Genomic DNA, 144,179 nt, shown 5'->3' on the forward strand with positions numbered 1-144,179 from the left:
ATGGGTGGTTTTCACACCTCTTGAGATTTGATCTGGCCTTCCACACTTGATGTAGGGCAAATCACTCCATCCTATAGTTTCTGCCTTTATTCACATTGTGTGCAATGTGCTTGTGTGCAGAGGGCCAGTAGTGCAGCTGTCACCATGGCCAACACCAGGTACTGGACCAGGGACCAACAGAGATCAAAACATGGATTTTTACTGCTAGAGCCAAACAGCCAGACTCTCAAGCTGAGAGCTCTAAGAGACCCCTATCCTCTATAGGTCAGAAATAGAAGGGTGTTTCATTAGCAATACGTGATGCAGCAAACAGGCAGATTGTGGGAAAGAGAGATTTATTGCGTGTACACAGAGGGCAGCACTGCACACTGAGAGGCCTGTGTTTGTCTGGGAGCAGCACAGCATAAGCTTGTATACCTGAGTCTCTGGTGTCACTCCAAACTAGGTCCCTCCTGAAACCTGACCCTTTCTTCAGTTCCACTCATTATACTACAAAGGGGACATGTAACACACATTGCCCTGTGGGCTATACCAGCACAAAGCCTATGCACCACTTCTATCCCATTTAAGCCCATAGACCTTTTTCCTTCACCCATAGTTCTTAAGTGGTGCATAAGCATTATGATTAGGTCAGAAGAGCCTACCCCTTTGGAGGGTAAATCCTCCCCATCCTGTTGTCAGATGCAAATAAAAATTCTGTGAGTTGAAGTAGACGGAGCTTCCCGACCCTTCTGTGTGTTTTTCTTGCCAGGGGCTAAGATTTAAAGTACTCAGCAGTGCCAGACACCTTACACTTCTCATTTTAAAGAAAAACCCTATTTTGTTAGCTGAGAAGCGTCTCTCAGTTATTGCTAACTTCAATCTTAGATCCTGATCCTTGGGTACTCTGGGAGCCATTTACACAGCACAACCGCAATGGCTTTATTGACATTACAAATATATGAACAGTGTTAAATACCCCAAAGGCCAGTAGACACTGCTCCTTGTATTGATTATCTACTCACATATATACAGGATTCCTGTAAAAGTCCCAAAAGGCACTCACATGAGCAGATCCCTTGTGCCTCCCAGAGCACCATAGACCTGGGGTTCTTTCTGTGCAGAGCTCACTGCAGTACTGGGGCACTGACCACCATCCCAGACAACAATATCCTCATCTCAAATATTTTGCAGGAGCAATAGGAAAGCACTGGGTTTGTCCATGACACATGACACTGCTCCCTGCATCAGTTTTCTTGTTGATATTTTTCATCTGCTGCTATTTTCTTTGTGAATTATGCAGGCTGTCCCTCTCTAGTAACTGTTTATTACTTATATTCTGTCAGGTAAGATCAGTTTGTTGCCTGGGGAAACCCATTTTAAGGAGTAAGAGAAATAACTGATATATCGGATGGTCTCTGTCTCTCTCTGAATTCTGGATCATGGTAGATGTGTGTGGACCTTGCCAGTAACAATTCACATTTAACTTAGAAAATATGTCCCCCCCTTAAAAAAAAATTTTTGAAGGCCAATTTTGACATGCAAATCTGTTTGCCAAAAGAGAGAGAGCATTCGGGAAATAGCTACAGAAAGCATTCTGTGTATCAGTGTATCTTGATTAAATATATACTGCCAATATAAACCCTTAAAACTAATGACTTTCTGCCCAACAGTTATTCAACACAGTGTGTTACAGCTGCTTATTCAAATATTGATTCCAGAGATTACAGGAGTGATGGAGTGTGAGTTTGTGGAGCACTAAACCGTGCCTTTCAAATAGCATGCGCATCTTTCAACTCTTCTGTCACAGGGCAGCTGGTCTCTGGGGATAGACTGGGCCCAGTGCTCCTGGCCTGGAGCAGATGAGCTTTATCTAGCTAATTAAAGAGGGATGGGTCACGCCTGATCTTATAAAGGGCTACTAGTGAGAGGGAGGGGAGGCCTGCAACAAGCTGAGCCCTTGGTAGCAAAGGCCACACAGGAGTAGAATTAATACCTGTGGTGAGTCCCTGGGAGCAAGCTGAGGCTCAGGGAAGCAGCCCTGCAGCTGCTGCTCCAAGAGGGGAGCAGAGCTGGTTGAGGCTAGGAAGCTGCCAGGATTTGGAGTGTCGGAGACCCTTGGGAAGGGTTGCCCAGAAGCCAGGTAGCTCAGAAGCCTAGGTACTGACTTAAGACTGCATTCTGGTTTGTTTGTTTTAACCTTTGTTATAAAAGAATAAACCTCCTTAACTGGGACTGGATGTGGCAGCACATGTTTGGAGCCAGGGTGCAGCAATGGCCATCTCAGTGAGACACTTATACAGTTCTATATTAACAAAAAAATCTTGGCCAATAAATTGATGCATCTCATTGCTTTACAGTCTGAATACCTGGAATCTGCTAGAGAAGTTAGGTTGGCCTCAGCGTGATAGCCAGAAGATTCTAATCTTAAGCATATTTGTCCATAAAATGAGTCAGTTATTACACAAAGCCACAAAGAAGAAGCCTGTGGCAATGTTTACAAATACATTTTCAATTTATTATTCACACAGTGTTCATGTATTAAGCTGTATAAAATCCATGTAGGATAAAAATGTAGAAGCCCTTTAAATTTTTACCAATATAGTGAAATGTGAAGAATTGTTTGGTGTACTTTGGACTAGCTGTGTCCAAGTATTCAACAATTCAAACTTCTATTCCCTGCTCTGCCTCTTGGCTATTTTCCATCAGTATATGAAAAGAGCTGGTGAGAAAAAAAAGTCTTGAATATGTTTATTGTATTATTTTTTTAGTTATGTTATATTCTTGAATTACTCCACATTTTATTGTCACAAAATTTCATACGTGAAATATAATTTAGCAAAAGGAGAATGCTTTTATTAAAAGTTACATACGGATCAGATGAGACTATGCTTTTTGCTATAACTACAACTGCTCTTCTAGATATTTGGGATAGTGTTTTGACAAGCCTTTATATAAACGTATTAATAAGACTAAGTAATTCCACTCACTCATTCAATTGATATTATCTTTGCCAAGTTCACAACATAACATCAATGGCTGCTCTATTCTTTAACATTATTCAAAAGTTGCTAACCTCCAATTAAAGTTACATCTAGCACTTCATATACAGAAGCAGTATATGCTGGGAGTTGGATCCATGCAATGTTTAGTTTGACTTATTTGTCTTATTAAGGCTTCCCAGATATGTCATTTTTAATTTTTCATGTTGACCCCTCTACCTTCTTTGCTTAGCTAAAGGGTTCTGTCAATTCCATCCTGCCAAAAAAATTCTAAACATATAGCAGATCCTGAACTCTTCTCTTAATCCTAGCAATGCTCAAAATAGGAGATGCTAAAAAGTAGTTTCAATACCTGCATAAAACAATCTACTCTGTAACCTTCTTTTGTGCTCTATGGGAAAATATCCAGTACTTTAAGACCTCAATGAATGGCTCTAACTGGAGTACTTTTTTTGTTTTACTATGAAACAAATTCAACAATGGTGGGGTAATCTGTAAATTTGCAAGTCCCAGGTTATAGGGTAATCAGTGATAAATAATTCTACATCTGGCCAAGCACAACTGTAAAGCCAAATCCATAAATTCCTATTCTGGCCATACCCAGTCAGACTCCCATGGAAGACTGAGTAAATATTGAGGACACAGTGATACTTTCTAGGGACATCCCTCCATTATGACATGCTACAGTTACATTACCCTGTGTGGAGCTCCAGAGACTCCAAAGAAGCAAGAGGGAGCATACATGCTACTACACCCCTTCAGAAGATTATTAATTCCAAGGTCACCTCTAGTCCCACTGAAGCCAAGGGCACTACTCACATGTTTAACTTAAAGCATGTGCTTAAGGGTTTTGCAAGAAATGAAGTGAGAGTGCTCAGTATCTTGCAAGATTGAGACCCAACTGAAGCTTAAACACAAAAGGAAGGATTCTTTTTCCAACTATGGCCCTTATATGCTACACAAAAGCAGTGAACGGGGCCCACAAAATTCTCCTGGCCATGGGAGAATTCCCCCACCACAAACGCTACATACCACAGCCAACGCTGTCTTATACAGCACCCCTTGCATGCCCTGGAGTAGGGGGCATGTCTGGGGCAAGAGGGCTGTGTTGTAGCTCACTGATCATCATAGGCAGGGTAGATGCAATGAAGTGTGGCCTCCTGAATTGCCTTAGGTCAAGTCTATACTGCAGCGCTACAGTGGCACAGCTTGTAGCGCATCTGGTGAAGACGCTCTGTGCCAATGGGAGAGTGCTCTCCCATCAGCATAAATGCTCCACCTTGTCGAGAAGCAGAAGCTACGTCTGCAGGAGACGGTGTAGACTGCACGGAACTTGCGTCATGTTGGGGGGGGGGCCTTTTTCACACCCCTGAATGACATCAGTTAGATCAACTTAACTGGCTGTGCAGACTTGCCCTTAGTTACACTGTCCGGAATCCTGAGGGCAACTAGGTGACTTAAAGCTTCTTGTGCACCACCCCTTCATCGTTCTGTCTGTTGAAGTCTGAACACTACCTCCATCACCATCGCATCTGAGTGCCTAATACTTATTCTTGAAAGGGAATGCAATTGCTGACTATGTAAGATTTTGTTTGCCAGTTAAAACTTCTCTGGAGGGCACTCACTACATCTTATCAGAGAACTTGAAGTATGATCCCATAGCACAATTGGGCCAAGAGGGACTACCCTACAAATCTCTATAGAGAATTGCAGGTTTTGGGAGGATGAATGGCAACAAATGTCTCCCCTGCAGGCTATCAATAATGTTTCCTCTGCTTATAATCTGGATGGGAATTGCTTCAGAGAATATCTACAGATCAAGATATAGCTCACATAGAACAGAACTAACCTACAATACTCAGCAAATCAAGATCTTCAAGTATAATTTGGCCTTTATTATGAAATGCAAATCTGAGATTTGTTTCTATTGTCAGTTCTCAGTAAGCTTCCACTCCTCTTCACTTAAAATCCTTTTGAGGGGATAGTAACTCTGCAGCTGCATGCTGTAAATGAAGATGTTATCTATACACAAGATGACATCTTATTAAGAATTAAGGGCTACTGCACTACTCTTCTATTTCATGAATGTGGTGATGTCTGTGACATTTAACTGACCCAATCTAGTTTCCTTCTGTTGTTCCCAAGTTATTTAGACCCATTTCTGGTTACCAAGAGCAGTATCACTTAACTTAGAACTTTTTTGTCCTTAAAGCAGTAGTGCTGGAATTCCCTGTGCATCATTTACCATTCCAGGAACAGAGCTTTACATCACTTGCCATTAACGTAACCCAATACCAAAGGAAAAATGGCCTATGCCGTTGCCTGCAGGGCCAATGAATCTCTCAACAAATATTCATGATATAGTGAGATATTCCTGAGGGTTACAGTATAAGCAACACTATATTGTATTTCAAGAAAACAGACAGCCCCCCCAAACAAAAACAGCAGCAATAAATTCTCAGTGCTTGATTCTCATGTACACAAATGCTCCTTTTCACCATTCTGTCAGTGTAAAACTCCTCTCCAACAAATTCTTGCTCCTTGTTAAATATAAATACTCTGACTCATGTTCTTTGGTTAGAATAAAGGGTGTAGCACTCTATAAGCATTTTGAATTGAACATTTCAGTCACATGTAGTTCAATTAGTGTAAAGCATGGAGAGTAAAGTACAATCTTTGTTGTTTGCTTTGCTTGTTATGGAGTGGGCTGATGGAAAGCAGAAGGTATAAATAATGTCAAGTTAAAAAGCAAGGATGATATATTCTACTTAGATTTTATTTGTAAGTAAAAGAGGTCCTAAAGTGCTTCTGTAAACCAAAGCAGGACAGATTTTTTTTAAATCTATAGTTTGATGTCTAATAGCTAGAGCTGGTCAAAATTAATCCTACAACCCTTACTCACACAAGGGTTGACTTCTATTGACTTTGTATTGACTACAAGCGTGAATAATGATTACTCATGAAAGTAAATGCTCCAGTACCTGATCTTTGGTGTTCTGTAGGGTATGACTGGATATAAATATATAATGGTAATTCAGCAATGTCTCGGCTACATACTTTTAGTTGCAAGATACAAACATATTTTTAGCAAGCCATGACAACTTATTTTTTAGCAAACCAAGCAAGCCAAGCATATTTTTTAGCAAGCCAAATTCAGAGGTAGATCCTTAGCTAGTCTATATCAGCGTTTCTTCACTGACTTTATTTCCAATTTACACCAGCTGATGCTCTGGCCCACTGTGCCATAATTATGTCCTCCAAGTATTGTTTATGTCAGTGGTGTCCAGACTGCATCATACACAATGCCAGAAACAAGATGAAAAATCTTGAGGGAGCATGTGTCTTTCCAATAAATGGCCCCTTTTCACATCAGATTCCATAATAGTTTGTCATCACATAATTGTCCATCTCTTGTTGGCATGGTTTCTGTATCAGTTTGCTGAATGTTCAACATTTCTTGAATGTGTCCATTATTTCTACAATGACCAATATTAAAAGAACTCCACGTACATTTTTAAAGGTATTGGGCATATTCCAGGAGGCTAATTTAATTAATATTTTTGCATCACTTTGTGTTTACTACAGTAAATCTGTGATGCCTTCTTAAACAGCCACAACCTTTTTTAGAGAAGATATGCTCTACTGCCTTATGCTGAATGCCATCAAAATGCAGAATGCTCCTGTTCCATCTCAATTAGCTGCTCAGTAAGACTGTGGCATTAATTCCCATATTAATAAAATTGACTGATGTTTTTGAATCTGGAAGATATTTAGATCTATTTTGGAAATCAATTTCTCCACAAAGTTTGCTGCAGAAACACTGAGAAAGAAACTGCTTGCCTTAATGGTTCTGATTTATCTCAGCACCTCAAAACAATAGTCCCTCTCACTGGTGGTTTATCAGTTGTGAAATTCAAAGGAGGCGTTGCACCAAATAGTCATGTAAACACATATTCAGATGTAGGCCAATATGGTGTGTGTGTACATGTATGAAGTATACTTTATGAATTACATAAAATAATATATATAATATATATATGCTAGAACTGGTTTACATTATTTTCAAAGCTAGACATTTCTGTAAATTGAAAAAAAATATATGTTTAGAGAGGGAAAATCAAAATTTCAGGAATTTGATAGGATTTTTTCCAACCAGCACTGGCATTCTCCCTCTCTCTTTGTATCTCTCTTTCTCTCACACACATAGAAGAAAGCATTAACTTTTTACACACAGAGATGCACACAGGAATCATTTCACCCACCTTTGGAGAGAACATGGCAGCTATTTACATATGTGTAGTAAGAACTGAAGAATATTATACCCAGCTAAAACTGCAAGGGGAAAATTAGGTAAGCAGAATGTAATCAGTCAAATTAGAATTTATTTGGGCCACTAGAATCAGTGCCCAAGCTCTTGCAAACAGAATCATTAGATCTTTAGTAGCAACAAATGGGTAGATCTTTCATTTTATGTTTCCAAAAGATCCAAAAGATGCTGAGAGAAATACATCCCTGGCATGACTGACTGCAGTGATGTTAGACTCATTTGACCCATTATCTTCAGTACCACAATGCACCCATAACACCCATGCTGAGATGTTGGTTTAATAAATCATGAGAACCACTTCCAGTGACCTGGGTTTTACTCACAGATTTCTCATCCAAGTGCTGCTTTATACAACTTGAATTTTACCATCCATGGGAATATTAGCTCTGGGCTTCTTATTGCTTCAAATGTAGGAGTAACGTTAAGCAGTATTAATTCTATTTGTGAACCCCTAATGCAATTCAGTTTCACTGACTATTGTGTCATTTGATCCTGTAATTTCTGCAGCTCTACTAACTATATCTGACATTAAATAGTTTAGCTCAACCCGCTCTGAACCAAACCAAGCCAAAATATTGACTTTGAGGTTATATGTTTGATTGAGGGATAATTCCCCTTCCCCCCTCCCATGAAGATAGAATTAAATCAATGCTCTTCAGTTATAGGCTCATTATAAATTGTAGAGCTGAGCAGCAAATTTTCTCCATTCAGTCATGTGCATTGTAGAAAGAAAAAATTTCTTTAAATAGTTCGGTTTTAGCAATGTATCCAATTTATCCTCAAATAAGCGTATGTAAGCGGGGGAATGGTCCCGCTATTGTGGGGAACTTTCCTGGCTTCTGTGCTACCCCGGTGAAGTGGGCTAGCGAAAGGATCTGAGTCCTCGCTCCCACTTCCTTTACCCAGAGGCCTCCCTGCCCTTGAGGACTCTCCTGTTTGGCAGAGTTCTCGTAGCCCCAACAAGACTGGGCCCAGGATTCTTGGGGGGCTCAACCCCCAACCCTGCTGTGGCCACCTAGGACAGGGGCTAAGGTGTCCCCACTCCGGGGTACCCTCTCTGCACTGGGCACCTCCCTGACCCACTGATTATTCCAGACAATTTAAAGCAAATACAAGTTGTTTACTTAACAATCAATTTGAAGAAAAGAATAAGAATAAATGGGAACGGTTACAGGGAAACACATCACCCTGCTCTGTGGCAGGGAACATTACAAACAATGTCTCTGGACATCAAGGCACTTTGCAGTCTGTTCCCTGTAGGCCCCAGGCCTCCTTCTCAGGCCCTGGCTGTGCTGCAGGGATGCTGTGGGTGGGACACTTGAAATGGTGGTGACCACACACCTCCGGGCTTTGGGTGGTGGGATCCTTCTTCCCAGTGCCAGCCCCCCAGTCAGGTTAAGATCCCCCTCCCAGCCTGGCCTGCATGGACCCTTGGCTGGGGGTGTCTTTTTGTGCTGGGCCCTTTGCCCAAGGTCCCCCCTTGGCTGGCCCCAGTTGCTCACTACACCTGGCTCTCTGGCTGCAGCTCCGCTTCCAGCACAGGATCTGCTCTCCCTGGGCTGTGCCTGTGGCTCCAGCTCCGCTCCCAGCACAGGGTCTGCTCTCTCTGGGCTGTGCCTCTGGCTCTCTGGCTGCAGCTTCACTCCCAGAACAGGGTCTGCTCTCTCTGCGCTGTGCCTCTGGCTCCAGCTCCGCTTCCAGCACAGGATCTGCTCTCCCTGGGCTGTGCCTCTGGCTCTCTGGCTGCAGCTCCGCTCCCAGCACAGGATCTGCTCTCTCTGGGCTGTGCCTGTGGCTCTCTGGCTGCAGCTCCGCTTCCAGCACAGGATCTGCTCTCCCTGGGCTGTGCCTCTGGCTCTCTGGCTGCAGCTCCGTTCCCAGCACAGGACCTGCTCTCTCTGGGCTGTGCCTCTGGCTCTCTGGATGCAGCTCCGCTCCCAGCACAGGATCTGCTCTCCCTGGGCTGTGCCTCTGGCTCTCTGGCTGCAGCTCCGCTCCCAGCACAGGGTCTGCTCTCTCTGGGCTGTGCCTCTGGCTCTCTGGCTGCAGCTCCGCTCCCAGCACAGGGTCTGCTCTCTCTGGGCTGTGCCTCTGGCTCTCTGGCTGCAGCTCCGCTCCCAGCACAGGGTCTGCTCTCTCTGGGCTGTGCCTCTGGCTCTCTGGCTGCAGCTCCGCTCCCAGCACAGGGTCTGCTCTCTCTGGGCTGTGCCTCTGGCTCTCTGGCTGCAGCTCCGCTCCCAGCACAGGGTCTGCTCTCTCTGCGCTGTGCCTCTGGCTCCAGCTCTGCTCCCAGCACAGGGTCTGCTCTCTCTGGGCTGTGCCTCTGGCTCTCCAGCTCAGCTTGGGCCCCTGCTTTCTCCTTAGCTCGGCCCCACTCCGTCTGACTCCGGCACATTCCTGCTCACACGGAGGACGGGACCCACCCTGGCCTTCTGTCTTCCTGATTAGCCGGCCTGCCCTGTCAATCAGGCTGACCTGGAGCATTGGCCTCTTGCCATTGTTCCTGGGGACTGTCAGTCTCAGGGTCCTGATTTGCCATCGACCCCTCCCCTTTTAGTGCTGGGAGCTAGCAACCAAAACACCCCCACTGAATGTTAGTAAGGGGGCAACAGTCCCCTTACACGTACATGTATAACTGAAAATACAAGCAGCAATAGGTGTGTTGCCGGCTCAAAGAGCCCGAGGCGGAGCAACAGCAGGGTTCGTTGCCCGGTGTGTGTCGCACTAATTATCACACCAGGGTGGAGAAGCAAAACCAGGTTTATTTGAGCCCAAAAAGGTGCCAGGGAGAAAAGCATTCTCAAATCCTGCACACAGATACAAAACAGCTCTCTCTCTTTTTATACATGATTTCAACTAAGCATTCCCATTACTCCTCACACTCCTCCTCTCCCCCCACCTTTCATTCCCATGCAGCAAATACACTTTGCAATAGCAATCACATGAAGCAGTTAAGTCATACTTGGCAAAAAACCACCTTAGCTCGTTAGCAACTCTTCTGTGATCAGTTATCTGTACTTTCCCACCGTGGGGCTACGTTCTCATGCATATAACTTTAATTACAGCATCTGCTTTCCGCCTATCTTATTTAGTATTGGCTACATCTAGTATTAAGCAACCTTGCCACTGCCAGTAATTAGCACATAACACAAAAGGTTACAAAAGTTTAGCAAGGCTAACAAAAGCACTTTACATAAAGGTACTTTGGGTCACATAGGCCCAAAGCCATCCTCCCGAGTTACTTAGATTTATGCCTAGTGACACCAACAGGTGTAATGAGGTTGGCATTACCACTGCCTTATAAATGGTCTTCAGTTATATGTATGAATGTCATGCTGTATTTGAGTTATACAAATACAATTCATCACAACACACCAATCTTCCCCAAATAATGTGATATTTGCCATTACAAGTGGCTCTGTTTATGATTCAAAATGTCCAAAACTATATATTACTGGACATACAATTATCAGTTTTAGTGGTTATGGATTTACTTTTCATGACACTGTTTAATAGTTTCAGGTGGTTAAATCCTATTGCGGTCTTATTTTTTGCTTTCTGTACATTACAATCAATGACAAAATTTCCGTTGACTTCAGTGGGTTCAGGATTTCACCCTTGTCCCTTAAGAATTCAATCCAGTGCCAATTAAAGTCAATAGAAGTTTTTCCATGGGCACTGAATCAGGCACTTAGGGTTCAATCCTGCCTCATTTAAGTCAATGAGAGTTTTACAATTAACTTCAGTGAGAGCTGGATTACACCCTAATCTTTTGAATTTTTCTACTAACAAAAAATTTATCTCAAATCACTATCTTTTGAACCAGTTAAAACAATGTCTGGCTCTAAACCCTTACTTCCTTGGCTTTGTAATTACAGAATATGATCCTTCACTGAACTACTACTGAGGGATAAAGTGCCTGCACATACCTGAGAGACAAGGTACCTGAGGAAAAATATATTTTATTGGGTCAACTTTCAAGCTAGCTGAACAACAGGCACCCAGATGAGTCTACAGTAACCTACTACACACCAGCTCTTGCCTGAATTCCCCATTTCTGCTGAGTCACTTCATTTTTACTGTATACCCTAGATTGTTTTTTTTTTTAGTTAGGATCTGATCTTGCAACCTTGACTCACCTGAGTGAGATCACCTCAAAGTCACCTGTTGTGTTTTTTTCCTTTCCCTATCATGCTATCCTATCATCCTGTTGAATACATTATGAAGCAGCAATTACTCTAAACAACTGATAACTAGTTGCCACACATTCCATTCTTTCCATCTAGCCTGTGGAGTTAATTAAAGTCTAAACATGGCCAACAATCCTGTCAAACCTTGTGTTCCTCATTCAGTCTTTACTCACGCCTTACTTGAAAACTTGAATTCATGAAGCCAGAGTTGCATGAGGCTAACCTACTATGGTGATGAGGGCCATATAAGTAGGCTGAAAGATGGACAGTAACTAGGGAAAACTTTGACCATAATTACCTAAATAACCACAGAGAATAGACTGTATAACAATATGAGTAAGGATGTTTCAGTACAGGAAGAAGCCAAATAAGAAAGTTGTATGCCCACATTTTGACCCACATTTTGACCTACATCCAGTCAAATTTGAAAGAAAAAAAAACAGAAGGGTGGGGAAGATGACTGCAAGTGTGAAAAATTGGGACTGGCGGTAGGGGGTAATAGGCGCCTATATAAGACAAAGCCCCAAATATCAGGACTGTCCCTAGTTGATGGTGCACCTGGGATATTTTAACTTGCTTGCCAAGATATGCTGGGGGGAGGGTGGGAAGAGTTTGCAGCTATTGTGTTTACTCTTGTTGTTCAATAAAAAATAAAGTTACTGTGACAACTTCCACATCAAACCAAGTTTATGTTATCTCGGGATAAAGAGCACCTTCTTCAAGAAAAAGTGAGCACTGTTTAGTTAAAAGCTGATTCTTTTTAGAAAACATTGGGGAAACAGTTTTCACACTGTTTTATACTGCATATTGTCCCTCCAGAAGGCAATATGATTGGGTGATATATTGGACATATCCGATTAAATAAAATATTATTCGGTGTGAATCACTTTTGTTATGTAGTTTTTTAATGTAATCAAAATTGTAAAGCAATTGACTCATCTCTATGAACACAAACTTTTGTAGCACATTCCCCTGATTGATATTGTCGTGTTATGCACGAATTTAATTGATTTAATTTGTATTAATTTTGATTTGCCATGAAGTAGAAAGGAGAGCAACTGAGGAAAGCATGAGGAGGGTGGGGATTTTGTGAACACAAAGTGGCAGGAAGCGGCTGTGTATAGAATAACGACTAGTCTTCTGTAAGGCAGGATTCTGGTATTCTCTTTTACCGGATAATCTTCCTAGAAAAGTTATTTTTTAAAGGACATGTTCATTTATTAGACATAAAAGTCTGATACAATTTTATATGGACTTCAGTAAGTTGGACGTTGGCTTTCATCACTTGAGGCCAACATTTCAATAGCTGTTTCTATGTTCGTACTCACCAAAAGGCACAGGCAATGTTTGGACTATGTATTTTTTGGTGCATCAGTTTGGGGTAGTCAGCATCTCAGGTGCATATGCAAATATAAAATGCCCAGACAAATAACGTAAGAAAATGTCAACATACCCAATTTAAACTGGTCTCCTACCTGATTTGTGTCTGGGATACCAAAATTGCACACCCAAATATTTGTATGTATAATATAGTTTAAGAAGGTGTAATGACTATGTATAGGCTATTTTCAAATGTGGGCACTTGACTGTTTAAACCCACAAGAATATTTCTCTATATAAAAATCTTGATTCTGCATGACATCATTTTGAAGTCTGCTGCTTATTTTACAAGGAGGTGGGCCCACAATAACGCTGCATAAAAGAGAGTCTAATATATGTAATGAGAGATAAGGTAAAACTTTAAAACGATCTCACTGGGCAGAGCGCTATCAATAGCTTGAGTCTTTCCAGACCTGTGATGAATTAACGTATCTTTGCGATTGACAGTCACAGAGTGTGACATGTGTACAGTAAAACATGCCTTATCAAAGAGCAAAGGAGCTGTGACTCAGCAAGTGAAGAATTGCATCTGCAATCCAGCACCGCCAACCCATTGCCCAAGAACTGTTTCTAATGATAACAATTACAGAACCACTGGGGGATTCAATGAATGTACCAGTGTCATCATCTGAAAGAAGTAAGTACTAGCCATAGACAAAATTTATATACACACACAAAAAATTACACTATAAGAATGTTATTTAAGTTGCAAAGTGAGGAAATCTCAGATTTATGGTTGCCTGGGCAACCTTAATTTGGCTCTCTTGTGCATCCAGTGTATGCACTGAATGAGGCCAGGGTCCTGTGGGAAAAACAGTAAATTATTATATAATTAGCAAACACACAGTGGGGGATGAATTAAGGCTGCATAAGGATGCATAATTCTGGCATTTTCTAACTTTTGAGCACTTCACTTTGCAATCTAACAAATTTAAAGTATTTTGTATGCAATTTACTAATTCCTTTTTTAAGGATAAAGGTAAAAAATAATTTTATTATGCACAAATGTAAAAATCTTCCCCTACCATCATCATCGTGCATCACTAGCAGGGTCTGAATTCTGAATCTTCAGCACAGACTTCTACCACTTGAGCTACAGGACTAACTACATTAGCTGGTAGCAGGAGAAGGCTGTTATCCAAGAGTCAGGGGGGATGGGCTGCTGATATCATGTGCTGCATCCATGTGATGCTCCCAAAGTGGGGGGGATGAGTTGCTGGGGCCATGCATTAGATAAGGTGGGGGTGGGGCTCATGCGGGAAGCTCAGCCTTGTGTGTGCCCCCCACCCCCACATCTGTTATAGCTGATCTGGCAGCTCTCAGGCACTCCCAGCACAATGTAGTCAATGGCTATTGCTGCTTTAGCGGCAGCACGAGCTAGACCCTTTAGGGCTCAGTGATTTTGGAAAGCTGATAAAATTTTCCTGAGGAACTTGTTTGAGAGAGGAGAAATTGTGATTTTGGGCAGGGGCTAACATTTTGCAACTGAACTAAATCTGATTTGAATTTCAAGGAATAAAGAGAAAGCATGTCCACAGCTTGGGGGGTCCTCCCTGCTGATTATCTGAAGGCTACTGCAAGTAACAGAGGCATTAATGCTTCTCATAGAAAATTCACAAGAAACATCTAGAATGGAAAGTGTTAGGCAACCTAAATATGAGAGGTCACTACCAGCCCTCCTAAATTAAAGCTATTCTAATTTTACTACATAATATACAGTGTAAAAATTACATATATATGTAGATTTTTTCCTAAATTAAGTAAGCTAATAATAGAGCTGATCAAAATCTTTCAAATGAAAGTTTTTTCCCCATAGAAATAGCCATTTGTAAAACAAATTTTTGTGAAAAATGGTAAACTTCATTTTTTGCAAAAAAAAAAAAAATTAATACAGTAGAATCTCGGAGTTTCGAACACCTTGCGAATGAAGGTTGTTCATAGCTTTGAAATGTTCCTAACTCTGAACAAAATGTTATTTGTTTTTTCAAAAGTTTACAACTGAACATTGACTTAATGCAGCTTTGAATCTTTACCATGCAAGAAGAAAAATGCTAATTTAAGATTAAACAAGCACAGAGACAGTTTCCTTACCTTGTCAATTTTTTTTTAAACTTTCCCTACATTTTTAGTAGTTTATGCTTAACACAGTACTGTACTCTATTTGCCTCTGCTGCTGCCTGATTGCATGCGTCTGGTTCCAAATGAGGTGTGTGATTGACTGGTCAGTTCGTCACCCTGAGGTTCTACTGTCCTTTTTTTAAAAAAAAAAAAAAGACAGTCTGAAAACTGTTATTGAAATGGTGACTAAAATGAAAATTTTGTTAACCAGGTCTATAACATTTTTGATGTTTTTGAGAATGTTGGGAACCTTTTTTAAAAAAAGAAAAAATCAGGAATAATTTTTGAGGGTTTGTTTTTTTAAAAAAACAAAAACAAAAGTGGGTTCATTTAAAAAACAATACAAAATGGAAACAATTCTGAAATTTTGCAAAAAGTTCCCCCCAAATAGGTTTTCATTTTGACCAGCTCTAGCTATTAGTCATCGAATTATAGATTTTAAAAAATATATCTGTCCTGCTTTGGTTTACAGAAACACTTTAGGACCTCCTTTACTTACAAATAAAATCTTCTGAGTAGAATATATCGTCCTTACTTTTTAACCAACTTGAGATTATTTATACCTTCTGCTTTCCATCAGCCCACTCCATAACAAGCAAAGCAAACAACTAGGATGTACTTTACTCGCCATGCTTCACACTAATTAAACTACATGTGACTGAAATGTTCAGTCCCAAATGCTTATAGAGTGCTACACCCTTTATTCTAACCAAAGAACATGAGTCAGAGTATTTATATTTAACAAGGAGCAAGAATTTGTTGGGGAGGAGTTTAATTTTGTCATTTTGTACAAGGGCAGGCTTGAAGATACTCACTTTTATTGTGACATCATTTTTATAGACTCAGTAGCAATTCATGTTAAGGATATGACCACGGCTTAAAATGAACATAAGCTGAGCACCGATGCATAGGAAGTTTATTATTGTTTCACAGGAACAAGAAAAATATCATGCAAAGACTGAAAGCATGGAATGGTTTATGCAGTTCATCTCAGCTGGTTATCAGTGGGCCACAACTCATGCTTGCGGTCTATAATATAAACAGCTATGAGATTCAAGCAGAGATGATTGAGTAAGGTAGTGGAGAGAGTCTCTACAGGATGATACAAACCACTAGGGTAAAATGAAATAAAACAAGGAAGAAAGAAAATTGGGTCAAATTTTGATTGTATAATGAAAATCATTGTGAATAACAGCATGTGCACAGTATCAGAGGGGTAGCTGTGTTAGCCTGGATCTGTAAAAAGCGACAAAGAGTCCTGTGGCACCTAATAGACTAACCGACATATTGGAGCATAAGTTTCCGTGGGTGAAGCACAGGTAGCCATCCTGCACAATAAAAATATGTCCTATGCTGGGGGAGATGTGAGGTTGCTCTAATATTCTATGAAGAACTTGTTTATTTCAGAATATCTTGTTTATGGTTCTTACAGGTCTCTTTCCTTGACTGAGTTTCTTGCTGACAGAGTACTAATGATAGATGAGACAACCATAGCATTACACTTCTCTGTCCAGCTCTGCGCTCTTGTGTATTGCCCTAGAATAGGACACCGCCCCTATTTCCACAATGTTCACAATGCTGTTTCTGTTCTGCATGGCCCTGATCCAGAAAACCATCACTATTCAACAAAGCACCCATTGAATTTCATAGAAATGAAGCACATGCTTAAAGGTAAGCACATACTTAAGTTCTTTGCTGAGTAGGAATAGATGGAAGCACGCGCTTCAGTGTTTTGCTGAATTGGGGCCAACTTGTGTACCATACTTCTCATTTTCTTTGCATCTGCATAGGCACTTGCAGGATATATTTGAATAGACTTGCAAATGTTCACTCCTGCTCCATCTCCACTGGTACGCAATTGTGACAGGGTGTGGCTCTCTGCTTCTAGCTTCTTGTACAAATGACTACAAAACCTCCAGTTTGTACACACCAACATATAATTTGTTTTATCTCAAACACCACCCTTAACAGTACTGTGCAGCAATTCTGTTTCCAATGACATACAAACCCCATTTGAAAGAGAGAAGAGAGGGAAGAGATCTACTTTTATACTGGCCCTGCTAGCTAATGGGCTAATTATATCTTTAACTCTCCCCAGTTCATACTGATCTAATAATTAACCCCATTTTCCCTTAGTCAGGCCCTTCCCCGGGGAAATTCATTGAGTGCTGGTTCAGCTGCTGGTTCTCAGCTATGCTCTAGCTATGACCTTCTCTGTATGACCTACAGGAGTTGCCTCATTTCTTTCTTCCCATTTAGATCAAATTCCCTGCAAACAAGGAAATCCAGAGATGACGCTCACACTACACCATTGTCTATTCACCATTGTTGGTGCTTAAATGTTGCAGAGACCTGACAGAAATCTGGTGTGATCTTCCGTACCATGCTTGGTCCAATACTTAGTCACAAGTGAGTGAAAAGTTATTTTATTTACTCCGCCCATTGCTGTTTTCCTCCTCCCCTCATAAATTAAAGTCAAATCAACATTTTCTTTTCCCTTCATCACTTAGACAAATCAGTTATATACTTCCTACACTATCTTAAAATTATCCTGTACCAACATAAAACATCTTCTCTTATTTTCTCCCCTTGGGGGTTCACTTTCACCTTACTTAAAGAAGTACTTCCTTACTTTGTACAGCATGGTCACTACTAATTAGATTTCCCACACTTTTTAAATCTCCAGTTACACTCAAAACACAGTCAAGAATTATGCTCGTCTTGGTTCACCCATTTGTTAGGGGGAAAAGGATGGTCTTGCATCTAAAATTTGTGGATTGGGATTCAGGAATTCTGGTTTCAGTTCCTGGCTTTTCCAAAGGCTCTCTGTGTGCTCTTTGCCTCAGTCCCCCATCTGTAAAATGGGGCTAATGAACTTTTGTCTGTCTTGTTTATTTAGAGTGTAAGCTGTTTGGGGCAGGGATCATCTCTTGCTGTATGTATAGCAACTAGCACAGTGGGACCCTGATTTTGGTTGTAACCTATAATCCACCTATAAGTACCACTATTGTACAAAAACAATACTAATAAACAAAACACGTATCAATAATGTGTATAATGTTAATCCCTTGTTTATTTGTCCAACAGCAGCCTGTCCAACATTGTTCTGTGTCTGCATGCAGGTTCAAACACATATGGGATGACAGTTACTGCAATTGACAAAACAATGTTTTCATGGCTAGTTGGACAGCAAATTATTTTCTCCTTCTACTTTCATTTTTCAAATTATATTCATCTGGCTCATACTGTCTTATTAAATCAAGAGTCAGTAATACTGTTTAAGTATTATGCATTTTTATCAGTGCCCCAATTTAGCCTTTAGCCATAGTACTATGTTTTCAGATAATTTAGCAGTGAACACAAACAATGAAAATCATATAGAAACTGTCACAAATAAGTGGTGCTTGGAGTCATGAAAGCTGTATTTATAGAACCAGCTTGAAGTCTCACAATAAATTAAAACTGAGATCTAATTGTGCAGACACTTCAGTACACTGAAATCAAAAACAATAATGAAAGCCTTATGTACAGATGTGTGATGGAAAAGAATATAAATATAGATTCAGCAATAATTAAAGTCTAGTTTATCATAAGATATCTGAAAAAAAAATTGGGAAAATATTGATCCACTATTTGAGACGACCACATCTTTCATTATATAAGAAAATGAGTTACCAGTGTCAGTTCCATATTGACACTATCAAACTAAATTATCTTGACATTCTCTAAAAATACTGAGAAAGCAACAAGTGTTTCTCATTGCTCACAGTATTAAGAAGCTAAAATCTATACCCCCCGCAAAAAAATTACTCCTAGGTGGTGTCATTTCATTATTTTTAACTCCATGATTTACTTGTCATCTTGAACAATAGACTACATTCTGCTTAGTAATGTACCAGCATTTTATTAGAATTCAGTTTCTGATCACTCTCATGATATATTTCCTCATTAAACAGACACAGAAGAGAGAGGGTTTGACAACCGATTCCCTTTAATACCAAATCATAAAAGAAGCCAGACAAATATGTTTATGCAACAAATAAGGTAAATCTGCTGAACTACTCAGTGGATGAAAATAGTTTGTTTTAACCACCAAGCAAATTAAATAATCAGAATCTGCTTCTAGTGTTATTTCATAAATTTATTTTCAAGCAAAATTCTCTCTCATAGCCAAAATCTGAAGGCTGAGTGAACCCAAAAGCTAAATTTTTAAACTCACCAGAACTTAGTGGTTCCCAGAATGCTGGAGAGTGAAGTTTGCTTTTGCAGTTAGAGTTCTCGTTAGATTTAATGTTGCCAGAGAGCAATATTATAGTACAGACACATTACCAACTAAATTCTGCCACCCTTACTCATGTTGAATAGTATCTAGTGCTATAGTGGTCCTATCAAAATCAATGGGGGTACTCCTAGAGTAAGGTGCTACTCAGCATGAGTAAGTGTATCAGATTCTGACCCTTAATGAATTATTTTGAAAACATTTGTATGCTCGCATATTACATGATAAGATGTGATGGCATCAGGTTTTTTTAATCTTGCTTTTTCTTTCTCAAAGTTAATTTAGTTTATCTAAAAGGTGATAGAATAAGACAAAAAAGTTACTGGTCAGATACAATACGGCAAGAGAAATAAAGTTTAGAGTCCTGCACCTGTGGCTTATAGATTGCAAGCCAGCATGATCAGGCTACATATATCTCCTTGTTTAGACATCAGTGTCACAGATGAAGAAAGAACTGACCAAGATATAGGGTATCTCTGAACTAGTCTATCCTGGCAGAAATGGAGGACCAACGGCAAAGATGGCTTTAAACTGTCCTTCTGCTTCCTGTAACCTGGACCCACCCTTTGGTAGATCTTTACCATGTAGATCAGCAATTCAAGAAAAAATCCCAAGCAACCAACATGGGAGTAGAAGGATTAACCTTGCCATGGTTTTTTTTAAAACTTTGAAACAACAAAATCTGCTCTCATGTGAGGGTTCTGAAATTACCCTGCTCCTAAACTTGGCAACTAGCTGATTTCATGGTTTCTCCAGGACAAACTTTCTAGGGGAGTCAGAAGACTTTTCACATGCAGTAGGGAGGTTTTACTTTCCTTGCTTCTGCTCTCCCACCAGCTGAACACCTTTATCATTCCATTGATTTCAGTAAAGTTGCTCTTGATTATCCTTTCTATAACTGAAAAGAAAACCAGTTTTTACTGTGCACATAATAGATGGGACCTGCCATCAACTTGATATTGCCTATTGCCCTTGCACAGCATGTTGGGCAGAGAGGAAAAGCATTAGATGACCAAGAAGAACCTACTGAAACCACTCTTCCCCTTTTTCATATTTAGCATTCATAGCTTCTCGGCCATCCTACTTCTTTTCCTTCTGGTTGTTTTCTCCCTTACTGTAAATAGCAGGACTATTCTGATCTCACTTACACCAGTATAAATTGGGAGTGGTCACTCTGCTGAAGCCAATGGCATTAGAACTAGTGAATACATCATCAGAATCAGGTCAAATGTTCCCATTTTGGATACTTTATATAGAGGCATGTATATAATGTGTCCATAAATAGGTAATAGATCTTTAATAAGCAGCTAGTCTATCATTATAGAGTCCAACAAATCAACAGATTGCCCCTATTAACTGTGGTTTATAGCCATTAATTACACACTCTACTGTGCTTATAACTATCTGTAACTCAGACTATTCATGCCTATAAAATGTTTAAGGCACCTTCTAATAATATAATTTATTAATAATTTATTATAATATTTATAAATGTATATATAATGTGACCTGTATTTGTTTTTTTTTTCTTAATTTATAAATAAAAGTCCTCCATTCCCATCCTCCCCCTCCATTGGTGCTAACGATAATTAGCTCAGCATGTATTTTCATGTTCAGCCCAGAAAGAAAAAAAAGAAAGAAAATTGAGTTATTGCTGATGTTTTTTATTGCTGTATCAAAGGATCCAAAGGATCAAGGCAGATTGCCTACCCCTGTCCCTTAACTGCCTCCACTGTCCTTGACTTTTGACTGGAGATCATTCCACTTTTGACACTTTCTTTTTCTCTTAAACGTTCTCATAAAATCATGTGTCACTTCAATGGTCGAATAATTTTTCTGGGCTTAGCTTGCACCTGACGCAAGAGCCTTGTGGCCTCCCTGATAACCAGTGCTTTTATTAAATATTTTTATTTAAATGTGTTATATAAAAATTTCTTTTTATCCATGAGCAGATATAGTGATGGTGTAAAGAAAAGTAACAAGAGAAACAAGCTAGAAACATCAGGTGCTGAAGTGTAGTGAAATGTATAAAACACACAAGTGCTGAGAAAATACCCTTTTAATTCTCAGGGTGAAGACCTGTGCCCCACTAAAATAAGGCATATGTGTGACTTCAGTGGTGCTCAGCTCTTGTGCTGGCCCTTTATACTGGGGTGTATTTCACCCGTAGAGTCAGATGCTGGTACTCTTATTCTTGCTGAATAGCATCTCACCCACAAATATCTAAATAGGAGGAAGGATGTCAGAAGCCCTAACCATCAGGTTAAGAATGGTCCTACAGGTTTAATATTTTGAATAAGCAGGGTTGGGTGGAGGTTTGGATGAGGAATTTTGCTACTATCATAGCATCTAAAATGGGCATGGTCTTGCAGAATTAGTTACTCCTCTTTTTGCCAGCCCTTTGCACTTCATGGATGAACTGCATTTTGTGCTGATGCAAACCCTCTCATGAAGAAGCACTTGGCGAGCCTCTATTTCCAGTTTTTTGTGCACTCTGAAACTTCTGCCTGCCTGTTTTGTTTTCACTGTACTAATTTACATAGTATTTCCTCTTACTGTGTAGATTTCAAGGTTATGCTGGGGTCAAGCTGTACCTTTTGCAAAATCAGGATGTAAACAAGTCTGGGTAATGCATATAATACTGCCCTCCCTTCTCTGTTTTTTGCTGTTTTTCCTATTTGTATTAGCATGAACAGTGGCTTGTTTGTTTGTTTTTAAGATCCAATTTCTTACTTTCCAGCACTCAGCAAAGTGGTTGTAAATGCCAAATGCTCTGAAATAACCATAATAAAAGAAGGTAGGGTAAAAGCCCAGCCCACCAACCAACTATGTAACTGTCATGAATGTGACATTCTGGCTATTTGTATTTGCTCATGTAGCAGAAAGAGCCTGAAACTAATATTCAAACAGAAATGTCCATACAAATCACCTGCATTTTAAAAAAGGAGCTTTATTGGAGAGCAAATATACACAGAATAATTCAAGCTTATGTATTCCTGCCAGCTGTACTCCTCCACACATTCCTTTTGCATTCTGATTTCATTATGCACCAAGTGAGAAAACTAGTTTTAGTGGAACAGTTCCTATCCAATTGCATCCCCTTCATATTCCTCAATCTGAGGGAGAAGGTATATTTATAACTGCCAGCTAGATGTGGTTTGGATTCACACCACAAAGGCAATATGTAGCATTTGTATGATCAGTAGCTTTAAGCCATAGGATATTTTGCATAAAAATGCACATGGGTATTATCCTACTCCCATTATTTATGCTGCCGAGGCCCCCTGTACTTGAAATGGACGTGGGAACTGCACTATGCTCTCACACACTGATGTTGAGCTTGAGCTTGTCTGCTCAACTACCGGGGCATTTGCTGGTGGCCTGAGAATTCTTACCTACCCAGCCCACACCTTTGAATGACATTATGCCTGGCCTCCAGAGGGGTATGTCTGATGTCATCACTGCAGCAGTCTGGATTGATGACGTGGATCGCTGCCATGGCAATGTCATATCTAGAGGATCTCTCCTATTAGGTGACATGTCCAGTGTTATACAAAAATACGCAGGTCAGATTTTTAGTTGCCCTGTGGCTCTTTTGCACCAGCTAGGTCAGCACTAAGGAGCCAAAGGACAGTTGTAAACTTCCCTTTCTAGGAATATTCCAGATACAGGAGGTCTCTCGGTGGGGCAGGCTGGAGAAGGAAGGGGACATGTCAGAGGTTGGAGAAGCCATGGCAAGGGCATTCTATGCAGGGGAATTCTATGTTCTGCAATCACACAGAAAGGTCACTGCAACTGGTGTGCAAGTCAGCAGTTCTTAGGGCAGCTTTAGCCTGGGACCAAATCATCCCCAGCAGTTCCTGAACACAGGAGATATAAGATGCACCCCCTCTGTCCCTGGGCTGGTGAATCTGGCACAATATGAACATATGGGTAAAAAAGGCTGGAGTAAATGAAACCATGGGCAGTTGGGTAGATGATGCATCTCAAGTACCATGAACAGCTGCTGTATGGGTAAGTATGGAAGTACTAACTTTTTCCTATTCTATAAACAGATTAAAACAAAAGACAATTTTGATAGTTTTCATCTATACAGTGCTTGCCATTAAAGAATCCAAACTTTATCCCAGTGTTGTAGTAGAGATTACCCCCACACTTAGAAGAGAAGCAAATGGGAAATCTCCGATACCACTGCATTGTAACTTTTGACAAATATAGACCATTACAGACCCATGTTGGCTTTTAAATATTGGTCCCTCTAGAGTGAGTTTCATTTCAACCAATTCCAAAATGGTTTACAAATTTAACTATATGCATTGGATGGGAACATGGTGTCTGCTCTCTTCCCCTATCCCCTCCACTTGCCCCAGTCACCCCATCCTATCCGATGTCACTCATACTCACTCTCATCCCCATCCTCTATTCTTCTTCTTAAAGTCTCACTTCCTTCTGGCTCTTTCCCTCACACAATAGATTCATGCTGCAGTCTCTCCCATCTTAAAAAATCCATCCTTGATCCCACTTGCCTCTCCAACTACCATTCCATCTCCCTGTCATCTTTAAGCTCATTGAAGGTACTATTTGCAATTGCTGTCTGGAGTTCCTCTCCTCCAGTTCCATCCTAGAACCTCTCTAGCCAAGTCTCATAACAAGTATTCCATCCTCATCCTGTCTGACCTGTCAGCCTCCTTCAACACTATTCGGGTGACCAAATGTCCCATTTTTAAAGGGACAGTCCTGTTTTTTGGGCATTTTTCTTATATAGGCACCTATTACCCCCCACCCCCTGTCCCGTTTTTTCACAGTTGCTATCTGGTAACCCTAGATACTATCAACCATGCTTCTCTTCTTACAATTTTGTAATCCCCTTTGCTTTTTGACTATGTTCTCTCATGATACTCAAATTCATAAACTGCATGTCTTCTTTGACTCGGAACTGTCTCTAGGTCCTCACATCCATGCTATCGCTAAACCATGTAGAGTTTTTTCTGCATAACATCTCTAAGATAAGGCCTTTTCATCCATCCACATAGTTTAAGCCAGTGGTGAGCAACCTGTGGCCCATCAGGGTAATCCGCTGGTGGGCCACCAGACAGTTTGTTTACATTTGCACGGCTGCCCGCAGCTCCCACTGGCCGCGGTTCACCGTTCCCAGCCAATGGGAGCTGTGGAAAGCAGTGTGGGCCGCAAGGACATGCTGGCCGCTGCTTCCTGCAGCTCCCATTGACCAGGAACAGCAAACCACGGCCACTGGGAGCTGCAGGCAGCTGTGCAAATGTAAACAAACTGTCTCATGGCCCGCCAGCGGATTACCCTGACGGGCCGCTTGCAGGCCGCAGGTTGCTCACCATTGGTTTAAGCTATCAACCAAGCTCTCATAATCTTGTCTTGATTACTGCAACATCCTTTTCTCTGGCATCGTCGAACGCAATCCTGCACGGCCCATATTCATTCAGAATAAGCTCAAAACCCTAGCCCATTGCTTTGACCATGTCACCTCTCTCTTTGCATCCATGCACTGGCTCCCCCTTCTCTCTCAGATCAAATTACTCATCTATACTTTCCAGGTCTTTCACAGTCAGTCCCCACCCTATCATCTCTCATTCACTATTGAGATGCCAACTCCCATCTCCGATCAGCCCATAATGACTGCTTCCATCAGCCATTTGTTAAATTTTCAGAGAAGCCCCTGTGTGCTTTCTACCATGCTGCCCCACATGCTTGGGAAGAGCTCTCCATAAACATCTGTAAAGCTACCTCACTATCCTCCTTCAAATCCCTCCTTAAAATTCTCCTCTGTCATGATGCCCACAAAATTTTTTACAACAATTAGACTGCTGGTGTGCTGACACCACTGCCCCAGTCATGCTGAACAATACTGTCTGAGGATTTCCTTGTACTGTCTGTATACATCTCTTGACTCTTGTTTTATTGTAGATTGTAAATTCTTTGGGCGCAGGGACCATCTTTTCTCTGTGTTTCTAGCATAATGGGATCCTTGTTCATGACTAGGGCTCATGATAACACAAATAATAAATAATACTAACAACTATACCAATAATTTCATCCTTCCCTGCATTACAGCCACTTCTGGAACAGAATGTGCAATGTGTTTAATAATTTTGTATTGGAAGCACAGATGACTAACCAGTTGAATCTGCAGGGGGAATTTGGGTCAGATTTACATTCTGTGCAACCCCAATGAAACCAATGGAGCTGCAGAGGGAGTAAATCAGCACAGAAGTTTGGAGCTGGAATTCAGCCAGAAAAACAGAGTAACCAAAAGTCAAAGTCATGCCACATTAAAGAGAGCTTGTACATTACTATTATTGAAGCAATACATTTGCTTTGCTACACAACGTAAATGTACTTTATTTAATCCACATTAGTTGCATACTGTCAGCATGAGAGTTATTTTATTACTATTAGGCTGTTACTTTTCATGAATAGACTCTTGGCCAAGGGCTACGGTAAACCACCAGAGGAAGATCAGAAGATTGCAGTGAGCTGAGCTGATGAGAGAATGGGTTAAATAGAAATTATTCTTATTCATATGACAATCATTCTTGTGAGTATATTTTCAGGCCCTGCTATTTTTGGTGTCAGTGTGATCTGTTACCAGAATATTGAATACAGGCAAAGTAAGAGCACTTCACACGCACACATGCCTACACACTCCTCTCCCATCAGAGAAGAGCTTCATTCCTCAACAAGGTCAAACTGCATCAATAAGGTGCCATAAGAGAATGACCTCACCACACATTGTGGGGGCTGTTGTCTGGTGTGTAGGAAAAGGTGTGTGGCCCCTTGAAGGGCTAGATAACCAGAGAATGACTCACTGTGGCAGCTTCAGACTTTGTCAGCATGGGGATGCTGACCCATCCCCCCACAGGTGGCCAGAAGAGAGGGGGAAACTATTTAGGCACTGGAAAAGCCCTCCTTTCCTGGGCCAGGTGGTGCAGCACCCACCCTCACACCTGCTGAAGTAGTTAAATCCCAGGTTTTTTCATGATCTGCTGTGAACTTATGCTAGTTGCTCCCTTCTCAAGGGCTGGGAAGGAATGTTTTTCCTGACCACTGGATTGGCCAAGGCGAGGTGGAGGGTTTTGAACCTTCCCCACAGCAGGCCAGGGGCTTAGTTGGGCTTAGCTTAGGGGCTAGGCTATGGATGTTGCAACTTGTTATGTAAGTATGGGGTGGATCCACAGGGAAGGGATGCAGTGATCTGATAAAATGCATTGGTAAGGGATTTAAGAGGTATTCTTTAAAGGAGCTGAAAGAAGGGTTTTTTCAGAGCTCCTCTGGCTGGTACGGCCAGTCATTTATAGCCCCCCTTCTAGAGGTGGGAGATAGTGAGGTCCAAACAATGGGTTGGCTGGAGGGCTGACAGCAGCCCCCCACTGCAGGTATATGTAAATGATTATGGAATTACCTGCACTGTACACTTTTATCTACTGGGTACTCTGTGACATTTAGGAATAAAGTTGCAGCCTCGTTAAACTGCATCCGGTCATAAGAACATAAGAACATAAGAATGGCCGTACCGGGTCAGACCAAAGGTCCATCTAGCCCAGTATCTGTCTACCGACAGTGGCCAATGCCAGGTGCCCCAGAGGGAGTGAACCTAACAGGCAATGATCTCTCTCCTGCCATCCATCTCCATCCTCTGATGAACAGAGGCTAGGGACACCATTCTTACCCATCCTGGTCTCTTCTGGCCTCCTTCTGGGATAGCCAGAAAATCTCTCATCTCCCTGGATCAGTCAGGGAAATAAAAACAGATAATTTTGGATCTTCATATCAGAGAATTCTGTTTATTTTAAGGGTCGATGGGTCATTATATTTATGACAAGTTACTCACCTGGGGCTTGAAATTCCATGTCATGTGAGGACGATGTCACTCTCAGAGGGATCTGCACACTAAGAGCCAGACTCTGTCTGCCCCTACTTCCATGATATAGTGGGACACAAAGTCTCCACCTCCCTTTGCTGAGCAGGCAAATTTGACAGCTAGACTGAACTGCAGTCTGTAATTCTTAGGCAACTTGCTTCATCTCAGTGCGTCTCTTTCCTCTCCCACCCTTGTCTACTAAGACAGTTATGGGTAGGGTCTTTCTCTCACTATGTGTTTGTACAGTGCCTAGCACAATGGGGTGTGCATCGCAGTGTGCAGAGGCGACTGTAATGTAAATAATAATAAAAGGGAGCAGTTCAGAAAAGGGCAACAAAAATGATTAAGAGTATGGAACGGCTTCCGTATGAGGAGAGATTAATAAGACTGGGACTTTTCAGCTTGGAAAAAAGATGGCTAAGGGGAGATATGACTGAGTTCTATAAAATCATGACTGGTGTAGAGAAAGTAGATAAGGAAGTGTTGTTTACTACTTCTCATAACAGAAGAACTAGGGGTCACCAAATTAAATTAATAGGCAGCAGGTTTAAAACAAATAAAAGGAAGTATTTCTTCACACAATGCACAGTCAACCTATGGGACTCCTTGCCAGAGGATGTTGTGAAGGCCAAGACCATAACAAGGTCCAAAACAGAACTAGATAAATTCATGGAGGCTAGGTCCATCAATGGCTATTAGCCAGAATGGGCAGGGATGGTGTCCCTAGCCTCTGTTTGCCAGAAGCTGGGAATGAGCGACAGGGGATGGATCACTTGATGATTACCTGTTCTGTTCATTCCTTCTGGGGCACCTGGCACTGGCCACTGTAGGAAGACAGGATACTAGATTGGATGAACCTTTGGTCTGACCCAATAGGGCCATTCTTATGACCTCAGGTTTCACTATGAAGCTTTCATTGAGCCATACACTGTAATCTCCCTCATGCAATTCCATAGGTGTTGGAACTTGGGGGTATGAGGGTGCTGCTGCACCCCCTGGCTTGAAGTGGTTTCCATTATATGCAGGGTTTACAATTTGCTTCAATGGCTCTCAGCATCCCCACGATATAGATTGTTCCACCCCTCCTGTGCAATTCAGAATGTGTTGTGTGGTTCTCAGATATGGGACTACAGAGAGGGCACAATGCTGCTGTTTTCTTATATCAAGAAAAAGCTGCCAGGAGCCAATAGCATCACTTTCCTTTAGAGCCCCCTCTATTAGTTACACAACATTTTGATCAAAATATGAATTTGCTATTTACATTGGCAGCCTGTTATGGGTAATATAAGGTCCATTAATTCCCTTGTCAGATTACAGAATTTGGGAAGTCAGCATTACATCTGGTTCCTAATAGAACAGGCTCTTCTATTAAAAGGTCTATGACCAGGAAAAAGTTCAGTAGTCTTATACTGGTTTTACAGACAGAGTCATTATGCAGTAGTTGATCTGATCCAGTGTGACGGGAGCTGTACTCATCTGAAGACTCAAAAAAAAAAAAAAAAAAAAAGAGGCCTAACTCCACTCTGTTTTGCCTCGATGCAAGATTTTAAAATTAACTTCCTAAGAGAAAGTCTACTTATGTAAACATCTAGAAAGGTCAATTTGTCCTACTAATGCTGGAAGCGATATTCCTACTGAAAAATAGTAATTTTTAAAATTCTATGGTCATAATGAAGACACAGGTGCCTGATTCTGCTCTCCCCAAATTTAAAAGCAAACTCAAATCAAACTTCTTGTAAAAGCGGGGTCAGAATTGGGCTGTTGGTTCATTTACAGATGCATCATAGTTGTACTGCACCCATTTGATTTTTCAATCAGAGGATAGACTATTTGTATTACAAGCTTACAAACAAATAACGCAGTGGTAGAAACTGTAGCATTTTGAAGATTTAATAAGCTAACTGTTTCAAATTTAGCCCTCATTTGCTTAACAAGCATGATCATAATAATAGCTCAATTAATAACAGTAGCAATAATAAAAAATAATAATAAATAAAAAATATCACTTAATGTTTGTAAAAAGCTTTGAAAACATCAGCTGATCCGTCCTCACACTAGCTAATAAGATGGATATGTTATTATTCCTGCAGTACAGAACAGGGAATTTAGGCAGGGATGTTAAGTGACTTGCCCAGACTACACAGTGAGTCAGAGTGAAAACCAGCACTAGAATCCAAGACTTCCTAACTGCCTGTCCCAGTTGACAGTGACTCCCTAACTAGCTTATTTCATCAGAAGCTTAAAAGTAAATGGGTGAAAAGTAATGAGAAAGATTAAACAATGCTGCACCTGAAAAAAATGATAAGTGGAATGAACCAAAAGCTAAATAATGTCCCGTGATTCTCTTTGAACTGTAAAACTTACTTGATCTGACTGTCTCTGATCTCATTCCCCACTTCCTTCAGACATCCGTCACCTCTACACCCACTTTCCTCACAGCACCCCCACGAGGTTCACTATGGCTGCAAGGGAAGAATGCAGTGTAATTACCTAATCAAACACCTGTGGTCTCTATATTCAGCAGAACTATTACCAAACTAGGTGCTCGTGCCTGTTTCATTAAAAAAAAACTCCTAAAAACTAAAACGTAAGTCTTTAAAAATATACTACCACCATTTCTCCACCAACAGTGAAATCTCCTCTTGAAGCACAGCTTCTATGGCCCAGTGTAAGGTGCTTCTGGAAATGTGTGATCAATACATTACTTCATGTCTCAGGTATGGTAATCACCCCCCACCCCAAGGTGACATAACGTATGGCTTATGACCTTAATCCTGGCCTCAGAATGGACCCATGCAGAGCTGCAATGAAGTCATCCACAGAGCTTCTTGTCAGATCAAAGTCTTCATGATCATACAGATGGAAAATTCAGGTAGATAAGAAAGATGTTGTGATACACAAAGTACATCTTCCCTCTAGAAAACTAATATTCTGTGCAATGGCACATGCCAACCTTACACCCACACCGGAGTTCTCATGAAAAAAACAGAAGGTTTTGCTCATGCTGTTACACAGAGTGAATTTGAAAATTCCTGTAGAGACTGGATTTCATGTGAAGTTTCCAGCAACGAGGGAAATAAAAATGCCGTTATAGGCACTAACAGTAAATAGATTTCACCAGATCTTGTTAGTCTTATTTAAGTTATGATTTGACTTCTCATTTTTGTTTTGTTTTCACCAGAGGCTGAGGGACTCAGGTCACTTTTATGTGCTTAAGACCCAAATAAATCTCAGCATTTACTACTAACCGAGATTACTATATCCTTTCATAAGGATCAGAGAGGACCCAAGGCAAAGACTCATAAAAAGGAAACATCAGTTGCAAAATATGCTTTCAAATGCAAATACAGTACTTTAGAAAGCAACATTTTAGAAGACTGTTCCTTTTACTACCAACTGGTTTCACACATCCAGCCATGAGAAAGAACAGGGTGAGCCACAATATGTCACTCTAAATTACACTGGTTTGTGAAAAGAATGCTTTAGTGAAAAGCCATGGTATCAGAGTTTGCTGCAATATGCTTCTAAGACTAAAACTCTATTAATTTTCGCTAAAGGACAAGAGGCTTTTGAGGGCAAAGGAACAATATTTGCTTTCTAAAGTGTGGATCAGTTTCTAGAAAATTTTTGGTTGAAATAATAAAATCAACATGGGGATAAACACTGACCTGAAGGATCTGTGACTTGAATTTCTGAGGGTCTAGCACCTGCAGCTCCATTATGGGCTGCAGAAGCTGTAGGTGTGCATCACTTCTGCAAATTAGGCCATTTCAAGGATTAATGTCAGGAAAGAGAAAGAAAGATTATGAGCGAGATCCTGGGGTATGGCTGATTTCCAAAGAGAACAGGTGAAGATGTGGGTGTGTCTGTCTATGGAAGTTCATGCATATGTAAAACTGTAAAGTTAGGATCTATGCATTCCCCTGACCTTTTTCCAGCTTTGTGCCAGGCTGGTCTCTGTGCTCTGGGTTAGAGGAACCCTAGGGCTGCTCTAGCTTATGTCATCTGCAAATAGCCCCAAGGAGCTGAGAATATAGCCAAAGACTGGTATGGCAGAGAGCCATCCCAGTCATAGCCTCGTTCTTATGAGCACACTCCTTTTTCCTTGTTATGCTGGCAGTAGAAAGGGTGTGGTGTTATTTTTATGAGCTACTAACTCAGTTGTATGCCACTAGAATGTCACCCATACAACTGGGGTGATCCTTTCTGAACAAGTGATACCAGCATTAGGGCCACTGTATGGCCATACCAGATGAAAATCTGGCCCTCTGGTCAAACAATGTCCAATGCTATGAGCATACTCTATTCTAGGTTTCATAGGGGAAAAGGGTCAAGAGAAGAATTTACCAAAAAAAACTTCTTCTAGCCCCAATCCTGCAGTCCTCGCACGCCCAAGAGCCCCGTAAAAGCCATCAAGCCCTTTGTCTACTCTGAAGCCAATCTCTAAGGCCACTGTTTCTGCTAATTTTGCTCTAGCTCAGACATATACTGTCAACACAAGAGCAGCTCAGGCTGCAGAGATTGGTCAAAAAAGTAGGTCAGCCTGTGACAAGCTGTTCTGTGAGTTTCATTTCTCTCCCCTCTCATTTCTCCCTTTGTAAAAGAAATGTGCTAAACCAATTCCTTTGAAAAGCACAAAAACTTTAATTGTATCAAATGGAAGTAGAGACATTTAACTAAATATGTTGCAATTTGAGCCTTTTTTAAAATGAACAATTAAATCAGATTTCAGAGTAGCAGCCGTGTTAGTCTGTATCCGCAAAAAAAACCAGGAGTACTTGTGGCACCTTAAAGACTAACAAATTTATTTTAGCATGAGCTTTCGTGAGCTGCAGCTCACTTCTTCGGATGCATAGAATGGAACACACAGACAGACTATCACATATTCTCCATGGTGACTTTCTAGAACAAATCTAGCTGGCTCAGCCACTTGACTTGTTCTTGGGTCCTGCCCAGTCTACAACCATGTTAGTGGAGCTCTGCTTACTGCACAGAAAAAAAGGTTGCAAATAGAGCTGGGGGTAATTTTTCAAAAATTTTCCACAAATATTTGCTGTTTTAATGTTATGTGCATTAATTTGCTTCACCCCTCCCTTTCAGAGAACGTTCACAAGATCAAGTTTTGCTGGCATGAAAGTTCACACAAAGTGAGTTTCATAGCTGCATCTGCAAGAATTCACAGAAACTGAATTTTAGATTTTTCCGCAAAAGTATTAATGCTAGAAGCATTTGTGCAGTAATCCAATCAACAAACACTCCCAATAGAATGTGATTTATCTGACCTACCACAACTAAAACAACTCAAATATTTGCAGAGAACTGTTCGAGATCAACACAGATTAAAAAAAAAATCGACAAAACTTCATCAATACTTTCAAATGACAAATAAAAGGAAAGCAGGTGTGCTCACAGATGGAGCATTTGCCAAACAGAATACAAGAGGTTAATTTATTCTAATAAATTATTTGTTGCAAATTATTCACTCAGATCAGGTTTATTTGTATTACATTAGCCCCAAGGGGCTCTAATCAAAGTCAGGGTCCATTTGACCAACTAGGCACTGTACAAACACATAGCAAGAGATAGTCACACACCCCCCCAAAAAAGCTAACAACAACAACAACAAAAGAGCTTACAGTCTTCATAGACAAGGCAGACAATGGGTGGAGGAAGGAAATACTATTCTCAGCATTTCAGAGAGCGGGCACTGACACACAGAGAGACTGAGTGACTTGCCCAATCTCGTACAGGAAGTCTGTGACAGAAGCATGTGTTGGACCCTAGTCTCTTGGATATTAGTTCAGAAATATTCATAACAAAACTACACCCTATCCAGTTAAAGTCTATAGAGCCCTTACATTTACATATACTGCTCCCCTCCACTTACTGTCAATCTGACCATACGTTAACTCATAAAGATTTTTTCTTTGCTTCCCCCAGCCCTTTGCTGATAGTGATTGTGGCTACACATTTCCTCCCTTGGTTTGTTTAGTAGCTCAAAAAAGAGACGACAACGACTAAATCTGACGTGGGAACACTTTTTCTTCTATATCAAAGAACCATCTGCTAATACACAAAATATAAACAAAGTTTCTGGATGTGCATGAGCCACCTGTGGAGAAGCGAGGCACAAGCAGTGACCGTACCACATCACAGAATGTTTGTGTTTATTCTGGGCTGCATATTTTTTTGGTTTATTTTATCTTTGGGTATTTTTCCCATTCTCTAGTCCTGTGTTTTAAGTTAAATGCAGCCAATTCACTTTAGAGAAACAATAAATATTGCACTTTTATAGAACATTTGTCCTCCTATCAAAGCACTATGCCAGGCAAGGCATAATGCTGCTCTCAGAAAATACTTCAACCTTGTGCTTTTTCAGTTGTGTGGTAAGCATGAAAAAAAGATACCTTGGATGTTCTTAATCACCAGCAAACAGAATGATCTGCAGCAGTTAATGTGGTCAGCCAGCTCACTGCGGTCTCACCACAGAGGGTAAGAGAAAATATCACTCTAGAGGAGACAGAGACAATTATTCTCCTAGAGGAGATTTAGGGGAGATGGACAAGTTAGGGGCAGTTTATATTTAATGTTCAGTCCCTTTTCTTCATTTGGTCAGTCCTGAGGTTTTAAAACAGCCAGGAACTTGTGTCTTCATGTATATAGGCCTTCAGACCTCCTCCTTACAAACTGTAAGTCTGCATGGCTAAGATAAACCTGTGGACAAAATATTACCAATACAACAGTCAGAGAACAGGCTACCGAATGACCTGCTTCTTCTAAGTTGGGTTAAGCTGCTTTTGAATTTTTTTATTCTGTTTATCTTTTCATGGTAATAGTACTGGACTGACATGCCTGGACATTGGAGTCCTCTATTTACAGAACAAATACAGCATAGACAATGGCAATGCAAGCTACCACACACTGCCTCTTCACTTTGCCTCAACCCAAGCTGAAGGAGCCAGCTTGAAAGGGCAAGTGGCTCTGAGTCTCTGTGTCTATTCAGTTCTTGGCTTTTCTATAGAGAATGCCAATAAGGGTGCCAATTGTGACATCTTGGTGTCCTGTGTTTGTACAGTGCCTAGCACAATTGGGTCCTGGTCCATGACTCGGGCTCCCAAGTACTACAATAATACAAATAATATATGATAATAATGGCAATGGATTTTTATGAAATGGACACCTGTCCACCAGAAACTAGACCAAGACCACCATATTCATTACATATAGGCCACTGTTGCCAGGTGGTAACAGTGTCCAGTCATTTGCGACTCTGGACGGATTTGAACGGTTGAATTAGAAGCAAAAGGCTCTAGCTTAACAATAGCAAAAATCCTTAGCAATACAGCACTCTGGCTTTAAATAGTATTAAATCCAAATTGGTCATTTTAAAGCCTGAAATAGTCTAGATACAGGCCCAATCCTGCCTGGGGTGTGTGTATATATATTATGTATAGGTCAGTCCCACTGACATGAAGTAAGTACATGTAATGGTCATCATTTTCGCTAACACACCAGAGACTGAACCAGGGAAAAGCACAAATTGCTACAGCTAGAGCTGAAGAACTAAGCCCCTTTAGACAGGCATATAACAGACTCCTATCTTCAGCAGATCAGGCATACAGGCAGACCAGTAACACACTTATCAGTGGGTTAACAATGCAAACCAAAGAGCAGATTTCTGTTTTTATGCCCCAACATACATGTGCTGAGCATCTTCAGTCTATGTTATGTGCTAATATTTGCAATTTTCTCCCCAAAATAATGCACGCGGCTTGATTGAAAAAATAGTGGGTGAAATCCTGGCCTGACTGAAGTCAACGAGAGTTTGCCATTGACTTCAATGGAGCCAGGATTTCACCCAGCATGTTTTAACAAATATAGCTGAGTACACAGCAATATTCATTCCATTGGCTTTCCGACTGCCTCTCAGTAGAAATGGCCACAGTGTGTTCTGCATGCTGTTGTGAGAGATACTTGTTCACTTCTGTGTTTAATTATAATCTGTAATAAAATGCAAAATGAATGCATTTCAAGCTCTAGCCCTGACAACAGTAAATAGCAAAAGCCAGATGTGGGTTTTGCTGTATCCCCCAGGACTAGCTATCATTACTTTACTTACTTACTTACTTACTTACTTACACACACACACACACACACACACACACACACACACTCTGTTCTACTCAGTGATTTCCATGCTGACAAGCCAGATTTATGAAAAGGGTACTTGAGAACTTTTAAGAATGTAATTCAATAAAACCCTCTGAATGAAATATATCTATATCTTATCCCTTTTCAAAAAAAAAATCTACAGCCAGATCCTCAACTGGTGTAAATTAGTACAGTTCCTTTGAAGTCAATGGAGCTCCACCAGTTAATTCCAGAAAAGGCTTATTATTATTTTAATAGAGAGATGCCCCATTTCCAGTGAGAACAGAAGGAGACCAAGGAACACTGCAGAGCACTGTTCTCAGATGGGGGGCAGGCATAACCTCTGGGAGAGTCTTGAATAGGTGTCAGAGGATTTGTGACTTGATCTTACCATGTTATTAAATAGGAGGGGGGTCCTGGCTAGACAAGAGTCCTGGTTCCCACTATGGAAAAGGAGGTCCTGGTATGGAAAATATTGTGTATCACTCCTGTAGAGCAGAGTGAACAAATACTAAAGATTCATTTATTTAATTAATTTTGCCTCATTTTTGGTTTTATGGATATCTGTGAACTGATCCCAATTGTCTCAAGTTCACTCATTATTCAACAATATTTTTCATGAATGTCTAACTTTCTATTTGAACTTCATCATGTGAGCTGTGTCCTTAGTTGTGACTGGCCACAGACATCACATAATATTGTTTTGCTGTTACTTTTTTGGAGTAGTGCTAAGAAATCCTGATTGCATGAATGTTCTCAGAAGGTTAATACAAAGAGCACTAATACAACTACATCTACCCATTCAAATTTTGAAACAAACACATTTTTTTCCACTGAAAGTTCTACACAGAAGGCACGAGATTGTAACTGCTTCAAATATTTTCCATTTCTTTATATACCTTTCCCTATCATTCTCTGGGATTGTTCCATTATGACCGTCAACCACTACTCTTTGTCTTATGATCCCATCAGATTTCAAAAGTTATGGAGCAAATTCTATTTTCACTTACCCTGGCAAAACCCCACGAAAGCCAATAAGATTTCACCAGTTTATCCAAGAGCAGAATTTGGCCTCAAACAAGATCGGGCCAGAAAAGTAGTTTGAGGGAGCACCTATGTCCCGCAGAGAATAGTGTAGAGATTCAGGAGTTAGCATCCTTCCCAGATTCTAGAAGGAAGCAGTGAACGAATGTCCATACATGTTCTTAGGAAGTGCTCTTTCTGGGAGTACCATCTTTTGCATGGGATTTAAAACCAAGATCCTGATAATTTCTAGCTATTAACAAACAAGCACAAACAACCCTGGTAAAGAAAGTGACATAACTAATGGAGGTTTCAGACAATAATGATCTATCATGGTGCTGTACCATGAGCCACAGGCAATGACAGACGGATAGATTCCATCTACCTAAATTCCTACTGCAGAGTCAAGGGATTATAATTCTCTTTTGCTTCCTGTCTCAAACTGTTTATTTCACATCAGAGGGGCTGAATTTCAGTTAATGGATAAAAGGATCCTTGTGTATAGTTTGTAAGACATTGTGGGATTCTTCAGAATGAAAGCCAACATTGATTAATTTAAAATATTATATTATTATTATTTCAATGTTATCATGGATGCCATCTGTTCCTACCTCTGTTAGTGTCTCTTCTTTTTAATGTTCCTATCACAGACTCTGACTGAATTATTACTTGGTAAACTGGTGAGACTTCTGCTCAAGCTATCTTTGAGTTATATGTTTACCTCAATGACTGACTGTCAAGAGCGACATTTATGGCATATCTTGCATTGATTTTAGAATTTCTGAGAGTAATAAAACACTGAATGAGGTTCATTTATTCTCACAAATTAGAAGCAGTCATGTTAATAGGGAGTAAGATCATTTTGTCATTGCTTCTATTTGTTTCCTCCCTCAGATGGGGAGGAAAAAGAATCTAACCAACTTTGTGTAGGCCGTTGGTTTGAACAACAGAGGAACCTGCTGGATTATTTTTAAGCCTTTAAAAATAATCATGTAGGGTCTGATTCTGCCACCCATTGCCCACACAGGGTAACCGTTATTCTGCAGCTGATCCCACTGGAATCAATGCAGCTACCCATAGTGCAGCATATGCTTATTTTGTAAGGGGGACAGAATCTTGTTTATTTAGGGTTAGGTTGTGCTTGGACGGACTACACACCCGCACAGGAAAGTAAGAACCTCCTGCTCATACTGCTGCATGGTTTACCTGATCCTGAGGGGTCCAACATGCTCTTTCCTCCTCCTCACCCCCAGAAAGTGGGTGTAGAATGAGGGGAGCCTTGGTGCCACCCCTTCAACATGCCAGCTGCCACAGCTGAGTCCCCTGGAGCCTGTTGTAATTTCCTACTGGTGAATGTCAGAGCACAAGAGAAGCAGGGAGGATATCATTCCTCTGAGGCACGATGTTTTCTGGGCATACTCCTGAGGTGATGCCGTTTACCCACCACCCCTTGCTTAGGGCTGCACCTAAAGACTCCATCCAGCCCTGATCTATCTTTTTAAAACTGCTGAAAGAATAAACAGTTATACGCACAGCTAGATCAATTTGAAAAACATCAGATATCACAAACTATGCAAACAATAAAAGACCTGTAGTACTACACTGTTCAGAAAAAAAATATCCGAATTGCATCAGTGAGATTTTGTTAGCAACTATGCAGCAGACTCAGTGAATAAACTAGTGTATTGCCGCCACCCACCTTCACTTTGCAACAGTTGTCTGGAATTTTTATTTTCTTGGTTTTCACTTCATAACTCCACTTTCCTTTTCTCTCTTGATTCTTCTTGGCTGACACACTATAGCTGCTGAAATGATCCTCTAGCCAGGAATGCTGGATGAGCAGCTGCCTGTGGACTAGTGCCAATGCTGCACTGGAAACTGGAAAACAAGACAGGCTGGCCTGCTCCCACATCTCCTCCAGGAGACAGATGAAGAGATGGACCCATTCTCTACTGGCCACTGATCTGGGGACTCAAGTCCACCTCCAAACTGCCTCTGAGATCTGAATTGACAATGATGGCCCCCCTGACTAAGCGTGAATGGTACCAACTTATGTTTCCTATTTCTGTGGCAGGATTTTGATCATTAGAGTCTCAAATGTGAATGCCAGCTCTGTAAGACACCAACTTTAACTCTGAATGCATTCCTAGGAGTGAAGGTTCTGTGCATTATGCAGCAGGTCACATAGTACCATCACATAGTTCAAGTTTCTAGGTGAGGGAGAGAGCGAGCCTGTTTCCAGTGTGTCAGATAAAATAATTCTGCTGTAACACCACAATGCATACATGAATAAATACAATTCTAAATTCAGTGAAATATTTTCCTTCCTCTGCTCCTCCCACAGTAAATGAATACACTAGCAATGAATTACTGTGCTCAGCAACTCGCTTCAGCAATTATTTAATTGATTCACTTTTAGTCCCTGGCCTAGTAACCTTTCAGAGAATTTTCAGAGGCCTGAAATAAAAAGCATAAAAATATATGAGTTTGCTCATTTTAATATTTGTAAGTGTTACCGCTTGCAAACGTTGGCAACAATGTACTGTTCTGTTTATGCTCGTTGTAGTGTTTAAAGAGCACTAGTATCAGGCACCTATACAACTCAAAGTAAGTGGTCATACTCAATGTAGTATATTTATATGTAATACCTTAAAACTAAAATACTAACCAATATCTGCTACCGCATCTTCCTAATTTTCCATTATTAGAGTTAGTAGAGAAAAAGGATTAAATCCTGGATCCCCAAAGTCAATGGGAATTTTGCCATTGACTCTATTGGGGCCAGGATGTCACCCAATGTCTGTTTTGTACATTTCCTGGGGATTAAGAATTAAAACAACTGAAGTGGGGCTCATTTTACCTTTAATGTCTTTAGTGATTATTTCCAGGATGCCCAACTGCATAGTTCCGAGACACTCAGCAGATAGGAAAATAATTTCTGAGTCATGAAAAAATAGTTGTGCTCTTTCCTGCTCAGATTTTGCAAGTACCTAAAAGTGCTAAAAGTTTGGTCTCTCAAAAAGGCCAGGTGATTTCTGCCTGGAACTGACAACATTGTATAGGATGAACATTGGACAGTGCCAACAAGTGGTGAAGTGCAGTAAAAGGGTCTGTGACCTGGTAAGGTTATTTAGCGCTACATGGGAGCCTCAGGAAAGGCCAAATTGCCTTAGTTCTCCCTGGTAGACATGACTTCAGTAAGGAGGCAGAGAGAAGGTAGAGGAAGTGGCCTATAATAAGAACCTGGATAAAAACCTGAAAATCCAACTCTGTTGAATGTGTTTCAAGCATGAGAAGTCTTTTCGTCCTTGAGACAAACCGTAGGTCAGAGTAGGATGAATAACAAGAATTGAGTGGCTGCTAGTGCTTCCCACCAAAACCAGGAAGATAAATGCACTGGGCTCAATGTAAAATCCAGTGTACATTCTCTTGAGAGCAGCATGTTTATCTAGTTGTTCCAAATTCACAGGCAGGAAGCTAGAGGGGATGTTAGAGACCTGAACTTCCCCAGTGCTGACCAGTCTTTGGTTCATCCCACTGCAGACATAAAGGCCAGCCATGCCTTATATAACTCGGTTTAGATCCACACTTTATCAAAAGCCAGAGTTCTTCAGATATGGGATTTTAGTTCAGACTCATCTTTCCACATAGTGTATATGAAATATGCAGAGATTCAAATTTTTTCCCAAGTTGTCTCTGAATTAATCACTTAATTCCAAAAGGTGTATAGTTTTGGGTCTTTTTCTTCCAAGGGTGGCTAAATGATACCATAGAGCTTTAATTTCCAGCAAGGTGCATCTTAACCAAGCATTCACTAAATAGAGTCACGCAGGTAACTCCCTGAACAGCATATTACAAATATTCCCCTGGGGACACTCAGTCATGTCCACCCACTTGTGACAACCTCACTGCAATATAACCCTGCCAGTCCTAACCTCTTTTCCATGCTGCCTATGCGTCTGACAACTGAAATGTGAGAAAACCCCAGGAACATACACTCATTTTCTAACACGTTTTCTTACCAGGACAGCACGCAAGACAGAGTTGAGACTCCATGTGTGTAAACAGACTATGTACCCAACTTAAACCATCTACAAATAGACTTAGAGTCATGCAGCAATCAAACAGGCTAAGTAAACAGTAAAGGAGAAGCAGGAAGGCCTGTTAGGAAACCAGAGAGCACTAACATTACATTCACACTTATTTTCATTTTGCATTTTCCTTTTTGAGAAACAATTTCAAATTTTATTTGTTCATTAATTAGAGGTTTAAGGCTACCTTAAAGCCAGCCAGTGGTGCATCTTCTGTGAGTGCATGGCATCAGTGCTCTGGAAGCTGTGTATGACTGGCATTGTGTTTCCAGGTGGAGTTTATAGATTTTAACCAATAAAGCTCTAAATCAGGGGTCCCCAACCCCCGGTCCGCGGCCCGGCGTCTAAAAAAGTGGGCAGTGGGGCCGAAAGTGGAGCTTGAGCGTGCCTTCGCGGGCGTGCCGGCCGTCTAGCCACGCCGGGAGCGCGGCTCGCCCGCGGTCGTCGCGGAGGCGGCGTCGCTCTGCTCCCGGGCCGCCGCCTCCCGCAGGCGGCCGCGCGGCGGTTGGCCGCTGCGCTGCTCAGCTGCGCACTCCCGCCGCCCGCGCCGAGCCCGCCTGCATGACGCTCCGCTGGCAGACGCAGGTTCGCCGCGTGCATGACGGTTAGCTGCTGCTGTGCACGCCCGCCTGCGGCGACAGCCGTCAGGACAGGGAACCGGTCCCAGTCCCTAAAAAACGCTCTAAATGGCTCAGGACCTGCGTACATGAAAGACTACCTGTCTCCTTGGGCAATACTGCCACATCTGCAACCAATGAAGGCAACTGAGTTGGATCCCACTCCATGAACTGGGATTTGGCAGGACAGCATTCTCTATACAGGGCTCTCATCTGTAGAGTAAGCTTCTGCCTTTGCTACAAACCCATTTGGAATTGTTGCCTGGCTATCCTTTTTGCCTGGCTGGCTGAGCTGATTGGGGCTTAATGAGGGGGAAGGAGGACTTCATGATGGGATGGTGGTTTGGTGATGAAAGTCCTGCCTATCATTCACACCTTGTGTTGGGAGCATTGTCCTGGAGATTTTCTAGGGGGTGCTGCTTGTTTGGATTTAGTTGCTTTAAACAATATCAAGGACCCACAGGGTAGCATGTAGGCACTTTCTTCATGTATTATAAATTGCAAAAAATGAATATGCCTACTCCAATCACACACCTTGCTGTCCTAATATTTCTCTTTAACACTAGAGTTGCCAGAAGGAAGGTGTAGAATCATTGTGGGGAGTGGAGGAAGTAGTATCTCTGGGAACAACTCTGAGGCCTGGTCTACACTAGGAGTTTATGTCGAATTTAGCAGTGTTAATTCGACTTAACCGTGCACCCGTCCACACCAGGAAGCTAATTAGTTCGACCTAGAGGGCTCTTTAGTTCGAATTCTGTACTCCTCCCCGACGAGGGGAGTAGCGCCAAATTCGACATGGCTATGTTGAATTAGGCTAGGTGTGGACGGAAATCGACCTTAGTAGCTCCGGGAGCTATCCCACAGTGCACCACTCTGTTGACGCTCTGGACAGCAGTCCGAGCTTGGATGTTCTGACCAGCCACACAGGAAAAGCCCTGGGAAAATTTGAATTCCTTTTCCTGTCTGGCCAGTTTGAATCTCATTTCCTGTTTGGACATCGGGGCGAGCTCAGCAGCAGTGGCAGCGATGCAGAGCTCTCCAGCAGAGGAGTCCATGCAATCTCTGAATAGAAAGAGGGCCCCAGCATGGACTGACCGGGAAGTCTTGGATCTGATCGGTGTGTGGGGCGAGGAGTCTGTGCTTTCGGAGCTGCGCTCCAAAAAACGGAATGCAAAGACCTACGAGAAGGTCTCCAAAGCCATGGCAGACAGAGGATACAGCCGGGATGCAACGCAGTGCCGCGTGAAAATCAAGGACCTGAGACAAGGCTACCAGAAGACCAAAGCGGCAAACGGACACTCCGGAGCCCAGCCCCAGACATGCCGCTTCTACGAGGCACTGCATGCCATTCTCGGTGGGTCTGCCACAACTGCCCCACCAGTGACCGTGGACTCCGACGATGGGATAGTGTCGACGGCCAGTTCCTCGGCGATGTTCGCGGACGGGGAAGATGAGGAAGGAGATGAGGAGGAGGAGGCAGTCGACAGCGCTTACAACGCTGGGTTCCCCGACAGCCAGGATCTCTTCATCACCCTCATGGAGATCCCCTACCAACCCTCCCCAGCAGTTACCCCGGACCCTGAATCAGGGGAAGGATCAGTCGGTAAGTGCTTTAAACATGTAAACTTTTATTATTAATGTAACAGGAATCTGAACTATGTGAAAAGGAGGTCTATATATATGGGGATAGAACAGAAATCCTCCTGGGAGATCTCCACAAAGCTCTCCTGGAGGTAATCGAAAAGCCTCCGCAGACGGTTCCTGGGGAGAGCTGCCTTATTGGGTGCTCCGTGGTAGCACACTTTTCCGCGCCAGGCTTTCATGAGGTATTCTGGGAGCATTGCCTCCATGAGCATGGCAGCATAGGCCCCTGGTTTGTGCTGGCTTTCACGCAGCATGCGCTCTCTATCTCCTTCAGTGACCCTCCTCAGGGTGGTCTCGCTCGGCGATGCCTGCATCTAATTAGGAGAATTACTGTAATGTTACGCCTGGTCCAAAGTATTTTTAAAAAATCTCCAGACAGACGGCGTAGCAGAGACTCAGCACGCTGCTGCGTGACAAGCATAACGGAAAACCAAAGAATCAAATGGACGCTCATGGAGGGAGGAAGGGGGGACTGAGGACTCAAGCTATCCCACAGTTCCTGCAGTCTCCGAAAAGCATTTGCATTCTTGGCTGAGCTCCCAATACTTGTAGGGTCAAACACATTGTCCGCGGTGGTTCAGGGCATAGCTCGTCAATGTACCCCCACTCCCCACCCCCAGAAGGAAAAGGGAAAAAAATCGTCTCTTGACTCTTTTAAATGTCACCCTATGTGTACTGAATGCTGCTGGTAGACGCGATGCTGCGGCACTGTACTGTAGCATCCTCCCCGCCCCGCCTCGTAGGTGGCTGACTGTACAATACGACTGATATCCGTCGTCATCATCAGCCTTGTGGCAGATGGTGTAGTGCAGTAGGACTGCTATCCATCCTCGTCATCAGCCCATAAGTAGACGGCCTGCTAACCGTCTTCATCATAGCAACAGGGGGCTGAGCTCCATCAGCCCCCGCCCTTCATGTGTAAAGAAAAGATTCTGTACTGCCTGGACTATCATAGCAGCAGGATGCTGGTCTCCTCTCCCCCACACTGCTTAATGTCCTGTCTGGACTATCATAGTAGCTGGAGGCTGCCTTCCCCTCATTTCATTTCACTAACAAGTCACTGTTTCTTATTCCTGCATTCTTTATTACTTCAGCACACAAATGTGGGGACACTGCGACGGTAGCCCAGGAAGGCTGGGGGAGGAGGGGCGCTACAGGTGGGGTTGTTGCAGGAGCACCCCCTGTGAATGGCATGCAACTCATCATTCCTGCATGATCTGACACGGAGCGGCTGTGCTCTCTAGTTCTCTGATACACTGGAACCTAGTACACTTGCCCCATATTCTAGGCAGGACTGATTCTATTTTTAGATACCATAAAGGAGGGATTGACTCGGGGAGTCATTCCCAGTTTTGTCTTTTGCGCCCCCAGCTGATCTCGGCCAGGGGCACCTATGACAGCAGCAGAAGGTATAGTGCAGTAGGACTGGTAACCGTCATCTCATTGCCAATTTACAATGGCATGGTAGATGGTACAGAACGGCTGCTAACCATCTCTGCTGTCATGCAAAAGCAAATGAATGCTGCTGTGTAGCGCTGCTGAATCGCCTCTGTCCACGGCATCTAGTACACATACGGTGACAGTGACAAAAGGCAAAACAGGCTCCATGGTTGCCACGCTATGGCGTCTGCCAGGGTAATCCAGGGGAAAAGGGCACGAAATGATTGTCTGCCGTTGCTTTCCCGGAGGAAGGAATGACTGACGACATTTACGCAGAACCACCCGCTACAATGATTTTTGCCCCATCAGGCACTGGGATCTCAACCCAGAATTCCAAGGGTCGGGGGAGACTGCGATGGGGTAGAACAGGGGCAGAGTTTATGCTTTCCGGATTGCCTGCAGCAGGAGTGCGCACGAGATAGGTGCTGTGCATGGTCTTGTTCACAGATACAGACTAGACTGTGTTCATTGTTCGCAAAAATGTATCTTTGCAAGGAATTCACTCCCTTTTTCCCATCACACAGCTTCGACTGTCTCCAGACCTGCCCCAGCATCCCCCTCAGAGAGGCTGGCGCAGATTAGGCGGCGAAAGAAAAAGACACGGGACGAGATGTTCGCTGAACTTATGGGCTGCTCCCGAGCCGAGGCGGCCCAGCAGAGCCAGTGGAGGGAGACCCTCTCTCTGTACCAGCGGTCACACAGCGAACGGGAGGAGAGGTCGCGTGAGGAAGACAAGCAGGCGACTCAAACGCTGCTTGGACTAATGAGGGAGCAAACGGACACGCTCCGGCGCCTTGTGGATGTTCTGTAGGACCGCAGGCAGGAGGACAGAGCCCCCCTGCAGTGTATCTGCAACCGCCCTCCCCCGCCACAAAGTCCCATACCCCCCTCACCCAAAATAACCAGAAGGAGGGGCACCAGGGGCCGTGAAAACTGTCACTGCACCCAAGCAGAGTGCTCAAGTACCCAAAAGCTCTCATTCCCTACATTTTGAGAAGTCCTTCCCTTCCTGACTCACCCAAGCCCCAATCCCAGTTTCATCCCCTAACTGTCTAGTTAATTATTAAAAATCCTTTGCTGTTAATTACTGTTTCCGTCATTTTTTTTTACAGAAGACTCTGTTTGAAGGGGTGGGGGGTGGGGAAGGGGGTTGGTAATTGCATAGGACAGTCACCTTTACCAGGGTACAGACACGGGGGCAGGATCAGCAGCAGGTCACACACACAGTGCAGTCAGTAGGCACCCTGGTCGGTATGGGAGGTGGTTTCCAGGTTCTGTGTGGTTGGGGGCGGGTAAGTGACTTTGTAGCGGGGGAGGGCGGTTACAGATCTTATGCAGCGGTCCTTGTCCTGGACCACAGAGCCACGCAGCAGGGGAATCTGTATCCGTCCTCCTCCGCAACAAGGTCACATAGCCTCCGCACACAGAGTCCCGAGAAGGAGGGATGGCAGGCTCCGTTGAAACAACCAGTCCGGCACTGCGGACCGCTCTAGGAGCAGGAGCCTGTCATTCCTCGAGTTTAGAGGCGGTCTTTACATCACCGCACACCCTACCCAGCACAGTCTGCGTCCCAGTTTCAACCCTTTAACGCAAAGTCATTAATAAAGGAACCTTTGTTAAGTAACAATGGAACATGTATTTTATTTTTACACGTGTGTTGGAAGGGAAAGCAGGGTGAAGCAGTATGTAACTGCAGAGGATAGTCAACAGTAACTGGGTAAAGAAACAGGGGCAGGTTCAGCTTCTCTGTAAAGAAACTGAACAGTCACAGGTCACGCTGCTCGCTGAGGAACCTAGGTTTCAAAGCCTCCCGGATGCACAGCGCTTCCTGCTGGGCTCTTGTAATCGCACGGCTGTCAGGCTGAGCGTAATCAGCAGCCAGGCGATTTGCCTCAACCTCCCATCCTGCCATAAAGGTCTCCCCCTTGCTCTCACAGAGATTGTGGAGCACACAGCAAGCTGCAATAACAATGGGGATATTGGTTTCACTGAGATCCGAGAGAGTCAGTAAGCTTCGCCATCTTCCCTTGAGACGTCCGAAAGCACACTCCACCACCATTCTGCACTTGCTCAGCCGGAAGTTGAAGAGTTCCTTGTCACTGTCCAAGGTGCCTGTATAGGGCTTCATGAGCCAGGGCATTAGCAGGTAGGCTGGGTCCCCGAGGATCACTATAGGCATCTGCACATCCCCAACAGTTATTTTGTGGTCCGGGAAGAAAGTACCTTCCTGCAGGTGTCTAAACAGACCAGAGTTCCTGAAAACACGCGCGTCATGAACCTTGCCCGGCCACCCGACGTTGATGTTGGTAAAATGTCCCCTATGGTCCACCAGTGCTTGCAGCACCATTGAAAAGTAGCCCGATTTCTCAGCAGCTGACTTTGGAAGAGGTGAACGATAAGGTGCGAGGAGTTGACAACGGCCATAACTGCAGCAGGCTCCATGCTCGCAGTGCTGTGGCGTCCATGTTGTCACTGACCAGAAAAGTGCGCGACAGATTGCCCGCAGGCGCTTTCAGGGAGAGAGGGCGGGAGTGATGGTTCAATGATGACAGTTACGCAAAAGCACCCTCAACACATTTTTTCCCCCAGCAGGCATTGGGGGCTCTACCCAGCATTCCAATGGGCAGCGGGGACTACGGGAACTGTGGGATAGCTGCCCACAGTGCACCGCTTCCAAAGTCGACGCTTGCCCCGTTAGTGTGGACTCACAAAGTCAAATTAGTGTCCTTAGTGTGGATACACAAATTCGACTTCGTAAGGTCGATTCCACAAATTCGACTTAAGTTGAATCGAACTACTCTTGTAGTGTAGACATACCCTGAGATCACCAAAGTGGTGTAATTCAGGATTATCTCCAATGAAGTCAATGAGGTTACAACAGTCTAAAACCAGTGAGATCAGAATCAGGCCCAATACCTTGCAAAAATGTTTGCAGGGCCGACGCTTCCATTTAGGCGACCTAGGTGGTTGCCTAGGGTGCCAGGATTGGGGAGGGGCAGCATTTTGCCGCCCTTGGCGGCAATTTGGCAGCGGGGGGTCCTTCCACGCTCTGGGTCTTCGGCGGCAATTCTGCAGCGGGTTCTTCACTCACTCCAGGACCCGCCGCCGAAGTGCCCCGAAGACCGGGAGCACGGAAGGACCGCCCCCCCGGCCGCAGAATTGCCACCAACAACCGGGAGCACAGAAGGACCCCCACCTAGGGCACCAAAAACCCTGGCGCTGCTCCTGAATGTTTGCAAACCATTGCAATAGTGAGGAGGGTGCTTCATTCTAAAATCCTACAATATTTAAAAGGAATGATCACCTCTGTAAAGTTGAAACCATCCGATAGAATTCTGTAGCAGGAATAGATAGTATAATATTCTAATGATTGCACTAGCATTGTCTTGTGTCAAGTGAATCTCTGGAATTTGTATAATATATGGATTCCACTATGTCAGCAGGTGCACCCTTTCCCAGTTGGATAACAGATGCCTAGTGTAACACTAGGGCTACATCCAAAAGGAGGGAAGTGCTACTTGTCTATATTGGTTGCTCAGTTCCAGTCATTTTGCATTTATTCTGATGTGTATAACTAGATTATGCTCTTCCTAGCCCTGTCTCTTTGGCCAGGGGGGTGGGGAGAGGGCTCACCCATTTTTGCCCTATACTGCTCAAAGTTCTGCATACCAGTAAAAAGCCACCTCCACTTATTTCACAAGTCCCTAGGATCAATTAAACACACCTGATCCATCTCTGTAGAAAATTAGTAGCTTGTACTCCCTTTACACTGCTGTGTGTAGCAGCATCTAGGGATCAAAGCCAAGAGCCTAAAATGTCTTATGCAACATAAATAATTGTAATTACTTCCCTGATGCTTATGCAATGAAAAACTCATTGTATCAACAGAGGATTTTGTTTCCAAATAAAATGATGCACTGATATTGAGTTGTCTATTAGAACTGAAAGTATCAGTCTCATCTTTGAATTTCTTAGTTTTTTCAGCTTAATCTGGGCCTCTTTGTATGTTGATAGTGGAGGCTGGCATGAATTAGAATACACTATATATATTCAAGATGGCTCCTCTATTCTTTGAATGTTCTTTGGTTTAGGGTAAGATTTTATTTTTGTTGATTAAGGCCTGATCTACACTTAAAGTTTAGGTCAACATAGTTACAGCACTCAAGGATGTGAAAAATACACACTCCTGAGTGCCATATGCTGACCTAGCCCCCACAGTAGACAGAGCTAGGTCAACAGAAGAACAGAAGCTATCCCACAATAGTCCCTGAAGTGTAGACATGATCTTAGCACACCTTATTCTGTCACTCTTATACCATGAGCTTTTTTAAAACTTCATCCCTACTAGCCTGGGATAACATATGCAAATTGAATATATTAACAGTGATATGAAATAGGTTAAGCATTCCCATTTATATACAAAATGCATCAAATATTAATGCAAAAAAAACTATAAATAGAATGAATAGATAGTAAAACATGACCATGTATCAAGCATAGAAAATGAAGATCCTTAACTGTCTATTTATTAAGCTAATAAAGAAAGCACATCCTTAACTGGGCAGGAAAAGTAAGAGAAAATCATTGTGCTCAGGAGTGATGCTGATAGCCGTTTAAATCATCTCCCTAGTGTTCCAAGATGACATATGCTGGTGAATGGGAAACTGGAAATTAATGTCAGAGGAATTTCAGTAATTATGCTGGTTGGAAGCTGGTCACAGAAATTCAAGAGATAAACCCAGTGATTTAGTGTGTATGACGAAGCTTATCACAGATCACTTGGGAATTAAACAAAATAATTGGTAAAATTGTGAATCAAGAAATAATTCTCTTATACCACTTAAAGCATGGATTTTGTGGGTCTCAGAAACAAGTGTTCCTGTTTGCAGGCACAGCATGGGATATCACTATTATATAAGGTTCATGATGTACAAATAGTGTCCACAGGAACATCTTCACTGGAAATGCAAGTAGATGGAAATTGTACTGATGAGAGTAGAAAGAATGTTTTACCAGTACTATTAAATGTAACAAAGTGGTTCAGTCAATGACAGCAATGGGTCTTCAGTTGCTTTAATTCTCAGTTTTACTCATATTGCATGAAAAAATCTTCTATTATAATTGTAAGTCCCTGGCAATGAGACATTCACAGAAGCTCGTATATCCATATGTAATTTGGCATAACTGGCAGGCTTTTCTAAAACTGAATAACTGAATAATAATTAAGGTCTTTAATGATGATTAGAACCGTTACAAAAAGTGAAAAATTAGTAATACAGTTTCTCATCTTCAGATTGCTTATGAGAGGAACATTTCTTTAGAAATGATGCATAATTATTACTCAAGGAGAGGGTATCAAAGCTAAATTAGTTGAATTTTCATTTTTAAAAAATGTTTTCATTATGCTAGAGCAAATTGCGATATTTGAGCATAATAGTTAATGTCTTCCTTTTTTGCAAATGATTCATTTTACATTTCCTTACTCAATTGTTTTAAGTTCTTCTATTTGTATAGTGCAAGAACTATTTACACCATCACATTCAGATCCTTTCAGGAATTAGACATATGCTCTGCATGTTAATTTTGTTCTGATGACAGCTGATTTCAGTGAAGCAATTCTACAATTTTTTTTATTTCAGATGTCATTATCTGCCTCTAACAGAAAATGCACCTACCACTTTGGAATATACATTGCTAGCCTTTATAAATCTTAATCATTAGCTAGCAGAGTGTTACCTAACATCTGCTTGTCCTTTTAACAAAGAAGGTGAAAGCACTGTTTGAATGGCAGTTTTCGCTCTCTCACAAATAGAGGGATCATCACTTTTTGGTGATGCATGCTGCAAGAGCAGAATAATAAGTCACTACAAGTTAATTTCACTAATAACCAAGTGTCTTGGCGTGTATGTACTCCACACTGGCCCAGCAACCAAAGGGTTAATACAGGCACTGCCAGCCACTGCTGATTGGAAGCCTCACAACATCTGGGAGGATAAAAGGGGTGTGAAACAGTGAGGGTGATGTGGTTAGAAGACTAGTGAACAGGCTGGAGAAAGGAGGTCCTGCCAGCAAGCTAGTAAAGAGCTTCCCAAAGGTGACAGCCCAGGAGGGAATGAACTGACTGACAGGCTGGAGAGCCTGTAGAGACCCAGGGGAAGGTGGAAAGAAGCTCAGGGCACTGTCAAAGTTGAAGAACCCTGATCCTACTTATCTAGCTCTAGAGCTCTGAGCTGGAACCCAGTGGAGTGGGTGGGCCTGGGTTCCCCTATCAAACCTGTGATGCACTGATGCACTGCCTCACACCAAGTTTGTGGAATTACAATTGACTCTGGATGTTCCAGATGTGGTCGAATAGAGGGGAATGATCACATTTCTCGATCTGCTGGCAGTGCCCCTACTTATACAGCCCAAAATGCCATTAGCCTTCTTGGCAACAAGGGCACACTGTTGACTCATATCCAGCTTCTCATCCACTGTAACCCCTAGGTCCTTTTCTATAGAACTGCTTCCTAGCCATTCGGTCCCTAGTCTGTAACAGTGAATGGGATTCTTCCATCCTAAGTGCAGGACTCTGCATTTGTCCTTGTTGAACCTCATCAGGTTTCTTTTGGCCCAATCCTCTAATTTGTCTAGGTCACTCTGGACCCTATCCCGACCCTCCAGCGTATCTACCTCTCCTCCCAGTTTAGTGTCATCTGCAAACTTGCTGAGAGTGCAGTCCACGCCATCCTCCAGATCATTAATGAAGATACTGAACAAAACCAGCCCCAGGACCGACCCTTGGGTCACTCCGCTTGAAACCGGCTGCCAACTAGACATGGAGCTATTGATCACTACCCGTTGAGCCCGATGATCTAGCCAGCTTTCTATCCACCTTAAAGTCCATTCATCCAGCCCATACTTCTTTAACTTGCTGGCAAGAATACTGTGGGAGACCGTATCAAAAGCTTTGCTAAAGTCAAGGAATAACACATCCACTGCTTTCCCCTCATCCACAGAGCCAGTTATCTCCTTATAGAAGGCAATTAGGTTAGTCAGGCATTATCCATGTTGACTGTTCCTGATCATTTTCCTCTCCTCTAAGTGCTTCAGAATTGATTCCTTGAGGACCTGCTCCATGATTTTTCCAGGAACTGAGGTGAGGCTGACTGGCCTGTAGTTCCCCAGATCCTCCTTCTTCCCTTTTTTAAAGATGGGCACTACATTAGCCTTTTTCCAGTCATCCGGGACCTCCCCCAGTCGCCATGAGTTTTCAAAGATAATGGCCAATGGCTTTGCAATCACATCCGCCAACTCCTTTAGCACCCTCACATGCAGCGCATCCGGCCCCATGGACTTGTGCTCGTCCAGTTTTTCTAAATAGTCCCAAACCACTTCTTTCTCCACAGAGGACTGGTCACCTTCTCCCCATACTGTGCTGCCCAGTACAGCAGTCTGGGAGCTGACCTTGTTTGTGAAAACAGAAGCAAAAAAAATCATTGATTACATTAGCTTTTTCCACATCCTCTGTCACTTCTCTAATTGGAAAAAAACCCTCGGATACGCAGTGCTATTAATGGTATCAACTAACTTCCACTAAAAGGTACTTCTTCTAACAGCCTGCAGCCCTGGCTCAGTCCTAATAAATAATAATACTTGACTCTTAACGCGCCTGATTCAAAGAGCATTTTAGTAAATGACAAACTTACCACTAACTTCAATAGGCTTTGGATCAGGCCAGGTAACACAATGCAGACAAAACCCTCATTCAGCCTACTGGAAGTTTTGCCTTTGAAACAACTACAGAGTTTGGTACAGAGGTATTAAAATAATTGACCTTCACTAGGGAGGAGATCTGTATTTGTGTTACTGTGACAGAATTTGGTAGATAAAAATCCTTGTAGAATGTAACAGAAAATAGACCTTTTCATGGATGTTTGGAAACACCCTAAGGAATTGAAGAGAAAATTATATTCCTGCTATCAAATTCTATAGTCTCTTTGGTCACACTTTAAATTAAGGTTTCATTTATGAATAGCTTATAAAGGTTAAAAAATTATTAATATAAGTCCTATTAAATGGTTAATTGTTAGAGACCTTATTAAGTTGCTTATAACTTATTAAGTTGCTTATCAACGCCACAAACTGCTTATGTCTCTAATGTGCTTATAACTTATATTATTCACTTATTAACCATTTATAAATGGATCCTTCATATAAAGTGTTACCAGATATTTAAAAGAAGCTACAGAAACAATATTATTCTCTAGTATGTTGTGTAGGTCTTCAGAATATTTTTTTCTAAAATCCTTTGTGTTTCATCACTAATTAATGTAATAATTGTTTTTCATAAGTTATTGGTGTTCTCTTTAAGATTAAATCATGCTCACTCACTAATGCAAGGAGTCTCACAGAAGTCATTGAAACTACTCACGTGGGTAAGGCAAATGGGATATAGGGCCAGATTTGTAAAAGGTCTTTAGGCATCTAACTCCCATTGATTTCATTGGGAGTTAGGTACCTAAAAATGTTTTAAAATCAGGCCCTCGATACCCATATTTCATTGCAGAGAGACTGGTTGTTTGGGTTTACAAAAGAAGCATACATAATACTGTAGTGGAAAACATGCAGATTCAGCCAATGTTGTTTATCTACAAAGCAAACTCTTCCACCATTCCCTAGTTTACTGCTGGGTCCCCCACCCCCCAAAAATAAAATGCTTATTTATATTTTGTCATCTGAGGATCTGATTCTTCTGTCACCAAGCTGTGAAAAATTTTAAGGAAAAATCTACACAGAAGGGAGGAGCTATCTTGAGACCCTCCACGTGGTGCAGGTTGCTATGCAACCACTTCCCTTGCCTGTACATGTCTGGAACAGCTGCTCCAGGTACCGCCAGTACAGATCAGCTTATGAAATTGGGAAATTAGATCAAGGGGGAAAGAGCAGTCAAAATCTAATAAGACCACGCACCAAAGTGGTAAATATCGGTAATATTACTGGGTACCAACAAAAATCCAGCACAGACCCTGGCATAGGGGTTCCAGTGGCAGAGATTCCAGGGAGACCCATGCTGTCTGAAAATTGACCACTGCTGTCTAGAAAGTGGGGAATGGCTAGACTGACCATGAGATGCATCTGCATTGCAGCTCTCCCAGTGGGGCTCTTATGGGAATTAAAGCTGCTTCCTTTTGGCAGAACCCCCCAAGAAAAGGCACTGGCAGCAACATTGCCTTCCCTTTCCCTGGAACAAGTCACTCCTTAGGCACAGTGATGTGCAACTGGCATCTCCTTGCACAAGCAGAGGTAAATTTCACCCTGTGTTAATAATGGTATGTATTAACCCTCGATGCACAGTGTTACCACTACTATTCTGCAGTCCTACCGACTCTAGTAACACTTCTCTAAAATATTACCTGTAGTCTATATTAATAGCTAAATCAATGGCTTTAAGAGATTTGATACACCAAGCAGCCTAATCTCCCATTTTAGTTAATCTCTTCCTTGCCTTGATGGGTTATTCAAGAAAGGATCTTAGATATAGTAAAGTGTGCACTGGCACGCTAGCCTTATGCTGGCTCAGTTGGATCATAAAATCCAATAAACTCGTTGTGGTGGATAGTTAACTGAACACACAGTATAGTCTAGTCATCTGCTCATGAAACCTGCTATGTTACTTCTGAAAAGAAACACTGCAGGATTTATCTCCATAAGACTCCCCAGGATTCGGGGGGGGGGGGGAGGGAGGGGCAGAGATATGGTAGAGTGGGAGCCAAAAGGAATACTTTCAGACATGCTTCAAGAACTATTGAGACAATTGACTAAGAGACCAGCATAGTAAGGTGCCAGTGTAAGGAGGAAAAAAAATGAACTACCTTAAATAAGGAAGACTGTTCCTATAAGGAAAAGTCTCAGCAATTAATAGGCATGAAGCCAATAGGTTTCTGTGGAAACTACTCTAAAAACCAAAGAAGATTTTATAGAAATTACTCTGAGGTTCTATATTATTTAATAGGAGATTATCTCCTTTCTATACTTTGTTGGGGGTGGGAGGGCTTAATATCCTTTAGAATTCTATAACAGGGTGATACATTTTCCATTAAATTCCTCAGGATGGTTAAAAAGGTTATCACTTTCTACAAAATTCTACAGGATGTTTCCTCAAAGAAGATCTTGGATGACCAACTTTTACATTCTTTCTGAAACCCAGATGGCCTCAAAACTATCTACTGTTAATACCTTTCTTACATCTGTCCTTTTAAAATATTCGGGCGAAACCCCGTTACTAAACCCTGTTCCTAAACTTAGTGGGAGTTTTGCCATTGACTTCAATAGGACCAAGATTTCATCCTTGGTGCTAAGGGAGGCCTTCATAGGGTATTAGCTCCATATTTTCAGGCATTATTTTTTGTCTCAATCTAAGCCATGTACAGAAAGGCTATCACTAAGATGCACATCACATGAACATCTATAATAAATGAACAAACCCTTGTGTTTCTTGAATCTTTTAGTTCATAAAGAGCATGGTGAAAAACACCCCAGGCAGAGGAAGAGCTTGAGCTTGTTTGAGAAATATTCAATTGTAAAAAGGTAATATTTCAGCTATATATAGTCTGTTAAACAAAATAAATGGTACTTATATGTGTAATACTGGTAATGTTGTGGGAGGAAAAAAATCATGGCAGAGACCAGGAGTCAGCAACCTTTCAGAAGTAGGGTGCCAAGTCTTCATTTATTCACTCTAATTTAAGGTTTTGCTTGCCAGTAATACATTTTAATGTTTTTAGAAGGTCTCCTTCTAAAAGTCTATAATATATAAGCAAACTATTGTTGTACGTAAAGTAAATAAGGTTTTTAAAATGTTTAAGAAGCTTCATTTAAAATTAAAATTCAGAGTCCCCCGGACAGGTGGCCAGGACCCAGGCAGTGTGAGTGCCACTGAAAATCAGCTCGCGTACTGCCTTCGGCACCCGTGCCATAGGTTGCCTACCCCTGGCAGAGAACTAAGTAGTAGAGGAGAATGTATGGCTAGGATAAGAAATCACTAGCTTGCTTTATAAAATAGAATGGGATTTGTCCCATACTGCATCTTCAGAGCCCTGCAGTGTCTCTGACACTGGAACAGACTTTCAGCCATTTCTCAAAAGTAAAAAATAGAGAGTCCAGAATCTGTCACAGCTGCGCTTTATCCATTACCAGTAAAAAGCAATGAAACTAAATGAAATTTGGCTTTGGACCCAGATTTGAATAAGGCTATTGCAGACTAGACTAACGCTGATATATTCTTTGGTTTCCACAGAAGTATTCTAAGTTTTCATGGCTGCAGCAAAAACCCACAATCTTCTGTTCCCTGCCAGACTTCCTCCTCTAAAAAGGGCTGATTCACAGCAATAGGAGACTGCACACACGAGCATGCATGACCTAGAAATGGCAAAAGGGCTTCAGGATAGTACTGCCATGACATTTCCATCAGAAATACTCATTTAGAGGATGCATGCAATGTGTATATACAATATGAAACTATTCAGAATAATACATCAGCATGAATTTCATAAGCTCTTTGATATTAAAAGATAGCACAGCACAGGTAGATGAGTAATAATCTGTTATCTAGTTTGGTCTGACAGCCATGGTTTCCCATATTAAATTTGGTAAGAGTTTCAATGGAATAAAGGAGAAGGAGAAGGGGAGACAGACTCACTAAATAATCCACTTATAATGGCCACGAAATTGATGCTTCTTAATCAGAATGAAACTCCATGTTTAACAATCCCCATTATGCCACAACAAAATTATCATGAAAATCTCTCTAAAGTGAAACACAGACAGCATTAAGGTAGGAGACAAATTATAAGTGTGATTTTGATCTCACAACACTGAAAAGCAGAAACTCCATTTAAGTCAAATGAATTATTATATCAGTGTAAAAGCAGTCTGAGTGAGTTCAGCATCCGGCCTTATGTGAATTCATGCCATATTTCAAAGTTCAGACATTTCTGAGTTACTTATCTATATGGGCAAAATGTGTGAATTGTTTTTTAAAGTGAAAAAATCAGAATCTTTCAGCCTTGCATAATCCAAAAAGGAGCATTTTAAAAAATTGTGAACAAGTAAAATGGAGTCAAAATATTGTCAGTTGGAACATAGAAACTCAATGGGAAATTTTTGGATTTTTAGGCGGGCTAAAAAACAAAAAAACTGATTAATTTTACAATAGCTTGTGAATCAGACACAATTGCAAGAGTCATGATGACCCATCTCTAACAAGATTCATTTTTGTAAACAAACAAGAATTTTACCTGAGGAGTAAAAATGCCCCAAAACAAATGTGTTTCTAATTTTACAACCATGGAAGTGGAGAAACTGAGTGTTCCCATTTGAACTGAAATGGGAACAACAAACAATTGTCCTTGTTTTTCCCACATATCTAACTATAGAAATATCTGTTGGAAAAAAAAATTTACTGGCTAATCTGACTCAGTGAAGTCTCTTGCAGCCAATCAGTGATCACATCTTTCCTTCGCAGCACATTATATGTCTTGCAATTGTTTCAAACTGACACTGGCAAGTTTTATGTTTCAGTTGACTTTCTCTAGTTATGTATTACCTTGTAAAGTATTATACTTTACATTTAATGTGCTCAAAGCTTATTAAATGTGAAGAACACTTGCATAAGGAGTAGGAGTTTTTCAAGAGGTCAATCTACAGTTGTTCTAGCTAGGTGCAAAGTTACAGGAGTTCTTGTCTAAGAAATGAATATACCCCACCGCAAGTAGGGGCTTGTCCTTTATCATGCTGTTGACAATCATATGCAAAAGAGTTATTAATTATTTTTCAGATCATGCTTGTCAGCTGTATTAATTCTCAAGGCCTCTGGAATATACTCTGTGATCGCTAAGTGTTATTGTAACCTATTTGCCATTTCTCTTCTTGTTTTGGAGCGTATCGGTCCAAATCATGTTCTTCCTGAGGGGGTATGGTAGCTGGCATATAGAAAAAAATATGCATTGAGTAAATTCAGGGACTCTAAGCATGGCAGCCAAAAGTAATGAAGAAGGAATGTTCCAGCCATTGATTTTCTATTGCATTTTCATTTGATAGAAAAATTTGCTATTATCACCAAAAATGAATAGCTGTATTATGCTAGTTAATTCATGTTTACACGGATTTTCCCTAAAATAGGGTTTTCACAGTTGCTGTTTCCTGTTCTAATTCTCCCTAGGGAACAATTCTCAAGAGGTGATGAACACCCATCACTCTTATTATAGGCATATTGGAATTGCAGGAGCTCTGTTCCCTTTGGGACCATGTACTAATTCACTAGTGATAAACATTAATCTTAAAGGGGCTGGTCCAATGCCTATCGAAATCAATGCAAAGATTGCCATTGACTGCAATAGGCATTGCGTTAAAACTTTAATAACGAAGACCAAAATAAACACTGGGCATTTTAAATAAATGGTAGACAATTGTTTCAAACCTTAATTGGAATAGAAACATTTCTGGATTTTTTTTTTAATTTCAATTACTTTTGTGTTTTGTTTTAATTGAAACATTCCCCCATAGTGTCAGAAAGCTAGTGCCTGGTCGCCAGACTGACTGTAAATAAGAAATTGACCTGTCTAGTCTCACTGTCCAAACTGAGTGATTTGCACTTACAAAAAATGTGGCTACCTCCTAACTTAGGGAAATGGTGCTTTGCTTATTAATTAGCTGTGTTGAATACATAGAATTCTTAATACAGAGTAATTAATAAGCAAGTGGAAGAACTGATGCTAGAACTGATAAATCTCCTCCTGACTGCCAGCTAGACACTCCTTCATACATGTCAGTGAGGTGGCTGCTGCTGCCGTGTCCCATCTGGGGCAAGCCTCGAACAAGCACACTCTACTGAGCATGTGCAAATGGCAATTTGCAGAGGTGTATAACAACCAAATATAGTTGAATTTTCATGGGGGACAGTAAAAGGCATCTTCCTGACCCCAAGACCATCCCTCTTCCAAAAAAAAGTTTCTGGCCCAAATCCAGGAGATGCTAGAACATATTTAACATTGTCAAAACTACCTATTTTCCCCTAACTTCATATGGTGAAGTGATTCTAGCATTTTTGGTGAAACTTTCCCAAAAAAATTTAGCCAGAGTGAGACACCAAGTATGGAAGAGTTTATCCCAAATCAGTAATAGTTTGGCAAAGTTATAAGCAACTAATAACAGGGACTTACAATGCAAAGTGTTACAATGTCAATTTTAAGCAATGTATTCCATTGTTTAATAGGAAAGGCCTTTTTTAGGGTAATAACTAAATTGTAAAGATTACAGCTAAATTAAGGAAGACTACAAAGTCTTGGGATTATGTTAAATCATGAAGAATAGGGCTGCCTTGTAACCAACATACACCTCTGTTCATATTGGTAACCTGCAGATGAAGAAGGTAACTTCCTGCAACTTCTCTAATGAATAGACATTAACTGCAGGAATATTTTACATACTAAAATTTGCTGCATTCACTTACTTTAAATATGATTATTTTTAGCAGTAACTTTAATAGGCACATGGCTTGGCTATAACCAGGCTTGGCTAAGTGTGAAAATATTGTAACCTAAATATAGTCAGCGTCCTTTGTGTTAACAAAGTCATTAAATAAGTAGTTCTCTAGCATGAAGCCTGTACATTTTACACAGATCTTTGGTATACCACATCCTTTCAGAATCTTCATTTTGTATCTTAATAATATGAGATTACAGAAGAGGGACCCTCTAGGAGACCTTGATAATGGTCAATTAAAAATAAATCTGGGAGAAGGAAGTGAACGTTTTTCTTTATTTTTGTATTTGAATTTTTAAATAAATTCAGTTTAACCATATTTGTACCCCTTTTCTGTTTGGCTTTACACAAATATGTGAATGGACGTATGGCAGGAGAGAGATCACTTGATCATTACCTGTTAGGTTCACTCCCTCTGGGGCACCTGGCATTGGCCACTGTCGGCAGACAGGATACTGGACTGTATGGACCTTTGGTCTGACCCAGTATGGCCATTCTTACGTTCTTATGTTCTAACTATTAAGTTTGACTGGCATGAATGTTTGCAGAAAGTGAGTTTCATAATTGTAAGGATAAGGTCTCATGGAAACCATATTTTACATTGCTGTGTGTATTTGTGCCAGAAGAACTGGTATGTTTATTCAAGAAGGGAAAAAAAAACCAATACTTTGTCTGTCACTAACCACAGCTAACTAATGCATATCAAACAGCAAGTGTGCTCAAAGAACTGATACAATATTTTTTAAATCTACAAAAATAGTCAAATAATTTTGGATAATGAATATCTTGGAGAAAGTAACAATCTGCTCACAGATATTACACACACAGGCTAAAATTAATCAAATACATTTTTCATTACAACACTGTGGCCACCAATCATCAGCTGCAATTAAGGAGTGCACAGCACAACTCGGGGAGGTAGGTATGCAAAGGTGGCTTTAAGTCATCTGATCCAGGTTTGGCTGCAAGCTGGGCCTGAGGCCTGCTGACCTTGCTTGGCTGCCATCAATCCCAAGGGGACATTATTGAAATTCAGGGATCACTGAAACATGGGGAACCCCCACTCATGACCTATTTTCACTGGCCGTGTCTCACATGTTGTCACTCAGGATGAGATTGTGTAGGAGACACTATGGTGTATCCACATTACCAGAGGATCCTCCGAGGCTAGGGTGATTCTCCCATGCCCCATTATGCCAGCATAATGCACTGCTCCATGTATTACATGTCCGCCCCCCCATACCCAAATCACAGAGGATGTGAGACTATTACAGTCCTACCCATGAACTCGGCTCTTTAGCTCAAGCAGTAGAGAGAGATAGAGAGATTGAGAGAGAGACTCATGCTTTTAGCTCTGGAGGCTCCTAGTTCAATCCCTGATGGCAGCCATGATGGTGGCCATTGCACCAACACAATGAAAGCAGCCACAGCACAGACAAGGATTAAGACACTAGCCTCAGTTGAACTGAAAAGCTACCTGGCATGAAAACAGTCTGACTATCACGTATCAAGTAATTCCGACCTTTCTTAACATTGCTAAGTAAGCTAGTAGGTGATATTTTTAAAATCTGTGTTTAGCAAGAAATAGACCCGTAGGACATGCACACTAAAGTGTCCTTAACATTGTTTCAAAATTAAATAAATAGTAATTGTGTCACAGATCAACCTGAGACAAGAGCTTTGCTGCTACAGAGATCTCAAAACATTTCCATGATTGCTGTCTTTGGTTATGAGAGAGTTGATCAATCCTACTCTGACAGGAGATATGGTAGTTTTAATTTGTTTTGGAATTGTACTATTTGACACTTGGTTCTTCCTGCTTCTGAGGTGTATAGCCATGACAGTACCTTACTATCACTGAGGTTTAATTTATGATCAACTATGGCTGAAACATTGATTGTGTAGGAAGGTGATTCCATATGCATCCCAGTTTGTCAGCTAATCTTATAAAATAATATTCAGCATGTTCCCTGCATTTTTTCCCCAGCAGTAATTCCAGCTCTAGCTGGTTTTGGGACAGACCTTTTCTATTCTTAGCAAACAAGGTCAGTATGCTTTGTGGGCTTTTTACATTACTCTCTTGTAAATTCATTTGGCTATGATTTTGCCTTCAAATGCCAGTCCTGTTGGCAAGCCTTGACTTTGGAGGCTGGGAGTGGAAATTTTGTGAGAGAGTGAGGATTATATCTGTGTTATGGTTGGTTTCCTTATACAGTTTGAAGTCAGGGCTCCTCATGATCCTACCATCAGAGTAGTGACTTAGTGCACCCATATAGAGACTAATGGACCCATGTTGTTGCTAGAGAAATTACTGTACTATTACATCTGTCAATGGGATACAATGACTCCTCAGGTCCTCAATCACCACAGGATTCCTAAGCATGCTTTCCTGGGCCCTGACTCTGCTCATATTGAAATCAATGACATAACTCAGTTACATCAGTGGAATAGGGATCAGAGCCATAATGAGTTATTGGCATGAGTCAAACTAGTATAGAGACTACCAGTGACAAATGAAATATATATATAAATGACAAAGAACAGAGAACCCTTGATAGTCATCCTATTATAGTGCAGAGAGATTGCAGAATAAAGAGCTTTGTAGGGGCTGGTGAAGAGATTTTCTTGCAGTGCTTATTTGCATTCACACAATCTCATCCAGCAGAAGTGCTCTAGGCAGTAGCAGGTAAAAGTGGTCATCACTTGGAAAAAATTGAATATTTCTTGCTCTGAGGATTTTTCTATGCCCCAGCCTATTGGGAGGCACTAATATCCATGAGATTTCATTGCAGATTTCAGGATATTCAAGCATTTGTAAAGTCTTAATCCTCTTTGCCTTTGTAGGATGACATCCTATTTCCCTAATCAAAAGATACCATGGAAACTCCATGAGTTTTCCTGCAGATTTTCCCTTTTGACTTTATCCCTCTTGAGGTTTTTCAGCAAATCTGGCCCAGAATCTATTAGTGGGACACTGGAAATTGTACAATGCAGCACACCATGAAACTCAATATTCAGTGTGTGCAAGCCTGCACCTTTCTATGCACCTGGGGTCATACAAGACAAAAAGCACGTCACAAAACAGGAAGCATCTGCATATCAAACAAGCACCTTGTTTTTACCCCTGTTAAAGAAATTTATAAAATTTAAATCTGTATAAATTAAAATGCTTAATACTATTCCTGATTTACAAGCTAACAGTTGTTTAAAATCTATACAAGATATTAAGATACAGAATATTAATAGTAATGTTATTATGTGTAAGAGTTGTTATTAATTACATGTTTGGTTAGGGTATTTTTTTTTACAAGAGTATCATTTCTAAACTATTTAACATAATAAAAGAAGGAACATCTAGCCTACCAAATCTGTTGCAAAAAGTATGGGGAGACTGGGTATCTATACTCAACTGATGGTATCTGAGCTCCCAACGTCAACGTTTTCCTCACATTTCAAATCGTAGTATAGCAGGCTGTGCTACTCCTAAAAAGTTTGCAGGAAGGGTTAATTCTATCCCATAAGCTTCATAAAACTGGTCTTTAGTTCTTCTCATTTGGTTCTTATCATTCTTATCACTTTGAAAAAAGATTTCATACCTCAGAGTATTACAAGAAATAATAAACCATCAGTCAATGTTGGGGAGTTATTGTAATTTGTCACATTTTGCAGAATCATCAGTCATACAATAGACAGTTAAATCATAATATTTTACTCTGGAGCCACATTATTGCTGATCCTCTCCCAAAGCAAGCAAGCTAAACTCAGTAGTTGGATGCAGTTCCAATCTTTCCAGCCATATACATTTTAAATACAACTACTCTTCTGTTTTGCCCTATTATTCAATAAAATGTTCCCAACACTATACTTTTCATAAACAACAAGTTAATGTCATTTAAACAATAGAGTTTGAACAGCGAGTGGCAAATGCAAGAGACTGAGTCTTATGTCAATGAAACTAATATTATTACTTATTTGTATTCCATTATCACTCAAATACCCCAATCCAGATTGAGACCACATTGTGCTAGATGCAAACATATAGGATGACATGGTCCCTGCCCCAAATAATTTTCCGTCTAATCTGAGACAAGGCATAATGAGCAAGTGTAACAAAAAATAGGAGGGAGGAAGGACAACAAAAGAAACTGTAATATTCACATGGCTTTACAGCAGTTCCAAGGTGTAAGTCTACAAACTATGGGAGGTCTCAGAGGTCCCCATATGGGATTGTAGCCCAGTAGATCTGCATAGCTCATTGACTAACAGCTCTGCTCCTGACTTCCCGCATGCTCCAATGGAGAGAGGATGACTTCATGTTACACATGGGGCTGCAGAGACCCACTGAAAGTCATCTCTTCTTTCTGGATTCCTCTGCACATCAAAAAAGCATTTTTGAACAATTTGTGCATTTACAGGGGCTACAAGGGTAGGCCCTTTGTGGGTAACAGTCTGTTAGTATAGATTCTGTATTGTTAAGAGGCATCTCCAAAGATACTTTGTTGTAACACAATAGTACAAACTCATTCCATCACTAAACATTTCAGAAATGTCATTAAGGACACACCTGTTACAAAACTATGATCCTATACAGAACCACAGTTGCATGAGCTTAAATTGCTAAAGACAAAGAACATCAGTATCTCTTTTGGGATGATGACAAGTCAGAGATTCAATTCAAGGCATAAATAATGAGAAAAGATAATATGATGGAAGAATGTCATGAATCATAAAGCCTAAGACCAGATATTGTAGGTGATAACTGTTACTTAAATACGGCTTGCAGTTGTATTGGAAATGGTGCAGTTATACTTAGGGAGGATACAAGTGCTTTTCTAACTTGCAGAAAAGGAGTTAACTTTACCCCAGTGCCTGGAGCCTGCAAAAATCCTTATGCACTATGGAAGAACCATATTAAGGAACTAAGTGGGACTTACGTGCGACATAAGGTGTGGTGTCAACATTTTGCAGTGGGGTTAATATCACTCTGGGGCAAAGTTCACCAAAGGCACATATTTGTCTATCTACCCACGGAACATGTGTGCGAAGCATGCAGTACACAAACACCTCAAGAAACAGAAGTGGGAGAGAAGGGCTAACTCCACTTAATGTATACAACACTCACGTAGGAAATCCCCTTAAGGACTTTGCATTGAAAGTTACTGGGTAAGCATGTCTGAGAATGTGAATTTGAAGAGCCACACTGGAAGTGAAACTGGATGTTTCATGAGAAGAACTCGTTTCTCATCTTCCCCTTGCCCTTCATTTTTCTGATGTGTAAGCTAGATAATGAAAACCATTCCAGACTCTCTCATTTATTGCTGGGGAAAGAGTGGGAGTGTTAACTAGTTGAAGATGAGTAATTTTTCCACTGACGGATGGTATAAAAAGGTAGCAAATGTTTCACCTCCACCATCAATTCATACTGACATAAAAATTTCCCATTTTCAAAGAGCTACATAGAATTTAGCCATTCAGTTTGAATTAACTCACATTAAGATGAATAGTGATTCAGTAGCTAAACCCAGGCGTTTCTTTGAAAAATTTAGGGCATATTTTTTATGGAAAATCATTTATTTTACGTGGTTTTATAGTTTATATATAGGTGTCACAACTGATACACTGTGTAAATTAAGTAAAGCAATTACCAGCATTGATGTCATGGTCCTTTCTCTGTGGCAATATCTGACACCACAACAACTGCAGCTGGTTTCCAGATAAAGTAAACCTATAGCATGGATAACTAAAAATATGTGGAACTATATTAAAGAAAGAAAACAATCCAAAGCAAGCATCAATCCCTCAAACACCTCTAAAAAGAGAAGCAGCAAAAAGTCTGTATTTTAAAAAAAGGGACAAATTAGTAAAAAGCAGCACAAGAAAAGACAAGAGGAAGTCTATGGATATGTAGCAATGCGGGACTTACCCCTGCTAGTTGTCCAGGGAATTAGCTCTTCCAGCCTCCGGAGTGCCCTCTGCAGGCCAGTGTCCCACTTGCTGCTTGGCCCCCATGTCCCTCCCGGACCCGGTGCCCCATTACCTTTGGGGTGCTGCCTCTGGCAATACCCCCCCAGCCTCAGGGTCTCCCCTCCCCAGGGAACCCCCAACCGTCTATCCCCACCTCGCCTCAGTCGTAGACTACTGCCAGTCACCAACTAGCCCTCGCGCACTGTGGCAGACTGCAGTGTCAGCCACTTATCATAGGCAAGGTTGGGTCTGGACCTGCTGCCTCTCTCTGCAACCCAGTGCCTCTATGGGGCCTTGGACAAGGCCCTGCAGCCTGGGGAGTTGCCAGCCTGGAGCTCCCCAGCCCCTCTGGCCTTTCCCCAGCCCTGCCTCACTCTAGGTACCCTGAGCTTCCCAGCAGCCAGGCCCTGCTCTCTCTCAGCCTGGAGAGAGACTCCTTTTGGGCCTCTGGCTCACAGCCTTCTTATAAGGGCCAGCTGAGCCCTCATTAAGCCAGCCACAGCTGTGGCTGCTTTCCAATCAGCCCAGCCTTTCCCCTGCCACAGCCCTCTGCAAGGGCTGTTTTAAGCCCTTCCGGGCAGGAGCGGGGGACCACCCTGCTACAGGATAACATCACCAAAGAAGCTGAACAGCTGCTGAAAGAGGTAATAGTGACACACTTTACCAATGAAGTTCCAACTGCTACTACTGAGCTTACACCCGTTAAGGATAAACAAAGAAAAGACCTTAATAACAGAAAAAGCAAAAAGCAATGGGCAGAGCACTTTCAAGAGATGCTACACAGACCAACATCAGAAGAAACTATTGACTTGGACAAAGGAATTAAACACTTAATTAGATATCGTAACATTTCACATAAAAAAAGAAAGATGATAAAAATGAAAGCATAGTATCATCTTGAGTAGAAGAAAGGAAGTGACTGAGGCAAAGGGAAGAGCATGCTGGATTTCATCCCTGAAGACTGTATGTAGACCAGATTTTCCCCTAAGAATAATCATCAAAGAGAGCATTGAAAGGCAAAAACCACTCATCATAAACTTCATAGATTTTTAAGAAAACATTTGGAAAGCCTTTGTTGCATTCACTCTTGAACTTCAAGTGTTATGGTTAGTCAACAAAAATAATTATCAAGGCTTTATATCAAAGGTGCAGCTTGCACCGTTAATATAAACTAGACTTGAGTGAATAGCTCAATGTGGCATTCTCTCACCTCTGATGTTTGGCATTACCATTGACTTCATTATGAGGAAGTGTAAATGGATACAACACAGGCACTGCATAGCTTAATAACAGAACACTGGATGGTTTAGACTTTGCTGATGACATAGCTGTAAATGGCAGTTCAGATAATATGCAAGTGAAGAATGAAAGACTGTCCACTCTTGCAAAAGAGATGAGATTATTAATCAGTTATTAAGAAAACAAATCTAATGAGAATCCCAGCAACTCCCAATTCAAGTATTATTTTAGAAGGCAAAGGAATATGAGAAGTGAATCAATTCACATGCTTGGCAGTAATGTGCAAATCAATGGATATATCCCGAAGGAAATAATGTCACGAATTGGCAAAGCAACAGCCGCATTCAAAAAACTTAAACAAGATTTGAATATCTAAAATCTACAACTTGAAGACCAAAGTATGAATATTCAACTCAAAGTTTTTTCCACCTCTACATCTGGATATAAAAGCTGGAAGTCCACCAGAGGCACAGATGTCTAAATACCTTAGAAAGCAAATGCTTCCGAAAAATATTAGGTATTACACTGTATTAATTTATAACAAAGGCTAAGATTCATCAGAAACTTCAACAATCCTTTCTCTTCAAAGTTATCTGAGACATGAGCTAAGAATGAAGCCATGGCAAGTGTGTGATTGGGCAGCTGCAGGAACATGCAAAAAGGCCAACCAAAAGAGTTCTTCTGTTGAACAGTACGCAGAGAGGGAAAACTTCTGGGACTTAACAGAGAGAACATGCAAAGATTGTCCCAGGATTGACAAGGATGACAGGGACTTGTTTGTGCCCCATGCAAACTTTGACAGCATGAGAAAGATTCAGATTCAGAATTACCAACTTTGGAATTCGAATTACTCTTGCAATAGTTACACTGGCATCTCTAATGACCAGGATCTCAATTTTATGTCACATCTATTATGTCACATCTAAAGATACGTCCAGAAGCACAGGTGCCCATGACACAATTTCCTTCTGCTGAATCATTAGCACACTTTCTGCCACCCCTAAAATGCCATTTTGCTTGTCTCCAATGCAACAAATGACCCAACTCACTGCAGGTTAACTGTGAAGCTGAGCAGGATCGCTACTCAAGGTTGCATGGTTACAGACTCTCCAAAGGTACTTCTAATCAAGTAGAGAACCAACAGTGATAAACTGTGAATTAAGTAAATAACCTGACAGCTCCCAAATGAAGCAGCATTATGTACCATTCTTAACCCTCTAGACTTCCAGATGGGAAGCTGCATATTTAATTCATATACCTTCTTCTGGAATCTATCCTAACATTCAACCACCTGGCTTGTCCATCTTGACTATTTAAAACAAGCCCTCCTTTGCAGTCAGACAGCTGAAACAGCACCTTTCTGTCATGTTAAAGGACTATTGTTCTGGAAGTATAAGAGCCATTAAGCAGGTTAAACCCACACTCACTTTGTTTCTTATAAGGAGAAACTTCACCAACAATTACAACTCCCAATTTGATTGATAGTTTTCTGCTTAAAAAGATAAGTAAAAGAGCTGGATTATATTTATAAGTTCTACATTTATGTGGTATCATTTTAATAGAAAATATATTTGTAGATTAATGATCTCAGGGCTGGTTCAGTCATGCTTTGAGGGAAACTATATGAAATGTGTGAAGATGAATTAACCCATTGTCTCTGACTCCAGTACTGGGCCACTGGATTCAACTAAACTCAGACTAAGCAATTTTATTGAGGCAATCAGCTTTTACGTCCATGCAGCAAATTATTTAACAACCTCAAAGGTTTCCTAGAATTAATATAAAACAATACTTAATAGGGACAAGATATAGGATCTTAAGTCCATATTTAGGCTGCTCAGTAAGTGCGGTCATTTTCAAAAACACTGAGTACTTAACTTCAAAGGGTGCTTGCTGGGTGCTCAGCACTTTTGCAAATCACACTACTTATTTAAGAGTATAACTTTTGGCTTCTTTTTCTGAAAATATTACAGATTCATTGGTGTTTGAAGCCAGAAGGGACAGCCATGTCATTTTGCAGAGCACACAAATTCACCCAGGGATTCTTGTACCTAACCTGAAAACTCTAGGTTGAACTAGTTATTTGTTAAACTAGAACATTAGCACATGCAACACCCAGTGGTCCCCCATCCAAAGTCTGATTTAGGCTTGTGACTATTTAGCTTCTAAGATCTGCTAAGAGTAAATACATTCAGTCTGATATGGCCCTCAGTCTTGTCACTTACTCTAGGCAAGGACACGTTGTACTTGCAAACCCTTTTACTATGCTCTACCTGGTCCCAGGAACAGTTCAAATCATTGCACATGTGTAAAGTCAACTTGTGACAATGGAGACTAGATCACAATGCCAACTATTAGGTTGTTAATTTAGACATTTTAATTTATGTGGTTTAATTTGTCATTAATCAAGCTGTAGCCTTATCAAATTATACTATAGTATTTGTAAGTTTGCCGTCTCACAAGTTTTCTCGGGATAAAGAATCCTTTTGCAGTTTGTATATAGGGTTATGCTTTGGCACAGCACCTCCTTCCATACCCCTGCCAGACACTGCAAAGGTTGAACAAAGAATATTTCATTCTCTACCATAAACAAAAAATATACAGACATAAAGGAGCAGTTGAGGAAAACAAGCTGCTAACCAAAGAGATCACTGTTTGATTATAGACACTCATCTAGAATAGACTGCCTGGTGGAGATGACTGCATTACAGACTTCCAAATGTAAAACAGCTTGTCGTAACATAAATATGTAACCCTAAATAGATTGCCAAAGAAGGAAACCACATCTTTTCTTTATTTTGGCATCATGTCTCATCAGGATGGCCTTCTCATGTCGAGTTCACACAGAGACACCTCAGAAACAACCTACAAACAGACACCAAGTTTATATTTCTTTTTCCTTTAAAAGAAAATAACGTAAAGAACAGTGTTGCTGTGGCCAGCAAGGCACCTCTCCAGCACGCAATTACAATTGAAAAGAGTTACAGCTGCAATCTAGCAGAAGAAATTGTCTTATCTGTTTCACGAATGTACCCTGGGGAGGATTCTTAAATGCTATTTTATATCCCCAGAGAAGTGTAACACAGAGACAATGATGAAAAAGGCATCTGTTTTAGATGTGTATAACTCTAACCACTAACATGGGCTGTGTGCTCTGTCTGGGGATAATATGACTTTTGCTCATTAACATTTAATCATATGCTGGTCCATCTTTTATTCACCGTTTACAAGTTTAAATGAGACCTCAGTATAGCCCATTATCAGCATTCAGTGAAGGTATTTTTAAATCAGTGTTGAACCAGGTCATGCAGTTCATTCAGTTTGTTTAAAAAAAAAAGAAAAGTCTTCAAGTTCATTTAATTTCTGCCAGCTGAATCATCCTGAGCTGAGTGAAGCATCATAGACTGTAATAAGGTAAGAAGGACTATCCCAGTGTTTTTCAAACTGGGGTCACCGCTTGTTCAGGGAAAGCCCCTGGCGGGCCGGGCCAGTTTGTTTACCTGCCGCGTCTGCAGGTTTGGCTGATTGCAGCTCCCACTGGCCGCGGTTCGCCGCTCCAGGCCAATGAGAGCTGCTGGAAGCGGCGTGGGCTGAGGGACGTACTGGTCGCTGCTTCCAGCGGCTCCCATTGGCCTGCTGCGGTGAACCATGGCCAGTGGGAGCCACGATCAGCCAGACCTGCGGAAGGAGCAGGTAAACAAACCGGCCCAGCCTGCCAAGGGCTTTCCCTACACAAGCGGCGACCCCAGTTTGAGAAACACTGGACTATCCCAATGGCAAACAAGACCTGGGATAGAACCAGTAAAAAGCAGTTTCAGCTGAAACTGGTTTGGAAAGTGTTCATTGAAATAATTTTCCTGTTTTTTTTTTAAACAACTCTAGTTTCAAACAACATACTTTTAAAAGCAAGTTTAAAAAATAATCTGAAGCGTTTCACTAAGGAGGGGAGAGAGATTTTCTGTCACAGCCAGGTCACAGGAGGCCTGTGGGTATGGGGTGAGCTGCTCGGTATCTGGGCCGAAAAGTCAATGATCAGTCCAGGGCCAGGCCAGGTCAAACCCACAGTGTCAGAGTGCATTACCAAATTAAGGGCATGCGATGAGAACTGGGGTCAGGCTGAGCCAGGCCAGCCTTTGGGGTCAGCAATAAGCCAAAGACAGTAAGCAAGATCAGGGTTGGGAGCTGGAGCAAGGTCAAGAGCCAAGAGTCTGTGATCCAGGTGAATCACAGTGAGGAACAGCGAGCAGGGTCTGAGGCAGAAGCACACTGGAGGTCTGTGTTGCTCAAACAACTACCAGAAATGGCTTGTTGGTTTATATGGGGGATGCAAGCCTATCAGGGAAGCAGAGGGCTGTTGCTCATGCCCCTTAGGGCAGGACTTCCTTCTGGGATTAGCCTCCCACTACGTATCACTGGCAACCCTTCAAAGGCCCCTGGAACCAGCACCTGCCTCAGACCCTGCAGGCCCCACTTCTAGGCCCAGAGGTTCTTGTGTTTTCTCATACTTAGCACCCCAATCTCCCATTGCTTGGTTCTCAAAATATTTCATTCTACAAGTTACCAAGAAGGACTCCACAGAATACCTGGACCACATGGTGAACTGCAAAATGGCCTATCACCCATCAGGTCATTCGGCTATCCCTGTAGCCAAACTGGCCCATGCCTACTCCCCCATGGACATAGTATAGGGAGGAAAATTATCATCGTCATGTATTATCTGTATTGTGCTAGCACCTAGGAGCCCCAGACATGAAACCCCAATGTGCTAGATTCTGTACAAACACAAAACAAAAAGATGGTCCCTAACCCAAGGAGTTTACAATCTCTCAGCCCCCTTTGTGCTAGAGCAGGTATTCAAACAATTACCCGTCCCTTGATTCAGTCTCCTATCAGGTCAGAATTGTTTCAAAGAGCCCACTAGAGACTGTTTCCAAATTAACATTCTCCACTCATTCGATTCATGTCACCTTGCAGTCCTGACTGGCAAAGTTTTGGAAACAGAGAGAAAAGCATGAGATAAATATTGTTTGAATTGTGAATCCACTCAGACCAGTGCTACAAAAAATATGGCTAGCAAGGCACAAGGCTTATGTCACAAAGCATTTGATAGTTACTAAGCCCTTGGTCTGACCAAGCAACAAAGCAGGCTGTCACTTTCAGGTCAGTCTGTCCATGTTCCTTGGCATGTCATTCAAAAACACCCAGCTGAATGCAGAGATGGGAGTCATTTGTTCTTCCAACAACTAACTCTTGTAACTAGAGAGTCTGGTTACACACACTTCTTTCAAACTCCAAGCTTGCCTGAGTCATGTTTCATCTGAGCCCTTAAGACACATGGAAGAAAGATAAAATCCTCATGAATTACCACCCCCCTCCAATGCCACATGAATAGTAAGTACTGTAGTCTTAATGAGTCTCAATCCACACCTCTGAGGATAAGCATAGACATGTTAGCTAGGCAATCCCATCCCAAGATAATCAGAGTTGCAGGTTCTCAGTGTATCTTCAAAGGGCAGAGTGGGTGCTCAGCACCTCTCAGGATTTGGGCCACGTACATTGTAAACACTGACTGAAAACATTAATACAAAGCTGGAAATCATCTCTCTAGACAGAACTGCCAGTTTCTATCACATTTTCCCAGGCACAAATGGAGAGGAAATAGTGTCCCAGATGGTAAAAAAATGAAATGGATAAAAAAATAATAAAAATATGGGAAAGGGAGTTAACTTTCAATATTTGCTATCCAAACACTATATACACCGAAGGCCCAGTTCTCTAGCTGCTCTGGCTGAGAAATGCCTATGGAATCAAGCCCCAGTACTGTAGGAATTTGAATATGGAGAGCACCCAAGCAGCACCTGCTTGTTTGCTTATCTTCCTTCTTCTCTACTCACAGCTAGCAGAACTGTCACCTTGTAACCACTATTAGGATGAAATGTAAAATGAATTTTCACTTCAGTCTTTCCCTGCAATTAAAGCAGTGGACTGGGACTTTGTCACAGACTTCCTGGGTGACCCTTAATTTCTCTATTCAGTTCCCATCTGTAAAATAAGGATAATATTGCTCCCTTTCTCCCACCCTTTGTCTATTTAGATTGTGCGCTTTTTGGGAAGGGACTATCTCTTACTATGTGTCTGTAGTACAATGGGACCCTTACTTCAGTTGAGGCATCTAGGTACTAATACAGTATAAATAACAATAATAATAAATAAGGTTCAGCCAGATGGACTTTTTCTGGGATTTTCCACTGTGACATGGATAACAAGAATATGGCAGGTCAGTGTATGCAAAAAACTTGAGATTTTCTAAAAAGGCTAAGAGGCATCATCCTGAAATTCAATTCTTATTGCATCTAAGAATATTGATACAAATCTCTGCATCATTAAAATATTGGTTACCACCATATGTAGTGCCCAATTCCAGAGAATATAATTAGGTACAGCATATAGGCAAACTGAAACTGTGGTGAGAATTAGTGATTTTGAAATACAGAAGAAACAAGAGAAAATATGTAGTACATCTCTGTAGGAATGTAAGTATCTTTAGACATCTGAGACTATAAGCCTACTTCCAATGTGGAGATTACCCTGATAAGTACTTGCCAATTTTTGCTTTTGATCCTAGAAATATCCCGTCCAGAAATGCTTTGTCGTGAGCATGGGTTTCATAACCAAAACACTCTACACACTATAAGTATTTTGGACTAAATTTCAAGCCATTTTCAGTCTGATATCCTTATTTGTGCATGAAATTTTGTATATGAAATTATTGCATTTGCAGTAAAAATAGCCTATTGTTACATGCTTTCCATTTACATAGGGTCAAATTCTCTGCTAATAGAAATAAGTAGAGCGGCACTGATGTACAAGGACTTGTCCACACGGCAAGTTAGCGCGCGGCACACCAGGGTTGCATCTACAGAGCACAAGGTGACCATGCAGTAATGTCCCATGTGGAACTGCTACAATGCAGTGAAAGTCCCAGTGCACCATAGTATCATCCACTCGAGACATTACTGTGTTGCAAGGTGGTGTGCTGTAGATACACACAATGGCTTGCTATGCAGTAATTTGCTGTGTAGACAAGCACTAAGGAAATGCAACAATTTACAAAAGCAGAGAATTTGACCTATTCTCTTTATTTTATATGGAAGCCTTATAGGTTATGTTTACTCTGGAATAAAAGATCCACAACCTGGACATGGCTGGCTCAAGTCAGCTGACTCAGGCTTTCAGGGCTCGGGCTGTAGGGCTAAAAATTGCTCTGTAGACTTTCAGGCTCAGGCTGGAGCCTGGGCTTTGGGGCCCTCCCTCTCAGGGGGTCCCAGAGATCAGGTTCCAGCCTGAACCTAAACATCTGCAAAGAAATTTTTCTGGTGTCACAGCCTGAGCCCCACGAGCCCAAGTCAGTTGACTCAAGTCAGCCTTTGGTGTTTAACTGCAGTGCAGATATACCCATAGGGACACAACCTCATCAACTATAGGTCTCCAGTCAGATCACAGGCATTACCGCTAATGCAGTTGAAGGGAAATGCAGGTAAATGAAATATACCCACTTCTCATTTTAGGAATATGGAGTTTAGTTTTAGGTTTGTTTACCCGCTTTTTTTTTTAAACCACACACCATTGGACATTTCCTGCTCTTGGTGACTAATGTCTCTTACCAGATCTCTTATATCCTATGCTCTTTTTGGTATTCCCCCATTAAAGGAAGGTTCTAATATTATTATTTAATACTGTTCATCCCTTTGGCTAGAACAAAAAAGCTTCAAATTGAACTAGGTCAATTTCCTTCATCAGGATGATATTACAACACTCAATTTACCTTTTATTCCATTTTCAAATGTAGTTAACATACTTCACTGCAACACTGAAACCTCTCCTTATTCACCATTGCTGGTTGTTAGTAAATGACCAAGGACATTTTGTGTTACCAATTTCTTTCCACTAGTCTCTCTGGAGGATGTTAAATAGAAGCTATGAAAGTCACATTTTTAAATCAGCAGGTCCAGATAATTTGCATCCAAGAGTTTTAAAAAAGCTGGGGGGAGGAGCTCGCTGGACAGTTAATGATGATTTTCAATAAGCCTTGCAGCAGCAGGGAAGCTAAAGTTGTACCAATTTTTTTAAAGGGTGACCTCGGTAATTATAGACCTGTCAGCCTGACACTGATCCAAGGCAAGATAATGGAGTGGCTGATATAGGATTCAATTAATAAATTGGAGAATAGTGTTGATGTAATATACTTTGACTTCTGTTAAATATTTGGTGTGATACTGCACAACATTTTGATTAAAAAACTAGAATGACATACATTTAAATGGCACACATTATATGAAATAAAAACTGACTAATTGATAGGTCTAAAAATGTAATTGTAAATGGGGAAGTGTCATCAAGCCAGTGTGCTTCCAATAGGGTCCTCCAGGGATCAGTTCTTGGCCTTGTGCTGTTTAACATTTTTATCAGTGACATGGAGGAAAACGTAAAATCCCTGATAAAGTTTGCAGATGACACAAATTGTGGGAGTGGTAAATAATGAAGAGGACAGGTCACCAATAAAGAGCTATCTGGATTGATTGGTAAACTGGGTGCAAGCAAACAAACAATATGTGCTTTAATTCGGCTAAATGTATACATCTAGGAACAAAGAATGTAGGACATACTGGTACTTACAGAATGGGGGACTTTATCCTGGGAAGCAGAGACTCTGAAAAAATTTTTTGGTGTTGTGGTGGATAATTGGCTGAACTTGAGATCCCAATTTGATGCTGTGGCCAAAAGAACTAATGTGATCCTTGAACACGTAAACAGAGAAATTTAAAGGGAAGTTATTTTACCTCTGCATTCGCCACTGGCTCGACTGCTGCTGGAATACTGTTTCCAGTTCTGATGCCCAGAATTCAGGTAGGATGTTGATAAGTTGGAGAGAATTCAAAGAAGAGCCAACAGAATGATTAAAGAATTAGAAAACTTGCCTTATAATGACAGACTCAAGTAGCTCAATCTATTTAGTTTAACAAAGAGAAGGTTAAAGGGTGACTTGATTACAGTCTATAAGTATCTGCACAGGGAACAAATATTTAATAATAGTCTCTTCAGTCTAGTAGAGAAAAGTATAACATGGCTGGAAATTGAAGCTAAACAAATTCAAACTGGAAATAAGGTGTAAATTTTTGACAGCGCGGGTAATTAACCATTGGAACAGTTTACCAAGGGTCATGGTGGAATCTCCATCACTGACCATTTTAAAATCTAGATTAGATTTTTTTTTTAAAGATATGCTTTTGGAATTTTGGGGGGGTGAGTTCTGTGGCTTGTGTTATACAGGTAGCCAGTCTAGATGATTACAATGGTTCCTTCTAGCAGTGGAACCTATGACTATATAAAAAACACAACATTGGGCATTTCTGTAAGGGATATTATGTCAAATCAGATCGCAGCTATAATTTTTAAAAAGCTCTAGCTGCAATGTTTTAGATTGTATAAATTGCATTTGATTTCATTTATCATTCTGAATGGATTATAATTGAAATGAACATGTAAAGTAATTGCCCATGTTTGCCATGTGCCACCCCTCCTCCCGCCCCCAGAATCATTTGTAAACAAAACAAGGTATCTCAAAGGAGTTTTCCAGGAGAGAAAAAGTTAGATCATTTAAAATACAGGCTTTTTTGTCAGTTCCTACAATTTAGATGTATTCTCTGACAGCTCAGTCTTTAGCTGTAATGTCTTTAATTAGCAGGATAGTAAATGTCTGCAACTGTGTGTAGCTGAAACAAACTATTGTGTTTCTATAGTAAAAACTTCTTGGTACTAAAGAAATTTATTCAATTTCCACTGTTTTAGCTCTATTTTTATAAAAACTGTTCCATGCCCAGTATGTTATAGATATTCATGAAATCTACCTGCTTTTGATATTTCACAATATTACTGATTTGGTGTGTGTTTTCTATTCTATTTGAAGGTGTCAGCAAGCTTTATACATTTTATGATAAATGCCTTCTAAAACTGTGTGGTTTTCTATTTTGTTTTGCTTTTTTTCCCCTCACTGCCATAGACATTTATTGCCAAGTGCACAAAGGATAGTTAGGTTACCAGTTGATTGACAGTGTAATAAAATATCACAATCCGTCTTTCTTATCTCACACAAAGTAATGTAAGCTAGTTTTATTACAGCAAAATGAAATCTGTGACTCTTGACACAGCTGTGTGTTACTGTGGCGTGCAGACAGCATACCTTTGGGTCTATTGCCTTACTGCTCAGCACACACCAATGTGTTTTGAATTTGCCAGAAGAGAACTTATTTCTCTGCAATTGTTAATATGATTACAAGCACTTATTTACAGCATCAGAATGAAAAGGCATGCTAGAGAAAACTGACCACCAAAATCAAGAGCCTAATTACCAAGACATAAGACCCAACATTACAAACTGTCCTATCAAGAACAGATCTATGGAGAAACTTGTCAGTCTTCAGGAGAAGGATGTAATGGCTGAGAAGAAATGATAGTTAGGTACCCTCTTTCATCTAGATTTAGAGCGTGATACACAAGAGCACATCATACTGAGTATACAGGAAGTGAGCAGGTTCTGACAACAATAGGAAAAAAGCTAGCAGAGCCACAGGAAGCTATTCACCAGATGCTCTGTTTTCACTAGCAATCATCTCCTTATTCTTGATCCCACTGTTGTTCGTCTGTTAGGCACTATAATGAAGCCACCCTCAAATTCAAAATGCCAGTGCAGGGACCCAGAGCTCTACTGCAAACATAGGGCCATATATTTTACCCAGCACTAAGCCCAAACAAACAGGCTGGGCAGACAGGAAGAACAGAATCTTCCATCCTCATAAGGGTACCAGTGGGATGTTCCATAATCGTGTATGTGAGGAGTAATGGTCCAGGCAATTGTGGATAGGATAGGAGAGGAGTCAGTCCATGAGACATCCTATAAAAATGTGCTCCACATGATGAAAACATTTCATGAGACTTGGACAAGATGACCTAACAGGCCTTTCTGATTTGAAAAGGGATGGAAAAATAAGAAGAAATGTCTTGGTCATTCATGATGGATCAATGAAGGAAATAAATGAAACAAAAAAACAAGGAACCTTTACCCACTCCTCCCTTTCCAAATCTACCATAGAAGTACTATATGACAGCGTATGGTGCTGGTAGCTAATTGCATTGGGAAACTAACTTCAACTGCCTCAAAAGTAAAAAGCCATCAATCTCTGAGGAAATGCTTTTCAACCAACTCAGGAGTGTTTTGACCTGCACCTTAGCTGAGCCAAGTTTTTGCCCAAATTTACGCATTGGATAAAATATCAATTTGGGCAAAAACAATAAAGCAAGCAAAAAAATACTGTTTAAATAATCCAGTCCTTAAAATGGTTATTAAAAGGCCACAATTGAGCCTTTTGGTTATCTGCTAGGTACGTGTATGTCTACAAATGACTCATGCTTGATGTAATGCCACAGTTTAACACATCATTTTGATCACATCTGAACCTACACAGTCTCATGTTTGTGTAACACTTAATAAAAGAAACCTTGAGACAGAATGAGTACTAACGTGTACAGAACAGCTGTGGTGATCAATGGACATTGTGAAAAAAAATTGACTATATGACTCAAGAGACCCTGCTTGCCTTGCTCATTCAAACAGCACGTTCTCAGCCCCTGGAATTAATTTTCAAAAGCACTAACAGTACATAGCATTTTTGCAGTACTTTGCATTTTCAAAGTGCTGTAGAAAAACTAACTAAGCCAAACAATAACCCTAAAAGGTAGGCATTATTTTGATTGTATAGATGGGGAAACTAAGACTCAGTTATATGCACTCATGCAATCATTCCTTACTTACGTAAATGTTCTATTGAAGTCAATGGGATCACTCATGTAAAGTGACCATAAGTCCAAATTTTACCAGGACAGTCTTGTGTTTTCAGATAATGTCTTGACATTCCAGAAGTTTTTCAGGACCCCTGAAACGTCCCAGCTTTTCATTTAATTAGCCAAATTTCCCATTGGCTTCAATGCATGATTAGGGTACTACCTGGGACTTAAGAGATGCAGGTTCAGTTTCCTGCTCTGCCATAGACTTCCTGTATAACTGTTAGCAAATAACTTAAGACCTGATGCAAAGCTCATTGAGGTCAATGGGAGTCTTTCCTTTGACTTCAGTGGTTTGGGATTCTGCACTTAAGTCTCTCTGTGCCTCAGATCCCCATCTGTAAAATGAGGATAATAGTACTTCTCTCTCTCCTAAGGGTGGTGTGTGGATGAATACAATGAAAAAAATTAAGTTGCTCAGATACTATAGCAATGGGGGCCATATAAGATAGACAAGTATAACACCACCTTGCAGGATGGACTCAGCTCCTCATAATGGCACCTCCTAAATAAGTCATAGCATAGAAAACAAAGTAAATTAGGTAGATTTTGTATGTCTTTCAATGTTAGCAACAATCTGAGATGACATTAACAACACAGGGAAGGAACTTTTTTTAAATTGGTTTCTATTTGACAGTGTCCATATCAACTGCCCCAATAAATGCACAGACTCCGTCCTTCTGGCTTCATTATCACTGAGCAAAGAACTAATGTCGAACAGTGCAAGGTGGCAAATTAACACCTTTATGATGATACTTTGCACACTGCCTGAAAGTGCTGGAGTATGATTTTCTAAAGAGCAGGTGCAGTGATCCAGCACACCGGAAAATTAAGAGTGAAATTGAGTGGGAAATCCTCTCTACTGGGAGATGGAATTTTTAGGTGAGTTGTTGGGTAAAACAAGTAGCTGGACGTCCCCAGAGTATAAACAGGAAGAAATCTGATTTGTGTAAAACTGCTCCCACTATTGTTGATTTGCTGAGGGTCAATTATTGCTGAATTATTTTTTATGGTGAAAGGATTTTTTGTTTATCTTCTTGCCTGATTTGTTCAGTTTTGGCTAACCTGCCTAAGGTTGTTGGTTTTTTCTAACATGTTGTGTTTCCACATGACGATGGAGACCACTTAGTGGTACATTTATACTCCACAGCTGTATTTCTCTGGTATGTGGCATGACCCCTAGTGCGGTCACAAAATGTAATCAGAGGGTCACGAAGTGTTGAAAATTTTATTACAATATAAAGCAAAGAAAATCTCGCTTCTCCCAATCCCTGCACATCTTTACCCCTTAAGGTCAAGCTCCATCAAACCTCTTGAAATAAAACACACAAATTATCTAGACTTATCTTTGATATCATACTCTAACTTTTGTCGTAAATGTAAGAGGATCATGAAAATTTTTTACTTCAAATAAGGGGTCAACAACTTGAAGAGGCTAAGAAACTGCTGTACACTGAAAATCCATTCTATGGAGAAAGAGCAACATGCTTTCTTGTATGGTACAGTACTAAGCAGGAATCAGTTAATAACAGTTCACAGATGTTCAGCAGGGAATTTTTGTTTTAAAATAGTTTTCCAAGGGTTCCAAATGGAAACACACTCATTCTTTCATGATTCTGCTCTAGGATAGCAGAAACCTCACTAGATTCACTGATGTCATGAGAGTTACACCATTTGCAGACTATATCTAACAAGAACTCCTCCTGGGATTTTAGCATTGTCATATGTGAACAAAAGCTTTCGGCCTTGAAACCAAATGGCAAACCCCAGTCTAAACCTAATCTGGGCCTGGATCTAAACATCACTTCCTTGAAACATCTCTAATTTATTATCAGCTATAATAATAGGACCATTTGGGCTGAAACTGCTCTCATTTATGGAACTGTCCTCCTTCCATTGCAAGTGGAGGATGTTGCCTGAATATTGAGAAAGCAGAACTGGACTGTGGACTGATATAGTACATCCTAGTGACACACTTTTCATCCAGGAATGCTGCTACATCCATTGATGTTGATGCAAGGTAGCTTCTGACACCGATGGCAAGGAAAGGTAATGTCAGCCTGAGAGGCAGTCAAAGAATTGTCAGTTCAATAGCACAAAGAAACCTGTTGAACATGAATCCCTGTAGCACAGGAGCAGCACATCACAGGCTTGACTTTCCTGGCTCTGGCTGAGGCAGACTGAATCAGTTAAATTGATTGTCAAGCCACAGAATCAGTTAAATTGATTGTCAAGCTTGCAACACAATTAAACTCCAAAATCCTGAAGACTTTCCAGTTTGTTTTAAGGCTTTTTTTTATCCTCCATTGGATTAAGCATAATTTCTTAGTAGAGGAATTTATATTAATTATTATAGCTGGGTTAGAGACTGGGCTATATCATGAGAAATACAGTAAATTTCAACTGGGAATATAAATGTAGCTGTCTTGACGCTTGTACAGTTTTTGAGAAGTAAATCCAGACACACAGAGGAATGGGTCTGACGCTGCTATTGGCAGATCTCCAGCAGCTGGCTTCAGATTCTGTAATAGCTCATGCTCTGCAAACTGATTCAGCCAACAGTGCAGGAGTTGTCAGAATGGTCTTAGAGGGACATTTCATTACTTTAGAAATATCAAGCAATTATGTTTCAAATCTACTAATGGGCAAAAAACTCAATTAACTTTAGGTTAAGAGGGCTACCAGACTGTGAACTCTCTACTGCCACTGGTGAGAATTTACTCATGCATGCAGTCCCATTGACTCAACTGGGACTATTTCATAAGAGCTCACCATTGAGAAAAAGGGACCTTTTGTATGTACACCAAGGAATGTGACAATTAAAAAGACTTCCGGTCTGATGGACCAAATCAAATTCCTTGTATTCACATGTCCCCGAATTTTTAGTTGTTCAAAATCTGGACCTGGATCTGAATTTGAATTTAAAATGACCCTGTGCCCATTTATCTGCCTCTCTGACAAGGTGCTTCTTACAGAAGGCTGAAAAAAAGTTTCATCAGAATTTGCCAATGCACAAAATCAACACATTCCATGGAGACGATTTGATTTAGATGAGGTCCTGACAGAACTCTGCATGCCAGGTGGATTTCAAAACCTGCCTGGTTTCTTGCCAGCTTGACTGCCCAGCTCCTCAGCAGTCCACCTACCAAGCTGCTGGAGACCCTGAGCTTCTAGGCTCCCCCTGATGGACTGGCTCATAGCCAGGATTCCTGGGGCTTCCAAGGGACACTGCTTTGGGACAGCCCCAGAGCTGGGAGTACCGTTCTTTTTCATGGAGAATTTCAATTTTTTTGGTTTTCGTTCCAATTTGGAACACTGAATTTCTAAATATCTAAAGCCTCCAAAAAACAAAATTGTTCTTCCACCCAGGTCTAGTGCTTCCTTTTTCCAGATTAACTCAGCCAGGGTTCTAGAAGGAGATGCAGTAAGAGAAGACAGCAAGGAGGAATCTGAAGTCCAAAATTTAAGAAATCAAAGAGCAATTAATGTTAGTTTTAGAAAATGAGGAAGTGGCCAAGGTCACACAGTGAGTCAGTGGCAAAGGAAGGAATAGAACTCAAGAATACTAAACTTACCCCTCTCTTGCACTAACCATGAGACTACACAGTAATTTGATTATTTGAATTGAGTTATGGAGTAACAATATACTTCACTTTTTATTATTTTTCACCAAAATCAAACTCGGTATTAGTGTCTGATTGACAGAATTATTAATAGTATTTAGAAGCAGTGATAATTTGTAAGGCATGCAGAAAGAAGGTCTTTGCCAAACATTGTTTGTTGTTATGTTTTACTTTCCTATTGACTTTTGCTTATATTTGTCAAGCAGCTTTTATGCCCATCAACAGGTGAAAATGCATTATGCTGAGAATGGATTAGACATTTGAAATATAATAGGTTATTACTCATAGCTTTAAAGAATTTTATTAAGGTAGTTATATTAGGTTGTTTGAGAAAAAAAATCAGAGCTTTTTGTCAGGCAAGATGTAGACATCCATATAATGTAGGTTGAAAATTAACTATGGTGCCATTATAGTTAATAAAAAGAACCTATTATTCATAGATATTGATCAAATACACAGTGCATCTATTACAGCTCTATTAAGTAGGCTGTGACCACTGTAAATGCATTATTATCTGTTAAATATAGATCTTATTAAAAGGGTTTCCTACAGATAGTCCTAAGGGTAAATTTAATATGCCTTCAATTATTTTAGCTATGAAGCTGAAGATTTCACAGGGATTTTTGTTAGCAAAGCTTATTTAAAATTCTCCAGCACTTCAATACAGGTATTCATTTTAAAACCAAACAGCTGCTTCCAGTGTGCCTGCCTTTAAATTACTTTTATCCTCTTTCATTTAACTAGGAGACTTTCCATGGCTTTTCTTTATAAATATAGTGCACATCATCTCTCGTTCTAGAGCTATTTTTAAAGTGAGAGGGTAATCTTTTAAGCACTTTATCATCATATACTTTGAGAACATATTTCCAGCAGAATATTTACAGATGTTATAATGTCGTACTTGCCCTCCCCACCTTCTCACATAGGAGCAGTACTAAGAGTGTGTGAGAAAATAATCTAATTCATCGCCATAGCATCACTTTAAAAATGTGTGACAAATAGTGGTGAGAGATGATGCGTGTGTGGTGGTTGAGAGTGGGGCAAGGGGCAGAGATTTTCCTACACATATGAACATAAGCCATAGAGAGATCAATCTATACACAGATCAAAGAGAGAGAGAGTGACAGAAGGTTCTCCCTTCCTAAGACTAGTATTTGAGCAGTTTAGAGGAGTAGAAGAGAAGGCTGAACCCATTCAGATAGTGTATACTGGAATAGACCTCACCTATGCTGATGCTCACAAGTGAGCCTCTTCACCCATACAACACCCTACTGGTTTAAATAAGGCTTCCTCCATACAGCTGCTGGGGCCCCATTGACATGCATCACATCCTGCTCCGAAAACTTTGGCATCAGACATGCCTTATGGGATAGTTTGTTTCAATCCAGCCGTTACTTCCTAACCTCCCCCACACAGTGCCGGTGAAACAGATCATCATCCTATTTATGAACAAACAACTAATATTTTACCAATGTTCAGACTTGAGGTCTTGGTTGATCTTACTCCTACAGTGGTCTGATAAGTCCTAATTCCACCCCAAAGCTTTCCAAATACTGGTGGAAACGCTGTTGCACCTTGCTAAGATGGCTCCATTTATGCCTCTATTGAAGTGTGTTTTGTATAAGAATTAAGGCGGCAGCTAAAACTGACTTAGGGACCAATCTGGGATCTAGAGCTATTTTTATTTCAAACTGAGGGGAAAGGTGCCCCTGATTTTCAGTGAGGTGATTGGAAGAGGTACTTTGTTCAGGGCAAAGAGAGCTAGAGGGAAAGAAATGGCTGTGGGGACCTGTTCACTGTTTGCTCTAGATCCTGAGAAAGTTGTTGTAATTGGTACCCTGCCTTATGAAGATTAAAATCCTCCAGTTCATGATAGGTCAAGCTACTAACAGGACAAGAAATCCAAGGGTGTTTCTGAGCCTAAGACTACCTAGCAGCAAACTGATGTAGGAATCTAGTCCAGTGAGATAACCTCTTGGGTGAGAGTCAAGAGACCTGGCATCTAGTCTCAGTTCTTGGACATACTTGTTATGTGATCTTGGGCAAGTCACTTGGCCTGGCTAGCTCCCATGTCACAGATGGGGATAATACCTTTTCTCCAGCATTGACCATTAGGGCAGTCCAAAATAAAAGTATCCCAAATCCATATTCTTCAGTGTAAATCATTTGCATTTGCATAGATCCATAAAAACGAAATAAGTTACATCTTTAAAATTTGCTACTAACATTCCAAAAATAATCAACCTTCCGTTTCAACCAAATCACTTTTGAACTCCTCCCTTGAAGGAAACAACTACCCCGTCATACCAGCAGTCTCCGTATCTGTACAAGTGCATGCAGATGTGCTGGTCTTGTTAAATTACCTCAAGCCTAACCTGTTGTTATTCTATTACACACACACACAAAATACTTTAAACAAACATTAAGTTTGCAAAGTCAAGCACTTAAAGTTGGGAAGTGCCAGAATTACAGTTCTCTGCACAACCTTAACTTGGCCCAATTATTATACACTCTTCAATTATATGATCACACACTTTTTTTTTTGGACAGGTCTCAGAAAGGGCTGAACCATTTAAGCGGAAACTCTGGGTATATCTAAACTGCAATTAAACATCTGCGACTGGCCCATGTCAACTGATTCAGGCTCAGGCTACCAGGCTGTTTGTTTGTGGTGTACATGTTCAGGCTTGGGCTACAGCCTGGGCTCTGGGATCCTCTCCCTCACAAGCTCAAATTTTTAGTCCTGCAGCCCAAGCCCCATGAGCTTGGACCAGCCATGGCCGTGTCACAGGTCTTTTATTCCAGTGTAGACATAATCTCCAGAGCCTGAGCTCCAGACTGACCCCGGCCACCTACACTGCAATTAAACAGCATCATAGCCCAAGCCCCGTGAGCCTGAGTCAGCTGATACTGGCCAGTCACAGGTGTTTAATTGCAGTGTAGACATAAAAGGGCTAGCCCTTATTCAGTCACACAGGCAAGCAAGAGATCTGCTGCTCAGTCCTGCTCAAGTTGTGACTCCAGCTGTGGAGGCAGAGCAGGGGATAGTCTCAAAAACTCCCTGCTGCAACTGAGTGGGGAGGGGGATAGATAGGGATGTGGAAAAGGAGAAACCCCGGCTCCTCCATCCCACTCATGAGTCGGGCTGGCTGCCAGATGCACAGGACAGAGTAAGCTGCTTCACAACAAAAACAAAACGAAAAAATGGGGGTGGGGGGTGGATGAGGGAAGGAACTAACTTCTTCCCCAGAGCAGGGAAGGAATTGTGACCCTAGCCTGGAATAGCTACATGGAGCTCTTTACTCAGCACAGATTGTAAAGATATAACCTAGCTCTGATTGTAAAGGAAATCAGCTTTTCCTGCAAAAAATGACAAGTGTACACTTTTTTAGATTGCCATTAAGCCCAGCCCACTTGTTAGAATAGTGAGACTCAACAGTGTAGCTCTAACCTCATAGTTTGATCAAGTTAAACTTCTACCACAACAATCAATCACGTTTGTTAATTAAGATCTGATATTTTCACTTAACATCTCATATTAAGAGTTACCTAGAGCTGAAATTGAGGCCAGGAAATTTCTATCTTTTAATAAATATTAATATGAATTAATTCAGCTGAAATAGTCATTTTAAATGGTCCTATTTCTTAAAAATTCCCATTTTAATTTGCCATTATTAGCATTTTATTACTGACTTTTTCAGACATGATTGCACAATGAGTTGTCTGAGGGTTAATAGCTAAACCTCTGAAAGACAAAAGTATGTGCTGTGCAAATGAACTTCCATCACTGTAAATTAAAGTTTTGTAAAGAGAACAATCATTTATCTAGTATTTTAATTCCAGTCCTTTTAAAATCAAATTGCACAGCATGAAGTAAAATATATTTCCTACTGAAATATAAATAATAATCATAATAATAACAACACAATTTTGTGAATATCAGTAAAGGAAATAATAAACTAGTGTAGCGGTTTAATTTTGTAAGTGTATTATAGGCTGCACCAACCTTTCTCAGAGGATAAGAGAGCTCCCCTTCTCACTGCTTCCTGTTTCCATTCCCGTCACCCTTTCTCTCTATTTATCTGCCCGCTCTCCTACCATCACCCAGTTATACACAAAAACAAATGAAAATACAGTATGTAATAGAATGGATATAGATAGATAACTAGAAAACATGCACATAACCTAAGTAGTCACATACCCTGATGGCTGCAGTCTTGCAATCAGATCTGCTAGCATGGACTCCTGCACCAGTGAAGAGTTGGAAGGATAACCAGACGTCATTACTTGCTGCATTTACCTACCTACTTATATGGCGCTAGTCACCTTAGTACCTGAGCACTTAATGAATAAAATGGAGTATTTGTACAATCATATCATTTAATTTCTAACCTTTTGGAGTGTGCCATTTTGTCAGGGATTTCTGGTCATGGCAACATCCCAGAATGTATTCATAGATTCCGAGGACAGAAGGGGACATTATGATCATATAATCTGACCCCCTGTATAACACAGGCCACACAATTTCCCCAAAGTAATTCCAAAAGCAGATCTTTTAGAAAACATCCAATATTGATTTAAGAGTTGTCAGTGATGGAGAATCCACCACAACCCTTGGTAAGCTGTTCCAATGGTTAATTACTCTCACTGTTAAAAAATTTACACCTTATTTCCAGTCTGAATTTGTCTAGCTTCAACTTCAAACCACAGGATCATGTTATCCCTTTCTCTGCTAGATTAAAGAGCCCATTATTAAATATTTGTTCCCCTTTTAGGTACTTATAATTGTAATCAAGTCACCCCTTAACTTTCTCTTTGTTAAACTAAATAGATAAAGCTCCTTGAGTCTATCACTATAAAGACATTTTCTAATCCTTTAATTGGTCTCACAGCTCTTCTCTGACCCTTCCAATTTTCCAGCATCCTTCCTGACTTTCTTAACCTCATCGTGAATGTCTTCCTCAATAATTTGTTGGCAATGGCTCCTGAGGGACCTTTTTTTTTTGGTTTGTCTCCATTCATGAATATGCACTTTGAAGTTAGACACCAAATAGCTCCTTATCAGTAAAGCAGACAGTGATATGTTACCCAACAAAATGTGTCAAGACTTGACAGTTTGAGAAGTAGCCATGATCAAATGCTGTGGAGGAAATGCTGCATTGTAAAAATGACCCCATTATTACATTATGCCAAACAGAGATACACAGGATTCAGATACATAGATAGAGTGTCTCATTTTGTAGGATGTACACTGGTGCACACCCACCTACAAGACACAAGGATCAATGCCCTAGTGCCAAAATAACTGTTGCAGCTTCTTATGACTGCTGTGTCTTATTTGCCTCTAACTATTGCCTGATATTTTTCTGAGATTACTGCATACTAGCTACAGTGACCCCTGAGGTCTCTTCTCTGAAGTGGTTTCCTTACTGTATTCTAATTGGGCCTAATCCAAACCCCACTGAAGTCAAAGGAAAGATTCCCCTTGACTCTAGTGACCATTGGATAAGGGCCATTAAAACTGCACTCCAACATTATTTTTGGTCCCTATCCATATTGTTTCACCTTTTGTTTTATTAAGTCACCAGAGTTATTCATCCACCCATGAGTCTAATCTAAATCTTTCTCACAAGCCACTCCAAGCATCCTTGTTCTGCCAAAGAAACTTGCACAACATAGAAAATAAAATAGAACAGAGATTTAGTAAACTTTCAGCTCTGCAGTATTCATAAGAGCCAGCTGTTGAATTGTGTATCCTACTGATTCGGGGCCACACCTTCCCAGAGCAGTTGGGGAAAAAACATCAAACCCTGTCTAACAGGAAGTGCAGCTTCCCAAAGTGCTGACTCATGAGAGAGAAGCAGAAAGGAGAAGGTGAAGAATAAATATGCCAAAAAGAAGGGAAAGGAAAAGCTAACGAAAAAGAAAGTGGAGGCCTGGGAAAAAGAGGCTAGAGGTGGCGGACAGCAGAATTTGAGAGGGAAGGAGGTGGCTAATTGGACATGAAAGGAATAAAAGGCAACTATGTAATTAAAGGGACCAAAAGGAGAAATTACTCACTTAGGGTCTGATCCAAAGCCTGTTATAGTCAATGGACTGAGGCCCTTAGAATTCGGTCATTCTATTCACACTAAGTAGAACCCTTATTCTGTGAGCAGGCTATATAGGACTGGGCAGAGGCAACACGTGGAGGGGCATGTGGGGTCACGTGGCCCCTCTAGATTTGCTGCTTGGCTTGTACTGAGCATGCTCCTATGGACTGAGCATGCTCAGTAACATCTCTGAAGCTGCTGCCCTCACTCTGCCTCCCATCATTATCAGCAGGTATGGCTCATCTTTGGAAATGGGAGGCAGAAGCATGTCTTTGGCTTTTAATTCATAGATCCATTATCTGATGAGATAAAACATCAGTGTCAACCTAGCATAGACTCCAATCTCATCCACTAAAGCCAAGGAGAGTTTTGGCATTGACTTCAGTGGGTATAGGATCAAGCCCTTAGAGAGAACAAAATAAAAGATGAGATAGGTGAACGAAGGAAGAGAATTCACTGCTGGACACAAAGTAAAGCCAGAAATTCTCTTCCTTTGTCTTTTGTTTTCCCATAAATGTTTGCTGTGGATTTGTGGAAAACCCTCTTAGGTCAATAATTTCCAGTCTCTGTGGGACCAGAGGTGTGTTTGTGACCAAGCGGGGCATCCAGACAACTCCACAGGTATTTGCAGTTCTGTTCCAGTCACCTCATGCTGACTTCTAAACTCATCTGTTTCTAACATTAGTAGCAGCTGGGGAATCAATAGAGACAGCTGAAAGTTATTTACAGACGTTAGCAGGAAAAATAGGAAAACCGCAGAGCAGAATAGCATATACAACTTAACCAATAATAAAAAAAAGTGTTCTGCTGTAATTAAAACAGGAAATATTGTATGTAAACCTTCAGCTTCTCTTTGTGAGGAACAGGACTAATCTCTGCAATTACTGTCCAAATAGCCTGACAGCCCTGACAATACTATAAACTTCTGAATTACAAAAAATAAAATCAAACTATCTTGGCACCAGTTCAACCATCTACAATGGCTGAAGTTGCAGCACCTTCTCCATCTGTCATAATAATATATGGGGGCTGCTGGAAGCAGCAGCCAGTACGTCTCTCGGCCCGTGCCACTTCCAGCAGCCCCCATTGGTCTGGAGCAGCAAACCGTGGCCATTGGGAGCCGCGATCGGCTGAACCTGTGGACGCAGCAGGTAAACAAACCGGCCCGGCCCACCAGGGGCTTTCCCTCCACAAGCGGCGGAACAAGTTTGGGAACCACTGCTTTATCCACTTGTTATGCAAATCATCATTTAGGCCCTGATCCTGAATAAGTACTTAAACATGTGCATAATATTGGTCAGGTGAGTAGCAGTCTTATTACTCACTTCAGCAAAATTACACAAAAGCATAAGTGCTTTGCGGGATCAGGCCATAATAATATAATCTGACCTTATTTATATTCAAGGCAAACACAAATAGCATAACAAGAATTACACCACCTTACTTCTTACTATCGTCCATCCATGAATTCACACCTTTGAGCAATACACTTATCTAGTTTAGAAAATCTAAAACAAATTATATTTAGAGCTGTCAATTAATCGCAGCTAACTCACGCGATTAAATTTTTTAATCACAGTTAATTTTTTTTAGTTAATCATGATTAATCACACTGTTAAACAATAGAATACCATTTGAAATTTATTAAATATTTTTGGATGTTTTTCTACATTTTCAGAACAATGTAAAATTTTAGAGCCTATAAGTCCGCTCAGTCCTACTTCTTGTTCAGCCAATTGCTAAGACAAACCAGTCTGTTTACATTTACAGGAGATACTGATGATTCCTTTTTATCTACGATGTCACCTGAAAGTGAGAACAGGCATTCACATGGCACTTTTGTAGCCGGTGTTGCAAGGTATTTACATGCCAGATATGCTAAACATTCATATGTCCCTTCATGCTTCAGCCACCATTCCAGAGGACATGCTTCCATGTTGATGGTGCTAGTTAAAAAATAATGCATTAATTAAATTTGAGAGTAAACTCCTTGGGGGAGAATTGTACATCTCCTGCTCTGTTTTACCCACATTCTGCCATATTCCTATATAACAACAGGCCAGAAATCTATACCAGCTACCTCTTCATCAATATGGGCAATTGTAAGAACATTTTTGACCACAGGTGGCCCTAAAAAATAAGGACGTAAAGAAAAATGTGGGAGAAAGTTAGAAGTCAAACTTAACATTTCCATGGGCCCAGATTTTCAAGTTTGCATACTCACAATTAAGCATGAAAAAACAAGTGTGCATAATTTGTGTATGCAATTAGTGCAACTAACTACACAATTATAATGAAATGCATGTACAAATGACCTTTTAAATGTCTACCTGGCCTTTTGTACATACAATTACTTTTATTTCCATACACATTTTAGGTAACTGCATGCACAGTTTCTGCACACACATTTTTGCAAATGTAATTCTGAAAATGGGGCTGAGAGAGAACTGGATTTCATATAATCCACAGCCATCTCGTGCACTTAACCTCCCTCCCCAAACTGGAAGCAAGGACGCTACAGAGCCAGGAGAAAAATCTGGCCTTGCTTAGGCAGACAAAAACAGCTGCAAGGTGCAGTTTTACTGACTAGGATAGATAAAGTGAAAGGACAGATTCATGAGAAGGGAGCAGGGAATGTGGAAAACTGACCTTGATTCTAGTTGTCTGTGTTTTTAATTTTTTTGCTGAAGCTGCTTTGCTGATAAGGAGAATAATGAAGTGTTACTGGCTGTTGCTAGAGAAATTGTTAGCCTATTAGGGGCTCCTATGAGTTACGTGCTTTGTCCAGAGAAAATTTATAAAGAGTTTAGTTAGAAAGCGTGTTTTAGAGCAGTCCGAGGAAGCTTTACGTTGGGCAAGGAGCTGACACCTAAATTTCCCAGCAGCTGGATGGAAGGAGGGGCCCCAGAAGTCTGGTTGCTGATTACTCAAAACCATCTCAGACTTTGGGTAAATAAATGTTTGGGAGGCTCTGAACCTATTATTACAGTGTGTGTGTGTGCGCGCGCGCGCGCACACCCGCGTGCACTTGAGACCTAATAAAGTAGTTTTAGGTAAAAGCACTCGTTTGTACCAATCATTTATCAGACGGAGGAGCTGTGTCCCCTTTGATTTATTCATGACACCATCTGAACAAACAGTTAAGTTACCATTGCTTTGGGTTTTGAAAACCCTGTGTGACACCAGGACTGGCCTTGATCAGTGCTGTAACTATTGTCACAGCAGAATTTCATTCTCAACATTCAATTAGAGTCATAATTAATTCTGCAGGTCTAAATGTTTTACAGCTATAGCTTACTTATGCATCCAACATCTTCCTCAGATCTGAAATTAGATTTACAGCTCTTTAGTTTCCTCATTCTTCCCTTGCTCATTTTAATATCTATATAGCCACTAGAGTTAGTATTCTTAGCCCTCTGACATGAGGCCTGGTCTACACTACGCGTTTAAACCGGTTTTAGGAGCATTAAACCGATTTAACGCCACACCCGTCCACACTAAGAGGCCCTTTATATCGATATAAAGGGCTCTTTAAACCGGTTTCTGTACTCCTCCCCAACGAGAGGAATAGCGCTAATATTGGTATTACCATATCAGTTTAGGGTTAGTGTGGCTGCAAATCGACAGTATTGACCTACGGGCGGTATCCCACAGTGCACCACTGACCGCTCTGGACAGCAATCAGAACTCGGATGCAGGAAAAGCCCCGCGAACTTTTGAATATCATTTCCTGCTTGCCCAGCGTGGAGCTCTGATCTGCACGGGTGGCGATGTAGTCCCAAATCCAAAAAGAGCTCCAGCATGGACCGTACGGATGTGATCGCTGTATGGGCAGACAAATCTGTTCTATCAGAGCTCCGTTACAGATGATGAAATTCCAAAGCATTTTAAAAAAATCTCCAGACAGAGGGCACAGCAGGGACTCAGCACACTGCTGCGTGATAAGCGTAACGGAAAGCCAAAGAATCAAATGGACACTCATGGAGGGAGGAAGGGGGGACTGAGGACTCAAGCTATCCCACAGTTCCTGCAGTCTCCGAAAAGCATTTGCATTCTTGGCTGAGCTCCCAATACCTGTAGGGTCAAACACATTGTCCGCGGTGGTTCAGGGCATAGCTCGTCAATTTACCCCCCCCACACACACACACACACACCCCAGAAGGAAAAGGGAAAAAGATAGTCTCTTAACTCTTTTAAATGTCACCCTATGTCCACTGAATGCTGCTGGTAGACGTGATGCGGCACTGAACTGTAGCATCCTCGCCCTCCCTCCTTGGTGGCTGATGGTACAATATGACTGAAATCCATTGTCATCATCAGCCTTGTGGCAGATGGTATAGTACAGAAGGACTGGTATCCGTCCTCATCATCAGCCCATGAGTGCTACTACTTCCCAGTAGATGGTACAGAATGGCTGGTAACCGTCTTCATCATAGCAACAGGGGGCTGAGCTCCATCAGCCCCCGCCCTTCATATATAAAGAAAACATTCTGTTCTGCCTGGACTATCATAGCAGCGGGATGCTGGGCTCCTCTCCCCCACACTGCTTAATGTCCTGTCTGGACTATCATAGCAGCTGGAGGCTGCCTTCCACTCATTTTATCTCACTAACAAGTCACTGTTTCTTATTCCTGCATTCTTTATTACTTCATCACACAAATGGGAGGACACTGCAACGGTAGCCCAGGAAGGCTGTGGGAGGAGGGAGGCAACAGGTGGGGTTGTTGCAGGGGCACCCCCTGTGAATGGCATGCAGCTCATCATTTCTGCGGGATCTGACACAGAGCGGCTGTGCTCTCTGTTTCTCTGATACACTGGTTCTCTAGTACACTTGCCCCATATTCTAGGCAGGACTGATTCTATTTTTAGATACCATAAAGGAGGGATTGACTCAGGGAGTCATTCCCATTTTTGTCTTTTGCGCCCCCGGCTGATCTCAGCCAGGGGCACCTATGACAGCAGCAGATGGTACAGCACAGAAGGACTGGTAACTGTCATCTCATTGCCAATTTACAATGGCATGGTAGATGGTACAGAACGGCTGATAACCATCTCTGCTATCATGAAAAAGCAAATGAATGCTGCTGTGTAGCGCTGCTGAATCGCCTCTGTCAGCGTCATCTAGTACACATACGGTGACAGTGACAAAAGGCAAAACAGGCTCCGTGGTTGCCATGCTAATGGCGTCTGCCAGGGCAATCCAGGGAAAAAGGGCGCAAAATGATTCTCTGCCGTTGCTTTCCCAGAGGAAGGAGTGACTGACGACATTTACCCAGAATGACCTGCGACAATAATTTTTGCCCCATCAGGCACTGGGATCTCAACCCAGAATTCCAAGGGGCGGGAGAGACTGTGGGAACTATGGGATAGCTACGGAATAGCTACCCACAGTGCAACGCTCCAGAAATCGATGCTAGCCTCAGACCGTGGATGCACACCGCCGAATTAATGTGCTTAGTGTGGCTGCATGCACTCGATTTTATACAATCTGTTTTACTAAACCGGTTTATGTAAAATCGGAATAATCCCGTAGTGTAGACGTACCCTGAAGTATCTCACCCAGAGTAAGGTTCTGTGCCAGTTTTCTTCTCTGAAAGGCTAACTTAGTGCTATCATTTGCTATCCCTTGTTTTAATTTTTCTCAGATAAATGGTCAGTTTGTCTCAAACAATACACTTATTTCTAAGATTATCAGACACATTCAGATTTCCATTAGCATACTTTTCCTAACATTAAAAGTGGCATTTTAGAGTGCACAACCTAGTCCATTGAGAAATGTATAATATTTGCAGACCCTGTTTTTATATATTTGTACCATGATGTTTTTTTTGAGAGACTCAAAGTATATCTACAAACCAATCTACCTGAATTAATGTCAGTGGTTTAGGATTGTTTATGCACACACACAAAAAGGTAACAAAATATAAAACCTTTTAAGTGGCATGGGGTTAAGTAACAAGACCACTTGAAAACAGCAATAAACCCTGAAAGCTTTCCAGAAATCACTAATGCTGCCCCACACAGTTGGTCACAAGTGCAATAATAAACAAAATAGGAAAGACTAGAAGAGATGTGTATTACTGTACATTATACAAATACCCACATATGCAGGAAGATTATTTACTGCAAAGCTAAAATTATCAATTGAATGAGCCTTACATTTATTTTTTAATATCTGGTATACATCTCTAAAGTAGCCTCATAGAAAAGGTGTTAAAAGAGGCATGAGATCTTTAGGCACAGGATAGTGGTCCAGTGGATAGGAAAAAGACTGGGAGCTGGATAACTTGGGCTCCATTTCCAGTTCTGCCACTAGTCTTTTGCATGAATATGCACAAATCACTTCACCTTGATCACTATGCATTTGAACAATTCTAGCACAAGGCTGGGGCCTCTAGGCATTACTATTATAATAAAGATAGGTCATTGATACTAGAAGTCACGAAGTACCCCAACTAAAAAGAGAGAGGGTCTTATGCTACGCAGCCTATTTTTTAAAAAAGAGTATCTACATCTGATGCATTCTTCTATTCCCTTCTACTTGTATTTACATTTGTTTCCTCTATGTATGGAATACCCTCTCAATCCAAGTTCAGTGAACAACCACCATCTTTGAATTCAAATCCAACTGGAAAAACAACTCATCCAGGATACTCATAAAAATTATGGTTTTTATTTTAGAGCGGGAGAGAAGACAAAACAAACCTTTTTGTTGTCCTGAATACATCTCAACTTCAATGGAGTTATGCCAATTTACACCAGCTGAGGATCTGTCCCTCTGTGTCCATAGAATACATCATGTGCTATTCAGGACAGGGACTGAGCTTTTTAGTTTTCCCTATCCAGCCTATATGAATTTATATTTGCTGTTCATATGGTTAAAAAAAGGAAAGCCATTTGACTATATTCCAAATCCCTAGGCAAACTATAATTTATATTTCTAACTTCAAAGCAACAATACCATCCTAGGTATGCATCACCTATAAAATCATAGAACATTCACCACAATCTGGAGTTTCATATCCAGATTGATGTCAAATTCACCCTCTCAGCTCAGAAGCACATTTGGTTAAGAGAGAAAACAAGCAATGATTTTAAACAACTCATTTAAATCTCATCCAACATGGGCTATTGTATTCTAATGCTCATTTAGCTAAAAGCAGGCGTTTCATTCTAGTTTCATTTAACTCAGCCTCAGTTTTATGTGTGGAAGGCTGCAGCTATTTGATTCTGTAATGCCAGAGTTCCTAGAGTACATTTGTATAATCAATCAATCTAGCCAGACATTTACGTGATGAGGAAACAACAGTAAAGGGTGGGACTGGTGCGTGGGTAGCAAACAGAGCTGAAGAGCTGCCATGAATGTACACTGAAAATAGGAAAAAGGATTGGATACACCTCAACCATGAGGCCATCTTCATGTAGAAATTATAAGGCAAATTTAAGCAGGGTTAGCAGAAAGAAAGGAACATGGCAGTGGCATCTGAGGCTGAAGAAAACAAATGGATGGATTTAGATGGGCTGATTCAGTCACTGAACTGATGGAAATAGGAAACAAAACAGGGTCTGAGAAGGAGCACGGAAACCTGCTGGGAATCAGGTTTGGTGATAAATCAATTATAGGGACTAGAGACAGAAACATATAGGAAGGTTCTAAGGTGACAAGTGTGACTGGGGACAGGGATACAGGATAAGTGATTTTATTTTATATAGGTACAATATGTAAATAGTATCAATGAAAATATTGAGTGTCTGAAAGAAACACAACAGCTTTATTTCCAGCCTCCACTTCTGCTTATGCACACACCTGTATTCATGGGCCTTCTTGACACCTGCTCATCAATAGAAAGAGTCTAATGGTGCCTACAGGTGACAGAATCTGCATGCACAAAACCCCACTGAGACTAACGCATTGAGGAGAAGCCGTTGCTGCCTGTTTTGTGGGTAGGAAGATTCAGTCTCTAGAGCTGTTAATCTAGCACCGTCATGAACACTACGTTCATACTTTTTTTTAAAGACATTCATAATTCTATAGCACTCAGATTGACTTATGTTCATCATTAGTGGTATCACTTTAAAGACACTTGCTGCTTTATGTGACTGAGATGTGAGATGTGCAATAGCTATTTCACACTTTATTCAGATCAAGTATGATGCCAAGATTTTCAGATGCTTAAGGTTACATCAACAATTTTTTCACTGAATTATCTTAATTAGATGAAGCTGTTCTAGGTGTGGCCCCCAAATCACTTGTTACAGCCAAAGTGGGAAACAGAGATTCTATGCTTACTACTCTTTGGCAAGGTTTATATAGCTGAGATAGTAACTCCCTACGTCAGTAAAAAGGAGGATGGGAAGCTGCAAGGAATAATTTAGAAAAATTCAAGACTGGAATATGTGTAAAGATCAACCTCAAATAAATGAGACTGTTCATCAGGGCTAGGACTGGGGATATAGAGGAAACCCTCTGAAACTTTGGCTGGTTTTAGAACTCAGATTTAGAATCTAAAATAAAATAAGCGCTAGTATAAAGATATCGCACAGTATACTGGCCAACCTCACACTGGATTAAGAAGAAAGGATTCCCCAGCCCAAATTATCTTCAGTTTTTGCCTTAGGGTGATCCCACTCTTTTAGGAGATGGAAAAGAGAAATGGACTTGAGGGATGCTACAAAAAGATGGAGAGGGAAGAAATGTTTACCAAGCTACTATCCAGCTGTTCTGGGGGAAGATCACAGCCATCAGGACACACCTGAAGATACCGGAGAAGAATTTGGGTGTGACAAGCTACCAGCTGAAAAAGTCAATGAGAAAGAAAAGTCCTTGGGCATCTTCCATAAAAAGGGGAAATTAAATAGGGAGAATTGAACTGGGATGATCTAAAAGTTCCCTGAAAAGTTCAGATCACATAATAGAGCTGGTGTGTGTGTATATATTTCCCATGAAAAAGATCAATTTTAATTTTTTCAACAAAATAAAAAATAATCATTGAAAATTTGCATAGAAATGAACATTTTCTCATAAAAATTGCCATTTTGCCAAAAAAGACTTTTTTTGTCTGAATTTAAAAAAAAAACAACAACATTAGACAAGTTATGTCATGTAGGTAACTTCTAGAGCAGTGCCTGAGTTCCCTTGCAGATTCCCTCAATCCAGCCATCATCATGGTTTAAGCCCATGAAACAATTAAGCTCCTCTGGAGCAAAAAAGGAAAAAAATAGAGAAATCCTCTCTTTTCAAATGAAAAACGTATTTTAACCCTTACCTATATACTAAAACAACCATGATTGAAACTCCTCACAAATACTTAATTTCTTCAAGTAGAAATAAAATGACACTTCTAATTAGAAAACTAAATTAAAATAATCAAACATGAAAACATATTATTCTAATTTTTTATACAGGAAACTCTGTGTCACCTGTATATTACTGTATTCAGCTATTAGAAATACCATAATTTCTCCAAGCCAGTAATATCAAAAAGAAAATCACCTCACAAAATCTACCATAAAGATTCTTAAGTGATTTATTTAATCTGTAATCCTCAGGGAAATAAAGGTGAGTTGTCAGTTTCATTCCAAATGCACACAAGAAAACTCTTTCAACCTGAATTTCTCAAACTGCAAGATCAAGGGGTAGTTTGCAAACCAGGGTGTGTTGCAGTGGTCAGGTATTCCACCAATACTGCAGCATCCACAGACTACTTCCTCTTCCAGTTCCAAAAGAGGCTCCTAAATAATACAAACTCTTTGTATAAACAGTCATGCAATTGTGCCTGCATAGTTCAGAACACTCCAAAAGAGGATTCCAGACACACAAACCCATAAATGAAGTGAAATTTGCTAAATCCATCAATTACAACTAAATCAAGCAATTTTACAGTGGCAGGTGCATTAAGTGGGTATGGGCACTACATTGAACCGTAGCCCTGAACTACCAACCCAGACAAACTCATAAACCAACTCTCCTTTACCATATGCAGCTGGCTTGTGCTAAGAAAAGCAAAATTGTTTCAGTTAATGTTCAGTTAATGAAAGCTTGTCTCTTTCACCAACAGAAGTTGGTCCAATAAAAGATATTCTCTCTCCCACCTTATTTCTCTCATATCTTGGAACCAACACAGCTACAACCACTCAGATAATGTTCTTATTCTAAATTCTGATTCTTCCACCCTTATTCATGCTGAGTAATACAGTACCTAATCATCTGAGTAATGCCACTGAAATCATAACATTTGGGATGGGCTCATGGAGTGACTCATCCCAAGGAAGAGAGAACAAGGCCCTGAAGTTACCATCCTGCATTTTTGACTGAATGATAAACTAGAGCCAGGCAAATAATCCAAAACAAATCCCTACAAATATGCCACTGAATTTTTAAACAAGTCTGCTTTGACTGTGTTTGCAGCCTTCTGTGATTACTTTCCATGAATATTTTATCAGATGAAGAATGTTCACTGGAACATTGAGTTTTAAAGGAATGTTGCAGAACAGCTGAGGAAACCATATTGAGAAACTATAATTTCAAGTATCCACAATTAAAAACTTGACTGTAAAAGTTGCTCTCTTCCAATCAGAGAAACATACCATGTGACCTACAAGTCCAATTAATACAACTTGAGTTCTGAGTGCTGAATACTAATAGCAAACTACTGATGAACAAGCAATAGACTAAGAATATGAGAAGTTTTACATTTTCTGACACTCAAGTGTTTAAAATTGCAACTTTAATAGCAAGTTATTTTATTATTTAGATTCATTTTCCTTGTTTGATTTTTTCAAGAAAAAAATTAAAAGGAAATTAAAACACTATTCTCTACTGATTTCACTGTAGAACAAAAGTAGCCCAGGAATAATTTATGCAACTAAAGCCTCATCCAACTCCTGTTAAAGCCAATGGTAGTTATTCCACAGACTTCAACAGGTGTTGGTTCTAGTCTATATAGAACTTCTCAGTGAAATGAAAGAAAGGCAACTATACAACTAACATCAATAGCATGTGTTTATGGGACCATAAATACCACTTATGGGACTACAGGATAACGTAAATGGTATGCTAACTCCACCAGCCCGGAGCTTTCCCCACAATGTTTCCCCACCGGCCCTACTTAGCTACAACAGTTAATTCTATGAAATGCAGGCCTGGTCTACACTACGCGTTTATACTGAATTTAGCAGTGTTAAACCAATTTAACCCTGCACCCGTCCACACAACGAAGCCCTTTATATCAATATAAAGGGCTCTTAAAACCGATTTCTGTACTCCTCCCCGACGAGGGGAGTAGCGCTGAAATTGGTATTGCCATGTCGGATTAGGGTTAGTGTGGCCGCAATTCGACGGTATTGGCCTCCGGGTGGTATCCCACAGTGCACCATTGTGACCGCTCTGGAAAGCCGTCTGAACTCAGATGCACTGGCCAGGTAGACAGGAAAAGCCCGGCAAACTTTTGAATTTCATTTCCTGTTTGGCCAGCGTGGAGAGCTCACCAGCATAGGTGACCACGCAGAGCTCATCAGCACAGGTAACAATGCAGTCACCTGAGAATCGAAAAAGAGCTCCAGCATGGACTGCACGGGAGGTACTGGATCTGATCGCTGTATGAGGAGAGGATTCCGTGCTAACAGAACTCCGTTCCAAAAGACTAAATGAAAAAACATTTGAAAAAATTTCCAAGGCCATGATGCAGAGAGGCCACACCAGGGACTCAGTACAGTGCCGTGTGAAAGTTAAGGAGCTCAGACAACCCTACCAGAAAACCAAAGAAGCAAACGGAAGGTCCGGGGCAGGACCGAAAACATGCTGCTTCTACGCTGAGCTGCATGCAATTCTAGGGGGGTCCGCCACCACTACCCCACCCCTGTCCGTGGATTCCGAGGTGGGGGTGGTAATCTCAGCCATGCCTGAGGATTCTATCCCAGACAATGAAGCCATGGAAGGGACCTCTGGTGAGTGTACCTTTGTAAATATAAAACATGGTTTAAAAGCAAGCATTTTTTAATGATTAATTTGCCCTGAGGACTTGGAATGCATTCGCGGCCAGTAAAGTTACTGGAAAAGTCTGTTAACATGTCTGCGGATGGAGTGGAAATCCTCCAGGGACATCTCCATGAACCTCTCCTGGAGGTACTCCAAAAGCCTTTGCCGAAGGTTTCTGGGCAGGGCAGCCTTATTCCGTCCTCCATGGTAGGACACTTGACCACGCCATGCATGTAGCAAGTAATCTGGTATCATTGCCTGACAAAGCCTAGCTGCGTATGGTCCCGGTGTTTTGCTGGCATTCAAGCAGCATCCGTTCTTTATCTTGCTGTGTTATCCTCAGGAGAGTGATATCGTTCATGGTAACCTGGTTGAAATTCAGGAATTTAATTAAGGGGACAGAGATGATTGGGCTGTTTGCCTGTGGCTTAAAAGAAATCCTTCCCTACATTTAGCCAAGCAGGGGGAGGGGGAGGGGGTGATTGGTGCTGAGCTTTTTCGCGTTTGGCTAGCTGGGATCTTCCCTGCTACCAGCCACGCGGTGGGGGGGAAGGTGGCTAGCAGCGATCTTCCATGATACCAGCCACGCGGTGGGGGGAGGGGTAAAGCGATCATCCCAGAGAATTGGATGGGGGTGGTTCTGGTGCTGCACGTTAACAGGAAAGAAGCAGCACTCAATGGGCTTTACTTGCTATTTGGGAAAGGAGGGCACTGGATATATGAAGGCTGCAGAAGCTGAAAGACAATGGCTTACCATGGCCGCATGCAAGCCGAATTCTGATGCCCGGACCTGCGTCTGTGATCTCTAACACCAAAGCCACAGGCACTCAATATTAAGATGCAAAATGCGACCTTGTAGTGAGATCACATGTGCTATGTAAGGTGAATAGTGTTGTTCATCGTGAAAGAGTATAACCATTGTTCTGTAAAATGTATCTTTTTAAATACTTCTCCCCCTTTTTCCCCTCCCTCCGGCAGCTGCAAATTTTTTAAGTCTCCCTCCTCCATCCCGAAGGCTATCTCAGATAAGGAGGCGGGAAAAAAAAAGACGCAAGATGAAATGTTCTCAGAAATCATGGAAGTGACCCGCAATGAAAGAGCTCATCTGAATGAGTGGAAGGACGTGGTATTCAAGTACAGGAAAGATGCCAGTGACCGTGAGGACAGGAGGGACCAACGTGAGGATAGGAGGGACCAACGTGAGGAGAGGAGGGACGCTCGAGATGAGAGGTGGCGGCAGGAAGATCTGAGGTGTCAGGATGCAACTCTGGGGCTGCTGCGTGATCAAACGGACATGCTCCGGCGTCTGGTGGAGCTTCAGGAATGGCAGCAGGATCACAGAGTGCCGCTGCAGCCCCTGTATAACCGCCCTCCCCCCTCACCATGTTCCTTAGCCTCCTCACTTACCAGATGACTAATAACGCGTGGGGGGAGGCTCCGTGCACCCACCCATTCCACCCCAGTGGACAGCCCAACCAAAAGGCTGTCATTATTTTGAAAATTTTTTAGTGGCCTTTCCCTTCCCTCCTATTCTCCTCCCAAACCCCACCCGGGCTACCTTGTCAGTTCTTGCCCTCTTTTTATAATTAATTAATAAAGAATACATGATTTTTAAATGAGAGTGATTTTATTTCCTTAGGAAGCAAGCGGTAATCGAAGGGGGAGGGTGGGTGGCTTACAGGGAATGAGTCAATCAAGGGAGAGGAGGGGTTTCATCAAGGAGAAGCAAACACAACAGTCACACCATACCCTGGCCCGTGATGAAACTGGTTTTCAAAGCTTCTCTGATGCACACTGCTTCCTGGTGTGCTCTTCTAATCGCCCTGGTGTCTGGCTGTGCGTAATCAGCAGCCAGGTGATTTGCCTCAGCCTCCCACCCCACCATAAAGGTCTCCCCCTTACTCTCACAGAGACTGTGGCCAGGGGCGGCTTTAGGCACCAGCAAAACAAGCTGGTGCCTAGGGCGGCCAAATCTAGGGGGCGGCAGGCTGCGCCGGCGGACCTGCCGCAGTCATGCCTGCGGGGTCCCGGCGGGGGGGACCGCGGCGACTGTGGCACACACAGCAAGCAGCAATAACAATGGGGACATTGGTTTGGCTGAGGTCTGAGCGAGTCAGTAATGTGCGCCAGCGCGCCTTTAAACAGCCAAATGCACATTCTACCACCATTCTGCACTTGCTCAGCCTGTAGTTGAACAGCTCCTGACCACTGTCCAGGCTGCCTGTGTATGGTTTCATGAGCCATGGCATCAAGGGGTAGGCTGGGTCCCCCAGGATAACAACAGGCATTTCAACATCCCCAACTGTTAATTTCTGGTCTGGGAAGTAATTCCCTTGCTGCAGCCATTTAAACAGAGTAGTGTTCCTGAAGACGCGAGCGTCATGAACCCTTCCCAGCCATCCCACCTGGATGTTGGTGAAACGTCCCTTGTGATCCACCAGTGCTTGCAGCACCATGGAAAAGTACCCCTTTCGGTTTATGTACTGGGTGCCCTGGTGCTCCGGTGCCAAGATAGGGATATGGGTTCCATCTATTGCCCCACCACAGTTAGGAAATCCCATTGCAGCAAAGCTATCCACTATGACTTGCACATTTCCCAGAGTCACAACCTTTCGTAGCAGCAGCTTAATGATTGCTTTGGCTACTTGCATCACAGCAGCCCCCACAGTAGATTTGCCCACTCCAAATTGATTCCCGACTGACCGGTAGCTGTCTGGCATTGCAAGCTTCCAGAGGGCTATCGCCACTCGCTTCTCAACTGTGAAGGCTGCTCTCATCTTGGTATTCTGGCATTTCAGGGCTGGGGAAAGCAAGTCACAAAGTTCCATGAAAGTGCCCTTACGCATGCGAAAGTTTCGCAGCCACTGGGAATCGTCCCACACCTGCAACACTATGCGGTCCCACCAGTCTGTGCTTATTTCCTGGCCCCAAAATCGGCGTTCAATGGCTAGAACCTGCCCCATTACCAGCATGATCTCCAAAGCGCAGGGGCCCGCGGTTTGAGAGAATTCTGTGTCCATGTCCTCATCACTCTCGTCGCCGCGCTGCCGTAGCCGCCTCCTCCTCGACTGGTTTTGCAGGTCCTGGTTCAGCATTGACTGCACAAGAATGCGCAAGGTGTTTACAACGTCCATGATTGCTGTCTTGAGCTGAGCAGGGTCCATGCTTGCCATGCTATGGCATCTGCACAGTTCACCCAGGGAAAAAGGCGCGAAACGGTTGTCTGCTACTTGCACGGAGGGAGGGGTGAGGCTGTACCCAGAACCACCTGTGACAATGTTTTTTGCCCCATCAGGCACTGGGATCTCAACCCAGAATTCCAATGGGCGGGGGAGACTGCGGGAACTATGGGATAGCTATGGGATAGCTACCCACAGTGCAACGCTCCGGAAATTGACACTAGCCTCGGTACATGGACGCACACCGCTGAATTAATGTGCTTAGTGTGGCTGCGTGCACTCGACTTTATACAATCTGTTTTTAAAAAACGGTTTCTGTAAAATCAGAATAATCCCATAATGTAGACATACCTGCAGTTATTTTTCCAGTTTTGAGTTTTGTAAATCTTTTTACAATACAAAAGTGTTGTTTTTCAACTTCACATATCCCTCAAAATGTGTGAGCAGATTTTGCTCAGAGTTTCCAAAACAATTTATTTTGGGGCTGTTACACAAGCTAGGAAATTTTCAGCTGAAGAGAATTTTTTTTTAAACTGTGACAAGTATGTGAAAACAGGGAGTTATCACAAAAGTGATATCAACGTAGCCTTGATGACAGCTTTCACTAACAAACAGAGATAATGTGCAGAGAATGGAGATATTTCCATGGGTTGTATGTCTGGTCCAAAACCACTCATAATATTTTGCTGGTGCGAGTTATTAAAAGCTTGAAAGTGCTCTGGTTTGATAGCATTAAGTCATACCAAAAAAAATTGTAAGTCGCTGTATCAGCAATGCTGCAATTTCTTTCACATGGTCTTTCACTTAACAATTTCAGCAGTAACCTCCATAATTCACTTAGTAGTAATCTCAGTAACCTAGTTCAAATGTTTACCTGACATTCAGCCAATCAAAATTTTCCATTCACAAGATTACACAAGTCCTCTTAATTTTCCCATTTACTATCCCCTAAAGGGACAGTCTCCCTTTCCTCCAAAATTTAAATAGGAGGAAAACTTGAACAATTATTCAGTGATTTATTTCAATGAGTGGGAATGGAGGTAGAGAGTGGAAATACACAGAAATTCCTTTTCTCCTTATTTTGTTCTATCCTCTGGCTTTACATAATCAATAATTTCCCAACTAAAAAATGTGGGTGAAATCCCAGCTCCACTGAAGTAAGTGGGAGTTTTGCCATTGATCTCAGTAGCTTCAGGATTTCATCCTATATTGGAACCATTAGCAGTTACGTTAAAGCAGTGTGAAGATTTCTCTAAAGTACACTGGAGCGGGAAGGGCAGCCCAGCACACAGCCAGCTCAGGATGAAGGAAAAACACAAAGCTTTATACCACTTTTGTACCCACCCCAACTTGCACTGTGTGCTCCTTGGATCTGGGTCATTATGTGCTACTGTTTAACTTGAGCATCAGCTTTGAGCTGTTTTAGCATTTGAACAAGTAATAGTAGTTGGGAAGGGTCATTCCTGTCCATGCTGACCTGTCTAGTGAAGAAATAAAACAAGTGTACTAATCAGGTATAATTGCAGAGAAGGGAATTGACCATTCTAGAGATTACTAGTGTAGACCTCCCATGAGAAATTTTTTGACTATTGTTGGAAATGAGAAGGCCAAACATAACTCCAAAAAAGAAGACAGAGGTAAAAACAAACAAACACTAAACTAGGGTCTAACACCCTGAAAGAGAAAATTCAAGTTAGACTTCAAGCAGGAATTCCTAACCCTGAGTGCAGTTTAAGCCTTAACCTTTAGTAAGAACTTTAGCCCATTTTCTTCAAGAAAGTCATTAGGAGATCATCTTTGGAGGTGTGCAGGAGAGAGTTAGATGCAACACTTCGGGGAATTAAGATAGATTCATAGATTCCAAGACCAGAAGGAACCACTGTGATCATCTAGACTGGCCTCCTGTATGACACAGGCTATAGGATGTCCCCAGAATAATTCTGGTTTGAACTAGAGCATATCTGATATATCCCCAAACTTTATTTAAAAGGTGCCAATGATGGAGAATCCACCACAACTTCTGGTAAATTATTTAAATGGTTTATTACCATCAATGACAGAAATGTACCTTATTTCCAGTTTGAATTTGTCTAGCTTCAACCTCCAACCGGTGGATCTTGTTATAACCTTGTCTGCCAGATCAACTCTTCAATTGGAAGACTAAAGCCTCTGATTGCCAGAAGCTGGGACTGGATGACAGGGGATGGATCACTTGATGAATGCCCTGTTCTGTTCTTTTGAAGCATCTGGCTGACAGAAGACAATGATGGTCTGGGATAGATGGACAATGATGGTCTGGGATAGATGGACCATTGGTCCGACCCAGTATGGCCCTTCTTATGCTCTTATGTAAAGGGCATGGGAAGCAAGTTCAAACCTTAATATCTACACACTACTATTTGTCTTAGGTACTTATACGGTGCCCATCAGTAATAGCTGAGTGAATTGCAATCTTTAATCATAGAATTGTAGGACTGGAAGAGACTTCGAGAGGTCATCTAGTCCTGTCCCCCGCACTCAAAGCAACCGTAAGTATTATCTAGACCATCCCTGACAGGTGTTTGTCTAACCTGCTCTTAAAAATCTCCAATGACGGAGATTCCACAACCTCCCTAGGCAATTTATTCCAGTGCTTAACTACTTTGACAGTTAGAAAGTTTTTCCTAGTATCCAACATAAACCTCCCTTGCTGCAATTTAAGCCCATTGCTTCTTGGCCTATCCTCAGAGGTTAAGAAGAATAATTATTCTCCCTCCTCTTTGTAACAACCTTTTATGTAATTGAAAACTGTTATGTCCCCTCCCAGTCTTCACTTCTCCAGACTAAGCAAACCCAATTTTTTCAATCTTCCCTCATAGATCATATTTTCTAGACTTTTAATCATTTTTGTTGCTTTTCTCTTTCACCAATTTATCCACTTCTTTCCAGAAATGTGGCACTTTTGTCTTGCTCACAACACTCCTGCTAATACATCTCAAAATTATGTTTGCTTTTTTTGCAACTGTTCACTCATATTTAGCTTGTGATCCACTCTGACCCAGACCTTTTTTGCAGTACTTCTTCCTAGGAGAGTCATTTCCCATTTTGTGTGTGTGCAACAGATTGTTCCTTACTAAATGGATTACTTTGCATTTGTCCTTATTGAATTTCATTCTATTTACTTCAGACCATTTCTCCAGGATAATGCATTTATCCTCACAAGACCCTTGTGATGCAGGGAAGTATTTTACAGATGGAGAACACAAAAGCTATGTGACTTGCGCAATGTCACATAGGTAGTCTGTGGGGAGCAGTTTCCCAAGTTCCAGTGGTCAGGGCATCCTTCCTCTCCTGGCTCAGGCTCTGTCCTACACCATCCTTTTTCACCTTTTCAAGTGCAATGCCCAAGCAAACGCAACAGTTAATGTCTCATTCCTGGTATCCTTTATTACCTTACTCTCCAAACAAGTGTCAGTGCATTTGGAATAAATTTCCCCCCAGTTCAATCACTACTTCTGCATTCAGATCTTTGTCAAATCTTTTATGAAGATTTACTTATTAGCTCCTCTTTATAAACATTACAGGCTTGATTCACTGCTGCCCTCCACCTTGTGCAATCATCTACACCAGTGACCATAAAAAGCTACCAAATCAGAATGGTAGTATTTCACACCAACTTTGCACACAATTTCACTGCTGTCAATGGCTGCATGAGGCCAAGGGTGAAACAAACCATACACATCCAGATGGAAACATCATGGAAGAATTTCAAGTCCCATCAGTCTTCATAACCATTTCCTTTAGCAAGTTCTTTGGATCTATGTCATACAACCCTGCACCTTCTTAATGTAAGTTCTCCTGACCTTTGAATAAATCTTTTCTTCCATTATTCATGTGATCCATGAAAATACCAATTGTCCTTCTTTTGTTAAAAAAATGCATGCATAATACCTATTTAACATCTATGCCATTCCCTTATCTTCTTTCACTTGGTTCGCCACTGTCATTCTCAAATAAATAAATGAATCCTTTTTTCTTCCTCATTTCCCTATTGTGTATATCCTGAAAAAATGTTTACTAATTGCTATAATATTCTCAGCCGCCTTATGCTAATATTTGGTGCTCCGATTATCTTTTTTGCAATGCAGTAATTAAAATAAAACCTGTGCAACGACACTATTTACCAGATCATTTATGTCCTTTGCAGCTGTCTGTTTATTCTTGATACTGTTTCTTATTTCTTTGGTTGATCACATTGTGATCTGTCACCACATCTGTCATTTACATCTCATTAATGTCAATTGTACCCTCAGGGTCAGAGCATATAATAAAAAAAATAGCATATAGGGCCTGAATATAGCAGAAATATCAATAAACTGGGGTGGGGTGGGGTGGGGTGGGGTGGGGTGGGGGGAAATTGTCAGAAAAAGGGATGCTACTTCTCTCGTCCTCCAGTACCACAGAGGCATCTACATGTAAGCACTGACTGTTTGTGGTTTTCTCCTTATGAAGGCATGAAGATCTTGAATTTAAGTACATTATATTTATTTAAACACTACATACCAATCACAACCACCACAACAACCTGGTGTTGTCTGCAGCCTGCAGGTTCCTGCAGTCCAGAACCCTGCCTTCCAAAATGGAGAACAATATTTGGCCTCTGTAGCCACACTCCACCTCTTTACACAACAATGGCAGCTGCTCCACATAACATTTGGGCAACACAGTTTGAGGGAAGTGGCTAGGCAGAGCCAGAGGAGATCACTTTCCATAGTGTCATCCTCCTGGGTAATATTCACATAACGTTGGAACATTTGAGCATGAATTTAATGTTAACTTACAAAGATCTCTGGCAGCACCATGTCTGTAAGTGCCCTGTAGCCATCCTTGTGACTGCAGGAGCCACCATGACGATCTCGGCAGCCTTTCATCCTGCTGCTGCCTTTGGGAAAGAAACAGAAAATACCATTTGGACAGAGCTCTCACAGCTGTATTGCAAACCAAGCATTCAAAACTCATGGGTCACACACCCCACAATTTTGAGGTTGTTCTTTTTAATCTTGTGATTTTTAAGCAAAACAAAACATAATACATGTAGGGTTCTTATTTGCCTTCTGGCTTTTGAGCCTTCAGGATGCATTTGGGTCACATTTTCAAGGTTTTCCTCTGCAACCTTGAGAGCTAGAAACTTACCTTTTTTTTTTTTAATTAAAGCTGAGGTTTTCACATATTTGACTTGTGATATACAGAAGGTCAGACTGGAAGATCTGGTGGTCCCTTCTGGCCTTAACTCTATGATTGTGTTCACATAATTTCAGGAGCTGGGGCTTTAAGAAAAGCATTTAATGTAATGAAATATGGTAAAATTGGGATAGTTGACAACACTGCCACAGTCACGTGACCCACTGCCTCTTCCACTACTGTGTAGCCGATCCATAAAGCTACTCCCTGGTATGTTCAGTCCCTTCAGGGGCGGCTCTATGTATTTTGCCACCCCAAGCATGGCAGTCATGCAGCTTTTGGCGGTGTGCCTGTGGGAGGTCCGCTGGTAACGCGGATTTGGCGGCATGCCTGCAGGAGGTCTGCCAGTCCTGCGCCTTCGGTGTATCCGCTGCCGAATTACCGCCGAAACCGCGGGACTGGAGGACCTCCTGCAGAAACGCCGCCGAAGGCAGCCTGACTGCCGCCCTCACAGCAACCGGCAGGCCGCCCCCTGCGGCTTGCCGCCCCAGGCATGCGCTGCATGCTCCTTTGAAAATCCCAGCCCTATCTGCTAATTTTCATAAATTTCATTGTAGCCACTGCAGCCTCATAGGTGTTTCACACCTAACAGTGATGAGCCCACCACGGCCAAGATATCAAATCAGTTTTAAATTATTTTCATGCTCAGCTCATTTGCTTAGGAATATGTTTAGGAAAATTTATATTCCTCTTGAGTGTTCCATCAGTTGGATGTTGCCTCCAGGAATATACACGTTGAGTCTTATCAGTGAAAGATTCCATTATCAGTAGCCCAACACATTTTAGGGTAACTGAAATCACTGCAGTGCTAAGGAAAGATGTATGACCTACTTGCATAAAAAAAAGTACTTGCTTTCTACTTTATTCCAAATAATCTCTCCTAGATTGTTCAAGTATATATTTCATACATCCTCCATTACGCTCACCAACATCCCCAAACTCTTTATCCTAATACTCCTAGTCAGTTTCTGATGTCTTTATATATTACATTAGCATCCAGTCTATCCCATCATTTCTACTTTAGTGGCAGTCCATCTCTCTGTGCTATTCCAGTTTATTCACAAAGCCCACACCTTCCATATTGCAACATCAAGATGACCATTCATCCAAATAATCCTGGTCAGCACAGTCACAGCTTTGACAACAGATGACTGTACCTGTCACATTAGATAAGCTATTCCCTTTGATTCAGATTAAATGGCAGGATGATACGTAGATATAATCTGTCACATGTGGAGCCTTGGTGAAAAGACAAATCTATCAAAGACAAAATGCATGAAGAGTATGAAAAAACACATGAAATGTAATGAAATGTGTTTTAATATTTGAAAGATCCTCCTTTCCAAAGGAAAACTTAATAGAGGAGAAGCTATTAAGCCTCTTACCAGTCAGAGCAAAATCTCTCGCGCACACGCGCGCGCGCACACACACACACTCTTAATACACTATGGGCTTCACTATGGTCTCCTATTCATACTCCCTGCTTATTTCTTCCAGCCATCTTGTTTCCATCAGCAATGCTAATAGGCTGAGATGTTCAAAGCAGTGCAAGGGAATTGGCCACATGTCTTCCATTAGTTAACAGATTGTGTTCCTTCTATTCATTCTAATGGAAGATATGTGGCTAAATCCCCTGCACAGCTCTGAAAATCCCAACCCCAATTTCTAAGTATAGTCAAGGGAACAGAAGCACAGTCAGATGTCAACATCTTTTATGTCCAGCCTCAATTTATTCATACTTGTTCTACGCCTTTTTGGTAAGTTTCATATTGCCAGGATGGTGTAAAGGGGCCTAAGTGTAAATGACAACCAGGTCCTACGTTTCCATCAACAAAAGTAAATAGGCTCCTACTTCCCTGGCCATAGAAACTGCAGTAACTCCTCAAGAAAGAGTACTCACAGGAAATTCCAAATGTGTGAGGTAAAAGGCACCCAGATACCACCGTGACAGCCATCTAACACGCACTGAAATATTTGTGGTGATAGTAATAATAAATAATTCATCCTTGGTGTAACAATTTATGTAAATGGAATTACACCAATGATTAATTTGGCCCCCAATACTTCAATTTTCATGATCTATTTTGAGGGATCACACTGGAAATTACTCTAATTCCAAGACATGTATTGAAATCATCCTTTGTACACAAATGTCAGTAAGCATGTGACTCTCATTCTAACTCAGGAGGCCTTGTTACAGAGGCTAAGAAGTCATCCTCCATGCTGAAGGGCATGGAAGCGATCCAAGAAGCAAAATACCCAGTAAATGTGACTATTAGGCATACATGAGGGAACATGTCCTCTCCTTCAAAACTGAGCTGGGGAAAATGCAATTCCACTAGGATTTAGGCGCCTAAGAAACTTAGGTGCTTTTGAAAATTTCATGCTCAAAGTATATTATTACAAGCCCAAAGATTTTCAAGAATAGCCTAAACTTAGGCTCCTAAATTCCTAATTCCCACCCCCCTATCTTCTCCCCAGTTTTCAAACTGGCATCTAGAATCCATGCCTAAATTCTATATTCAGGTATGTAGGATGAGATTTGTAAAAGTCCTCAAAAAAGTCCATGAGTTAGGCCAATGTTTTTGAAAATCGCACCCAAAAGTTACTTATGATAACGTTAGGCACCTAAATTTGACATTTGAGCACAATATTCATAGTAATAAATTAACATTGTTCCTGACATAAAGGGCCTGATTTTCACATTACCAGGGGAAAATTAAGTCAAAAGCCACAAAGTGACAACAATCTTATCTTCCTTCAAGTTATTTTTCAAAATTCACTGTTTCTGTAGTGCATACAGAAAACTGCAACCTGATACTGAGTAGGAAGATGGCCAGTTGTGATGACTGTTCCTGACTGGCTAAGAATTGCACACATTTTTTGTAACCCCATGACCCTTACCTGATCATCACTGCCACTTGTCTGTTTCATCCACCTGTTACATCTCATCTTTTAGATTACAAATCTAAAAGATAAATATGGACTGCTATTTTGCAATTGCAATTACAAGAACTGTGCATGCAACCTTCATATTTGCATGTGCATATGGCCAGTTAGACACAAAGTGTGCAATTACACATGCAACTTTGCAAATAACAAACTGGGCTTCTGCTGATGTGAAAATCATTATTATTTATTTTGACGGAGGGTTTTTTGGCCTTGGGAAAGTCACTGGCCCTCCCTAGATTAGCATTCTCATCTGTAAAATGGAGATATTCTTTTCTTATTTAGTTCACAGGGGAATTATCAGAATTAATCCGTTCATATTTGCTAAGTGCTTTAGAGACAAAAGTGCTATGTTATTCTAAGACAGATACAAGAAATCACATCCACGGTGATGAGAAAATAGAGATTGTACTGAACAAAAACAAATAAAAACAACATGACCAGAGCATGTGTTAGCCATTTTTAACAGTTATTTTCTTTTAAATGTTTTCAAAAGTTAGTTCTCAATGGCCATAGCTCTTTAATAACTCAGCTGCTTCTCCCTCCCTTCTCTTTCTCCTTTTCCTCAATGCAGTGTGTGATTGATTGCTTTTAAAAAAAATACAGTTTCATTTTTTAATGTGACTCATATATTGCAAAAGTAGAATCAGTCATGAAGACAATTGTGTAATTAAGCAAAAAATTCAAAGAACGGGAGAAAGAGAAAGACACAGAGCTACTGTAGCTATTTTAATCAGCAAAAGTAGTATCATACTGAAAGAAAGCCAAGCCAGCCTCATAGCCAGCAGAGGGAGCCAGGAAAAGTGCTTACTATGCACTTAAAGAGTAAAGAGAAACTAAAACAGATACAATTTTTTCACCTCTTTAGGGCTTTGCAAGCATCTATACATTATCTGGTTAGGTTTTTTTTAAATGCATCTGTTTCTAACATTACAAATTTAAAATAATTAAATAACTTAAAAGGCCTCACTGATTTTCTGCAGAAGTGTAATATTTGATTTCTACAGTTTACAGAGATGCAGCAGAACATTTGATGAGCTTTGGTTACTTAGTTCCCAGGAAGTCTAATCTTCATTCAAGAAAAAGAAGTTCTCCTGAAGTGGTCTGCAGGACTCAGATACAAGGAATACACATACAATGAGCCAGATGTTAGGCAAATAGAAAGGAGCATAAACACTGCCAAATTAAGTGCAAGAGTGTAATAAGAAAAGCTAAAGAGGAGTTTGAAGAATGGCTAGCCAAAAACTCCAAAGGTAATAACAAAATGTTTTTTAAGTACATCAGAAGCAGGAAGCCTGCTAAACAACCAGTGGGGCCCCTTGACGATTGAAATACAAAAGGAGCGCTTAAAGATGATAAAGTCATTGCGGAGAAACTAAATGAATTCTTTGCTTCAGTCTTCATGGCTGAGGATGTTAGGGAGATTCCCAAACCTGAGCTGGCTTTTGTAGGTGACAAATCTGAGGAACTGTCACAGATTGAAGTGTCACTAGAGGAGGTTTTGGAATTAATTGATAAACTCAACATTAACAAGTCACCGGGACCCGATGGCATTCACCCAAGAGTTCTGAAAGAACTCAAATGTGAAGTTGCGGAACTATTAACTAAGGTTTGTAACCTGTCCTTTAAATCGGCTTCAGTACCCAATGACTGGAAGTTAGCTAATGTAACGCCAATATTTAAAAAGGGCTCTAGAGGTGATCCCGGCAATTACAGACCGGTAAGTCTAACGTCGGTACCGGGCAAATTAGTCAAAACAATAGTTAAGAATAAAATTGTCAGACACATAGAAAAACATAAACTGTTGAGCAATAGTCAACATGGTTTCTGTAAAGGGAAATCGTGTCTTACTAATCTATTAGAGTTCTTTGAAGGGGCCAACAAACATGTAGACAAGGGGGATCCGGTGGACATAGTGTACTTAGATTTCCAGAAAGCCTTTGACAAGGTCCCTCACCAAAGGCTCTTATGTAAATTAAGCTGTCATGGGATAAAAGGGAAGGTCCTTTCATGGACTGAGAACTGGTTAAAAGACAGGGAACAAAGGGTAGGAATAAATGGTAAATTCTCAGAATGGAGAGGGGTAACTAGTGGTGTTCCCCAAAGGTCAGTCCTAGGACCAATCCTATTCAATTTATTCATAAATGATCTGGAGAACCAGACAGGCACTGCAGTGGACCTTCAGGTTGATAGCATGGCCCAGGATAGAAGACTATGGAGATCTGTTGTTGGCGGCCCATACCCCGGTTGGGGTGACGGGCATGAATGAATGATCTGGAGAAAGGGGTAAACAGTGAGGTGGCAAAGTTTGCAGATGATACTAACCTACTCAAGATAGTTAAGACCAAAGCAGATTGTGAAGAACTTCAAAAAGATCTCACAAAACTAAGTGATTAGGCAACAAAATGGCGAATGAAATTTAATGTGGATAAATGTAAAGTAATGCACGTTGGAAAAAATAACCCCAACTATACATACAATATGATAGGGGCTAATTTAGCTACAACGAGTCAGGAAAAAGATCTTGGAGTCATCGTGGATAGTTCTCTGAAGATGTCCACGCAGTGTGCAGAGGCGGTCAAAAAAGCAAACAGGATGTTAGGAATCATTAAAAAGGGGATAGAGAATAAGACTGAGAATATATTACTGCCCTTATATAACTCCATGGTACGCCCACATCTTAAATACTGTGTACAGATGCGGTCTCCTCACCTCAAAAAAGATATTCTAGCACTAGAAAAGGTTCAGAAAAGGGCAACTAAAATGATTAGGGGTTTGGAGAGGGTCCCATATGAGGAAAGATTAAAGAGGCTAGGACTCTTCAGCTTGGAAAAGAGGAGACTAAGGGGGGATATGATAGAGGTATATAAAATCATGAGTGATGTTGAGAAAGTGGATAAGGAAAAGTTATTTACTTATTCCCATAATACAAGAACTAGGGGTCACCAAATGAAATTAATAGGCAGCAGGTTTAAAACAAATAAAAGGAAGTTCTTCTTCATGCAGCGCACAGTCAACTTGTGGAACTCCTTACCTGAGGAGGTTGTGAAGGCTAGGACTATAACAGTGTTTAAAAGAGAACTGGATAAATTCATGGTGGCTAAGTCCATAAATGGCTATTAGCCAGGATGGGTAAAGAATGGTGTCCCTAGCCTCTGTTCATCAGAGGATGGAGATGGATGGCAGGAGAGAGATCACTTGATCATTGCCTGTTAGGTTCACTCCCTCTGGGGCACCTGGCATTGGCCACTGTCGGTAGACAGATACTGGGCTAGATGGACCTTTGGTCTGACCTGTACGGCTGTTCTTATGTTCTTATGTTCCCCTCCATACTACACTATAGAAGCCTACCTGTGCTGTATAATAATAATACCTAGTTCTTATTAGCACTTTTCATCAGTAGATCTCAAAGTGCTTTACAAAGAGGTCATTATCATTACCACCATTTTACAGTTGGGGAAACTGAGGCACGGGGCAATGAAATGACTTGACTCAAGTGCACATGATGCTGATAGAGGCACACAAGCGGAGCTGGCTGAATACTATTAGATGAATAACGTATTTACTGATTTTTGCTGTTATTCATCGAATACGAATATTGGCCAAATATTTTTTCTATTAATCCACTAGCTCTACACAAGTGAACAATTTTCATGAACTGATTAATAACACCACCCGGTCAATGAATCTTAAAAATGAAAGGGCCAGCTCATCAGCTAGTCTGAATGGGCATGGCTCAACTGACTTCAATGCAGCCACGCTCATTTACACCAGACCTGTGGCTCAGAGCCGGGCAAATACTGCCCAAAAAAAGTTTCCAGAGCTATTCATAGATGATATTTTTTTATAAACTTGCTTTAGTGTTGCGCCTCTTTTGTGCTCATTCTGGGCCCAATCCTCCAACCACATAAGCACACGATTAATTTTACTTTTGTGAGTAGTCCCAGGGGCAGCTCCAGAGGTTTTCCACATGGTAAGCACAACTAAACCACTTTCATTTTAATTAGCATGGCACAACTCAGGTTTGGCCCGTCCACCAATTCCACAATGATGGAGGGACCACCAGGCCAAATGTCAGTGAGTAGTGTTGCAAATCAGTGCACCAGGTCGCAATGTCACTCACTTTGGGGACCCTCTCAAAGGGAGCGTCTGGGGCAAAACTGCCATTTTTGCCCCCCAGGTAGCCCTGCCCCTGCCAATGGTACACACTGTGCATCATGTGCATACAGCTATGTGTGCCACTGAGTAGTCCCATTGACTTCAGTAGGACTAACCACTTGAGTAAAGCTGGTCATGCAGGTAACTGAAGGGTGGAATCAATACTGCAAACAATCTAGTAAATGGGTTTGTTGGTAAAAAGGCTCACAGAAACAGTACATTTTAAGCAGAATTAGCAGAACGTTTAACAGAAAGGGAATTTCAGACTCATGATAATGAGACTTGGCACAAGAAGCCTGATTCTAAGTATTACATTCCTCCAATCAAGGAAGAAAATAGTATCACCTGATGTATGTGTCCAATCAAAAACAACTCAGTTTGACAGTGAACATTCACAATATACGGCTTACAATGAGCTACAGACCAAGGTATTTTCACAAATTACGTCTTGAATCTAATTGTTATTCCAAAGTATTTGCAAGGAAATCACCATCTGCTCATGGACAAGCTATTAACAGAATGAGATGAAGTTTGATTAATAAAATCCAGTTCTCCTTAAACTGCATGTCTTCCTCTGCCCTTTGGACTGCCACTGACAAAGTAATAACAAGCATTTCCAAGTTCTGCAACTAGGTCATGGCTGTGTTTAGGACAGAAGCGATCTACTGTAACTTATGTCATGTGATATTATCTTCAACTGTGACACACCACCATTAGCATTTGCTTTATGGCAAGGAATGAACACATTTTGCTTTGAACATTTACAAGTAATGATAGGAAGGCACTTTTTTTATCTGTTCAGCTAATAGTCATCCGCTTGTATTTATATGGAGACTTCTTCAGTAATTATATAAAATGCAGCAATGCTTAGTGCACCCCCAGAGCTGCTAATGCTACTTGATATATACACAATGCTAGAGTGCTCAGAAATGCGTACATATAGGGTGACCAGACAGCAAGTGTGAAAAATCGGGATGGGGTGAGGGGTAATAGTTTCCTATATAAGACAAAGACCCAAAAAATTGGGACTGTCCCTATAAAATCAGGACATCTGGTCACCCTATGCACATATGAATATACCTCTATATCTAAACTCACATTTGTCTTATCCATTACCACCGTATAGCCTCAAACAAAAAATGGGGATGAAAACTGGTTAGCAAAATATAATTCAGAACAGTTAGCAAGAAGGTCTAGATTTTTAAAAAAGTTTACTTATAATAGAGCTTTTTCTTCCAATTGTGAAAAGTACGAGAGTTCCTAAAGCATATTTATGTGTGCACCTTTATGATGTTCTTTACCTCAAAAATAGCATTAGTAGCACACAATGCAATAGTTGCTTTGGTAACTGATTTTTCCCCCTTTAAAAGCAAAGTGAATAGTTGTGTAATACTCACTTAAATTGCCAGTGCGTATGAGATTGCCCTGCAGCTAAAGTAGCTCTTACATCATCATTTTTCCTGTGCTTTTTCCATGAATATGCACAAACTGTTAAGTATTACATGCTAAACAAGTAAACAACTGGGGTCAATTCTAGCATATTGCTATTAAAGGAGGTTATTCTAAAAGGCTTTACTTTTGGAGAGGAACTGGAAGTTAACTGCTCTGATCAATAGAATTTGAAATAAATTCATTTTAATAATAACCTTCCTCTTAATGAGAGTCCCAGCTACACATGAGCATATGTGATCAGAGATTGAAGTAACTTCATTGTGTACATTTTGAACTAGCTTCTATGCTAGAATCTAGTTGTTTTGAACTGTTATAGTGGTGCTAAGGGACTGAAAAGCAGCCAAGCATCCTAGGTAGCATAGAACTGATGTGACATACCTGTAGCCCCACTGTAGGGGGCTCAGACAGAGCTCTGGTTCGTCTCTGCAGGTGGACAGTGCCCTTGGGGACCATAGCCAAGGGGTGAACTTCAGAAACAAAGTCAGTCAAATATGGCAAATCTTCAGACTCCAGTGAGAACAGCCAATCATCTCACACTGCAACCACTAATTGCTGTTCTTTAAGGACTGTGAAGCTGTTTTGATTTAACATTTACAGTTTAATCATCCAAGAAACCAATCTGTAGCCAATCATAACACAATATACAAATACAAAAGAGCTCCAGAACATAGGCCCAGTGCTGTCCCATTCACTTTTATACCAAATTCCAATTGACTTCATTGAGACCAGGAATAGGCCTTTGCTTAGTCAGTTAAAATAGACACTCATTACTAATTTATAAAATTACAAATAAAGTTTTTCCAGAATTATGGACCTACTTTTACATAATAATGGCCACTCTATGTATAACTAATCTAAATAAATCATGTCACTATGGTTCAAATGAAAATTAAATAGTTTCTAATTTCGCCTCAAGCCCTTGTATGAATTTGTTGAGATCAAATGCATTTATATAACATCTGCTAACTATCTGGAGGTTTTTAAAACTTATTTAGACCATTAAAACATTTTTATGCAGTAGAGGTTTTATTAATATTTAGATTGTAAATTATAATTTGATAGCTGAAGCATCAAGAAACTTCTTTTGTTTAATTGAGTTCTAGATTCCAAGGATGGAAGGGACCATTGTGATAATCTAGTCTGATTTCCTATCTAACGCAGGCCATAGAACTTCCCCAAAATAAGTCCAAGAGTAGGTGTTTGAGAAAAAATATCCAATCTTGATTTTAAAGTTGCCAGTGATGGAGAATCCACCAGGACCCTTGGTAAATTGTTCCAGTGGTTAATTACCCTCACTGTTAAAAATCTATACTTTATTTCCAGTCTGAATTTGTCTAGATTCAACTTCCAGCCTTCAGATCATATTATACCTTTTTCTGCTACTTTGAAGATCCCATTATCAAACATTTGTCCCCCATTTAGGTACCTATAGTTTTAATCAAGTCATTCTTAAGTTTCCCTTTGGTAAACTAAATAGACTCAAAGAGCTTAATCTGTCACTATAAGGCATACTTTTTAATCTTTTACTCATTCTCCTGGCTCTTATCTGAAACCTCTCCAATTTCTCCACATCCTTCTTAAATTGTGGACACCAGAACTGGACACGGTATTTCAGCATGTATCTAAGACTGCAAACTAATTTAAAACATGCAGTGTCATTAAATTTCCCTGATGCCTTTACATTAACTAGACTACACATATCAATTTTACCAAGTGATGTATTTACCCTTTTATCAGTATAGGCAGTGTCTGTCATGTGATCTTATTTTCAACAGCAAATTACTTCCTGTTGTGAGTTCAACTGTTCGAAATACTCTGCAAGAATTCTATGCTGCAGGAAATAGTCCTGTTCTATTTAAATATTGTCTAGTTATACAAGTTATTTCCCTACTGAATTGCTTTGCTTTTCCTAACTCTTTAGACTCTGTTCAATTTAATCAGATTATTTTCAAGAGCAGTATAGCTTTTTTAAAATACTAATAATTTCAAAGGTTTTTTTAGAGCTGATATTTACATTAGATCCTTTCCAATACCAGCAATACAAAAATAAGATAAATATAGTAACAATGCTCTGTATATTTTGTGACGATAAATCTCAAATGAAAACTTAACACTGATTTTCCGTTCTGATAAAGACCAACCTATTCACTTCAATCCTTAAATTTTTTTCCTTTTTTCATGCCAAAGGCAAAACCTATTAGTTCTATAGTAAATGGGGAAAGGAGATTTCAAATCTCTAACATTGTTATATTATACCAAGTGTATTAAGTGTTTGCTGTGATATTTGTTTAAACAGAAGCAAATGCATACCAATGTGTGCATATGGAGGCAGCATTCAGTACAAACAGCTCTGATTTTATTATTTAGACAGCCCCCAGTAATAACAAAATTATTTATTTAGGGTTAATTCTGAAAGCTTCTTGCTCTGCAGGCCAGTACACATCAAGCAATGATGAAAGTAGTTTCATTAAAGTTTAGTAGCAATGGCTTAAATCGGTCACTTACATCAGTATCTAATTATAGAAGACTGGATCATGGGGTTATTCTGCCAGCTTTGCCCAACACACCATCCAGCATAGCTGAGTCAGCATAGTAGAGAGGGGTGGAAGTCTGCTACTCATATGGACTACCCACCTGGCACAAGTGGATGCAGAAAGGAGGCTCTTTTAGGCATGATTACATCCCTAGATTGTTACTGGGTGAGTGCAGAATAGCTCTGCCCCTTAAACAGGGCAGATTAAAATCAGCCTAGGTTAAATGAAGTTCTGACCTTTCAAATGCATCTATCTTTGAAGAGAATAAAACTAAAGAGAACTATGGTTATTCTATGTGATCTCTCACTCTTTATCTATTCAAACCACAAACGCATGCTTTACCCACAAGTATGTTTAAAGAGGCCTAATTAAATGAAGTGCAGTGTGAAATAATTAAAAAAAGAAAAAACCCAGTTTAAGTACCATCTACTTAATTATTTCACTGTCAATTAAGGGACCAATTCTGCAAGCGTTTTTTCATCCATGGAAGTTCAGATGTTTGCCTAGACTAAAAGTGCAGACCTGAAATCTGCTATGTAAATTACACCAGAGACTTGCATTCTTTGTCACTTTACAGGAAACTCATCTGCTGTGCAATGCAGTTGCGAAAGGACAAAAGGCTGTGAGACAGGGAGAGCATACGCAGTGTTGGCAAAAGGGGATGTTTGCTCCTAAAACGAACAAAATCCTGCCTCAGGAATGCAGAACCTTCTGATTTATTTTTTATTTTTTTTGCCAAAAAGTCAAAGTATTAAATTATAGCTGACACCGCAATCTTTGCATACAGAATGAAATGCAGGTGTTGGCAATGCCAACACTACCTTGGCCTCTTTGGCGCCACTCCTTCTCTGTTGGACTACAGAATCCTGGATGTACTTCTGCCAGACAATGTTTTAACTTTAGCTCTTTGATTGCAGTTGAGTTATACTGATGCAATTGAGAGCAGAAAGTTTGGCCAAGTGAATTTTATTTCTCAGAAGTGAGAGAAGCCGATAGCACAATGCTCCTCTGGTAGTTTCTTTGCAAGCATTACCATAAATGTCTGCCAAGACTGCTCAGCCCTGACCTGCAACATTCCAGCCCTAGGCCTTTTTGATCATGTCAAATTTTTGCTCTTTTTGTGTTGTAGACAAATGTTCACTACAGAATGAATTTGAGGCCACCAGATCTACAGATCAAGAACTGGAGGCTATCAAACTCTTCTGTGAGACAGAAGAAGGTTTCAGACTCTGGTGCACCAGGATGAAAGGTAGTGAGCTCTTGAACTAAACATATTGTGAGGAGAGAGTCAACAGTATTTTCAATGGAGAATTCCACTGGCTGAAGGTGTCTTGGTGAAAAAACTATTATTACTGCAAATAGTAAAAAGCATCTTCATCCAAGAAAGTAAACAAGAAGTTCCAGAGGTTGGAGGGATGGGTGGGGGGGTCCATTTTTCTTTTAACCTGTGTAATAATTTAATCTTATTGTGTTAAAAAACAGCAGGTGGCCCATGATTGTTGAGAAAAATATTGTTTAAAGATCAACTTCCACAGAGATCAATGGGGTTTCAAAAGGTCGGCAGAATTTGGCTCTATTGGAAGACGCAAACAAGTACCTTGTGCAGATTGCTAATGTTTTACTTGATACTCTTCTTAACTTCTGGATGTTTAGTGCACAGCTTTGTTGAAGATGTCCTGTAAGCTTGTAAACATGAAGGCTCAGGCTTTGTGCCAAAGCAGCCATCTCCCAGGGGAAACAATGTATTACTTCAAAAGAAAGGCAAGTAATGGAAGGTATATTAGGGTACATCCATACTACCCGCCCGGATCGGCGGGTAGCAATCGACTTCTCGGAGTTCGATATATCTCATCTAGACGCGATATATCGAACTCCGAACGCGCTCCCATCGACTCCGGAACTCCACCACCGCAAACGGCGGTGGCGGAGTCGACAGGGGAGCCGCGGACGTTGATCCCGCGCCATGAGGATGGGTAAGTAGTTCGAACTAAGGTAGTTCGACTTCAGCTACGCTATTTGCATAGCTGAAGTTGCGTACCTTAGTTCGACCCCCACCCAGTGTAGACCAGGCCTAAGAATGGTAGCAGCCCTTGCCTATATAATCATTGTATGGCAAGTAACATGAGTTAATTATTACCAAGGGGATAAATTTAGACCCTGGAAGAAAAGGGATAAATTCAAGGGAGAAGCCTGAGATTCCTGTTGGTTCTGCAGAAATCTGCAGGGGTCAGCCCTCCATCAGGCAGCTAATTAGCTCAATTGTGCCATCAAACAGTAAAGAACTAAGAGTTTGGAAGTGCCAAATCATCAGTGAGGGCAACAATTTTTGCTCATGTAAATGGCACAGCTCCAGTCACTTCACAGGAATTCATCTTATTTACATTAGAACAAAAGTTGTTTTCTGCTAAAGGACATCACCTTTATTTTTGTATCTTCTAGCCTTCCAAATAAATGTTAGTATATCATGCTGCACTTTTTAAAATAAATGTAACTGGAGAAACTTGTAACAATTAATACAGGAGGAAAGCTCATTTTAATAGTATTATCCAAGAAAACAATGATAGGCAATTTAGGTTATTCCAGTTAGGGAAGGTTTTTTTAAATTTAATAGCTAAAAGGGAATAAAGATTCTTTGGCTCCATCAAGTACTAAATATTTAATTGAAATGGAAGCCCACTGTTTTTACCTACCTCTAAATGACCCTCGGTGAGTCCTTGTTATAATTAGTTTGAATGCAGAAAAATTCTCAAAAAAAATTACACTTCAATATGCTGAGACAACTGGCCATCAGTAATGAGTCACAAGCATACAGTGCATTCTGATTATCAATATCTCTGACTTTTATACCATTACTATAACTGCTGGAGTTAATTCTTTGAACCAGAGAGTTACCATAGTCAGAATAAACAATAATGGAGATAAGGGACAGCCCTGCCTACCTTCAGGTTTCACGCTAAAACTGTCGGATTAATAATCCTTAATAAGGATCTTGGCTGTTCGGAATCTTGTCTAAGTAAGGAATTTTGGTCCAAATCCCCCAACTTTACAGCAGTAAAAGAGTAATGACCACACAACACAATCACAGGCCTTTTTGGAGTGTAGGGAAAGGATCACTCAGGTTAGTGGCGTGAATTGCACTTAATAAACTTCTAGTGTTCTAATAAAACCCATGTCTCTCCCATATAATCCTACTTGATCATAATGGACTGTCCAGGGGAGAAATTCTTCTAGTTTGCATGTTAAAATTTAGGATAAGACTTTTGTATTCCTGTTGAATAGATACATAGACCTATATGAGTCACACTCTTTAGAGACCTTATCAGTAATCATGTTGGAGACATGGAGACACACAGTTGAAGGAAAACTATTAGACAAAATTGGAGAAGATTCTCTTCTGTGTCAAAGCTCTGCTTAGTGCAGAATAGGCGGGGCAGGAGGAAGTTGCAGAAAAGATTGCAGCCCCTAGTCCAGTGTGATTATAACTGCTTCCAGGCTGTTCTACATTCTGACACTGGTGTAGAACAAATGGGGAACAAGTGTCTGAGAGGTCTGTCACACCCACTCCACATACCTGCCATGTCCCCTGTGCCAACAGAGAAGGGAGGCCAGAGGTTCGGGGCCTAGGTCCAGGTCCAGGTCAGATGCTGCAACAAAGAGAATTCTCTGCTGGAAATTTGTTCACAGAATCTAGGCCCTTTATACCACCTGAGTGGTGCATGGAGACAGGATCTCAGGATATAATCCATCCCAGAGAGTTGATTCAGAGATCAATTAACATGAAAACTAAGTTTTTTAAATAGTTTATAAAATTCAATAAGGACCTTGGGTTTTGCCAGAGGATAATTTTGAAATAGACTATTCTTCTTCTCCAACAGAAGGTGACCTTTTCCAATCACGATAGACAGAGTCAAAGGCTAATAAGTTGGCTCTAATAATTATTTTCCCTCATGCATTGAAAGATGTAAGTGATGTAAAATGGAGGATAATACAAATTAAGGTCTTTTGAGAGCCACTGTATTAGCACGAATACTATTCTCAGCATTTCTGATAACAGTGTAGGGTGTTTCTCTCTGCTTCCGTCGGTTAGTGGCATTCAACAAGTTTTAGCTGCTTAACTACATTTTCCATACCATTCTGGTTTCATTCATTTGCATTTGCCTTCCCTTCCCCGCCCCCACCCCCACTTAACAGATTCTTCATTTAGATATATATTTTAATTGAAGAGCCTTTGATCCTTTCCTCATAAATCTAGTCTAACATTAAAGGGTAGTTTAACTGCTGCCTGAATTTTCATTTACTGGATAGTAAACAGAATTTTCTAAAGCACTTAGCATTGGCTTAACACTGCTTGCATTGAAGCCAATGGGTGATTTATCACTAACTTCAACGGGAACAGTTAGACAAATGCCATGCAGTTTTGAAAACCCCATCTTTCATCTTCAACTTTGATAAAGCATCTAATTTTTCATTAGTGTAAACTGAGGATCTGATATTAAATAGAATCATACTGCTTGCTGACAGCCATTTTTTAATAGCACAATATTTGACCTCTGCAACAGGTATTCTATTTGAGCAGGTAATGGAAACCTCTATTCTAAGTAATGGGTTCTCAAACTTCATTGCAACGCAATCCCCTTCTGAAAATGAAAATTTCTACACAACCCCAGGAGGGGGGACCAAAGCCTGAGCATGCCCGAGTCCTGCCACCTTGGGTGGGGGCCCAAAGCCCAAGAGATTCATCCCCAGGCAGGGGATCTGTAACCTGAGCCCAGCCACCCAGAGCTGAAACCCAGAAGATCCGTCATTAGAAGAAGGTGTAGAGGTGGGTGTGTCACCAACTAGGTCAGGGTCAGGGTCAGGAACTACATCTGCCTCAGCAACGCTGGGGCTACACAAATAACTGCTTTTTCTTGTTTCCAATTTGAGCAGGGCTTCATGTATCAGTGGAGGTAGAGGGAAGGCCTATAAAAAGACTCTAGGGCCAAGAGGCAGGTGGTGCCTCCCAAGGAGTTGTGACCATGTCCCCCCCTGAGAAAAAGTAGCGGTATTTTGAGTTGCAAGGCATGGCAAAGAGGTCTGCCTGAAGAAGACCCAAGTAAGGCAGATCTCTCGAAAGATCACATCAGTCAGCTTCCACTCATGGTCTCGATGAAAAATTCTGCTCAGTGAATCTGCAGTGGTGTTCTGTGATCCCAGCAGATAGACTGCCAAGATTTCAATTCACTGGCTATGCACCAGTTCCAGAGCCGCTCTGACTCTTTGAATAATGATTAGGATTTTGCTCCTCCTTGGCAGTTTATATAGAACATGGCTGCTTGGTTGTTCAGCCTCACTCTGACCAATTGGCCCCAGATGGAGAGGTAGGAACTGAAGGCAGGCATAACCGACTGCTTGAAGTTCGAAGATGTTGATGTAAAGCAACAACTCTTGAGGAATCCATCTGCCTCAGGCTGTATGAATTTGTAGCTTAGAAGGGAGGTATCCATAGTGACAACGTGTGTGGGAAGTTGATGTGAGGAAGGGGTTCCCACACAGACTTTTTGTGGGTCCTTCTATCAGCTGAAGGAGTTGAGTACCATCTGAGGAACTGACACCTCCCTGGACAGCCTGTTGTGAGTGAAAGCTGTCTTGAGCCACGCTTGAAGATGCCGGAAGTGCAGCCTTGCTTGGGGGTTTAATGAAAGTACAGGCTGCCACGTGTCCCAGGAGCAGAAGGCAAGCCTTTGTCATGATTCATGGGCTCTCCTGTAATGTGGAGATCGGATCAGACATTGTGGCAAACAGCGTCAGACATTGTCTGCAGGTAGGTATGCTTTGGGTGCCACAGAGTCTAGGGTGGCCCTGATAAAGTCTATGCATTGCACGGGCATCAGGGTTGATGACTCTGTGTTGAAGCAAAGGCCTCGGGAGTGGAACAGAGCAAAGTCCTTCTTGGTGGCAGACTGGACTTAAAGGAAAAAATGAGCAGCTGGTCATTCGGATAGGGGAAAATGGCTATACCCATCTAACAGAGGTGGACTGCAATGGCTTAGAGGATCTTGGCAAAGGCTCTCAGGACAGTGCATAGGCTGCAATGCAGAACCCAGTACTGGCAATGATCAGTGCCCACTATGAACCTGAGGAAGTACTAGTATGCTGGGTGTATGGCTACATGAAAGTAGGAATCCTGGAGGTTGAGGGTGACGAACTTATCTCTGGGATCTAATGACAGAATGTTCATTGCTAGGGTGACCATCCTGGAGTCTAAAAGCATTTAGAGACCAAAGGTCTAGAATCGATCTCCATCCTTCTTTTGTCTTTGGGACCAGGAAGTACTTGGAGTAGAAACCCTTTCTGATGAAGTCTGGAGGAACAGGTTTGATTGTCCCCAGTCCCCTGCTTCCTTCCTGACTTTTTTTGCTAGGCAACCAGTAAGCCTAGCTGCACTGCCTTGGAACTGACAGAATGGCCACAGCCTCAACTGGCTGCTTATCTAGTTGCCCTGCTTATAAGCCTGGCCCCAAAGTGGATCAGTGGCTGCTCAATGCATACTATCCATGCCTGCAACTACACTTGCCCTTGTTCCAGTCCCTGCTCCTGCTTTGTTCCAGCCCTTGCTTCAAGTCCTGCTCCCAGTCACTGTTCCAGCTCTGCTCCGGGACCTGCTCCCCTCTGGCTTCAGACTTCTGGATTTGATCCATGGCTCTGCTTCTGGTTTATGACTCTGGCTGACCCTCATTTCTGGCATTTGGCTTCCGTCCCTCTGGCACTGACCCTCGGCTCATTTCCTGGACTCTGCCCAGCCTGGACCCAGCTCTAACCAGTAGGCCAAACTCTTGCTTCCACCATTAGGCATGACCACCCACAGCCTGGTTAGCCACACCCACTGAGCTCAATGGAACTACTCATGTTCTTGAAGTTAACCATGTATTTAGCAGCCTGCAGGACACCAAGTTATGCCTGTAAAAAAAGGTAAGATTTTTAGACTGGAATTTATCAGAAATTACGTGCGGGTGGAAGGCCACAGATCAGGCTTCCACACCCAGATGAGTGATTCATCTGAACTCACTGGGCAACAGGAACTTATTTGTTTTGTTTTCTCATTTATCTTTGGATACTTATCATAGCACTCTCTGGACAACATTTGCTCAGCCAGAAGAGCAATTCTCTTATTGTATTATATTTCAGTCCAACTAAGTTGAGAGGTCTGAGACTCTGTCATGGTGACCTAGCACCATTTTAGTGGTGTAAACAAGGCTGCATGGTAAACATCTACTCCACATAGGAAGGTACAAAGAGCCTTTTGTCTCTCTGGTGTTAACCCCTGCTGAGGAGGCAGCTTTTCTCATCCTTTCCTTTTCATCTGAGTCTCACAGAAATCTTGTGTGTTTTCCCACAAAACATCTCATTTGTTTCTTTCCTTCCATTTAGTCTTCCAATCTTTCTATCCCTTAGAGACATACTTCAGTCACTGACACAGAGCACTCCTGTGGAGACAGGAGACTTTGGACAGTGGAGACTTCTTTTAAATGGAGAACACAAACAAAAACTATTTCAAAGCAGGGTAACAAACATTGCCATCATAAACTGGACTTAAAAGCTCCAGTACAAAAAATCCTATGGAAATTAGAAAAATGATAAATTGCACAAGATGTTTAAAAAAAAAACCACAAATGTATGGAGTAATAAGAGAATGATATCCTCAGCATGGCACTTTACAGCATGGTTCAAAAACCCTATGTGGGATATCACAAAATCACAGAAACGTAGGGCTGGATGAGACCTCATGAGATCATCTAGTCTGGGCCACTGTGACCATCCTAGACCATCCCTGGTAGGAGTTTGTCCAACATGCTCTTCAAACTTCCAGTGATGGGGATTCCACAACTGCATCATGTTAATTCATTTAATTTCTTATACCCCATTCCCTCCATCCTCTTCAGCAGCACTACTGCCTAGTCAGGTATTCTCATTTTGTAGCTGTACATATGCTTTTTCCTTCCTAAGTGTAGTACTTTGTACTTGTCTTTATTTCCTTTACTATTACACCCTGTGATTTATTTTAAAACTTTCTATAGAACCCTATGAAGTTCCTGTAGAACCCTACTAGTTTTGTCTCTATTAAATGCTATACGACTATTTCATAATGGTTTGAAAAGCAAAAAGCTGGAGGCAAATTAATCTAATTTGGATATATTGCTGAAAATGAGTAATCATGAAATTATAACTGATTGCTAATCATACAATAAATATTGACAGTCATTCTTAAAGATCTATGCACACAGTTTGTGCACAAAAGTGCCATTTGCTCTCATAGTTGCTCTTATGTACATGCAGTCACAGAAACTATATGCACAGATGTAGATAGCAAAGTGCATATATTTGTGTTGCTCCACACATCAAGGATTTTTATACTCACATTTGGTCTTGGGAAAGCATTTAAAAAAAAGTCTAATGTACCAGAAAGAATTAGTCTGATCTTCTATTACAATATTACTGTATCACAAACCCTTTGCATTTCAAGAGACTCTGCTAATGGTGAACACTTTTTCAAGAGAGAGAAAGTGGATCAAAGTTTGCCTGCTGGTTTGAAATTACCTGGTCTGTTGCCCTGTGTGCCAAAAAAACACCCACCAGGTGTAACTGACCTCCCAGATGCTCCCTATTGTGCAGAAAACCCCGTGTTTGGGTGGGACTACTCCTCTGCTCCTCCTCCCCATGCTCAGGTTCTTCATTTGCCTCCAAGCCAATTCCCACCCTGCATTTGCAGTATGCATATGCTCCTCCTCCTCCTTGGTACAAGAGCATAGCAGGGATGATGATCCAAAGAATTTCAGCAGAGACTACGTAGAAGTGCAGCCAGGCAGGGAGATGCTAGGAAAGCTCTGTGACAATCCTCCAGGCAAGAGAAGGCTATGAAAGGCCAAAGGGAAGGCACATTCAGGATTCCCATTTTGAACTAATTGACTATTTGATGAAGTGATAACATTAATGGACGTTCAGCATTATTGATCTGAAACCCAAAGTAGCTAGATAAAGCCAAAAAATGTACAGACACTGATAGCAAACTGCTGGGAGGACACCATAGAATATCCACAAACATAGCCGCAAACACACAGATAAAAGTATCTGCTACGATATGAAAACTGGGTCTTAGCCACATATTTTGGTTGCTTCCACTAAACACTTGAATGAAGAATTTCCTAAAATGGTCACTGATTTTGGGTGCTCAACATGAGACACATGGAGAATGACTTTCAGAGGTGGTGAACATCCAAAAACAACAAGAAATAATCTAGAAATTAAACATTGTGGTGCTGTAGTCTAGCCTGTCCGAATTCTCTGTCTCAGCATCTGCAACTAGTGCCTCTCTCTGTGTAGTAGAGAGTCTGTGGAAGTCAATAGGAAACATGGCACTGCATAGTGTTTTGTAGACAGTGTGACAACTTCTTAACTTCCTGTTGAAACTTATCTACTCTGGTACTTTACAGTGCTGCACTTTCTCACTCAGGAGTGTGAAAAAACACCCGCCGAGCACTGCAAGTTTCAGTGCTGTGAAGTGGCAGTGTAGACAGTGCAGCAGCGCTGGGAGCCACGCTCCCGACTCCAGTAGTTATTCCCCTCATGGGGGTGGGTTTTTTACAGCGCTGGGAGAGCTCTCTCCCAGCACTGGTGTTGCGACTACACAGCCATGTTAAAGCACTGTGAAGACATACCCTTTATGGCTCAAGAACTAGCAGAGACATCAAGTAAGTTACACCTAATCCACTGCCAGCTGAAGACAACCAAAAGTAAACATCTTTATTGCAAAGCAATGACTAAACGTAACTTAGGGTGACCAGATAGCAAGTGTGAAAAATCGGGACAGGGGGTGGGAGGTAATAGGTGCCAATATAAGAAAAAGCCCCCAAAATTGGGACTGTCCCTATAAAATCGGGACATCTGGTCACCCTAACTTAACTGGAAGGAAATTGGTGTGATCCTGAAAGGATGTGGAATCTGTTGTGGGTGGGGATGAAAGATGTCAAACATCTGCTTTGGATAAAGACAATGCTTCCTCCCACTTTTTTTCTGGATGTCCCTTTGCGGGATTCCAGCATATATCAGATGCTGTCTCTACTGACACGGGAGGATAACAAATCTTATAGTTTGGTACATTATACATTTTCTCCACACACTGTACATTTTGTGGACAAACCTCTGAGACACAAACCCTCATAGCACATTAGCATTAAAACATAACATCAATGCCACAGTGAAACAAATATAATTTTAAGAAACATCATCATCATGTCACCAGCATATCACCCCAGAAAAAATACTATAAAAACCGCTGCTAAAAGCGTAATTTTTAGTCTTCTGTTGTCACACACACAAAATGTCTTTACTCTCAAATTAATGCCAGTAGACACAGGCCCTACCCAAGTACTGCTCTTATCCTCTCTTCAAGGAGATTATTCCCATGATTTCCTCATGCACAAGTCAGCCAGGTTGTGACTTATCGATCCACAAAAAAAAAGCATCATGCGTAATATTACATGAAATACCATAAAGCCTGGTTCCCATGCACAAAAGCAAGAGAATTCACAGTGAAGAATGTACAGCTTCTTTTTCAAAGGGATCTTTGACCTGTGGTCAGTTTGCATCACTTTAATGTCAATCTAATGAAGATAGCAGCCAAATTCTGCTCTATGTTTCACCCAAAGAATATTGACTTCACTAGTAGCCACAGTTACATGAATACCCAATTTGTGGAGTTCATCAGGGTATCATTTTTGCTACTGATTGCATATACAAAACATATTCAATGTTCAATATTTAAGTGCACATAAACGCAGGCGGCATGTGACCCTGGATTTGTATGATTTCCCACTGGTCTGAGACCTCTAAGACCCCTGTTTAATTAACAGGGTGATAAGCACTTTTCTGAAAACCTAAAATAGAGAATTTTAAAAGTTATAACACCAAAAGTTCCTGAGAGAAGACAAAGCCTTTTTTAGATACAGGGATGCTGGAACAATTTGTGTAGTGGGGGTGCTGAGAGCCATTGAACCAAACTGTAAACCCTGTATATAAATGGAAACCACTTCAAGCCAGGGGGTGCAGCAGCACACCCCGCACCTCTAGTTCCAGCACTTGTGTTAGATATGTCCATAGGCCAAGTACCTGGAAATCTGTCACATTCCTATGCACCAGGCAATGATGGAGGGCTTCGCCATGTAAAGTCCTCAGTCTATAGGGACTCTGTTACCTTCTGTAGTTTAAAATAATTTTGACAACAGTGTACCGTTTGGAGAGCAAGTACAAATGATAAAACCCACCCCTAAGCAAGTGTTTGGACTCCTTCCCCCTCTCCCCGCAAACCCCACACACTTTTGTCTGTAATAAAGTACAGCTTCTAGCATCTCCTCTTGGTCACACAGGAAATCCATGGTGACAAAAATACATGTGCTGTGAAACACAAAGTCCCAGCCAAAACTACAACTTATAGTGACCTTCTTACAATTCACAGCGCAACAGAAAACTATTACTTGCCTTCATTTGTTACATTTAAGTCTTTTTCTCCAGCCACTGGGTATGAATCATATACTAATATTATCAATCTGTGTCCCCCTCCCCACATCTGTTGTGACATTCTATAGATTATATATGTCTCAAATTTGGCCTTTCTGTAATTTATCTGCATTTTTATGCCAAACAGTTTAATCTAAAATATGTATTTGTTCTTGTCAATCTGTCATAGTGTTTATGGGGGTGGTGGGGAAGGAGTAAACACTGCAATTTAGTTGTTACTCAAAACAGTGTGCCCAAATATTAAGCTCCTGGTATGATAACAACTATGAATATTTAACAATCAAATGAAACCTCCGAGTGAGTGGGTCACTGTGATTGAAAAGGCTTTTTGGCTTTGCACTACATGAAGTTGATGTGTTTTGAGGATTTCCTGCATAGATTCCTGTCAAGGTTCTAGAGGCTTGTTTGTTTCCTGCCCATAATCTTTGTTTTGATGCTTTTCGCTTAGGCACACCATGTTGCTCTATGTGTATGGGAAAGTCTGCTCCCCGAACACAGGAATGAAGGGGCCGGGGGGCATGAAGTACTGTTCCTTGAGTATATTGGGAACCAGCCATCCTATGTGAAGCAAAGCAGAGTTATTGTACCAATGCTGTTTCAAATGTCTTTCTATACTTCCTCATTGTTGGGCTCAAACATAAGACAGACATGCCTAGGCTGGAACCAGGTGGAAAAGAATTTGAGGACCCTAAGTTTCTATGAGTCTGAAAAAGACTGAAAAATCCAGATGCACAAGGAAGAGTCAGATGTAAGCTGCTCTGGACTCTAAGCTCACTAATTTGACTCCAGTCAGATAAAGTGAGAGGCCAGGGAAGAGAGAACTAGATGAGCAAGTGGTGAGATGCAGGGGAGGGTTAGAAGGAAAAAAAGAATAGCTTCTCTAAGTGAAACTGCATGCAAGACACCAAGAAGTCTGAAAACTGAAAGTAGCAATTGAATCAAGCCTTTTCCCACAGTGTGAATCACTGCCCAGCTGCAAACCAAGTCACCACTGGGACAGGCAAACTGTGAAAAGCACATTATAAGAGCCTCTGAGTAAAACAAGTACAATAACTTTGGAGAATCTGCCTGATTGGTTAAGGACAATTCTCACTGTAATCACTAGTTAACAGGGTCCTGAAAAAATAAAAAGGTGCTGTCAAGAGATACATCTGAACCTAGGAATTACCATATAAGAACAGATCATTGGTCTAACTAACATAATATACTACCTTTAACAGACCCAATACTTCAGAGGAAAATGATGCACCTAAAGAATCAGTGCAGGACTGCCAAAAGCATCTGTCCCAGCCAGGAGGCCAATTGAAAGACCTAGAACACAGGAACAAGTAGTTCCCAATGGGTGAAATGCACTCATGAAGCAAAGTAATACAAGGCTCAGGCACCACTTAAGTCCACTTATGCTGCGTTGTCAATTCTCTGCGTTGTTAACTCAGGCACCACTTATGCTGCGTTGTCAATTCTCGTGATTTCCTTGGTAGCAGTTTTGACTAGGGCTGGAACCAATCTTGCAATGATAAAAAGCTGCTCCAGCCCTCTCATGAATTTAAGCCACCACCACAAGGCATCATGGCAGCATTTTAAAATCAAAATGTTCTGTATTAAACCAAAAGTTTTTGGCCAAAAATTTTCATTTTGCTACTGAAAAGCAAAATCTTTATCTTTTTTGGCCAATGCCCACCCCCAAAAATATTTTGGGACAAGCTCTAAAGGTAACCCTTTAGAACTATCAGAATATCATGTCTTTAAATAGCTCTAGGAAATACCTCCAGATTAAATAATTCAGTTAAAGAGAAATAAGTATTTATTTAATTCAAATGTAAGTTCAATTTATTATGAGATTTCTTTAAGGAAAGTCAGAAGGGTCAGATTATATACTATTCTTCATTCCAAAGACTCCATCTTGATTCAAAGATAGCCAGAAATTAAACCTGATGACCCTTTTTCACCTAATTTACAGAAGTGAAAAGGCATGAAAACTATTTAAAAAAGAGCAAGTTTTCTGAGGGAAGATGTCATTTACTAAATGACTAAGCTAAGGAGACAATGACTATGCCAATACCTGTATTCAGCCTCTAGGCATGATCATAGTGAGCTAGTTGAGAAGACTGAACCCTGGTCTACACTATAGGGTTAGGTCAAATTTAGCCATGTTAGGTCGATTTTATAATGAATGCGTCTACACAAGCAACCCCGTTCCATTGACCTAAAGGGCTCTTAAAATCGACTTCTGTACTCCTCCCCGATGAGGGGAGTAGTGCTAAAATTGACCTTGCTGGGTCGAGGAGGAGGGAGAAAACTTGTTCACCTTAGCCTCTAAGGATAGAACAAGAAGCAATGGGTTTAAACTGCAGCAAGGGAGGTTTAGGTTGGACAGGGGGGAGGGATAGCTCAGTGGTTTGTGTGTTCAATCCTTGAGGGGGCCATTTGGGGATTGGTCCTGTTTGAGCAGGGGGTTGGACTAGATGATCTCTTGAGGTCCCTTCCAACCCTAATAATCTGATTCTATGATTAGGAAAAAGTTCCTAATTGTCAGGGTGGTTAAACACTGGAATAAATTGTCTAGGGAGGTTGTGGAATCTCCATCTCTGGAGATATTTAAGAGTAGGTTAGATAAATGTCTATCAGGGATGGCCTAGACAGTATTTGGTCCTGCCATGAGGGCAGAGGACTGGACTCAATGACCTCTCGAGGTCCCTTCCAATCCTAGAATCTATGAATTTGGGGTAGTGTGGATGCAAATCAACGTTATTGGCCTCCGGGAGCTAGTCCAGAGTGCTCCAATTGACCGCTCTGGACAGCGCTTTCAATTCTGATGCACTAGCCAGGTACACAAGAAAAGCCCCGGGAACTTTTGAATTTAATTTCCCGTTTGGTCAGCATGGCGAGCTCAGCAGCACAGGTGACCATGCAGTCCCAGAATCACAAACAAGCTCCAGCATGGAGCGAACAGGAGACACTAGATATGATTGCTATATGGGGAGAAGAATCTGTGCAAGCAGAACTTGGATCAAAAAGAAGAAATGCTGATATATATGCCAAAAATCGCACAGGGCATGATGGACAGAGGTTACAAGAGGGACACAGCAGTGCCATGTGAAAGTCAAGGTGCTCAGGCAAGCTTACCAAAAGACAAAGGAGGCAAACGGTCACTCCGGGTCAGAGCCCCATACATGCTGCTTCTATGATCAGCTGCTTGGCATTCTAGGGGGGGACCCTACCACTACCCCACCACTGTCCATGGACACCTGCAAGGGGGGAGCCTCACGCAACACAGAGGAGGATTTTGTGGAAGAGGAAGAGGAGGAAAATGCGCAGCAGGCAAGTGGTAAATCCATTCTACCCGGCAGCCATGACCTTTTCATCACCCTGGAGCCAATACCCTCCCAAGGCGAGATCCCCAACCCTGAAGGTGGAGAAGGCACCTCTGGTGAGTGCACATTTGTAACTACCATACAGGATTTAAAAGCAATAGTGTTTAATGTTTGATTTGCCCTGAAGACTTGGGATGCATTCATAGCCAGTACAGCTACTGGAAAAGTCTGTTAACGTGTCTGGGGATGGAGCAGGAATCCTCCAGGGACATCTCCATGAAGCTCTCCTGCAGGTACTCTGAAAGCCTTTGCAAAAGGTTTCTGGGGAGGGCTGCCTTATTTCGTCCTCCACGGTAGGACACTTTACCACGCCAAGCCAGTAGCAAGTAGTCTGGAATCATTGCAGCACAAAGCATGGCAGCGAATGGTCCTGGGTTTTGGCTGCATTCAAGCAACATTCAGTCTATATCTTTCTGTGTTAGCCTCAGGAGAGTGATATCATTCATGGTCACCTGGTTGAAATAGGAGAATTTTTGTAAGGGAACAGTAAAAGGACCCCATTCGTGCTGGGCTGTTTGCACTTGGCTAAAAGGGATCATCCCTGAGAATAGCCACACAGTGGGGGGAGGGGTGAAGGGATCATCCCAAATAGTCACGCAGAAGGGTGGAGGGAGGTGTGTTCTCCACAGCCATCTGAAAACTGCAGCCCCTCCTTTTAAATGGCAAACCCAACCGGCATTGCTTGCTGTGGGAAAGGAGGGCGCTGCAGTTTGAAAACATCCCCACATGTTATGAAGGTGTTAGAAGCCAAACGCACATACCCTTTAGCTTACCATGGCTGCCTGGAAACCGAATTCTGATGCCCAGCAATGTGTGATGTGTCACCATACCGGCAGGCGCTCAATATAAAAGGCAAAATGCGACCTTATACCTAAAGCACATGTGCTGTCCGCTGTGAATTGCTTGATTCACTGTGAAAGAGTCTCCCTTTTGTTCTCAGAAATGTATCATCTTAAATTTTACTCTCTCTTTTTATCCCCCTGCAGGTGCAAATGTTCCTATGCTCCTCCTATCATCTCCATCCCCGAGGTTATCGCAGATTAGAAGGCGAGGGGGAAAAAATGCACTCGATGACATGTTTTCTGAGCTCATGCAGTCCTCCCGCACTGATAGGGTACAGCTGAATGCATGGAGGCATTCAGTGGCAGAGTCCAGGAAAGCATTAAGTGAGTGCGATGAGAAGAGGCTAATGGGGGAGCAAACGGACATGCTCAGGCACCTGGTGGAGTTGCAGGAAAGTCAACAGACCGCCGCTGCATCCACTGTACAACCACCTGCCCGCCTCCCCACGTTCCATACCCTCCTCACCCAGATGCCCAAGAATGAAGGGGGGAGGCTCCAGGCACCCAGCCATTCCATTCCAGAGGATGATCCAACAGAAGGCTGTCATTCAAACAGTTTTGATTTGTAGTGTGGCTACAATAAGCAATGTAGCCTTGTCCTTCCCTCCTCCCCGACCCAGGCTACCCTATCAGTTATCTCACTTTTTTTTTAATTAATAAAGAATGCATGGTTTCAAAACAATAGTGACTTTATTTCCTTTGCCAGCTGTGATCGAAGGGGGGAGGGTGGTTGGCTTACAGGGAATTAAAATCAACAAAGGGGACAGGTTTGCATCAAGGAGAAACACACACAACTGTCACACCGTAGCCTGGCCAGTCATGAAACTGGTTTTCAAAGCCTCTCTGATGTGCAGCGTGCCTACCTGTGCTCTTCTAATCGCCCTGGTTTCTGGCTGTTCAAAATTGGCAGCCAGGCGATTTGCCTCAACCTCCCACCCCGCCATAAACGTCTTCCCCTTATACTCACAGATATTATGGAGAACACAGCAAGCAGTAATAACAATGGGAATATTGGTTGCACTGAGGTCTAACCTAGTCAGCAAACAGCACCAGTGAACTTTTAAACATCCAAAGGCACATTCTACCACCATTTTGCACTTGCTCAGCCTCTAGTTGAACTGCTCCTTACTACTGTCTAGGCTGCCTGTGTATGACTTAATGAACCATGGGAGCAAGGGGTAGGCTGATCTCCAAGGATAACTATTGGCATTTCAACATCCCAAACAGTAATTTTCTGGTCTGGGAAGTAAGTCCCTTCTTGCAGCTTCTCAAACAGCCCAGAGTTCCTAAAGATGCGAGTGTCATGCACCTTTCCTGGCCATCCCATGTTGATGTCGGTGAAACGTCCCTTGTGATCCACCAGTGCTTGCAGCACCATTGAGAAGTACCCCTTGCAGTCTATGTACTGGTTGGCAAGGTGGTCCGGTGCCAAGATAGGGATGTGTGTTCCGTCTATCGCCCCACCGCAGTTAGAGAAACCCATCGCAGCAAAGCCATCCACTATAACCTACACATTTCCCAGACTTACTACACTTGATACCAGAACATCAGTGATTGCTATTGGGTACTTGAATCACAGCAGTCCCCACAATAGATTTGCCCACTCCAAACTGATTCCCAACTGACCAGTAGCAGTCAGGCATTGCAAGCTTCCACAGGGCTATTGCCACTCGTTTCTCAACTGTCAGGGCAGCTCTCATCTTGGTATTCCTGCACTTCAAGGCTGGGAAAAGCAACTCACAGAGTTCCAGGAAAGTGGCCTTATGAAGCCACTGGGAATCATCCCATACCTGCAACACTATGCGGTCCCACCAGTCTGTGCTTGTTTGCCAGGCCCAGAATTGGTGTTCCACTGTATCAACCAGCCCCACTGCCACCATGATGTCCCAATTGCCACATCCCGTGCTTTCAGGAATGTCTGTGTCCATGTCCTCCTCACAATCGCCCTCACGCTGCCATCTCTTAGCCAGGTTCTGTACATACTGCAGTATAATGCACGAGGTGTTTACAATGCTTGCAACAGCAGCGGTGAGCTGAGCGGGCTCCATGCTTGCCATGTTATGGCATCTGCACAGGTAACCCAGGAAAAAAGGTGCAAAATGATTGTCTGCAGTTGCTTTCACAGAGGGAGGGAGATGAGATTGGGTTTGGGTACATATCGTCACCCATGAAAATGTTTTTGACCCATCAGGCATTGGGAGCTTAACCCAGAATTCCAATGGGCAGTGGAGACTGCAGGAACTATGGGATAGCTTCCCACAGTGCACCGCTCCATGAGTCGATGCTAGCCACGGTAGTGAGCACATACTCCGCCAATTTAATGCATTTAGTGGGGACATACACAACTGACTGTATAAAATCGATTTCTAAAAATCGACTTCTGTAAAATCAACCTAATTTTGCAGTGTAGACAAACCCTGAGCAGTCTCAGTGTGATATGACTGTTCACATAGCTAAGACAAATACTCTCTTCACTCCTGACAAAACCTGACTCCTGAATGCTCATTAAATGTTTCAGTTTCTGCCTTTAGTCACACCCATACAGCTCCATTAAAGCCAGGTAGAATTTAGCACTAAGATATTAACATGATTAACTTTATTCTAGACTACTTTGCAAGGCTGACTCAGAATGCCAAAGGCACCTCCAATTTTATATTATATAAACAACTTTTCATATTGAAATTTTGTTTCAAAACAAAACATTGAAACATTTGTTCCAAAAATGTCATCATGCTATGTTTGTGTTTTCAGAATTTTTTTCCCCACAATTTTCTTTCAAAACAAATTTCTGGGGAAAATGACCATTTCAGAACTGAATAACCCAATAGAATATTAAAATTTCTCTGACCAGTTCTATCTAAAAGGCAATATGTAGTTTAAAATGATTACATAACGAGTAAGAGATGGACCTTCCCACCAGTTTGGGGTTGAACTTAACAAGAGGAAAGGCTTCAAGACACTTAGATGAAGAACTGCATAGCTATCCACACTGAAAAAGAAGGAGCAGCTTTAAGATAAATTGCTTTTTCCAAGAGCTATAAAGGATTTGGAAACTACATTTCCTAAATCTAACTAGGGAGATGTAACAAACTTTACAATGTTATGGCAGGGATTGTTCCTTTAGCTCAAATAAAGACTCCTATGAATTAGAAAGAAAAGCAAATTGCTTGTCGATCAGCTCAGACAAGGCAAGCCAATGCTCTGTATTTCATCCATTGTAGAGTGAAGATGGGAACCAGTATCATCAAAGCAAAATAAGGCTTCTAAATATGGCTTCGAAAATCTGGTGTCCTTTGTCCATCCTTCTCATCAGGTCAATGGACTCAGTGCTTCGAAGCTGCACAGGCTCAGGGACAGAGAGAAGCCTGGACTGAACATTTCACAACAACTGAACAGTCAGTCATTCAAAAATCAGTTCAAATGGAAAAGCATTTGTTCAATTTCCTCCAAGGTTTCCAGAAAAGTTCTTTCTCCCTCAGAATTAGCCTTCAAATTTTGATAATATAAAGACTGTGAGATTCTAGATTTGGATCCTGCTTTATTATGGAACACTAGCTACTACCTTAACTCTGGAGAGACTACCAGTCTTTCCATTATAATTATTTTAATCCTTATTTTTAAATGTAGGCTGTCACTCTGGGCTCGATCTTGCTCTCATTAACATCCATGGGAAATATTTCATTGACCTCACTGGAGGCAATAATTTGTATGCTGATTATTGCTATACCATTGATCCTAAACATTTTACAGAGAGCAAGCACTGAAGATGACTATCAACAGAAGTCCAACATTTGAATCTTTAATCTTTGTGATTATTGATTATATGACACTCATTAAGCAGTAAACTTCCACAGGCTTTAAAACAGCTTACTTCTGTATGCCATCATCTCTGGCAATAGCCAATCAAATAAGATACTGTGCCACTTCTTACCGCCATTTTCATTGAAGGTGACTGAACAGATAGTTGCACATTAATTACACACACATTTTTTGCAATCCAGGCCTACTGGGCACTGTATCAGTCAAGGATTTACATAGTACTGACATACACCTTCTGAGATTCCCCCCACCCCCAGTCACAGAATATGAATTTATTGGGGTCAGATTCACCTGCTTTTGCTTCTGTATCTTTTCTGCTGATTTAATTCTATTACCCAAAATATATCATTCGGAGCATTTTTTGCTTTGTTTTTGTTTGGGGGGGGCTGCCTTTGGACACTTGAACTGATTTAATAGAATATTTAAAGGATTTACATGTACTTTTCTGATCAAACAACGTTAATTTGAAGAGGACTGTACTCATTGCCAAAGTACAAATTTCTAAGGAGCTCACTAAACAACTAAGGGAGAGCCTATTCTTTTCTCTATATATGTTTCCGGTCACTCTTGATAAGCATTGCATAGGGCTACAGGTCTGATCCAAATCAGAGTGAAATCAGTGGAAACTCTTCCACTGATTTCAGTGAACCTGGATCAGGTCATAAGCAGTTTTTCTGAAGTCAGTGGCAGTCATGTCAGTGCTGATCAGGTACCAATGCTTTTGTCTTTACCCACATTTCTCCAAATGCCACTACTTGTTTCATGTCCTCTAACCATGATTGTCAAATAACTTTGTACAATTTAATAAGAGCAAGAAACACATTGGTGCTTATTGGCCTTCACTCTAAATTGCAGTTAACACCTCCTGGTATAATTTTGCCATGCAACGTTCTGTTCACCCTGGTTTCTTCTGTCAAAATATGCATGCTATGTTAGTCTTCCTTACAGATCCCATACAAAAAGCATTGCTAGACTCCACAGGTGGATCCTTTAAATCCAATGAGCTCTCAAAAAGATGAATTCTTCATTAATACTAAACCATATTATTTTAGCATTCTATAGCCATGGTTTTGCCAACATCCTGGCTGCATATAATGCTATTTATTCCAGTACTTGTCTGTTTAGTAGAACTAAGATGCAAGATATTAGCTTTGTCTCGGTGACCTACAACTTTCCATCACACACAAAGTAGATTGTCTCAGGGAATTCTCTGGGACTAAGGCATCCTAAATACTGAAGCAAATGCTGAACTAATACTGCCATTTGGATCTCGCTGTATATTTGGCCATTCAAAATGTACCATCTTCTACTTAGAATTTATTGTCCTTTTCTTTTTATGCTCCACATTTATGAAAATCTATTCCACCCAAGATGAAACCGGTTTATCTGAATCTTAATCGCATACTGAATCTTACTTAAAGCAAGTTAGATGTTCAGCTTTTCTACAATCCTCTGAATTGCTTTATGTCAGTCCTGTCTATATATTTGAGAATATCATTGTAATGTAATTCAATATTACTGCATATGACCTAATATAAATAATACTGTCTTAAACTGTGATTATGGTCAGAGAATTGACATTAGCCTGCTTTGGTGATAAAAATATGGTTTTACTATTCTTTATTCTGCAGAGCCAATAGAGCTAAGGAAAAGTGAGCTAAGGTCTGTTCTCACTCCTGTGTCATCCACAAACTTTATTAACCAAGTTCTGAATGCTGGATCTTTATAACTGGCAATGTTGCCCAAGCCAGAAGAGAGAGAGCTGATTTTCCAGATCACAAAACAGACTGCAATGTCAGGTAGAACAAACTCCTATCTTTTTCCTAGTGAAATAATCAGTATGAATATATTTATTGAGAAACAACTCCACAATGTTATCATTACGGTCATTTTTCAGAGTATAACTGCACTTTAAAAACAAAGGGGGAAATGCAAAATACTATGTTAAAACAGTCTTGGAAAGGGGGGTGGGATTCTCACTTAAATGAAAAAAGGCCAAAAGAAGTTGAAGTTTGGTTAGTCCTCTGTTACAGCAGCCTCATTCAACTTTTGCCATCCAAGTCAGAAATTGTAGGTCATGTTATATCAGGAACTATGGGTGATCCATTCTACAAGCTGTAGTTGATTTAACAGCACATTAACCTCCTGGCCTGAGACCTCTCTGATATATTTCAAACCTACTCTGACTCAATTTTCTAAACTGTCTTCATTTTGTATGTTTAAAAAAAAAATCAAGACCTGTATAATTTTAACAGGGATTGGTATTTATTCTTATGTTAATAAAAGATTGCATAGGTTAGAATGCAGCAGTATACACAGAACCCAGTTCACACCCATTTTGAGTCAGTGTAAACCTGCTGGCTTCTGTGGCATGACTCCTACAAACAAGAGGCAGATCAGGTCCAAAATATAAAATTTTGCAATCTATACAGTTTAGAAAAGTAAGAACAGGATAAACATGATACAGTAAAATTGAAAAATGAATTTAGTAGGGAATATATTTTCCATGGTTCAGTCTCATATCCCCTCAACGGTTTGCAGAAGGCACTTCATGAACCATTAGGAATCAAATGGAATATTTGTGGCACAAATGCATAAAACATAACATTTATTGAGCTTGTCTACCAGACATAAAACACACTGGATATGAAATGTGAACAGCAAGATCATTTAGAGTATTTTGTCTCCATTTATTTACCTGACCAGGACACACCACTGGGTTTTAGAGCTCATTTATGATGGAGTCTTGGGAATATGGCAACCATGTAAGTAATAACTTGAGTCAAAAAGCAAGGCAATGACCACGGGAAAAGTAAAATTGTTTTTCACAGCAGATCTTAATCAGCATTTTCCTTACGAAGGAAATATAAACAAGTTAAATACACCTCTACCCCAATATAACGTGACCCGATATAACATGAATTCGGATATAACGCAGTAAAGCAGCGCTCCGGGGGGGCAGGGCTGCGCACTCCGGCGGATCAAAGCAAGTTCGATATAAGGCGGTTTCACCTATAACGCGGTAAGATTTTTTGGCTCCCGAGGACAGCGTTATATCGAGGTAGAGGTGTATATATCAATCTTTAACAGTCATGAATAGAAGATATATAAGCTTTATAATGAAAAAGAATGGACTTAACAAAATCTTTGTTCCATAGCAAATTGATATCATAGACCTTATTTGTAACAATATTATAGCTTCCAATATAAGTGACTATGATGTGGGGTGTAAAGAACTATAATTTCACTAAACACAAAAGGAAGATTAGAGCTAATGTCTTACCTGGTTTAATTAGTAGGGCTGTCAATTAATCGCAGTTAACTCATGCGATTAACTCAAAAATTGTGATTAAAAAATGTATCATGATTAATTGCAGTTTTAACACACTATTAAACAATAGAATACCAATTGAAATGTAGTAAGTATCTTTGGATTTTTTCTACATTTTCAAATATATTTATTTAAATAACAGAATACAAAGTGTACAGTGCTTACTTTATATTATTTTTATTACAAATATTTGCACTGTAAAAATGATAAACAAAAGAAATAGTATTTTTCAATTCACTTCATACAAGTACCATAATGCAAGCCCTTTATCACAGTGTTTCTCAAACTGGGGTCGCCGCTTATGTAAGGAAAGCCCCTGGCGGGCTGCGCTGGTTTGTTTACCTGCCCTGTAAACCAGGCTCCAGGCCAATGGGAGCTGCTGGAAGCGGCATGGGCCAAGGGACTTACTGGCCACCGCTTCCAGCAGCCCCCATTGTCCTGCAGCGGCAAACCAGGCAGGTAAACAAACTGGCCCGGCCTGCCAGGGGCTTTCCCTACACAAGCGGCGACCCCAGTTTCAGAAACACTGCTTTATCGTGAAAGTGCAACTTAAAAATGTACTTTTTTTGGTTACATAATTGCACTCAAAAACAAAAAGTCCACTCAGTCCTACTTCTTATTTAGCCAATTACTAAGACAAACAAGTTTGTTTACATTTATGGGCAATAATGCTGCCGGCTTCTTATTTACAACCTCATCTGAAAGTGAGAACAGGTGTTCGCATGGCACTTTTATAGCCAGTATTGCAAGGTATTTATGTTCCAGATATGCTGAACATTTGTATGCCCCTTCATGCTTCGGCTACCATTCCAGAGGACACGCTTCCATGCTGATGACACTCGTTAAAAAAAATTCATTAATTAAATTTTGATTGAACTCCTTGGGGGAGAATTGCATGTCTCCTGCCCTGTTTTACTTGCATTCTGCCATGTATTTCATAATATAGCAGTCTCAGATGATGACCCAGCACATGTTGCTTGTTTTAAGAACACTTTCACTGCAGATTTGACAAAATGCAAAGAAGGTACCAATGTGAGATTTCTAAAGATAGCAACATCATTCAACTTGAGGTTTAAGAATCTGAAGTGCTTTCCAAAATCTGAGCGGGATGAGGTGTGGCGCATGCTTTCAGAAGTCTTAAAAGAGCAACACTCTGATGCGGAAACTACAGAACCCAAACCATCAAAAAAGAAAATCAACCTTCTGCTGGTGGCATCTGACTCAGATGATGAAAGTGAACATGCATTGGTTCGCACTGCTTTGGATTGTTATTGAGCAGAACCCGTCATCAGCATGGACGCATGTCCTCTGGAATGGTGGTTGAAGATGAAGGGACATAAAAATCTTTAGCACATCTGGCATGTAAATATCTTGCAATGCCGGCTACAACAGTGTCATGCGAACGTCTGTTCTCACTTTCAGGTGACACTGTAAACAAGAAGCAGGCAGCATTATCTCCTGCAAATGTAAACAAACTTGTTTGTCTGAGTGACTGGCTCAGGACTGAGTGGACTTATAGGCTCTAAAGTTTTTCATTGTTTTTCTTAATGCAGGTTTTTTTTGGTATGTAATTCTACATTTGTAAGTTCAACTTTCATGATAAAGAGATTGCATTATAGTACTTGTATGAGGTTAATTGAAAAATACTATTTCTTTTGTTTTTACAGCACAAATATTTGTAATAAAAAATATAAAGTGAGCACTGTATTCTGTATTGTAATTGAAATCAATACATTTAAAAATGTAGAAAACATCCAAAAATATTTAAATAAATTGTATTACCTTATTGTTTGATCATGCGGTTAATTTTTTAATCACTTGAAAACCCTAATAATTAGATGAAGATCTGTCTTTGTTCATCAGTGGCTGAAGTTAGTATTTAATTTGCAGATGGACCTTATCCATATCTCATTTGTGTGCACACGACATTTTACACACATACATCTGCATGTGCACATTACATGGACTAACCACTTGACACTGAGAGCTGCTATAATTTGCACAACACAAGTGATTACACTGGCATGTGCAAAACCCATTTGTGTGCACAGATGTTAGTGTCTGTCACACACACACACACACGTACACGTGCTGGCATTAGTAAAGGCATGCCCAGGTGTTGTAAGTAAAGAGTTACAGGTGCAAAATGTGTTTTGCTATTTTTGGAAAGTCAAACTTTTAAGAGTCATTGCCAAGGGCACAATAGGCCAGGCTGTGGTGAGAACAGAAGCACCCAAAAGCAGTGATTTCTCCCTTCACTTTTGAAGATTCCGTAGGAGTCTGCACAGTCTGATCTAAGTACTGTTGATGAAGGCAAACT

This window comes from Mauremys reevesii, linkage group 16 (assembly GCF_016161935.1).
Source record: "Mauremys reevesii isolate NIE-2019 linkage group 16, ASM1616193v1, whole genome shotgun sequence".
NCBI classification, from domain to species: Eukaryota; Metazoa; Chordata; order Testudines; family Geoemydidae; genus Mauremys; species Mauremys reevesii.